Source organism: Podarcis vaucheri (genome assembly GCF_965113315.1).
Source record: "Podarcis vaucheri genome assembly, chromosome: 2".
Taxonomy (NCBI): domain Eukaryota; kingdom Metazoa; phylum Chordata; class Lepidosauria; order Squamata; family Lacertidae; genus Podarcis; species Podarcis vaucheri.
The window spans coordinates 35922422-36042793 of NC_138760.1; the positions used below are offsets into that span (position 1 = coordinate 35922422).

The window sequence follows — 120372 nt, forward strand, 5'->3', positions numbered from 1 at the left end:
CACCCATTTTCTGGAATATAGGAGTTGGAACAGGTGAAGTGTAACAAGAATAACAACAGGATTTAGACATGCGGGGTCAGCCTAGAATTAGGCAGGATCTAGTTTACTGAAAATTTCAGAAACTGGATGAACTCTGACACTCTGTCAGTCACCATCAAGGTCACAGGACTTTGTCCTTTACATATCAAACAGACAGTGAATGTGGGAGGCAGAGACTAAACTGCACTACTGCTTGGGTTTTTCTGCCAATATGGATGAAGTGTCCTAAATAACCTCTCCTAGATGGGGTTGCACTCCCCACAGAAGATCAGGTACACAATTAGGAGATGCTCCTGTACTTTGCTTTATCCTTAAATACTCAGGCAACATTAGTGTCCAGTACATTGTATCAGCTTCATTTGGCTCACCTACTGCTGCCATGCCTGGATAAATGGACATGGCCTCAGTTACTTACGCCTAATTACATCAAGACCAAGAGCTGCAATGTTCTTTATGTGAAGAGTTCAGAATCTGCAGTCAGCAAAAAATGTATCCGGCAGAATTTTGGTTGCTGTGTGACAATCAGAACAAATCACACCAATACTATTAAATGCATGGGCATAGCAGCTTAAAGTGCTGGTATTGATTTTAAAAGCTAGGGTGGCCTCATACGGAGAAGACAGGGTGTGGGGTTAAGAAATATTAGATTTTTTAGTTCCTGACACTTACCCTCAACCCTGATACAGTAGGGAGATCAGTGTCTGGCGAACTTGCTGTTATCTTGTGAGCAGCCAAAACTCCTAGAAAGAAGAATGGTCAATTTTAGCTTTAACACAGTCTTCTGCCAACAGCTATTGAGCATTTTCTCCCTCTTCAGCATATCCCTTCCATTAAGACTGTTAGTATGAACAGCATTACCCTTCACGTTATACAACCGTTAGTTGTGGGGTCTTATATCCTCCCCCCACCTAAAGAATGGATACATATATTTCTAGAAGGTGGCATACCAATAGGCAAATGCCTAGATAATTTGCACATAGAATTACCACCCTTAAGACCTTTATGCTTCCCAGATCTGTGAGACAAACCAAGCCTACTTTTGCATAGTTGGCCTTTTTTTTGGTAACAGTCTTATTACTTCATTCCTAATGAATCATAGAATCATAGAGTTGGAAGAGACCACAAGGGCCATCGAGTCCAACCCCCTGCCAAGCAGGAAACACCATCAGAGCACTCCTGACATATGGTTGTCAAGCCTCTGCTTAAAGACCTCCAAAGTAGGAGACTCCACCACACTCCTTGGCAGCAAATTCCACTGTCGAACAGCTCTTACTGTCAGGAAGTTCTTCCTAACGTTTAGGTGGAATCTTCTTTCTTGTAGTTTGGATCCATTGCTCCGTGTCCGCTTCTCTGGAGCAGCAGAAAACAACCTTTCTCCCTCCTCTATGTGACATCCTTTTATATATTTGAACATGGCTATCATATCACCCCTTAACCTCCTCTTCTCCAGGCTAAACATGCCCAGCTCCCTTAGCCGTTCCTCATAAGGCATCGTTTCCAGGCCTTTGACCATTTTGGTTGCCCTCTTCTGGACACGTTCCAGTTTGTCAGTGTCCTTCTTGAATTGTGGTGCCCAGAACTGGACACAGTACTCCAGGTGTGGTCTGACCAGAGCAGAATACAGTGGCACTATTACTTCCCTTGATCTAGATGCTATACTCCTATTGACACTTGGCAAAAGGAGACAGAATTTTTCTTCTCCATGTTAATCCTTTGGAGGCCTTTGAGAATCCCCATTGTAGGTTTTGATTGCAGGCAATGGTTGCTGCAACCTGGACATTTAAAATGAAAGGAATAAATGCAAGGAAAACTGACAGTACACACCACCCACTCTTGTTTCTAAGCAGCTAGCATTTTTTAAACAATGCACATCCTTTAGTGCAGAACAGGTTATTCCAGAGAGGCTGATATTTATCAGGAACACCATTATGGGCAGAATTTCATTAATTAACTTACCATTCCAAAAATGAAGCATAAGCTTAAAGTTGGGTGTGTACTAACAAATACAAAAAGGTCTGAGCACATAATGCCAACGCTGGCCCGACTGCACTGGCTGCCAATTAGTTTTCAGGCCCAATTCAATGTGCTTGTTTTGGCCTATAAAGCCTTAAACAGCTCAGGACTGCAATACCTCAAGGACCACCTCTCCCTATATGAACTGACCCAGAACCCTGCAATCATCATCTGAGGCCCTCCTTCGGGTGCTTTCTTCATGAGAGATCCAGCAACACGAGAGTGGGTCTTTTCTGTGGTGGCTCCCTGCTTGTTGACTGCTCTCCCTAGGGAGACTCACCTGCTACCTTCATTACATATGTTTAGGTGTGAAGCAAAAATATTCCTCTTCTCCCAGGACTTTGTTTAATTAAAAAATCCATGGCCCTTTAAACTGTGGAAGGGGGTTTGTTATTATTGTTGTTAGTTACTATACTATTATTTTGTGTTTTTATATTGTAAACCACCTTGTGATCACTGGATGATGGGTGTTATAGAGAGTTAATAAACAAACCAAATAATAAATAAAAGCACACACCCCACACCCAGGCCAGACACTTCTCTTGAAGGCAACACCTCACTCCAGATAAGGAGTGCCATCTGACAGAAGGAGAAATATGCATATTGGGGATTTAACATCATTTCCATTTTTTAAAATCAGAACTATAAAGTTATATAAATAAGGAACTCTGATACCAAGAATCCCATGCAGACAGGAGTTTTGACTGTTTATTTCATGTTACATCTTGTTTCAGGAAGCACTGGGGGCCTGCCTACCTGCTGCGGTGAAACCCCTAGCCAGGGAGAAGGCGAGCTGCCCCGCGCCGATGAATCCCACACTCATGGTGTCAGTTGCCTGGAGGTGACCTAATGGATTCTTGGGAGTGAATAAGAACACGACAAATTAGAAGTTTCCCTGCCAGCGACCCGACTGTCTTCAGATCCTGCGCTGATTCAGGGGACTTGGCCAGACCAGGTGGGGCTCACCGTATATCAGATATACAAAAATGCCAGGCGATTTCTCTTCTATATCACTCGCCCTTCACAACTCAGTTCACCCAATTCGTTCCTTCCCTTCGGCTCCACTTCGCTTCCCACTTTCCCCCCTTTGTCTCGCCAAGCCTCTTTCCCCTCCTTCCGCCCGCTCCAAGTCTCGGCTTGATCCGTTCCACGTTACTCGCAGCCCTCGCCCCATCCCCTGCCTCTACTTGCGCTCAACCTGCTCCCCAGAGCACAAACCTGATAGCGCCCACGTGGCCCCACGGGTGGGAGGAAAAAAAGAGCGGACGCGGCGTCGCGTGGCAAAGGGAACAGAGCGATAACACCTCGTCCAATCCGAGGGAAGGGGGTGCGGCGTCGCTGGCATCCCGTTCAATCAAATGCTGAGGAGGCGGGTCACCAGCTGCCTATTGGAGCAACCTTTGTTTGCGGTTGCATCAGTCGATGCTTTAGCGGAAGCCGCGAGAGACCTATTTCACGGCTTGGTTTTCGGCAGCAGGTAATGGCTGCTGCGGCCCATCTGGGCGTTTCCGATGGCAAGCAATACGTACAACTTGAGGCCTCGCTGACCCCTGGGAATCGTAGTCTTGGGGGAGCAGACGACGATGTGTGATAATATAGTTGCATCTTTCAAGTGCAGTATTCACAGACCCTGCAAGTGTCCCTATTTTCTAGGGGCGTCCCTGATTTAGAGAAGCCGTCCCGGTTTCTGATTTGATCCCAGAAAGTCCTACTTTTCCTTAGAATGTCCCTATTTTCATTGGAGAAATGTTGGAGTTATCCAACCCCCGAGCCGTCTGAAGGCAGTCCTGTATAGGGAAACTTTTTAAAAATGTTTAATGTTTTATTATGTTTTTATATATGTTGGAAACTGCCCAGAGTGGCTGGGGCAACACAGTAAGATGTGCGAGGTATAAATAATAAAATTATCATTAGGGAATGGGACGTCCCTATTTCCATTGGAGAAATGTTGGAGGGTATGAGTTTGCGATTTCTAAAACAAGTGTCTGCACTGAAAATTATTTAGAGATCAGATTATTCGAGTTAGAAACTTTGCTTTCTAACGGTAATTATTCAGCTATGATTATTTGGTGAAGTTCACTTCGTATATGCTCAGAGGTGCCCTGAAATCAGTAAGCTACTTGGTCCTTCCACACTAGAGCCCTTTAGAACTACCAATGCACTGCTTTTCCACAACCAGCTGAAAGCAGGTCTATAACTGTTTGGTTCCATGCAGCATTTGAAAAACAGTATGTACTGTAGTGTTGCTTTATCCTGTATAATCTTGAAGGAATCATGTAGGTCCTACCATAGGACAACCATTGGGTGAGGGGACGGAAGGGGCACAGTACATTTTAGGTGAGTGAGTTTTGTCCCACATGTTAAGATCTCTGAAGAAAAATAACTAGATTAATAACAGGTGTCCAGCAATGGGGAGAGGGTGCAAGTTCCTAGGAGGGTGGTGCGCTTGCCCCTCTCTCCCTTGCCCCCCATGCTTTCAGGTGTCCTGAAGGACAGTGTTGAAGTAATAGCTGTTCCTAGTCAAGTCATTTTTTGTGCTTGGAATGAGGAGTGGGGGACGGGTTCTCTTTTGCTTCAGGCAGCAAAATATCTTGTGTATGTCCTTCATCTAATGCACAACCGCACAGAAAAGCCAAACTGGAGCAAATCTTTACTGCATTTGACATAGAAATCCCAAGCGATTTTTTTAAAAACCTTTCCTTATTTTTCTGTTTGGTTTGCATACGTGCTTTAGTATACACACCACACACACATACACAGAGGAAAGCACAAAATGTCAAAAAGTAACTGGAGATAGGGCTGTGTTGCATGACATTGTGGTGGGTGGACCAGATGACCCTTCCAACTCTGATACTATGACATGTAATACCAAAGGGGCAAGCGGCTCGTTTTGTACTTTGTTCATTTCTTGTATTGATAACTAATAGGCAGTCATTGCAGATCTTTCAACACCACTGTAATATGTGTAAAAGTGGGTGTTCCATTAAGCACCTTAGCAGCTGAACTTGGCACTAGCTGCAGCTTCTGAACCAAACACAAGACTAGCCCCACATGCAGTGCATTACAGTAGTTCAGTCATGCAGTTACCAGTGTATGGAGCACAGTGACATCCGCAATATTGTGGTTGCTATGTTAAATATACATAGTTCTCGTAGAACACAGAAGTTGACAGATACATCCCGTCATATTGCTGCAGAGCTGTCAGAAGCTGTAGTTGTCAAAACTATTACATATTGTACAAACAAATGAAAAGCCTACTCTTTATATTGGGCTAAAACAGAGATAGAGCTAAATAGATTAACAGGTGACTGACTGAAACATTGCGTCAAGCATTTAATGTGATTGTAAATCCCCTAGTTGCATTCTATTTTGCTTGTTTTAAAAATAGATGTCCTAATACTGTGTCTTGTGCTATTAGAAGCTATCCTGGCAAACTGAATGATGAGGTATAAATGTTTTAAATAAACATTACAGTCCCATTGCTTTCATTCACAAGTGCTGTGAGAAATGTTATTTGCTTCTGCTAATTCCTTCAATCATTCGCCAGGCCTAGCTCTTATTTTGCATGATATCAAAATTGTTGTTAATGGCAGGAACTAAGGAATTAATTTCTCATAAACAAATGTATTTGTGTGGGTTTGTTGGTGAAGGAAGTAGGCTGTATGTAAGATCCTTCTAACCCTTGGATCCTGCAAGTGTTAAAATTTAAGTCAGGCTAGCTTCCTGTGTTGATGTGATAGCCTGAGTGATGGGTCATAAAGGGAAGCAAAGGAAAGCGGCTCTGTGTGAGATGGTAAATGGGTGGGGCCCCTCCCCAACTCCCCCAGCTCACAGTTTGTTAGAAGGACAAAGCAAGAGTTTAGAGTTGTGTTTGCAGTAATATGGCCTAGCAGCAAAACAGCAAGCAGAGAGAAAGAGCCATGCCAGATCACTGCTGTGGCTATGGGAGAAACAATACACTTTGAGGGTGTTAATGCTATGAATCCGTCCATCGTAGACTCAGGTTGTATACATGTACAAATAAACCATGTATCCTAAAGACACTACAGTCTTCGCTGTGCCTCATTTCCAAAAGGAAATACAAACCCTGGGTAAGTGCCTGGAACCCCAGGAATCTCATACTGCTCAGAGGCTGGGGTGACGTGCAACAATATGAATGGAATGGCCTATCCAAAGAAGCTGGGGTTTGTTTTTTAATTGGCCAGCTTATTGTGTTGCCTAAAAAAAACCCAACCCTGAGATTGAAAATAGATTCCATTTGTGGTTCAGGTCTGGGAGCTTAAAGAGCTTGGCAATTGTAGATATTTGGAGTTATGCAGTGAAGGCAATACCGCCTCCAAATAAACCCTCTGTGCCTTTCATTGGATTTACCAGTTGAGTAGTGCCAGTTTGAGACTCAGCTCTCCATGTGTTCACATGCCTCAAATTCCATCAGTGCTTCTCCTCATTTAATCTCCTGGAATCTTCTGAGTTGAATGTCAGTATCTTCTAATGCAGTTCCATGCACTAAGGTTGATGAGACATTTTAAATGGGGCAGCTCTCAGCTGTGAAAGTCACACGTGTTCATGCTTTGTGCTGCTCATCCAGTCTTCCAGTCCCCCAGAGCACACTACTTCCAAACTTAGGCAATGATTTGAAGCAATAAATAATTATTTTAGGCGTTTCGTGAAATCAGTTTTACTCTGCTCATGACTGACTATAGTTAAAATTGTAGGTACAAATACATCAATGGAGATATTTATTGTGAACTAAATGCATGAACACAAATCTCTTGTCAGACTGCTCTGGATTCCTTTCCTCTGTTATATGCAGGCGAGAAATTCCAGGGATGGTATTTCAGGATTTATTTTATTTTACATTAGCAGTCACATACCTGGTGTTGCTTGGGAATTCTAAGAATCTAAGAAATCATTTCAGTTTTGAAAGGTTTAGTCTGCCATCTTTATTGAAAATTACATTTAACTGTATATAAATACAGACAAAAAAATCCCGTTCCTTGCTCTGCAAAATGCAAGATTTGGTTATTATCAGTGCAGTTTTGAAAGGCTGATTCCACCATCTTGATTCAAAATGCTATCCAAACATAGATGACAACTTGCTCCTTGCAATTATTAACGTTCATAACTATATAGCATACCTTTCCTTTTCCTTTTTATTTTATTTTATTCAATTAAACTGTTCTTTAATAAATAATAAAACAAACAAACAAAACCACCTGCTCCTTGATCTCAGGAACCATCATACAAAAATTGGTTACGACGTTTTAAAAGGTGTGCAATGCATAGTGAACAATTCCCCAAAATATATAGTAGATAAGAGCACTAGGGAAACTCTTTCCTGTTATTAGCTCCTACTAATGACAGACAAACCAACAATCCAAGATAATCTGGCTTTTCCCTCAACTGTCATTAGTTGCTATCCCCTCAGGAGTGTCTCTTCCATCTACTCTGCTTAAAGACCAGCTTCACCAAGCTCAATAGTCATCAGCAGCCATTTCATCAGTCTGTAGGAGAGAGACAGACAGACAGATATTGGACTGCAGGGCCTTTCTGTCCATTGTGCCAGAAAACTCCTCCTATTAGCTCCTCTTCTTGAAACATTTCCATTCCAGCTGGTTGTTACAAGAACTCTGTACCCAAGAAATCGTGTCTCGGCTTTCTTTTTTTCCTCCTCCCTCTCAGTACATTTTCCTTTTCCTCCTGTATTTTAGTTTGGATTGTAAGCCTGAACATTTATTATTGGTGGTGTTTGTTAGCTGAAGAGGCACCTTGAAATGCATTAAATAAATACATATTGAATCCTGTTTCTGTCTTTGAAGCTACCCTACCCACTTTCATGTTGTCTGCAAATGTGGTTAGGATCCCCTCCACTCAGTCCAAATAGTTTATAAACATGTTAAACAACAGAACCCTGTGCTACTCCACTTGTAACATTGATGAACACTGCAAATCCACTTAACACTTGCATTGTCTAATCCACATGAATTGTCAAGATTCTTGCTGAAATCAATACAGTATTGTGTCCACAGTATTTCCCCTGATCTACCAGGCTAGAAGTGCTATAAAAAAGAGAGATAAGATTATTCAAATAATCAACAGTATTTGATGACTGCCATCCAATGGCATTTTGTATTTAACTGCATTTCATAGTTTGGATTCAATGGAATTTAATATTTGATACTGTATTTGATAGCTGACTTTATATGCATTCATAGCAGAGAATTGATACTAGGGTTTGTTTGTTGGGAAGATCACTTATATAGTTTTAATGTTAATGACTGTATAGATTTTAACATCTATTTATCAAATTAGGTTTTTCTAACATCACCAATAACTGAACCGAATTTGTAAATGATGTACATGTGCAAGTATTGAATTCTGGATTTTATTTTGTACTGTTACTGCTTACTGCCAAACAAATACATTTACTTATCCTGTCAACATGGTAAAATTACATTTGATTATATTTGCTGAATCAAATGCAACAATGTTTAGTATTTGACAGCTGACAACTAAAAAAAGATTTCGTATTTGACAACTGCCAAAATCAAAGTAATCGATAGATAGCAAGTCCTAAGTGCTCAAATGTCTACTTTTGAAATCAAAAGGCATATCCAATTTTCTAATTTTAATTTATAAGTCAAAAATTCTGCCATCAAAATTTATATGATATAATTTCACATTTTGGTACATTTCAAATCTTTGTGAATATTAATTTTAGTAGTATATAATGTATATATGCTAAAATTAATATTCACAAAGCTGAACAGAGAGGGGTGGGGTCATAGCACATTATCGCACACATGTGGTTTTCTTACATGGAAATTATATCCATGTAGGGAATCAAAATGAGGGAAGCAAGCTACGACTGCAAATTCCCTGCAAATGGTCACCACCAGTGTTTGAATAGTAGGGTCCACTGTCCTGGTATACCGTAATCATTGTAAACAGATAGCTTGTTTTAATATGTGCTGCCAAATGTGTTAATAGGCAAATTCTTTTACGGCGTGCAAATATACTGTTGTGTGTTGCAAAAAGAATCCTTGCAGAGTGAGTTCTTAACAGTACAAACCAATGTAGGATTCATTAACCACACTTGGAGGAGCACTGACACTCAACCAGTGAGGAGGTACTATGAGCAGTTCAGTTCTACTTTCAGGGCACACAAGCTACAACTGTAGTTTGAGTTTAAGCTCATTTGAGAGGGGCCTTTTCCAGCTGTTGATTCATAACATTCCCGACATGCTTCTTCTGCGTTTTGTTTGATTTTTATTTTAAATTGCCTTGGAATCCTGCTGGTGTTAAACAGTATACACTTTGAGGAATGCATGTGGCATGGCTCCAACTGTCAATGACACTTTTAAAGGGTGGAAAGAAGATTTAAAGTCGATAGCAGGTGTGAGGAAAGGCTACTGTTAAAGTTGTGGTTTTATTTATAACTTGTGCATAATCTAACATTAAAAAATACATTCAGCATTTTGCATTTAATGTCTTTACAGGTATTTATTTAATAGGATTTATACACTGTTTTATAATCAAAACCTCTACACAGTTAATATACAGGTAGAGAGGTTATGTTATGATAATTCTCATTTTGGAGATTTTGGCATCTTCAATCAGCTTCCTCCTTGAGCAATGGTATCTTTTAAAATTATCTTTTATGTTCAAGAGGCCTGGAAATCCACATACCTGCAATCAAACTATTAAATGCAGAAGTTGACTTTCCACAGGCACACAGCAGTTTCTATGGGTTTCTAGCACACTCACTGTAAGGCACTGTAAGGTATTGGAGACATGGAAGCAGTTCTGAAAATGGCATCCCCAGACCCCTCTAATATGTCATTGTAATGCTTGGTCTGTGAAATATAATCTTTTATTGTTTGTGGGTTTTACCAGTTTTATATTTACAGATGACATTTTCATGCCTATACAATAATTCACATCCCCACCCAGCTTTCCATGGCAGTTCAGATACATCTCATTAAGGTCTGTGAAATATCACCACCACCACCACCACCATCATCATCATCATACCTGGTGCTTCTCTGTCCCCATCAATGACAGCTAAGGATGTGGAGCAGCAGCAGGAAAAGGTACGCTATAAAGAGATTCTGTCCACGGCAAGCATGACTACATGTCTGGAAGGACCAGGTGAGAGCTACTCTCTAGTAACATGGTGCATCCAATTGTAAGTGCATCCAATTCTAAACAAAACTCATAACCTACATTCATCCGCTGCCAGTTCACGTGGGCAGATGCAGAAAATAATGGACCTTCACACACATGGAGGGAAGCTATTGTCTTTGTGCTCAAAATGCTCAGACCTAGTATTAACTTATTTCCAGAAATCACAGGAAGTTCCTGTGGAGATGTGCGTTTAAACAGATTTCAAGAAGTGAGAAAATCCAGCTCCTGTTGTTCTGCTGATAGAAATATTTATCTTTCATTGTATCAAAACCTGGGATTTTATTTGCCCTTCTGCTTTTGCTGCTGACTCAGATCATTTTGCTACATCCTCCTCTAGGTTTCTTACAGTCCTCTCTGCTCTACTTGCATTGCTATAATGAAAGTGTTGCTACCACCCTGTGGTTCTGTAGTCATGTAAAACCCTCAGGGCACCGGGAAGACAGTAAAAAAGGCCAGCAGCTCCATACACTTCCTTGCCAACACCACTACCAGTGTCCCTAGCACCACGGCCAAACTAAAGGACCCTTGGAATCAACTGCAGCTGCCCAAGACTCTCCAGCCTGTGCACTGTGATGTCACCCTGCAGCCTTTCCTGACCCTGGACCCTCAGGGCCTCTACGTCTTCATGGGCAACAACGGCACAGTGTGGTTTGCATGCCTAGAGTCTACTGCCCTCATCCACAGCAAGAATCCACCAAGCAAAGGGGGGTTTCTCATCTCTCTGTGGAGGGTAAATGGGTTCACAGCACCACCCATCTCTAAGACCTGGACACAGGCGCACATCAAATAGCTGGTGGTGCAACTCAGCTGGAAGTCTCCTGCAGGATGCATCCTATGAGCTGCTGAACACCTTCCATGGGGAGCTGGCGGATGACCTGTCTGGCTCCTAACACAGTGAATGTGTGGAGGATTGGAGCATCCAAGCAGAAAAAGGATTCCTGCATTGCAGGGGATTGGACTAGATGACTCTTGTCCGTTCCAATTCTATGGTTCTGTGGTTGACACACATAGCACTGAATTGGATAGTGGCAACAACACTGGGGCATCCTCTTGAGCATTATACAGCTTCTGGTGCCACCCAGATAGCTATCACTCTGAAAATCAGCAAAATGCCATTGCTGTATTGCAGTTTCCTCAGTAGTTCCTTTACAGAAATAGTGCTCCTTTCTAATGTTCTTTGTATTAAATTAACCAGTACAGGCAGCCCCCCACTTACACGTGTCCAATATGTGTGTGACCGTGTATGCGTACATTGCACTGAACCCAGAAGTGACCTGGAAGTGTCATAAAGACGTCACTAAAAGGGTGGAACGGGGGTAGAACTGGATGTTTGCAGGCTTTCCCAAGGGGTTTCAGTTATATAGGATTTCACCGACACGCAAGGTGCCTTGGAATGTACGGTAACCCCTGTAAGCAGGGGACTGCCTGTAATTCTAATATGACCATATTCCACCACCTTCCTGTTTGGTACTAATGTACCTAGCAAATATGGAAAACTATGGGGAAGTAATTGGATTAAATCCCAGAGCAAATTTTTGTTTTATTTTTGCTGACCGTAAACAATGGAAATGCTTAGCTCCATCCTTCTCACTCTCTCTGGAAGTGATTCACAGTGATTCTCACTCTTTTTGCAGGAGCAGAGGAAAGCCCTAGGAATTTATTTGTCCTTAGTTCTTGATCTAATTAGAAACCTAATTAACAACTAATTAATGCTAATTAATAGAAACTTAATTAAAACTTGGGAAACAGGGGTTAGCACCAAGGAGAGTTCCCTGTCCCATAATTTATGTACCTGATCTATGCCCCCAATGGCCACTTATGCTACACAAATTGAGACAACACAGCAAACATTTCATCATCTTTTGACCTCTATCCCAACTATATTGCTAGGCTGCTGGAACTGTGTTCAGGATGTTTGCTACAGAATTACAAAACTAACCAAAATCCTGTGTAAAAAATGTCCAGGAAGAATGAGGAATTATTCACTTGAGGCTATCCTGTGCTGAGCAGGGGCTCGGGCTAGGTGACATTCAACATCCTTGCCGCCATGTTCTATGGATGGTTTTGACTTCCACTTGGGTATTTTTTTGTAATGTTGTGGAACCACAAGTTCAATATTAATATTCCACCTTACGCTGCTTTCAAACTGCTGAAGTAGTGTTACTTTATGCTCTATTGGTTTATTCTGTTTATTAATAAATTATTTTGGTGTTTGTCAACTGTAGCTGATAGGGGAAAGAAGAAGTGTGGGAGAGGAAGCACAAGGTTTTGTGGCAAGAGGAGAGTAACTGGAAGCAGGGGTGAATTTAGCTTCTGGCAAAGTAGCCATTTGCCAGCTATAGAAGGCACACACAGAGATATTATTTTTTTGGCAAGGTTTATAATTGTGGAAGGAAGGAAGCTTGACACATTCAATTTGGGGAGATGGAAATTAATGGAAGGACGGGATGCTCTGCAATTAAATGTTCCTGACCTCCAGAATCATTTTATCATGCATTCAGATCCTGACTTGGGTCTCGTATTTTGCCTGGTGTTAGCCTCAAACTTCTCTCTCTCTCTCTCTCTCTCTCTCTCTCTCTCTCTCTCTCTCTCTTACTTCAGAGTAAGCAGAACTAGAAAATTGGGTCCCGTCCCCCCACCAATCAAAGCTGTAAATGTCAGCATTAAGAAGAAACAATCCTATTCTGCATTCAGAAACAACAGGATTGCAATCAGAAATCTATTTTGCAGATTTCTAGAACTCCTTCTGGTATTATGAGGGTGCTCCCTTTCCCGCATTACAGCTGGGATGGCCACCTTTTAACCTGGTAAATTCACAGTAGTCAATCCAGCCACTCAGTGGGCAAAAGAACCTCATCATTTAAATTATGAAATACAGAATTGAAAAAAACAAGGTCACTAATGGCTAGTAATATTTAAAAGGCTTACTGCTACAGCTTGCATACTTCAGCCGCCAATCGTTCTGCTTTGCACAGGAGCCAGAGCAGTTAACTGCTGTTTGCTTTCCCCCCGTTAAGTCTGCTCAGTGTAAGGGGGCTACCGGAAAGACAGACTCAAGTTGTTATTCAGAATCAATTGGAGACATAGGTGGAATCTAGATATATATAAAAAAGTTGTGAAAAAGCTTTTTAAAAAATGTTTTGAAAAACTATTGAATTTGCCATAGCTCACCATTACCATCTAGTGTCAAATTTGTATAATGCACTTTACAACACACTTAAAAAAATTATTTACAGCTGTATAAAGGTAAAGGGACCTCTGACCGTTAAGTCCAGTTGCGGATGACTCTGGGGTTGCAGCGCTCATCTTGCTTTACTAGCTGAGGGAGCCGGCGTACAGCTTCCGGGTCATGTGGCCAGCATAACTAAGCTGCTTCTGGCAAACCAGAGCAGCGCACGGAAACGCCGTTTACCTTCCTGCCGGAGTGGTACCTATTTATCTACTTGCACTTTGACATGCTTTCGAACTGCTAGGTTGGCAGGAGCAGGGACCGAGCAACGGGAGCTCACCCCGTCGTGGGGATTCAAACCACCGACCTTCTGATCAGCAAGTCCTAGGCTCAGTGGTTTAGACCACAGTGCTACCTGCATCCCTTTTGCAGCTGTATAGCTGAGTCTTATTGTCCAGCTAGATTTTGTTTCGTTTCATATGCCACTCTGCTAGTGCTATTGTTAGGCAGAAAGAGGCTGTTGCTAGGTGCCATGAAACAACAGCAAGTTGTTTAATTTATTATTGGAGTATTTTTACTGCTAGGGAAGGAGTGAGACCTTTGTGGGATTTTCTGTCTCAGGTACCAGAATAACTTGACTGGCTCTAGGTACCATGCATGTTAATGGAGGTCGGGGAGTGCCACTGTTGCACTGCCTTAGGTGGAAAATATCCTTTAAGTCACACTGAAAATGTTGTTGTTGGTATATGTCCATCTCATGAGACAATGGAGTGTCTCTTCCGAACGTGAAGTCAAACCACTGCATTAGCAGCAACGAAGTGACCTTTCCAGGGTGCCAGCCGGGGCAGTGTGTATGCAGGTCCTGGGCTGCTCAGACGACAAGACCCCCCCCCCTGGCCTCGCTGATGCCAAAGAAGAAGAAGAGTTTGGATTTGATATCCCACTTTATCACTACCCAAAGGAGTCTAAAAGCGGCTAACATTCTCTTTTCCCTTCCTCCCCCACAACAAACACTCTGTGAGGTGAGTGGGGCTGAGAGACTTCAGAGAAGTGTGACTGGCCCAAGGTCAGGCAGCAGCTGCATGTGGAGGAGCAGAGACACGAACCCGGTTCACCAGATTACGAGTCTACCACTCTTAACCTTACACCACACTGGCTCTCAAAGGAATGCAGAGCAATAAGTTTGGCACCAACTTGGCTGCAGGAGTTGCCAGAAGGAGACTACAAGGTGCCTCAGAGTATGTGTCTTTTCATTGTGGCACCCCTGGTGGGGTTTTTTTAAAATCACACTATCTGTATTAGGTTTCTTACCAGTGCCAGAATGTCTGTGTTTTCAAATATTTTGTGTGTGTGAATGTGCACTTAATGACATAATTCACACACTCTGTACTTCTCTGCATTCCATTCCCTTCTTACCTCACTGTTTGCAATCCCACATTCTCTCCAATCAAGTACCAGCAACTCAGGGTAGCACTTCACGCATCTGATGGACTGTAGTCCATGAAACGTTATGCCATAATAAATGTGCCACAAAACTGTTGTTTTGCTGCAAAAGACTAATACAGCATCCCCTCTGAAAAGATGAGACCTTTAGGACACACGGATACACACACACACCCTGTAACTTTAGCTCTGTTTCATTTTAATATGCATCTGAGCTATATTAGGGTGTGTTGACATTAGTACTTATTCCTCATCCAGCTGCTAGTTTTTGAAGCAGCATGCACATTATGTTAGCCACAATTCATACCAGTCCTGTAGTCTCTGGACAAATGCTGTTGTTTGATGCTTCCTCGCCCCTCTCGAATCAGCTTCAATCTGACTAGAGAACTGGATGCAGAGTTAAGCTGGTAATGTGAACATACCCTAACAGCCGCCACGCATGTGCAGATGACAGCTTGATGAGCTGATGGGAGGCAGTCATGAGCAGGGCCATGCATCAGGTGAAGACATCCTTGGCCCCTCTCCGATGTGAACATTACTGTGCCAATGTGGATTCAACTGCAGCAGGCTGGGTGGGTGTGTTTGTGACCATACTGCATTTTAAGATACCAATGTGAGCATACGCTTAGACAAGGCAATGGCATTCAAACACCATAAATCACTGTGTATTTCCAGACAGGAAGAAACTTGGACTGTGTTTCTGTGCATTTATGTTTAGGAGGAGGAGAGGATATACAGTGAGTTGGTTGAGGGAGGAGAATAAATGCAAGACTAGAGTGCTCTGTCAATTAAAGAAAACACTGAATACTTTTGCCAACTTGCTATTTTTATTCTAGATTGGAATAAAGCCTTCCTACCTAATTCACACACATTTAATATAAGCTATTGGAATAAACTACTTGCTTTGGCTTCTTATATTTGAAAATGTCTCTGAATTCAGGTGATGATCCTGATCCACACCAAAGGAGACCAGCACACTTCTTTGCACCATGATGCATTTATACAGACATGTTTTCTCAGCTGGGAATCAAGAATCAGCACCTCCAGGAATCGGACAATAGGCACTTGGTTGGATGTATTTAAATGTTACTCATGTCCTTTCGGCATTGTGAAAGACCAGCGAATCCAGGTCATATTCTAGATCATTAAGTAATCTGCAGTTTGCACAGTGCCAAGCGTTTGCGGAATTAAACAATGTCTGTTGCCTAACTCTTGCAAAACGAAAACAACAGTTTTATTTTGTCTAAATTAATATACTTTGGTTCAAAGTGTGGTTTTGGTTCAAAAGTCTGGCTTTGGTTCAAAATGCTAATGTCTTGTGTGTAGCCACAGTTTCCTCAGGCATAGCAATATCCCCAGATGCTTCTTGAAGGAATAACTGAGGGAAACAATCTGGAAGTAATTATTTTAGAGCTTGCAGCAACCTTCCCTACACCCATTGTCAATTACAAACTTGACAGTATTCACTTCACTTCTCAAACTCTTCCAAACAGGAATGTGCATCTCACCAACAACCAAGTACATGCATAAGGAAATTGTTATTTTCATACTCTAGGCTGTGGACGAGGGTCTCAGTCTTCTTGGTGGTTGTAATCTCCCCTCTCTTTCCCCTGCCTTGTCTGAAATTTCTGACAGAATCTATTACATTTAGTTATACGTTTTTCACTTTAACAGAATTTCATTGATTGAGATTTTGGCAGCTGCTCTTTTGGGCCTAGATATTTTTCTATTCTTCTTGCAGTTTTAACTTACCCAACAATTTTAGGATGAACAATTCAGGGTCCAAAACCTGTTTTTCTCACCCTTAGTACTAGGCCTTACAAAACCTATTAACCTGTAGAGTCACTGATGCATCAAGTGTACACATCTGCTGGAATGAGGGTAGCACTGCAGATGCATTGCTATGTTTCTTTTATGATCAGGCCGCTTTCAATCAAGACAAATTCTTTTGGTGTGACCTGGACGTCAGCTTTCTAGGCGGGTCCCAAAACTCCCTCTGCCTGAGTCTTTTATGGCTTTTTTTTGTGGCTACTAGGGGTGTGAGACGAAGCGGATGCGTTGTGAGTAGGCTAAGTCCACAATGTAAAGCACCAGGTTCACACAGGTGAACACTGCAATGACCACCTGGCTGTCCCAGGGGCACTTGCCTCTGGAGCACTGGTAAGGGCGGTGTGGGGAGCCGTACTTACGGTCAAAGCAGAACACTGGCCAGATCACTGCGGCGCTCAAGTACATCAGGACAGCCACAAAAGTGTAAACAACCACAAAACGCTCAAAGGGGCACTTCAGCATGGCTGTCTTTCCCGTGACACTGAGGGCCACCACCACCACTGTCACCACAAAGCAGAAGCTGTAGACAGCCACGCACCACTGGGTTGCCACGTACCGGTCGTATTGGCTGCCGTTCACCAGAGCCCCAAATATGATGCAAGCTACGAAAGCCTGGACAATTTTCAGGAGGCCAGAAACGGTGGCCATGTAGCTGGTCACCTGTCCCGGCTTGGCCCTCGTGAGGAATACTTCCGCGGCGTAGGCGAAAAACAGAAGCCCTGCGAAAACACTGGCCGAGATGCGGAAATCTCTCGCCTCGCACCCGTTGGAATGGCAGCCAAACTCGACATACAGCGGATAGATCACGGCAGCTGTGATGGACATGAGGGTGGCAAGCATGGCGAAGGCGGCGGTGAAATTCCCCCAAGAGATGCTCAGGCAGCTGTGGAGGCGCGTGAACTCGCAGGTGACGATAAAGACGGTGACTGCGAAACAGAAGCACCAGACGGACATGCAGAAGGTGCCGTAGGCCGCACTGAACCCTCCTCGGTGGGCCACAAGGCTGAACGTGGTACATCCAAAGGCTGCCTGCAGCAACCGGGCAGCTCCAACACGAGATGCCACAGCAGCCATGTTGAGGTGTGTCCCTCTTGAGCTCTCCATCTTCAGATCAGGACCCCCCAGAATGTTTCTTTTGTGGTCAGATGTTGGCTGCTTGTCCTTGAGTTTCTACCCGACGCTGGATGACTAAGCGGAAGCTGCAGGGTGAATAAGCCCCATATCCCTCCGCCAAAAACCTTTGCTGGCTGCTATTTATGCCGCAGAGCGTACATTTCTGGCAGCTTTTTGAGATAGCGTTGCCTCTGCAGTAAGAATATTGACCTGCCCTTCTAGTATGCTGCAGTTATGATCCATCAGCCCTGCTCTTCCGGGGTCTGTGTGTTGAGTAGTCTGTAGGCATCCCTGTCACTCTCAGTCGACCTCAGCTGATCAGTTTCTCCCAAGTGGCTAGCAGGACGCCTATTCCGTCTCGGTTATGCAGTTGTAGCTCTCTACTATGTTGCTGCAAGGAGCCAGCATATAAATAGGAAGGTGTATTAATAGACTCATCTGGAATGGAATGAACTGCGTGGTCTGTGCAAAATAACGAGAGGGTTTTAGTTTCACCCAGTGCTGCTTTGCATGCTACCTTTTAAGCTTTGTGTCAAAAACCAAGTGAAAGTAATTTGAATTGCCTAAGACTAGAGCATGGTTAGGCAAACTAAGGCCCAGGGGCCAGATCCGGCCCAATTGTCTTGTCAATCCGGCCCGTGGGCGGTCTGGGAATCAGTGTGTTTTTACATGAGTAGAATGTGCCCTTTTATTTAAAATGCGTCCCTGGGTTATTTGTGGGGCAGGAATTCGTTCATTATTTTTTTTCAAAATATAGTCCAGCCCCCCCCAAAGGCCTGAGGGACAGTGGAATGACCCCTGCTGAAAAAGTTTGCTGACGCCTGGACTAGAGTCCCAGAAGAAAGCATGTGGAAGCAAGGAGTCCACCTCAAATATATCATTTGTTTTGTCATGTTGAACTTTTTCTGCATGGTTGATGGTGGTTGCGGGGACACATTCCATCTCCTTTCAGGGATTCCCCAAAACTGACTATTTGACCGCAAGAGTGAACTCAAGAGAGCTAGTGACTTTTGTTGTTGCCATTTGTACTGAAGCTGGCTTACACAAATTCTGTTGCTCTATATGTAGTGATGGCCACCAAGTTGGATGGCTTTAAGAGGATTAGACAAATTCAAGGAGGAAATGGCCTGTAGCCATGATAGCTATATACTATACCCAGAGGTGGTATGCCTCTGACTGTTGGCAATCACTAATGGGCAGAGTGCTCTGGCACTAAGGTCCTGCTTTTAGGCTCCTCACAGGCACCTGGTTGTCTGCTGTGGCAACAGGCTCTGGAGCTAGATGGGCCTTTGCCCTGATCCTCTTAAGTTATTTAAAGCCATTTAAAGCCCTATACAGCCTAGGACACTTGTACCTACGGGACCGCCTCTCCTGGTATGTCCCATGGAGGACCTTGCGGTCTTCAAATAAAAACATCTTGGAGATCCCGGGCCACAGGGAGGTTAGGCTGGCCTCGACCAGAGCCAGGGCTTTTTCAGCTGTGGCCCCGATCTGGTGAAACGCTCTGTTACAAGAGACTAGGGCCCTGCGGGACTTGACATCTTTCCGCAGGGCCTGCAAGACAGAGCTGTTCCACCAGGCCTTGGACTGAGGCACAGTCTGACCCTCTCCTTTTGTAATCCTCATAGAACTCTAGCCCAATGGTTGCCATTAATTTGATTTTAGAATGAATTGATTTTAGTATGTATTTCAATTAAATGATTATGATTTTATGTAAACTGTGTTATTTTTACTGTTGTTAGCCGCTCCGAGCCCGGATTTGGCTGGGGAGGGCAGGATATAAATAAAACTTTATTATTGTTATTATTATTATCATCATCATCATCATCATTATTGGCTTGCTCTTATCAGCTGTTGACTGGCAGTGGGTTTTCCAGGGCATGAGACAGTGGATTACCATCTTTTCTAATCTTTGTTGTAAAAAGTTGAAATGCCAGGGATTGAAGCAGGAATTTCTGCATGCAAAGCGTGTGCTCTACCACTGAGCTATGAACCCCAAGATGTCTGCAGATTTGGGGGTGGGGAAGCTGGAAGTTAGCTTATCTCCTGCCCCTACAGGCAAGTGGCAGCTGTAGCTTCAGAGGCACCTCCATAGAAACTGGTCACTGAAGCTGCTGCTCACACTTAATGGCGCACACCAGCACTCGGCTTGGAGTAGATGTGGGCTGATGACAATGCCAGTTTACTTCTGCTCTGGGCAAGTAGGTGGAGGCCTGAAATGATACTCTGAGCTGTGAGGTCAGGAGGTAATTTTGCAGGGCAACCTGGCAGGGCACTCTCTTTTCTCCTCTCATAGTTTGGAGCAGCATTCTCAGTCAAGCATGGCTAGAGATCATAGACTGCACGGTGACCTGACAATCTCATAGAAAGCAGTTTGCTTGCAGGCCGGATTTCCTGGTTATTGTTTAACCCTCAGCTACCTATCCTTAGAGTGCTAACGACAGCTGCTTATATAGACATCCATTGCTGGATTATGGTTGGATTGTTCTGTAGTGTTATGGTCTTCCACTCCAAAACACTGAAGCAAAGACTGCAATTGATGTTCTTTCAAACTCATGTCTTTTGATATAGGGAAAATATGATATAAAATTCTTTTTTGTGTACCTTAAAAAAATTAAAATAAATTGAATACATAACAGGAACGCTGTTACCAATGTACAGCCCACACCAGATTTTGTCCAACATTAGAGAGACCAAGATAATACAGTACAAACACTTTCTACTTCCGATTACTTTTGCTTTGTGTTACAATCCCTTCATTTCTTTTTATATTCAACATGTCAGTGTCCCAGGTTTGCCCTAACTTTACTTGTTCTGGTTTCAGGTAACTTGTTGAATAACGAGCTAGAGCAAAAAGGAGGAAGGATTTCATTCATTCAAGTTTAGGCCAAGCTTGAACACCAAACAACCCATTAAATGCAGGAGCCCTCCAAATACTTAGCTCACAAGTGTTTGTTGGAAGGCTGTCATTCGTGCACTCATCTCCTTAATATTCTAATTTTCACAATAAGCCAGACCATCAGTGCCATTCGAGTGAGGCCACCTGTCCCAGCTGCCAGATATTGCAGGACCATTACATAAGAGGGGATCACCTTAGTACTATCTTTCTGTCTCGTCTGTCGCTGGCTGCATGTACAGACATCAATGTGTATTGAGAGGTGGACATCTGCACCAGGGGTCCTTTTTAGCTTGCTATAAGAATTCTAAGGTCTAAAATATATCATATTCACAAATGCACACATATCTAAATATATAAACCATGTGTCTGAAATAGTACAGAAGAGCAATCCTGAAGCCATATTGACTCTCCCAATGACCTCAAATATTCCTCTGCAGTAAGGGAGGCAAATAGGGAAAGACTTCTCATTGTCTTTTCGCTTACAAATCCTGTTTTAAGAGCATATTTGTATGAATAGGGTGAGCCTATGACCTGGATTCAGGAACTAAAGTATAAACCACCACAAAAGAATGGCCAGGCTACCCATGTAATGCAATCAGCAACCATTATCAGGTATCCTGGCAGACAGGATTTCTGCTATAGACCACCTTCTATGATGTATGATAATTTTGGGGTGGTTTTTGGCTTAAGGGGTTGGGCAATGTCAAAAGTCTTTAAAGGTTCCTGCACACTTTTGTTCGGGGCATCTCCCTCCACGGAAGGAGGGAAGGGAACTCTGTTGCAACAGAAAAATAAGTATCTGCCTTGCTTTCCCCTGGGTCCTGCCTTCATCCATTCTTCTCTGACCAATCATGGACTATGGGGACTCAAGAGCCTCATGGGGAGTTGGGCAGCAATATCCAAACCCCACTTTTTACATCAAGCTCATGTTGGCTCCCTGAGTGATTTTGAATGCTGATATTTGAACTCATAAAGAGAATAAAAAAGGAAGAAATAAGAAATGGGGGTAATCAGAGAGAAAAGAGGCAGTGTCATCAGTGACACTTTAATTGATGCTTTTAGGCAAGGACCCAAGAACTTGCAGTTGTAATTGGACTACAACTCCCATCATCCCTGACCACTGGCCCTGCTGGCTGTAGCTCATGGGAGTTGGAGTCCAATAACATCTGGGGGAACGGCAGGTCACCCATCCCTGCCTTAGGCAATTAGCTCTCTTCCTTCTTGAGACAAGACACCCAAGTCAATTTCTGTCATCTCATCACACCCAGGAACACCCCTATTTTACCCTTTCCCACACTGCCTTGTGATATCAGGTCCTAGAAGAAGAGTTTGGATTTGATATCCCGCCTTTCACTCCCCTTCAGGAGTCTCAAAGCGGCTAACATTCTCCTTTCCCTTCCTCCCCCACAACAAACACTCTGTGAGGTGAGTGGGGCTGAGAGACTTCAGAGAAGTGTGACTGGCCCAAGGTCACCCAGCAGCTGCATGTGGAGGAGCGGAGACACGAACCCGGTTTCCCAGATTACGTGACTACCACGTAGTCTTAACCACTACACCACACTGGCTCTCTAAGAGAGAGTAACAACATCCTTCTTTATCAGATTTTTGTGATGGATCAAATGGCTTCTTTCCTTCCTGTTGTTTGATGCCAGACCTTCTTACCACTCAAACAATCTGGAGTACTGATTCTCATCTTTAGCCCTAGGAACATGATGAGAGGTGCCTTAGAGTCAGTCCCTTGCTTCCACTAGCTCCAGCATGGTCAACATTGCCTGGCCATGGTAGTCTAGGTGTTAGACAGGGGTAGGCAAACTAAGGCCCAATCGCCTTCTCAATCCGGCCTGTGGATGGTCCAGGAATCAGCATGTTTTTACATGAGTAGAATGTGTCCTTTTATTTAAAATGCATCTCTGGGTTATTTGTGGGTGTTTTTACATGAGTGGAATGTGTGCTTTTATGTAAAATGCATTTCTGGGTTATTTGTGGGGCATAGGAATTCGTTCCTATTTTCCCCCCAAAATATATTCCGGCCCACCACATGGTCTGAGGGACCAGTAGACCGGCCCATGGCTGAAAAAGGTTCCTGACCCCTGGTGTTAGACAAGGGTCTCTCCTAGTCCTATCTGGAAATCCTTGGACCTCTTGTGCTAAGATCTGGGGCAGTTCATTTCAAGACTTGTGGCCTCTCTCAGCTGACTATGCATCATTGAAGGCTGCTTTTTTCTCTTCCCTCTTCTGCTGCATCTCCCCCCACTATCTGATTGGGATAACCCAACCCAGTATTTACTTTCATTGTGATCAGCTGGAACAGCAACAACTCCTGCATCCTTTTTCTGCCATTTGTCTGCCTAGGGTACGTATTTTATACATTACCTTTAAAACAAAAAAACTTTATGGATCAAGTTCTTGCATTTGGTCTTAAATAAACAATCCTTATGATAGTAAATAGTCAAGTGCATTGCAACAGCTTGATCTTCTCCTATCTTTTAACCTACTAGGGCTTCCTAGCTAGGGTAGGAGTACAGGAGATTAAGGGCTTGCAAGACCTATGAGACTCAAAACCAAAATTGCTTACCTGTAGTAGCCAACAGTGATGTGATTCTGTTTCCGACCATCTGAAGTAAATTAGAGGGAGGTGACAATAATGTACTCATTTGATAATATGAGGGTGCCTGGCAACTGGAAAAAAAATATGTCTGGGCACCTTTCATTTCCATTATTATTATATCCTTAAAGTCCAGAGAGAAAAGGCTCAACCAGATGTGAGTTGGTTCTTGGAAATCAAGCCAGAGTTGACTGCAGAATATCTGCCAAGTCCTTGCCTGGTGTTGGAAGGAGTATGGAATTTGCATTAGCCCTCAACCCTGACAAGCATGGAAGCTTTTAATGACATAATGCTGCAACTAAAATTTAACAGCACAGAAGAAATGTGATGGGCTATTTCTGAGCAGTAACATCCATATACTTCAAAATCAGCTACTCCACTGTTAAGGGCAGAAATTATCTGGGATATCTCCAGGATCTGATTCACAGGTAAGGACACAGTCCTCTCTGAACAAAAGATGGAGAGAACGTAGGTGAGCAGGAAGGATAAAAGCTCTTTACTGAGGCTGTGGTTGATAATCTTTCCCCCTTTCACAAACAACAAGAAACATACTTCAAAAGAGTCATGGGGATCTAATAAACAATTTGAATAATAATAATAATAATAATAATAATAATAATAATGCCACTGCTGACCCTTGCCCTTTCTCACACATATGTGATCAGAAGGAAAACCTTTCCAAAGGAGAAGTATTTACAACTTTACAACAACATGTGAGCATATCTTGGGTCAGCCCTTATAAATAGCATTTACATATTAAAATAAATATTTTCACATTGCCAAAAAATAGCACAAGGTGTTTTTTTCTTCATTATTTAAAAAAATATGTTACAAAACAATATCATTAATCTTATATTTCTTGCTTATTTCTTTAAAAATTAATAAAAATCATTTTATAAAATAATACAAAAGTAAATTGAGTACAAGTTAAGTCCTTTTCTAGCCTGTGTGCTCGGTTTGTACATTATTATGTTACATTGTGAGATGCTGGCCTCCAGGAAGTCATATAATCAGCTATACCTTCATCATTTCTAATTGGACAAATAATCCAGTGCTTTTCTTTTCCCCCCAAAGCACCTTTTGTTGTCAGTCTCATGGTGTGAAAAGTTCTTGGAAAAGGCAAAAAGTATACAGTCCTTTTAACTCTGGAGAGGGTTCGTGATTTTCTATGCGCTCCCTGCAGACCGCTGGTGAATTATTGCAGACAGAGGTGACGCTTAGCTGAGACTGTCCCCTGAAGTAGAGGTAACATTTCAATCAACTGGTGTTCATTTTATCCTGATAATACTAACTGTGCCAGAGTGTGCGTGCATGACTTGTGCCTGTATGTGTCTGTGTAGATGCTTATGTTATGAAAGTGAGCAAGGAGGGTAGGAAGTTTGAGAGGGGAGCTAAAAGGCTCCTGCTCTATACGCAGTCATGCAGTCCTCCTTAGTGGAAAACTCTCCTAGCTACCACTACTCAGCATCCCCAGCAGTTTACTGGGCTCCAGACCCTGCTGCTGCGCCATCTTCTGCACATCAAACCCCATATGCATGAGAAACTGGATCACGTTCATCTCTTGTCCTGTGTACTGGTCCCGGATGGTAGGGCATGAGGGGTTGCAGTGTGGCCAGGGACAGCTGTCAATCAGATGGACAGGGCAGCCTTTCAGCGGAGCTTTCCCATTCTTGTTGCTGTCGTGGAGGCTGCGATCCCAGCAGTGCAGGGCGCGGGGTAAAGAGGTCCCTTTCACTTGGATGTCTGTCCAGTGACTGCAGACACAAACCACACAAGTTGCATCATTGCTATTGTTCATGTTCATTAGCGCTTAACCTTTCGCACGCTCCAAAATAGAAAGGCTGTGATCAGAAGAACAGCAGCTGCTCAAAATGGGATTCCGTCGACGAGTTCTGCTAGTGGAAGCTTGCAAAAAGTCTTCCACTAATGGGGTTCCTCCCTTCCCAGGTGCCCCACAAAATTGGATTGGGGAAGTTCAGGAGGAAACCCCCCCCCCCGAACAACAAAGGGGGAGAGGGATGGGGGGATTGTTCCATCTGGCAAGCTGAAATGCTTGTGCTGATGGAACAATTGCCACAGTGCTACCTTGATTTCCTCCCACTGGCCACCAAGAACATGGACCTATGTCACACGCAGGCATTATGCCATCGTGATGTGTCTGCAAGGAAGGGGACAGAGTAAGCTCTTGACAGATGCAGCACAGAAATAGTATCGGTGAGAATGTGGGCGTTCTGCAATGCTGCTGAAGTCTCTGCGTCATTCTTTCCAGAATCAAATACGAGATAACACAGGAGCCAACTTACATTGGCTCCTAGAGGGTTAAAGAAGTTCCTCAAGACACAGGAGCAATTACTTATGCTTATCAGGACCTTTTGCCATTTTCTCGTGAGCCTTTCCAAGTGGGTGGCTGGGGAACTGTCTTCCCTGCTGCTCTCTTCGGTACCAAGGCTGTAATCCTAACCCTACTTCCCTGCAAGTACATCCCACTGAATTCAATAGGACTTACTTCTCAGTAGACATGGCTAGGGCTGCACCGTAGCCCCCACAAATAGGAGAAAGTACAAAGCAAGAGGGAGAGTTCATCTCCCCAACCTAGGTACTTACTTGCGTGTGATGATCTCATGAGACAAACAAGCAGGAGCAAAGCTGGCACTGAAGCAGAAAAGAACAAGATATAGAATAGGTGTGATAGGAGCAATGCAAAATATTGATACATTTCCTTCCCAGCAACCCAGTCTTTGGTCATTCCTCACAATACGGCTTTGGGTATCCTTGTGTTTCATTTGTAGGGATAACTGTGACTGGACCTCCAATTATTTTTGGTGGCTTACCAAACAAACCAGATTCCTAACACAGAATGAATGTAGACAGTAAGTCGAGAATTTATCTGACAACGTGTCTTAGGCTAAGTCCACACTATACCTTTAAAGTGCATTCAAAAAACATTATTTCCCACAAAGAATTCTGGGCACCGTAGTTTACCCCTCACAGAGTTACAATTCCCAGCAGCCCTTAACAAACTACAGTGCCCAGAATTCTTTGAGGCAGGGAAAGGTGATTTAAATGTATAGCGTATATGTAGCCTTATTGTTAGGATATTGGAAGTTCTCAATTTAAAAACAAAACAAAAACCACACAGTGATCTTAAAAAGAATGTGGTTTCCAGACCACATATTTAGAAGAACATATCGGAAAGTATTTAGGAAAAGAGAAAAGGCAAGACTAACGTCACATCTTTAAGGGTGTTCCTAAGTTCACGACCCAAATTCTGGATGTATAGCCACTGCCCCTCCTGCACTGGCTGGCCAGTCAAATGTACATTGTCCACGGTGAGCTGGGCTTCATCAAAGAGCCACTGTACTATAAACACAGGACCTGCAGCAAGAAGAATTGAGGAAAGGTTTCCCCATTATCAGGGATGCAAACTTCCATTGGTTTAATCAGCTAAAACTTAAAATGCACAATTCTAGTCAGTGAGACATAAAATTAAGAATACAGTGGTACCTCAGGTTAAGTACTTAATTCGTTCCAGAGTACCGGACTTAACCTGAAACTGTTCTTAACCTGAAGCACCACTTTAGCTAATGGGGCCTCCTGCTGCCAACGCACCGCCGGAGCACGATTTCTGTTCTCATCCTGAAGCAAAGTTCTTAACCTGAAGCACTATTTCTGGGTTAGCAAAGTCTGTAACCTGAAGCGTATGTAACCTGAAGCGCGTGTAACCCGAGGTAGCACTGTACACTTGCTTATCTTTCAAGGTTATTTTGATTCTGGTGTGTTACTGCCATAGGGAATGGAATCCTTTCTTAATAGTAGGTTTTGTTTATAAAACTAAGTTGGCAGCGTTCCTTCAGCATCTCAAGGAATATCTATTCTGAGTGGTAATATTTATTCAAATCCAACAATTCACTTAGCTATTGCTACTGCTAAGCAACTGGGAGTCAGAAATTCTTCCTGTTAAAAGGCACATGACAACGTATCTTCAATGCGTTGACACTGCTGACCCTTGCTAACACTGATAATGAGGAATCTTCTGAAGCGCATTTCAGATCAGCAAACAGAAAGCAGAAAACTCTCCGTTTCATACTTACATCGCAGTGTGGGATAAATTTTATAGCCAAAGAAACAATTCCATTCCTCTCCCTCTTTAAACTGCATTTTGCAGCGTTCAGGAACAAGTCCGTTCCAATACCTGAAAGATGACATGATAACAAGAATTAATTACAGAAGCTTGTTCTACAGCGGAGATCCAAAAATGTGCAAGTTACAAAAATTACAGACAGCAGAGGGCAGCAAATCATACATTTCAGCAAGAAGAAAATTCTACTTGTCTTACTTTCGTGCCAGATTACTATACAGGGGACACCTTCTACTCAGCCACATTTCATTAATATTATTTCTTTACCAAATAGAACTTCATCAGCTAAAGGTAATAGATACTTCTTATAATTACAAAAAGAAAGGAAGACTAGGTGTCTCTGCCCAGTCTTGAAAAGGATACTTTAGAATACTTCAGTACCTAATTCCTCTCCTTATGGCTTCTGTAGGGGCGCAGGTTATGGTATCAATGCAGTCTGTTCTACGATACTGTTTATTGTCCAAGAACCATCCAGAGTCTGCAAGGCCACGGACCTGAATCCCAGGATACCCCATCTCTTCCAGCTGCTCGGCTACTCGATCTACATTCAGGAGCACCCCCGTTCCACCAGCACTGCAACGACAGCATCAGTCTTTCAAATGAGACTGTAACACATCCACAGACATATTCAGGATTGCTTACAGAAGGGCCATGACTCTCTAAACACCTGCCATCCACATCTGAATTCATAGGGTGCTCTTCTAGTGTGCCTTTTGTAAATTGTGCTCATTTGCATTTTATTATTTAACAAAAATTAATGCTTGATTGTAATTAAACCTTTAAACTTATATATTGGCTATATTCCAAAGATGCTTCAGACAAATAAAACTGCACAGAACACTATGGCCATTTTGATTTGTTAAGGAATGTGGCAAGACAGGAAGCTACTGAATAAAAGAATGGGGATGGTGCCAATCCTGCCTTAGAGGGCTGCATTATCTTAACAGTGCAATCCTATGCATGCAGCTTGCTCCCATGTAAAAGGGTCAGAATTGCAACCTTAATGCACCTTCCAACTCTAGAATCCCATTTTCTAGCCATTAAAGGAGTGCTTGGAAAACCTAACCCAGGGGTCAGCAACATTTTTCAGCCATGGGCCGGTCCACCGTCCCTCAGACCATGTGGACTATATTTTGGAAATAAATATATGAACAAATTCCTATGCCCCACAAATAACCCAGAGATGCATTTTTAATAAAAGCACACATTCTACTCATGTAAAAACATCAGGCAGCCCCCCCCAAATAACCCAGAGAGTCTACTAATTTAAAAACACGCTGATTCCTGGACCGTCCGTGGGCCAGATTCAGAAGGTGACTGGGCCGGATCCGGTCCCCGGGCCTTAGGCTGCCTACCCCTGGCCTAACCTAACAAGATGACTTCTTGGAAGAGACAGTGGCTGCTTGTGGGATCTACTTTGGATTTCAATAAAATCCTGCTATCACTGGAGACAGGTGCAAAAGATACTCACTTGGACATTTTGTCACTGAACTGCTTATGAGTACAAGATTCTATCCTAGGTATCATAACTGGTCTGGGCTCACAGTTCCCCCATATAAAAATCCGTTGCTGGTTCTCCCAAGTTTTATTTCAGCATTCTAATTTGATGGGGGAAGGGGGCGACTCATTTGGTGATTGCTACTGTTAAACAATTGAAAGTCTAAAATCCTTGCTGATCTACTGCCATTCAACCCAGAGATCTACCACTTTAAGCTAGTGAGCTGTATCACCTGCTGGAAGGTTAATTTGAGGAGAATAAACTCAAGCACCTTGACATCAAAATATTCCACTACCCAAATGTAATAACCAGTTCAGATACCCCCCCCCCCCCCCAGTATTACGGCATCGGTTGTGGATATTACTGGAATCTCACACAGAAGTCTCCCTTCTTTCCTCACCCAAAAGTGCTGCTACTGTTCAAGAAGCATATTGAAATGCATCTTCTAACACCACAAAGTAGGACAATCACAAATATGCAGAAATCAAGATAATGGTAGCCTTTGTTAACTTCAGCACTTTTTGGGCAAGGGGGCCTGTGGTATAAAAGTCATGCCCATCACCAACAAGTCGATCGGCAATCTTCCCCCATAGACACACACACACTTTCTAGACAGTCCTTGTATACACGCACCTGCTTCCTGCTAGTAGGAGGACTTTGGCATTCCCAAGACCTTTTCCCACCAACTCTTTTACAACCTCTTGAATGATAAGGGCACCCATGAAGACAAATTCATCTGTGGGGAGGAGGAAAAGAAAAAAAGTTCACAGTAAACAAAATTGCTTAGGCTGCAGTTTAGTTAAAACATTTTCCCATTCCTCTCCACTGAAGGCTTGCGGCTTATATGAATTGGAAGAACAGACAACATCTTTATTGAGTCTCAGACTAGGACCTGGGAGAGCAGGTCACCACTCAGACATGAAGCTCCCTGGGTAACCTTGGGTCACGCAGTATCTCTCAGCCTAACCTTGTTGCAAGGATGAAATGGAGTGGGGAGAACCGTGGGTGCTGCCTTGAACTCCTTGAAGGGGAGGCAGAATTTAAATGTACAGTGGTACCTCGCAAGACGAATGCCCCGCAAGACGAAAAACGCGCAAGACGAAAGAGTTTTCCATTTCTTGAGTCGTTCCGCAAGACGAATTTCCCTATGGGCTTGCTTCCCAAGACGAAACGCCTTGCGAGTTCGTTTCCTTTTTCTTAAAGCCGCTAAGCCGTTAATAGCCGCTAAGCCGTTAATAGCTGCTAAGCCGCTAATAGCCGCTAAGCCTCTAAGCCACTAATAGCCGTGCTTCGCAAGACGAAAAAACTGCAATACGAAGAGACTCGCGGAACGGATTAATTTCGTCTTGCGAGGCACCACTGTAATTAAATTTTGTTTTTAAAAATAGTTCTGTTGCAAACAAAATTCTGTGGGAACACGGCTGGTGCTTGTGGGTCTAGCCAGTACCTCAGGTGTACTGAGAGGAATTAACAAAGTGCCACAGCAATTGTTCCATCAGCATGAGCATTTCAGCTTTCCAGACAGAACCATTTCCCCCTCTCTTTCTCTTGCAAACTGTCCCGGCTTGCCCTTCCGATACGTCTCCGCCAAGGCAATTTCGTGGGAGAGAGGAAAGTCCCACTTCACAAGCAGAGGCTTTTGTGTGGGTTTCTGCTAGCAGAACTCAGTACCGTATTTTTCGCTCTATAACACGCACCTGACCATAACACGCACATCGTTTTTAGAGGAGGAAAACAAGGGAAAAAATATTCTGAATGAAACAGTGGACGTATCATTTTTGTGCTTCATGCTGTGGCCACAGACATGTGATCTGATGGTGAATTTGGGGTGACCCAATGCAAAAATCCTGAGGATCCATGTGGACCCATACTTTTTAACCACGTTTTTGCACCATTGCAGCCCCAGGCAACAGTGGGTGCGTGATTTTTTTTGGGGGGGGACAGGCTGTAGCCATGGACATGCTATGTGCTCTGATGGTGAATTTTGGCTGACCCAATGCAAAGATCCTGAGGATCCATGTGGATCCATGCTTTGTAACCACGTTTTTGCACCATTGCAGCCCCAGGCAACAGTGGGTGCGTGATTTTTTTTTGGGGGGGCAGGCTGTAGCCATGGACATGCTGTGTGCTCTGATGGTGAATTTGGGGTGACCCAATGCAAAGATCCTGAGGATCCATGTGGATCCATGCTTTGTAACCACATTTTAAGTGGGGAGGGAAGGAAAAACACAGAAGGCTAAGAATGCAGGAGAGGGCTATAACGTGAGGAAAGGAAGGCAAAAGTTCCCCCCCACCCACCCACACAAGCCAGCCAGCGTGTGCTCTCTCTCTCTCTCTCTCTCCCTCTTTAAATGGAAGAAAGCATATTTGAATGCTGTGTGTCTCCAAAAACAAAAAGCAGGAAGTCAAATCAGAATTTTAAGCCGAACCTGTAATCTCTCTTCCCTTCACAAACATTGTTCCTCCGGAGCAGGGAGAGGATAGAAGGACGGACGCTCTGCTTTCCCCTCTACTTGCCTGGAGGGGAGGGGCTTTCCCTGCTCTTTGTTCCGTTTGAGCAAACACAGCAAGGAAACAGAAGGGCGGGCAGTAAGACCCTGAGGCAGAATGCAGGAAACCTGCCACTTCCTCTCTTCAGGCTTCCCTTCTCCCTGAAGCGCGGTTTGATTTTTGCCTCATTTTTCGGCTCCAGGGACCACACATTCGCTCCATAACACGCACAGACATTTCCCCTTCCTTTTTAGGAGAAAAAATCTGCGTGTTATAGAGCGAAAAATACGGTATCTTTCGTTACCTGATGTCTCAGCCCTAAAATCACTAGAACGTAATTTTGCACAAGGTTCTATCTCCCATCTCTGAAATGCTACCACCTCTAGGCAAAAGACAGAACAGCAGCTCAACAACCTTCCACAGCATAAGAAGTAAAGATCCATTATTATTGGTTTTTGATTTACCTATGTGGTGAAAGCTTACGCCATAGGGGAACTGTCAAGTTTTTAATGTATCAGAAATCCCTTTGTTGTCTTTAAGGCAAAGAGAAAAGATACACACACAGCCTAAAACGGTGACAACCAATCCTGGCTCTCTGAAGTTACACAAGGCCAGTGGAAGCACTGCAGTTCAAATTTATAGCTACCATGGAGCTCACCTGAGGACCAATGCTACAAGATCAGCAGCGTAAGGGGGGAAAAACAATATCCTTTGTTCCTGAAGTATTTCAAGAAACTCTTTCTTAAGGAAATACAGATAAGGCAGTTGAATCTGCTCACCCTCTCAATACTGGTGGCTCAAATAACTTCCTCTATCGATGTCTCTGAAGTCAAGGCAGTAGATCTGCTCAACCCACTTCAAAAATGCTGACTGACTGAAATAGTCTGTTGGAATAAAGGATATTGTTTTTTTTCTTCTCTTCTCTGTCCTTTTTTATGTCAGAAATGCTTCATTGAACCAGATGTTAATCTTGTACTGTTATAAGAGGCAGGATTGTGAAATGTTAAGTATTCCCATGCAGGACCATTATGTTGTGATACATTATTAGTAGGGTAAAAGAGACAGCACCCCTGTGCCTCTAAACCAGTGTTTCCCAACCGCTGGGCCGTATGGCCTCCTGGGCCCCTCCCAGGATAGTCTACAGGGGCCACAGGTGAAAAATGTGTAAAGGAGGGGCACAACACAAGGCTAGGGGGCCACAGTAGGAAGTGAGAAATAAATAATTCTTTATTAATCCTGATTGGCTAGCTATCCGCTTGGCCAATCACAAGCAGGTCAGGTAAGTACGGTGGTGGGGTAGAAGTGGGTAAGTCTGGCCATTGCCAGAGCTGCTTGTTGCTGTTGCCAGTGCTGGGCCAGACTCTGCGAGGTGCAGGATGCAATCCACCCCAGCGTCTAGCCGGATCGGGGCCTTTGGATGTTGCCTAGGGGTGCAGGGCCCGTCAGCAGTGTTAGCCCGGCTCTGCAAGGCATGGGGTGAAATCCATCCCAGCGCCTAGCCAAGCGGGATCATCTGGTGCTGCTGACTAAAGGTAAAGGTAAAGGGACCCCTGACCATTAGGTCTAGTCGTGGCCAACTCTGGGGTTGCAGAGCTCATTTCGCTTTATTGGCCGAGGGAGCCGGCGTACAGCTTCCGGGTCATGTGGCCAGCATGACTAAGCCACTTTTTGCGAACCAGAGCAGCACACGGAAACACCGTTTACCTTCCTGCCGGAGCAGTACCTATTTATCTACTTGCACTTTGATGTGCTTTCGAACTGCTAGATTGGCAGGAGCAGGGACCGAACGACAGGAACTCACCCCGTTGCAGGGATTCGAACCGCCGACCTTCTGATTGGCAAGTCCTAGGCTCTGTGGTTTAACCCACAGCACCACCCGTATCCGTGCTGCTGACTAGCATCTAGTAAATAACTAAGTGTCTATTCAGAAAAAAAACGCACTGAGTTCAGTGGGCCTTACACCCAGGTAAGGGTGTGTGGGACTATAGTGTTTTATCTAGGCAGCCAGAGCTCCTCCAGGTGACAAGATCTTTTTGCACCAGATTAGTGCTTTTAAAAATTCTCCCATATATATATAGAACTCCCCGTGCACCTTTTGGACTGTCTTTAGGTTTCCCCTTCTGTGTCAGATGACTGGGGTCAAATAAATGTTGTTTACTTTTTATAACACATGGAAGATGGATCTCCTTTGGGAGGTTCTGAACTGTCCTTCCTTGGAGGTTTCTAAGCAGAGGTTGGGTGGCCATCTGTCATGGATGCTTTAGCTGAGTTTCCTATGTTGCAGGGGGTTGCACTAGAAAGATGGGGTCCAGTGGCGTAGCGTGGGGGGTGCAGGGGGGCCGGCCGCACCGGGCGCAACATCTGGGGGTTAGGGTTAGGGGCGCAAATCCACGGGTTAGGGGGCGCAAATTACTTGCCTTGCCCCGGGTGCTGACAACCCACGCTACACCACTGATGGGGTCCCTTCTAGCTCTATGACACTATGTTTTTCTGCTTCAACAATATTTCATTATGTTCCTATCATTTTATGTACCGGTAATTGTATTTTGTATAAATCATAAATAATGCATATTCTATTTACAAACAAAACATTTAAATAGCTACCTTTCTACTGGTAGGATGGAGGGGGGCATGGGCGTAGCCAGGGTTTAAGCTGGGGGAGAGAGCCTTAGATTTGTAATGATTTTTACTTATTTGGGGGGGCAGCTGCCCCCCCTCCTTGGCTACACCAGAGGGGGGCGCAGGAAGGAAACAGGATTGGAAATGGGCCATGGTCGGAAAAAGGTTGGGAAACACTGCTCTAAACCACCTTGTAGAAGAGGGAATTTCAGCAGGTGGACCTTGTCATGCCTGCTTCTGAAGCTCCCTCTCCTGCAAGGGTATCCAAAGTTCATGAGGGAGCCCAATTTTTTTACCAGAGGCACCCGAGAAGCCAAGGTATCAGCAGTTGCCACCAAGAGGAAAACAGTCATCCTGAAGAGACCAGTGAATTAATGAGAGGAAAGGACTATAATAGGATTCAGATTTGAACTGCTGCAGCTGTGGGGAAACCACTGCCCTTCCAGATGTTGCTTAACTGCTGCTCCCATTATCCATGGCCATTGACTGCGCTTGCAGGAGCTGATGGGAGTTGCAGATTAGTAACATCTGAAGAGCCAAAGCTTCCCCAAACTTGACCTACTGAGCCAACGATGCTGGTAGCCCCAAACTTTTGAACTGCATTTAGGTCAACATCTATCAAAATAAAGTTTTCTTCTGGCCTCTCTGTGTTGTTTTTTTGTGATAGGTTTAGGTGATCAAGTCCCTCAAACCCATCCTTGGGAGCATTCATGATTCAGTCTGTGAATCCTGGCATTGTTTAGTTCTTCCCTACCAAATCCTGGCTGCTGCGGGGGGAGTGGGGGACATTTAGCTAAACAGACTGGCTGGGCCTCAGACATTCAGGATGCAGCTATTCCCTTCAGGCTACTGCTGCATGATGGGGCTCTGAACCATGACAAAGCAGAGTTAGCAAGCGGATGTTTTATCCGGAGAATATTTATTATTCCTTCCTGCCCATTGGCAAGAACCATTTCTTCATTTGCATAACTGTAGAGAAGTTGGGCCATATCCCCTTTAATGCATAATGTCTGTCTGGCAGCAGGAGCCTATCAGAAGCACTCACTTTTCTCAATCCTGGCAGAGGCTCCGCTCCAGACATCGCTTGAGCAATAGGGGATGAAACTGCAAGAGACAAGAGATATGTGAGCGCCATTATTCCTCTGACATGCAGGGAGGGGTGAAGCAGGGGTCAAGCAAATTAAACCCAAAGGGAGTCGGAAAGAGAGCAATTTCATGCCCATTCAAATCTCATGGTACCAGCTGGATACTCCCAGAAAGAACTCACTCAAGGAGCACTGTGTTTGTTTAATGGACATTAACAGTGTGTTTTACACTTTGCAAAGCAGGCACATATCCCTGTGTACCACTGTCATGATAAAGGCATAAAGCCTGAAAAGGAAACACACATGCCCAAATGCAGATATATGTCACAGCCTGCAGCTTGGTGCATGTCCACAGCACGCATGGAGACATGTGCCAGCCCCTTACATACTGCCAGTGCTTGCTACGGCAACCATGTCATACTTTTAAGTAGTCCCAAACCCTTATCTGCCCACCATGTTCCTACATCGATGAAGAAGCTTTTGGGGGGTATTCTTGTTTTCTCCATCTAGTTTCTCTTCCCGAATATAATGCAAATGAAGGCATGGTAGCATCTTTGCTCCACCCAGTACCTCCTGTGTCTACCACTAGGGTTGGGACTGTGAGACACATCAGCACCAGCCACCCAGTGAAGACTTCCTGGACTATATAGAACTCTAGCTGCTTCAATAGCCAGGAGATTTGACTATATAGGATGGCATTTGCTGGAACATCAGAGAACAAAGGGATGGTGGGCTTTTTGCTTTGCTGTAGTGACATTTGTATCACCATCTCTTTCATTGTGTTTGAAATATATTGTAAGCCGCCTTGAAAACTTTGGTTAGTAGATGGGGTACAAATACCCTCAAATAAACAAACTGAAGTTGTCAATTATGCTATCCTACCCATTTTGACATTTTACAGCCACAAAGGACTTTGATTCCAGTCCCTGTATATTGCTTGCTTCATCACATCCGTTGTGTTCCTCCCAATTCACACAATCATTCCCCTACTTACACCATGTTTGCATTCCACCAGTGTGGATTTTCCTCTGGTTGCGATGACAGAATACCAGTTCCTGTAGATGGGAGAATAAAAATATATTAAAAAAGAAAAACATCTGTCAGATATCAAAGCAGCAATGTGTGGAGAACATTTGAAAGTAACAGAATAGCAAAAGATCCTAAAGAGGCAAGGACTTTGTATACGTATCTCCAAGGACAGACCTTTAGTCTGGCCCATGTCTTATGTATGTGGGTCTCAGCATTTGCAATAATAAAATGCAGACAATAAATCATTTCCTAGTTTCTCAGAATTTAAAAGAATACAGTGTATCCAATAAATCATCCCCTAATGTATCCATGTTTGTGCCATTAAAGGAATAGATAAGAGGAAGGGAATCAAGAAAGAGAGGCTGAGGGAAAATGATACAAATTATACACTTCCCAAACTGACACTCTAAAATTTCAAATTAGAAGCCAATTCCTACTCCAGGCAAATAAGCAGATGCATACACGTAGCATCATAGAGTTGGACATTTCACTAGAGTATGAAGTACACAAGAATTAAAGATCTAGGATCCCTATCTTCTTTTCAAATCTCTCCACGCAAAGAGACAACAGAATTATACAGAATTTTTTTAAGAACAGGAACAGGAACTTGTGATCCTCTGGAAATTGTTGAACTACAATGCTTATCAGCCTGGATAGCTCAGCTGGTTAGAGTGTGGTGCTGATAGTGCCAAGGTTGCAGGTTCGATCCCCGTATGAGACAGCTGCATATTTCTGAATTGCAGGAGGTTGGACCAGATGATCCTCAGAGTCCCTTACAATTCTATGATTCTATGCAGCCTTTCTCAACCTTGGGTCCCCAGATGTTTTTGGCCTACAACTCCCATCATCCCTGACCACTGGTCCTGTGAGCTAGGGATCATGGGAGTTGTAGGCCAAAAACATATGGGATCATGGGAGTTGTAGGCCAAAAACATATGGGGACCCAAGGTTGAGAATTGTTGCATCAGATAATCCCTGTCCATTGGCCTTGCTGGTTGGGGCTGATGGGAAATTGGAGTTCCACACATCTGGAAGATAACAGGATGCGGAAGACTGAATTAGGCAGTGAGGTCCCAACACCAACCGTAAGTGCTGGCCAAAAACCAATACTCATAGCTGTCAACGTTTCTCTTTTTTTAAAGGGAAATTCCCTTATTCTGAATAGGATTCTTTGCAAGAAAATGGAAAAGTTGACAGCTATGCCAATACCTGATCCCAGCCCCCATGGCTGCCAGCTGTTTTTCTGAACTAGTACTTATTCCTGTGATGATGTAAATGTGCTAAGCAAGGAAAATAACAGACAGCTTTAGCCTTCCTGTGTGTCTGCTCACAATGTGGCATCTACTTCATCCTCCCTGAATGGATGTTTGTGTTTCCTGGAGCCATAGAGATGAATGCAGTCTTGAACAAGCCTCTGGTATAATTTGCTTAACAGGTCTCTCTGCATATCTTGAAGATTTATGGCTTATTTATGAGATTTACAACTCATTGCAATCCCTACAGGCAACTGATGAGGGAGTCACTATCATCGCTGCCCACTTTACTGAAGGTACAGACACAGAAAGTGTTCATGGGTCGCTATTCCCAGGTGTGTTCTTCCCCCAGGTGTCCAATACACTTCCAATAAGGTGGCTTTTCACCATTAAAAATAATGATAACTATTTATAAAAGGACAATACAGAGAAAAACAGAAAGAATCAAAACTAAAAGAGGGGGAGAAAACTGATGCAGGACTTAAAAAGAAAAAAGAAATTATCTTCAGTTCTCATTCACATTGTTTGAATATGTGCTGCCCTGCTGTCAGATGCAATATAAATTAGCATTCCTGATTTCTAGAAACAGTTTAAGTCCATTTTTACAACGATTTGAATTTTTAATGCCATTTCCCACACAGAGGTATCCAAGCCAAGAATAGGAAGACAATGAAAGGAACACTTATCAAAGCATCACCGTAAAAGCCTACTAAAAAATTATTTCAAAATGCGACATAGCAGTCCAGATAAAACACTTCATTTCAATAATACTCACACTGTAACAACATCTCATTACAATATGTTAACTGCCCTTATATCAGGTCTGGGCAGCATACCCTCCGATAAGTGCACCCTCAGATCTGCAAAGAAAGCTCTGTTCCACGATCCTTCCTTAAGTGTAGATAAGTCAGCAATGCTAGGGCACAGGGCTGGACTTTCTCCACAGTGGCAACTGCACCATGAAGTGTCTCCTCTGTTTGATTTAAAATGGCATTATGGAATGCTGCTTCACTGCTGTCATGGTTTTGACTTAATGGAGCAGGAAGGCACTCCAGTAAAATAAAACATAGAAAGTAGAAGCAATATATAATTAATAGAGTAAATCCCAGGTTGGTGAGAATAAAGAATTTACCAGTTCTGGTAGTGGGCCACTCCTTGGAGCTCATAAGTCTCCTCATTGTTTCATACCGGGTGTTGCAGTTCTCTCTGTTGAAGCAGTACCAGCCTCCTGATTCAGAAAAGAAACAAAGCAAGAATCGGATAGTGTCCATTTCTTCCTGTTTCACTTATTACATCTTTTCAGACTGTAATTTGCATATGAAACTATTAGTGTCATTAAATTAATTGAAGGAATTTATTTTTTTACTCATCCTGGTTCCACAGAGTAGGATTTATAATGCAGAGGGATTTTTAAAAAGCATAATAACACTTACATGATATCCAGCATAATGTGATAGTGGGATCCTGTTGTGACTTTAAGACTGTGATACTATGCTTGCTTCCCTCCAAGTAACCCAACTGAACACAGTGTTCCTTACTTATGAGTAAGCATGCGCAGGATTACATTGCACAGTGCTATCTCTGAATATAGTGTAATTTAAAAGCAGTATGTGCTGTAAAATAAAAAGCCACTTACAGCATAAGGCTTTTCAAAAGGTAGGTTGCCATCATTTCCAAAGCATGATCTGCTCCTATGAACATTTTGCTAACTTCCACAAGCCTCTTCAGAAACATCTAACTTTCCTGACAATTAATCTGATGCCTTCCGGTTTTAGATCTAGCCAAACTTATACTTAATCTTCTGAGGAGCCTGAAAAGGCACGTCCAACCTTTCAGCCAGGCCTGGATTGGCACTATTATGCAGAAGCACCCAAAAAATTTTGTTTCTCTATGTGGATCCATCTACAGTACCTCACATGTGTTTAGTACCAATTACCCAAAGAACAGTACTTCTGTAAACTGCAGAGAATTCTGTGGCTGAGATGTTTGCATGGTCCAAAGCATGCAAAACGTTTGTTTATTTTAGTAACAAACACTCTAGCAAGAAGTAATTATGTTAATAATGATAAATCTTAGCCACAGTTTCATATGGTCACTTGCAAAATTTCCAAAACACTGTTTCTTGGAGCACAGTAGCATCGAATAAAATGGGACATTTCCAAACAGATGATGAGTTCAGGACCGGAATATAAGTACCATATTACGCAGAAGAAAATTAGAGAAAACAGCATATATGTGTAGACCAAAATCTGTTTGGAGACTTACTGCATGTATGCATTGAAACCTAGGAAATACAACGCCAAAAGTAACACTGCAAGCAAACAACAGCAAGAAGTAGATTGACTAAGTAGCTTTGATTAAAGTTTGGTGAGTAGTTAGGCTGCCAGCAAACCTCCAGGTGGCATGGCATATGAAACCGTAAAAAGGGGGAAAGGATGGAGACATTGGTTATAGTGAAGGCAGCCAGCACTCGCTGTAAGTCTTTGAAGAAAGCAGCTGGGAAGCTCTTCCGCCATCCCTCAACTTTTTACAAAAAGAGCCTAAAATGATTGAACTTTGCTTAAATAAATTAAAAGAAAACTCAAGCTCACCTTCCAGGAAAAGCAGCCACCTTCTACTGCCTTTCGATTCTTTGAGGTAGTAGCTAAAATAAAAACAAACAGAAGGCAGCGTGAACTTAATTAGGGAGACTGGCTCACTCAGCCACAAGCCCTTTGATACACCAACTCATTATAATATCAAGAGGGTTACATAAAATACTTGGTTAAAGAACAAGAGAAAGAAACAGGACGGCTGTCAGAGGAGCTCCAAACGAAGTCTGATCAAAGGGCCTTCTCGGGGATCCTGAGCCAGGCTTTCATCTTGCTCCAAAATAAATGCATTAAACAAATTCCTAGCATTCCTAAGTATTTCCAGGCAGGAAAGAGTTATTCCACCTGTTACTGGCTGCGTTCTTAGCAAAGGCCACATGGTGGAAGCAGAGCTTGAACACTAGGAAGGATTGTTTCAGCACTTTTGAAGTACTAAGGAGCAGAGAGGGACCAGCAAATGGTATTAATAGTAAACAGTTGTGTGCGTGCTCTGTCAAGCATCCCCTCGGCAGAAATGGTGCTTTACAAAGAAGCGGGTGATGTTATCCATGTTTGCTCAGCACATACACAGAGCGTCTGCGTGGAGCTAGTTTGAGAACTCACAGAGTTCTTGTTTCAGAAAGCAGCTCCTACTAGAGGGGCTGTGGTAGCTGAACTGAGATCTAAACGAAACAGGGGCACCGCAGAGCTTCAATGACTATTCTACAGAGTTCCAAGGAACTATACTGCTGGGAGATAACTTTTTTTATCTACTCTGCTTTGCAAAGTCCCTGATTTCTGGACTAGAGCATATTCCTCGGAATAAGGGAGAGCTACTAACTTGAGACTACTGTATAAGGAAATCTAGTAAATACAAGGAACTAAAGTGATGAGGGAGAATAAGAAAAAAAAAAATAGGTGCATTCAGAAACGTCTTCTCTTCCTACTACCCACTTCTACAGGGGTCTTTTGCTTTGTCTGCCCTCAGGCACAGGTTTAAGAGTAAGTTCATCTCTTAGTGGTATGAACTTGAGAAAAGAAAAACTGTTAGGCACGGAACGGGAGAGCCCAAAAGCACACGCCGATGGAAGTGGCCATGGGTTTGTGTGCACAAATAAAGAGAGAGCAAAGCAGCAGAGGGGATGGAGAAGGGCTCTATTTTCTGAGAAGTTTCTTCGCTTCCTACTAGCCACGAAGATAGGCTAAGGGGAGGTGCCTGAAGGGCCAGGGACGAAGCAAGGAGATCGCAGAAGGGTCAGGCATGGAATGTGCACTCACCCGGCGGGGCTGCCGTCGTTGCAGGTGACCGAGCTGTTGAGCAGCATGTGCAGCCTCAGCCCCTGGTGCAGATTCTGCGCCGAGCAAGGGTACAGCGACTGCGCCAGGCTCTTGATCTGAGCCATGAAACTGTCCATATTGCCCTCCACAGCGGTAAAGTCCAATGGGAAGCTCTCCACCGGCTGCCCAGCCGCCTCGCTCCGCTCCCGAGCCGCTGCTGGTTGTTGTTGCTGCTGCTGCTGCTGCTGCCCACGCCGCCTCCAGCTTTTCCTGCCCTCCCCGCCGGGGCCCCAGTGCAGCAGCCCCAAGAGCAGCAGCATCTGCACGGCCCCTCTGCCCATGGCGACGCGGAGCCACCTGTTGGGAAGGAGGAGAGGGAGCCGGTGAGCGCAGCCCGCCGCTTTGCTGGACGGCCGATCGGCGCTCGCTCGCCTGGCCTCGGGCTGCTGCTGCTGCTGCTGCGACGGCAGAAGCAGCGGAGAGGTGCGCGCTCTGCCCCTGGCGGCGCTTGGCGGGCGGCGCTTGGCGGGCTTTCGGTTGGGGGGCTCCGGCCTGTGCCTGCTCCTCGCCTCGCCGAGGGTCTGGCAGCTCTGGACCCGTCTCCCTGGCTCCAAAGAGCGGCGAGCAAAGCGGCGTGGGGAGCGGGAGCCGGTGCTCGGGGCCCGCGCTGTCCGGGGTCTGCGGCGGGGCTGGAGGGCGCGCGGCTTTTCTTGGTGCACGGACTCGCCGCCTCGTCCCAAACCACAAACATGACAAGAGGGGCACGGAGTGCACGGGGAGCCCGCCGGGGGCGCCGCCAGCCCCGGCGCCGCGTGGGGCGGCGGCAGCAGCCGGCCAGTCCCCGCCCCCTCCTCTCCGCCCCCACCCCACCGCACGAGGAGGACCAGAAACGGGGGGCGGAGGGGTGGGGAGCGTTCCGAGGCTTGACTTTCATTTCCCAGCCGACAGACGTCGCTCCGCCCCCCCCCCGCGCAACTTCCCCTCCCGTCCCGTCTGAAGAGACGCCCGGCGAGTGCCAAAAACACCTTCGCCACCTCCCGCCCGGCATCGCGGGGCGCCGCTCCAAGGGGCTGGCTGCCGCCGAGGATGGAGGAGGGATGAGGCAAGCGGGGCTTTGAAGTCCTCCCCTCCGTCCGCCTCTCCCCCCCTCCATCCTCCTGCGAGGCCCCCCCGCGCCCCAGCTGCGGTGTGCGTACAGGGATGAAAAGACTGGCTGCCTCTTGTTCGCTGCAGGCGGGGGGCTGTGCTGTGGTATTGGGGGGGGGGCCGCCGAGGCAGAACAAGGAGCCCTCGCGGCCTGGGGCATTGCCACTGGGGCTGGACGCCCACAACCCGCCCCTTCGCCTGGGGATACACCGTCCAGCGGGGATCAGGCTCTGAGCCCCCCCCCAGCACTGGGGGGGGGGACTCCCCACACAGATCGGGCTCCCCAGCGCTGTGTGGCCCGCTCGCTTCCTTTCCCGGGGTTCCCCAGCCACGTGCTGCGCCAGGCGGCCCGGTCGGCTTTCACGTGCTACCGTGTTCGTGAGGAGGAGCGAGCAAAACTTTGCTCGCGTGAACCACGGAAGGAGAGTAGGGGCTGGGAACGGGTGGCCGTCCAGGCCCAGCAGCTTCCAGGACTCCCTTCCCCAACACGAGGGCACAAGAAGCGGCCTACTGGGGTTAGATGAGTGTCCCTATAGAGTCCCACAGCTCTCCCCGCGCCTTCCAGCAATAGCGAACTGGAGGCCTCTTTCTAGGCCCAGCCCGCCCTCCTTGTTCGTCCTTGTATCTGGTGTTCAGAGCAAGGTTTCTCATGCTACTGGCATTCAGAAGTATTTGCCTCAGAACGTGCAGGTTTCCTTGGGCTTATGGCTAATAATCTGCCCCCTAAGAAAGCCGCTGTGGTGCACGGATTAAAATGTTGCACTAGGGCCTGGGAGACCAAGCTGCAAATCCCCACTCAGCCAAGGAAGCTCACTGCCTGATCTCGGGCCAGTTGCAGCCTGCCAGACGGGCCTAGCTCACAGAGCTGCTGTGAGGATGAGGAGGGAGAGAATAGTGTCAGGAAAAAGTGGGGATATAAAAGTAACATTAATAAATAAGAGCTGTTGGTGACGGCTAAACTCCCTGACCTGGAAGGGAGTCCTCTAAGCTCTGCTAAAGACTCGTTCGTGTCTCAAGTGCTGGATTGCTGGGCAGGCAGCCTACTTGTTTAAGGAGCCAGGCCTAGGCTGTCCCTGATGCTGGAGAGTGGAGCTGTTCAAATGCTAGCGCTTATGAAGAACTGCAGGTCTGGGCTTGGAGAAGCAGGATGGAATAAGTCTGTTTAACATCATATGTGGGTGTTGCTAACTGATACCCAGTTACAGATAGGTAGCCGTGTTGGTCTGCCATAGTCAAAATAAAAAAATTCCTTCCAGTAGCACCTTAAAGACCAACTAAGTTAGTTCTTGGTATGAGCTTTTGTGTGCATGCACACTTCTTCAGATACCCAGTTAGAGATATCTTAATTTTATGGGTTCTTGTCAATCAGTTGTTTGCTGAAATGTGCACATATTTTCCTATTGGTAAAAGGAATAGATCTGAAGCAGAAGCATCTTTTTGGTTGATGGAGAAGTGTATTTTAGTAGAAGCATTGCCTTCTGTGCACGGGGAAAGGGAGGGAATGTCTTTGAAGACAGCATTTGCTATCTGCAGTTTTTATAAATACTTGTATTGACAATACTTTTTTTCAGAAACCGGTCTACCCAATTCATCAGAGTCAATCAATCAATATTTTTAGTCATTCAAAAGACTTTAACTTGATCAATCTGACTAATATATTAAGGCTGCAATTATCCTCTGCTTGAGTTTTGTCAGCCAAGGGGCTCCAGAAACTGGCAGAAGCCCTGCAACACTGGTGGAATTTAACATACTGGAAGAACTTCTCCCAATAACACCAGTGGAACATCTCACCAGTGAAGATCACTGGTGGAGTGGCCAAAATGGTCTTGTCAAAGCATACCCAACCCATCAATGTGGTAGCCACTTATCCTCCCATTCACTCATGAATGTGATACTAAGTCTGAGCTCACATATATGAGTACAGCCTTGGGTGACGACTGGAATATGCAGGGAGTGTGTATATGAATAAGTTAAGTTTGGTGGGCGTAGGGGTCAACCATAGCACAAACTATTTTATTTGAGGGTCAGTGCAACTAAATATCCCCTAAAGGTGACACACCCCTAAAGGTGGCTCTGAAGTATCTATCTATCTATCTAAATATTTTTTACCAACTCCTCATCAATTAGGTATCAGTGGAGTGTACAAAAAAAGACCAAAAATGAATTATGTAGGGTGTATTCATCTTTTCCCTGATGAATTCATCTCTCTTCAGAACTGTAATGAGCTCCAGGTTGTAGTCCCCTTCCCCCTCCTCTGTGCCCCGATGCTTCTAATTTTATACAACTATTTCAAATTAGAAGTGGTGCTGGATATGAAATGTGACCTTTAACCTCTTTATAACAGTTCTGATTATTACATGTCCTTGGAAATTGGAGGCATTTCTTGAATCCTGCAACATGGATAATTCGACTCAAGTTACTTCAAAGAGTGCTGTTCTAACAGAAGTAATACAGTTCTTATAAGGATGTGCCACTTTCTGATGCAAAATAGAAAACAGCTGTATGCTTCAGACAGAAGATGGGGGCCATCCCAAATTCAAAGTGGATGAGGAAACAAGCTCTGGCTGTGCAGGCCTTTTTTATGCAAGCAACAAGTCCTCTTTTAGTTTATTAGAAGAACCAAATGTTTCCTTTTTTCTGTATAATAGTCTTATGGTGACATCTTACAGTATAATATAAGATGTAATCAGAAGACAAGTCCTCATTGTTCTGGCAGGTTTAAAGTTGTGCTCTTTTAATGTACGGATTACCTTTTGCTGAATCAGACCACTGATTCATCTAGTTCACTGTTGCATATTCTGACGGACAGCAGCGGTTGAGGTGTTCAACTCTTGCATGGTAGGCTCCCCACCCCCACCCCGGTCTAGGACCACTTTCCTTGTGGGGTAATTTTGTGTGTGTGTGTGCTGGTACTGGTACAGGGTGAGGTCAAAGCCAGAAGACATTCCCCCTCCTCCCATTGCTGCATCCATTTCAACTCCTCCCTCCATTTCCTTCTGGGTCTGTGCCCCTCCTCCTGCATGAAATTAGGCCAAGGACTGCAAGTTGCTCACCTCTGTTTTAATTGATTACATCAGCAATGGAACCCAGGATTTCCCATGTGCACTACAACTTAGCTATGGCAGGAATTAGGAACCTCTGGCTCTCCAACACTCATAACCAACAGCCTTCATTGCCAATGGTTGAGGACGATGGGAGTTGTGGTCTAACAAAACATTTGGAGGGACATAGGTTGCCCATCCCTGAGCTATTGCATCTTCCTTTCCTCCCTTCCTCCCTATATATATCTTTCTAGTGTCTTGCCCAGGGTGTCTCCTATATGATCAGCATTAATTATACCCATGTTCATCACTTACAAGACAGGAATGGGAAAGCTGAGGTTCTCCAGATACTGGACTGCAACTCTTAGAACCTTTGACCATTGGCCATATTGGCTAAGCTAATTGGCATTGGAATCCAACAACAGAGGCCACAGACTAAGCATTCCTGCTGTCAGACAAGAGCTATGGTAGGACATTAATTTTGCATTTGGTGCCCAATACACAGTTTGTTGAACTTCAACAAAAAGTTGCCTTCAATAATTTTTTTAATCAATGTTTACATATGTTTAATCAATGTTTACAAAACAGTTAAACCTACATCCAGTCTAAATGCCTACTTTTCCATGCCTAGTACATTCACAATTGAAAAGTTATATAGTCCTAGCTAATAAACTAGTTGGAGAAATAAAGAAGCCATACTTGACCCTTTATTCTCAGAAAATACGTCCAAGATGACCTTGAGCCTTGAAATCCAAAGAAAGTGCAAGGAGGAGGACATTGTAAACAAGATGGAACCTTAAATGTGTCAGTCTAAACTTCAGATGGTAGAGATAAAGGTACAGGGGTAGTCTGGGAATTTGTTCCCAAAGCTGGTATGATGGCACCACTTGTTTTTCACATCATCACTAGAATACTTGCATATGGTCCTATAATAATCTATGTTACTTTAGCAATTCCAAAGTGTTGGCTGTATATGCCAATTTACAAAATAGGTTTAAGCCACAGGTAAAAGTACTGATAGGGAAGCTTTTAATATTTGATGAATCATTGTATTTTAATATTCTGCTGGAAGCCAGCCAGAGTAGCTGGGGAAACCCAGCCAGGTGGGTGGGGTATAATAATAATAATAATAATAATAATAATAATAATAATAATTATTATTATTATTATTATTATTATTATTATTATTACTGAGAGGCCTTTTTTGACAATATTGTGGCACTCACATTTGTTCAGACTCTTTCCTTTCATGCCGTTCCCCCCCCCCACTTTCTTTTTGTCTCCACTCCACTTCCTCCACAGCCTCCCACCTACTATCTAGGGATTCCTGATCTACACTTTTGAGAATTCTTTCAGGAAGATTATATAAGTTAGAAGAGACTGTTAAAGGTTTTCCATACCACTGCAACCCTAATTGTGTCAGAACTTCAGAAGTATTGAATTATTGAATCCAATGAGGCTTACCTTCAGGTAAATTAGGTTAGGAGTGCAGCCTAAGGTAGAATATGAATAATTTGATGTGCAGGATAGAATGGATGAGATGGTACTTTAAAAAACAGACGTAACTTGCAGTGCAAGCTAAAGGAATCTTAATGGATCCTTTTGGAAACTAGATGGGTATGAACACACTGAACAAATAGGCTGATGAAGCTCATGTCAAATCTGTTGAGAGTATTTGATTAGTAGGGAGCTTTTTGTTTATCAATAAAGTTTAACTTACTGATGAGAAAATCTTAGCACAGATGGAGTACAATACAGTGGTACCTCTGGTTACGTACTTAATTCGTTCTGGAGGTCCGTTCTTAACCTGAAACTGTTCTTAACCTGAAGCACCACTTTAGCTAATGGGGCCTCCCGCTGCTGCTGCGCCGCCACCACGCAATTTCTGTTCTCATCCTGAAGCAAAGTTCTTAACCCGAGGTACTATTTTTGGGTTAGCGGAGTCTGTAACCTGAAGCGTATGTAACCTGAAGCATATGTAACCCGAGGTACCACTGTAATGTTACATTTATTTAAGTTTAACAATGCATTCTCTTAAACATATTGTTCTAGCAATGTGAAAATTAGGAGCCCAGACTTCAACGTTATATCCCCTCCTTGCTTTCATAATCTATCTGAGAAGAGGTTGGGTCAAGTGGTAGTAGCTTCTTGTTTTTTAATTTATCATGTAGGGGTCAATTATAGGTGATCACTGTATCTTTTATTTTGCTACTGATTGCATAAAAAAAGTAGTTTTCTTTGGAATTTCTTATCCTTTTATTTGTCTTGATGGAAACAAGCTGCTCTGTACTAAAACCATTTTCCGCCCATTTAAACTGGCGTGTCTCATAAACAGAAGATGTTAATCCAGTCAATTTAGCATTTGCTAGCACCTACATGTCATACCTTTTATACAAAATGGAAAAGATAAGATGCAACAGGTATCAGTTACCCTTGGTCTTATCTGTCTCAACCTCACTATCAGCTGGATCTAGAACCTTTCAGAGGCTTAAAGATAAACACATCAGGACCATGAACTGTTTATGCAGGACTGTCAGTTCTCATGTGTTGGACTGACTTGTTTCGACTGATTCTGGCTATATTGCAATGCTGGATAAAAAAATTTAAAAGGTCCCCCCCCCCATCCCTCCCAATGATTTCATAAAATAAGCCAACCCAGAGACTGTAGGAAAGGTGGTATGAAATGAACTCTGTGTTGGCCTTGCAGGGTTAATATGTGTTCTTATTTCCAGAGGGATATGTGTTGGTTTCACAGCAAAAACAGAGATTTGCAGCACTGAAAAGTCTACCAAATTTGTTAAGGCATAAGAGTTCATGGACCAATCCCCACAATGTCAGATGCCTGAAGTAAAATCTTAGTTGACAGGTATATAAAGGAGAAATTTGTAAGGAGGGAGTTGAAGGGGAGGGGAATCAAAAGTTACAATCAGTAGTAACTGGACCTTGAATGCATGTCAAATAGGTTTACATTTAACTTTTACAGTAGTAAAGGTAAAGGGACCCCTGACCATTAGGTCCAGTCATGACTGACTCTGGGGTTGCGGCGCTCATCTCGCTTTACTGGCCGAGGGAGCTGGCGTACAGCTTCCAGGTCATGTGGCCAGCATGACTAAGCTGCTTCTGGTGAACCAGAGCAGCGTATGGAAACACCGTTTACCTTCCCGCTGGAGCGGTACCTATTTATCTACTTGTACTGTGTGCTTTCGAACTGCTAGGCTGGCAGGAGCAGGGACAGAGCAATGGGAGCTCACCCCGTCGTGGGGGTTCAAACCGCCGACCTTCTGATCGGCAAGCCCTAGGCTCAGTGGTTTAATCCACAGCGCCACCTGCATCCCTCTTTACAGCAGTAGATTAGTGATAATTTACTCAGAATTGCTGTGGTGATTGTATTATAAACACCTGTAATGGGCAGGGAATTATTCACAAAACACAATAGATAACACAGCTAGTCTGTCAATGGTAAGCCAATCAACACATGTAGTATGGATTTTTAAAACCTTCAGTCTTTGTCTTGATGTAATCCACAAGCAATAAAACTGATTTTTTAAAAATTGATCATTGTTTCTGGAATGCTGGCCTTATGATCAGTTACAGAATGCCCTGGGAAGTCAAACGTTTTCCTACTTACAGATAGGTAGCCGTGTTGGTCTGCCATAGTCAAAATAAAAAAATTCTGAAGAAGTGTGCATGCACACGAAAGCTCATACCAAGAACTAACTTAGTTGGTCTTTAAGGTGCTACTGGAAGGAATTTTTTTAGTTTTCCTACTAGTTCATGAATATAACCATTTCTGAAATTGGATGTGTGTGAATTTATTCGTTGCACAGGAAGGCCTGTCTCTTGTAAGCAGAATGTAAGAGGAAATTGTTGACAGATTATGGCATAAATGTCATTGGAACAAGTGCAGTGAATGAACCCCTGATGTTGTGTAATCTGGGTCTGCCTCAGTAGAAAAAAAAAATTGGGCGAAGGAATAGTGTTGCAAGTTTGGGAGCTCAGTCTGCATGATGCCCTGAGTCCCTCCCAGTTCTTGTGGTCCTGTATGCAGTGAGGGTCAAAATCTAATGGAAGGTTCTATTGTTGAAATATTTGTGGAAATAACTCATAGGCAAAAGGGGAAGCATCTCATAGGCAAAAGGGGAAGCAGTTGGAATAGGTAGGTAAGAATGCCATTTATCTGGGAGCGGGACCTAACTTCTGAGTAAACACTGACTGCTTTACAGTAGCATCAAATTCACTACCATGTCCTCCTGTTTCCTTTACCATCTTTATTCCTTAGGACATCCTTGTGAGTGAGGCAGATCATTACTATTCTCATGTTACAGATGGGGAACAGAGTCTGAACAATTTGGCAGGGGCCATGTGAGCAGTTATATATGGCAGGAGTCCAGTTCATGGATCCAATCCTATTCATCTAGTAAAGGTAAAGGGACCCCTGACCAGTAGGTCCAGTCATGACTGACTCTGGGGTTGTGGTGCTCCTCTCGCTTTATTGGTCGAGGGAGCCGGCGTACAGCTTCCAGGTCATGTGGCCAGCATGACTAAGCTGCTTCTGGTGAATCAGAGCAGCACACGGAAACGCTGTTTACCTTCCCGCCGGAGCGGTACCTTTTTATCTGCTTGCAGTTTGACGTGCTTTTGAACTGCTAGGTTGGCAGGAGCAGGGACTGAGCAACAGGAGCTCCCCCCGTCATAGGGATTCGAACCTCCAACCTTCTGATTGGCAAGTCCTAGGCTCTGTGGTTTAACCCACAGTGCCACCCGCGTCCCATCTATTACTCTCTGCCAATGGGTTGGCAGATTATACAGGACTCAGAATGCTGCCGCTCCTTCCCTGGCAGGATCCCGGTACATTGCACCTGCTGTGTGCCAGGCAGGCAGAAATTCAACAGAAAGATATATGCCTCTGGGATAGAAATGTAGATCTGGGGGACCCTGGCACAGGGATCCTCCCAATATTAAAAGTATCTGTTTTTGAGCAAACGCTGCAGTGGTACGCACATATTTTTCAAGAGAGAAACCCAGGTGGAAAAGTTGGGTTTCCCCCCTTTTCACTACTTCTTTGGCGATCGCTTGTAGCCGAGTAAGATTGACTTCCATAAACATGGTTTTAACAATGAGTCCGTTAAGTGACTGGGGAGGCCAATTCTGGATCCACATGTCCTTCCACACTGGGGACATTGGTTTCTGGGCGGAAGTTGTTCACGGTGTAGAATAGCCAAGCGTGCCTTCCTCTTAACACGTTTCTGCCTTGCGTCCTGAGTTGTCCTGAGTTCGAGTGTCTTCAAAGCCCATATGACGCTTTTGGTAAAGGCTGTTCTCCAGTTGTAGAGCTCGCAGGCCAGTGTTTCCCAATTGTTGGTGTTTATACTGTACTACATTTTTTTAGATTTGCCTTGAGACCTCTTTTGTTGACCATCAGCATGATGCTTTCTATTTTTAAGTTAGGAATAGAGTAGTAGCTTTGGAAGACGATAACCAGGCATCCGCACAACATGACCAGTCCAACGAAGTTGATGTTGAAGAATCCAAAAGTTGTGTGTGTGTGTGTGTGTGTGTCCCCCCCCCGCCCCGCTTTTCACTAACAGTGAGGGCACAGCTGCCCCTCAACAACGAACGGAAAGCAAAGCACAGCCGCGCATACTCGGAAGAGATTTCTTTCAGGAACCGGCCGCGAGTCCTTTAAAGAAGGAGGAACCCCTATTGCAGCGAGCGAGCGAGCGGGAGGCGAAGCGTAAGGCGGGGCGGCCTGAGTGGTGGCCGCGCCCCCTTGCCGGGGCCATTGGGCTGAACTACCGAGGAGGCTGGCTATAGACAAGTGCCGGGGCGCAGGGGGTGAGGCGCTCGAGGGCCAGCCAGGGGTGGGGCCGGCCGGGGGCTGAAGAGGGGGGACGATGGCGGCAGCTGGCGGCGGCACTTCCGCGGTCTCCGTGCTGGCTCCGAACGGGAGGCGAGTGACGGTGCGAGTAGGCCCAAGCACCGCGCTGCTCCAGGTGGGTCTGGCCCAGCGACGGGGAGGCTGGGCGGATGCAGTCACTCTGATTGGCCCTGGGGCAGGAAAGGGGGGAAAGAGGCTCGTTCTGATTGGATCAGAGGGCACATAATTGCCAAAGGTTTTTCTCTCGGACCCGGCCGGGCCGGGAAGAGTTTCTTGAGTGGTAGAAACGGAATGGGTTGAACACTGATAAAAGCCAGTGACGGGCTTTTTCCTCCTCCCTTTACCTCGGTGTCTGAAAGGAAGTTGTGCAATAATGGAAGGACTCCGGCCTCCTGAAATGGGGGAGGATCGTAGATATTTGCCCCTGGTGGGGAAAAGAAATGGCCCCTGACAGCGCAGTCATCATGGCTGTTGACTTCGAAGTGACTTCTGTCATTCAGCAGGAGCTTACTCGCTAGTAAATGGGTTTAGGATTGCAACCTGAACGGGGTTATGCCGAGAAATGCATTTTCTGTAGGAGAAAAGAACTGAAGGGAGGGATCTCCTCCTGTAAAACCTTAGTAGACCCCGCCGGGGGAAAAATAGACGCCTTCCGATGTAGGCAGGTGCAAATGAGAGAGGTGAAAGTCCCTTTGAAATGTTAAAAGTTTCTTTTCCAGTCTTATGTAATTTATGGGGGGAAACCAACCCGTAGTCCTGTGGCACCTTAAAGGCTACCAAATGTATTATGGCACATGCTAGTCTTTTAAGTTGCTGCAAGATTCTTTTTTGTGTTTGCCTCTCAGGGAAATGCAATTTATATTTTTTGGGGGTAGATCTTCTATCGCAGTGGTGGGGAACCTCAGGCCTTGGTGCTGAATGTGGCCTTCCAGACCTCTGTCTGTCCCTTGGGACTTTCCCCCAGACCATACCCTTCCCCCGGCCTGTTCTGCACCCTCTTCAGGTGTTTTTGTCTGGCTGGGATGTGCCCTTAATATGATCATGCCTCTTACTTAACTGGATGGAGAACAGAGAATGGTGTCTGTAGAAACTACTCTACCACATAAAGGTAATATTTACATTCACTACTCTGCCTTAACCCAGCCCACCACTGGCATGCGGACCTATGACTTTAAAAAGGTTTTCCACTCTCACTCTATCTGACTTCGTCACAGGTTTTCTTTTTTTATCGGACCACCAAGATTATGATTTAAGCTTCTTTCATGTAAGGTCTTTTTTCTTTTGTTTCCCAATCTGCATATTCGGTGGTCCATAAATGAGTATTCCATAAGGAGGTTTCCTTGCACTTACTCATGTAAATAATTATCCTCTATAAAATCCCACAAGGATCAATGGGGTACCTAAAAACAACCAGTCAGTTTAGCCTTCATTATGAAAAATTAGTCCTGAAACTAATGTAATGTTGAGAGAGATTGCTACTTTCTGTCAGAAATGTATTGTGTTAACATCCTGGAATAGTTTGCAGTGTTACCCCAGAATAAATGTACCGCATTTTTTGCTCTATAAGACTCACTTTTTCCCTCCTAAAAAGTAAGGTGAAATGTGTGTGCGTCTTATGGAGCGAATGCAGGATGCGCAGCTATCCCAGAAGCCAGAACAGCAAGAGAGTTCGCTGCTTTTGCTGCACAGCGATCCCTCTTGTTGTTCTGGCTTCTGAGATTCAGAATCCCCCCCCCCTTGTTTTCCTCCTCCAAAAACTAGGTGCGTCTTATGGTCTGGTGCGTCTTATAGAACGAAAAATACAGTATTTTTCCTCTGATTGTACTCTCGCATTTGGCCTAAATTCTCTTGCCGGGCTGTGGGGGAGAATCTTCCTCTCATGCTGGTGGGATTGTTAATGTAAGTTAGAATCACAACTTGAGCCATAAGCATGAGTTGAGAAGGGGGGGAAGGATGCTGACTGAAGTAAATGATAGCTCACCTGGTAGAGCATGAGACTCTTCATCTCGAGGTCATGAGTTGAGCCCCATTTTGGGCAAAAGTTTCCTGCATTGCAGGGGTGGACTAGATGACCCTCATGGTACCTTCTAACTCTATAATTCTATGACTAATCTGCACTGTTATGATACAGAATGAGAGAACTCTCTATTTTATATTAACATCTTGTCTTTTTTCTTTTTTAAGATTCTGGAAGAGGTTTGCAGAAAGCAGAATTTCAGTCCCAATGAATATGATTTGAAGTGAGTCTTACTGTTTTTTCCATACCTTTATCGCTTGACAGTTCGCTGTTTCTTTGCCATTAATTTGGGGGACGGGTGGGAGAGAAGTGTAATATGGAGCCCACAATGGCAGTCCAGAACTATTCGCTTTTGAAGGCTGTGATCCCAAATTTGACATGTGTAGCAGAGCGTTCTTTGGCCAAGGTCAATCTTTCACCTTAATTGGTCAGATGTAGTACCAGTTCTCATGCACCTGTAGCTGGCTGTTGACAACAGGATGCTGGGCTAGATAGACCCACTTCCCTGATGTGAAAACACAGTCACTAGTTTATTCAGAATGGAGATGGGGAACGTATGGACCTCCAGATGTTGTTGGACTCTGCCGCTCATCAGCACCAACTAGCACAATCAGCGGTTAGGGATGATCGGCGTTGTACTTCAACAACCTCTAAATGGCCACAGGTTCTCCCTCCCTGTTTTAGCAATAATATATCTTAATTCCATGTATACTCATCAACTTCTCTAGGGACTTATGGCCCCAAAATTCAAGTATTTTGGCATAATTCGTTCTATGAAAGGCATGTATTAATATCATTATTAATATTTCTTAGATGTCTTTCTCAAGAGAACTCAAGGTGACTAGCAAGAATACTAAAATATTTACAGTGCAAAATAAAACATTGAAATCCAATAATTTATCTGTATAATACCAAAACCATACCACCCCACGAAAATTAACAAAATCTGGCAACAATATAATCAATAATTACAGGTGAATCAGAAAATGATTAATAAGAGCCCAGATTTCAAATTTAGTTAAAAAAAAAGTGTTTCTCAATTAAAAAAAATAAATCCCCACAGTAGATTCCCTTTCATAGTTAGGGCAGGAAGCACTCCATTCTGGTTGATGCAGGTGATGTTAAGAGGCATGGCAGTCTAAAGGAATATTAAGTTCCAAACTAAATATTCAGTTGCTCAATGGATGCTGGTAAGGCAGAAGGCTCTCTGTGCCTTTGTCACTTCATCAGTTATACTGTAATCCAGCATTTTCAGCAGGCTTTGTTACATGTGGAACCTTTGATGATAAATAGTATCACTGCTATGAGAAGACTGTTCATTCCTCCATGTTTTGGGAAGGAAATGTAGCTGCATGTAGGTAAAGGTAAAGGGACCCCTGACCATAAGGTCCAGTCGTGGCCGACTCTGGGGTTGCGGTGCTCATCTCGCTTTATTGGCTGAGGGAGCCGGCGTACAGCTTCCGGGTCATGTGGCCAGCATGACTAAGCCGTAGTTGCAGGTAGACCTGCTGTTAATGGTGTTGCTAGGGTTGTGTTTTCCTGCAGTTAAGGCACTGAGACAGTTAATACCCTTGTTACTGCAAGATCTCCTGCAATGCTTTTGCAAAGTTTTTTGCAGATCAAGTCACTCAGATTTGGAAGAGGTAGACTCCACCATGGGAGTGGGGCCAGGGTGGGAGAGTGCTAGAGTCCTGTCTAGTCATGTTACATGGGATCAATTCCAATCTGTTACCTCCGAGGATGTGCACAGGTTGCTTGGATGAGTGAAACCGACCACTTGTCTCCTTGATCCTTGCCCATCCTGGCTAATAAAAGTGAGCCGAGAAGGGCTGGGCGATGGGCTCTGCGGGGTGGTGAATCCTTCCCTCTGCGAGGGAGCCTTCCCAGACCTACTGAAAGAGGCGGTCATTAAACTGCTTCTTAAAAAAACAACTTTAGACCCGGCCAATATGGCCACCTATCGCCCAGTCTCAAATCTACCATTCTTGGGCAAGGTGATTGAGCGGGTGGTTGCTGAACAACTCCAAGCACGCCTGGAGGATGCGGACCATTTAGATCCCTTCCAGTTGGGATTCAGGCCTCACCATGAGACTGAAACTGCCTTGGTCGCGCTGGTCGATGATCTTTGGGGCGGGATATAAATAATAAATTATTATTATTATTGTTGTTGTTGTTGTTGTTGTTGTTGTTGTTGTTGTTATTGTTGTTATTGTTATTGTTGTTGTTGTTGAAGCTGCAGCTAGGGAGAGCCAAAGCCATTTATGTACCTGGGGTGGAAAATGGAAATGGCATTGCCTTTACTTGAACTAGTTCACAGGTCTAGAGAAAGTCATCTTGTGCATAACTAAGGGATATGAATGGGAGCTATTCCAGATCCTGCTCGTTTTAATGGGGCTCATGCAGGAACTGTCCTGGTGGATTGTGCCTTATGGTTTTGACCTGTATGCCTCCCACTCTGCTGTCCTTTGGAACACTAAACATCTGCTGCCCACAGATGCCATCTCACTTTGCCTATGATAGCTATGATGCAGAGTTAACTGTTGTGCTGCTATTTCATACAGGCCTCTAACAAAGGATTCCACTGACTCCCCAGGTCCCTGAACTCTCTGGTGGAAACAGCCCCTCTCATAACCGACATCACACGGCACTATGTGCAACTGGGTCATGCTGCTGTTCTAGACTATTCTTTTTACAACAAGCTGTTCCTCTATTAAGCAGCTGTTTGGGCCTGGGGCCTTCTCAGAAAATAAAAACACTGACAGTAGCGTTGCCTCTGCTTGTCACATGTCTTTCAGCTCTTTCCAAATAGCAACTCCTGCAGTTTTTTTCTATTTTCTATCCAAATGTTTTCCTGATATGAAAATGGTTGCACCTCTTTATATTGCTTTACTCTACAGCTTCTAAGAGTGTGGCCCCTTGTATGAGTTTGTTGAGAGTTGGGTGGCTCCTGTTGTTCCTAGTTACTAAACTGTGTTAAATGAAGCAAGGGAGAGGGGGAAGTAAGTAGCTGACCTAATAGTGTTGGCTTGAATCCAGGGGAGCATAGGGGTGAATGTCATGCAGTGGACCTTTCCTGCCTCTTTCAGTTACAGTCCTTGTGCCTTCTGAAAAGCAGCCCCTGCAGGTCAGGAAGCCTTCTAGAATGACATGGGATATGGCAAGTGCAGAGATGCTGCTGGAGAGGGACGTTGGTGGATACTGGAACCACCAATTGCACAAGTACAAATACCTCTGGATTCAAGCCATTGTTTCTGTGAGCATCAGCAACTAGTACTAATTGTTCCAGGATATTCTGATTATGTTGGGGATATCTATGTGGAACCTAAAACCATGGTTGCACAAATCTACATGTTCTGTTTAGTACGCTATAAAATGTGGCAAGAGAAAATCATATTTTAGGAGTACCTTTCAAGCATTACTGTGGTGCTGGGGAATTGCTTTTCTGTGGGTCCATCTCACAGCATTGTGGTAACATTTAAAGGCCCATAACCACATGAATGGTGCAAATTGAATAAATCCTTGTTGCCTGACCATGGCTAGGGAATGATGATTTCATGCGAAGGACCTGTGTGGTTAGCACCCATGTGGTTTGGGGCCTTTAAATGTTACCACAGTGCTGTGGGACAAATCCAGGGGAAAATGTCTCACATGTACTGTAGTAACTTAATTTAATTTAAGGAAGATTGTCGCGGGAGGGGGGTAGATTTAGAGATCACCTGTGTGGGGTAATTAATAAAAGACTTGGCTGGATCCTTAGATCCAGAGTGCGGGCTGAACACATACTCCAGTAGTAAGAGAGCCCCAGCAGAGTTTAAAGATCACAAAATGTTTAGCAACAGTGAAGCATTAGGAATAAAGACTGTTAGACCCTTTTAATATCCAGTCTAGTATGCTTACAATGCTTCTCCATTTATCCCCCTCTTGTAGTGATCAGACCACACAATTTTATAGGTTTTAATGGATTTTACTTACAATTCCCAAATGTCAGATTTATGTGTTAGTCCATGCAGCAGCCAGAAGACCACAAGTAGAAATTATCGGGTTACAAAATACAGGGGCGGGGGGAGGGATCACTGATAAGTAGTCTGAATTAGTCTCAGGGCAAAAGGATATCATTAGACTCTTTCTTTTGCAGGTTTCAGAGGACTGTGCTGGATCTCTCTGTACAATGGAGATTTGCCAACCTACCCAACAACGCCAAACTGGAGATGGTGCCAGTCTCTCGTAATAGAGCAGGAATTGAAACTACGGTAGGTTCTTTTCACTTTATAACACACTTCTAGCTCACATTCCAGCCGTGATCGTGGCAGGGTTTTGTCAGAGGGACGATGATAGCATATCCCCCTTCACAGGATTCTCAGCTTCCTTATGAGCCTATATATGTTGCTTTGTTTTTAAAGCGAAATCTTAAGGCAAAGTGGAGGAACCTGTGACCCTCCAGATGCTGCTGGATTCCATCTAAGGCTTTTTGTACAAGATAAAGACAGGCACGATAAAGAAATCCCTCAGTTTCTCTAGGTACTTTACTGTAAGTTGCCTCTCATTCGCTGTCAACCTCTTCACCTTCTTTCTGTCAACTCATTTATAATCTTAAATGGGGTTGATAAAAGAAAGAGTGAGAGATGGCATAGTAGTAGTAGTAGGACCTCAGTCCTTTTTAGAAAGCATTTCATACACAGTAGTACCTCGGGTTAAGAACTTAATTAGTTCTGGAAGTCCGTTCTTAACCTGAAACTGTTCTTAACCTGAAGCACCACTTTAGCTAATGGGGCCTCCCGCTTCTGCTGCACTGCCCGAGCACGATTTCTGTCCTCATCCTGAAGCAAAGTTCTTAACCCGTGGTACTATTTCTCGGTTAGCGGAGTCTGTAACCTAAAGCATCTGTAAGCCGAGGTACCACTGTATTTCTCTTTAATTTTATTTTTAAAACTCATGTTCTTTGGTAATTACCGTCTGACATAAGGCTTAGTCTGACCTGAATAAAGTTGCCTAAAGAGAAAGGGTTTGGCTTTCCTTGTCTGGCATATACTATACTGTACTGCGGTTCTTATCAGTTTTGTAAATGAAATTGGATCTCCTAAAAGAGAGCTCTAAATGGTTGACCTAGCTAATATTGCCATTAGATGCTGTGTGCCACTTAGATTTTCACGTATCAATAATAAAAGTGTTGGAAGAGTGATGAAAAAAATGGGAGAATGCACAGAAATTGGTTTGAAAAGGGCATTAATATTGCTTTAAAAGCATAGATTAAGCTTTGCTATGAAATGGTGATATATGTTTGACTTACAATGCAGTCCAATGTGTATTTACCCCGAAATAAATCCCATGGTATTCACTGGGGCTTAATTCTAGCTAAGTGTGAAACCGAAACATATACTTTTTCAGGGATAGTTTTGCCTTGAAGCAGTTCCGCTCTTAAAATCCCTAAAAGAAGGAAGTTATTTACCAAGGCCAACTATATTTTCTTTAAAAAAGAAGAAGCCCTAAAGACTTACCGAAATTATATATTCAACAATGAAGAAATGAAGAACCAAGGCAAATCCTTTTCAGTGGAAATTTGCTGGAGCACACTAAACCAATTAAAGAATCATCAATTTATGGTCAGTTAGCCAACAACTTTTCATAAAATTAGTTGGCTGAGAATGCAATGGAGAGAAATTGCATTTGTACTGGCAACGTGAGTCGGTTAAGCTTTTGATGAAGTATTTGGAAGGCTCAGCTTTGTTCTCTAGGTAAATATCAAATGTTCTCTCTACTCTCGCCATGATGTTTGGAAATCACACCAACAGAATGGGACAGATGGATTAAATTTACTCCACTTGGCCCAGCACTGTGATGGTGGGGGCAGGGTAGGTGGGTGAGGAAACCACTCACCTGCTAGGATCCTGACACACTCATACCCTGGAGAGACCTCTTCAGAGGAAGAGATTTGGGGGTTGCATGCAGCAGCCTGTTCCCACCGAATACTTAAAGAAACGCATACCAGTCCAAAGGCAACCAGAAGAGCCCCATCTCAATGATGCCTCCTTTGCTTCCCCTTCAACCCTATCCACCTTGATCTGCAGTTCTTCTCCATCATCCCCTGGGCCACAGGAGGAAAGGTGGTGGGAGAGCAGGTGGGAAGGCCTAACTTGCAGAGTTATCTTCTTGCCTTCCAGACAGCTCTGTTGGCAGGGTTCTACATGAGAGGAGGGAACTATTTGGGAGGAGTGGGGAGAAGACCCAACTGCAGGCTGTGACCCAGAAGAGGACCAGGGAGAGACGGGGACTATGTACGTCCCCCAGACTCCTCTGGACCTTTGTTGGGTAAAGAGCTCCCTTCAGAGCTCCTCAGTGCTCCAGTTTCTGTGTTCCAGCTCCAGGCTCCTCATTCCTTTGACCTCCACACTGGTTCTGGTTGCAGACATTACCTTGGAATCGCACTTCTTCTTCCTCTTGTGAGACACCATTGCTAGAAGCCTTTGGAGGTTGGAGCATCCGTTCTTGTTTCCTGAGCCTAAGGCATTCCAGCAATTGTACTGTGCCAGAGGGGAGAAGAGGATCTTCTCAAATTAAGTGGTAGTGCTTGATTTTGGTAAAGGGCTGACAAGCTGCTAACAGTGGTTTTGCAGGCTGGATTGAGTCATTGGGCTGTGGATTTGTAACCTGTATTTTATGTTGTAGCGTTGGAAAGTTATCCCCCTTGCCTAAGGGTTGTGGGCTACAGACTTGGTAGTGTAGCTTTAGAACATCTGACTTCTAATTTTTTAGCTCTTGAAAAAATTATCAGATACATATTGTAATTGAAAAGAAATAACTCCCTCAGGAAACTAATCAATACTAGCAACTGAAGGATAGAACTAATTTAACAAAGCATATTCTTTATTTATATTTACTTTTAGAGTGGAATGAATGGAACTAGATAGGGAAAATATATGGGGATTGATGTTTGTATATTTCAGAAATGTAAATTAATTATCTGTGTATATCCTTTAAGTGAATCCAGTGTCTAGCCTCCAGTAGTCAGTTGTTGAACTTAAGGAAGATATTGACTAAAACCACACATACATTTTTAGGAGGCGTGTTCAGGGGAAACTACTTCAAAAATAAGATATGTAATCCCAGAAACAGATTTAATTATTGACTCGGATATAAATAGTTAATCAACAGTTTAGTCCAGTTAATCCTAAATTATTAATTACAAAAGGAACATGTTTAATTAATATAAAAATATTGCTATTAAGACTCATTACTAATCCTTTATCAATAATTCATTGAGTTGGATTTTATCTGTTGGAAGTATTGAAATTGTTATCTGCTGCTTTAAACCGAAAAGGGAGACAGGTCATGACTAAATAACTAGTTGCAGAAATCAAGATTTATCAGTTGAGTTAGTAACAAGGCTAAGCAATGCCTAATTCTGTTAATTCCAAACTATTACTATAAGGAATGTGACTCAGTTCATTAGAAGTGGTTTGTTAAAGTCTGTGAAAGAGCTTCTTGAACCGAAACTGACAATTCCAGGGGGCAGAGACAACTAGTGGGGGAGATGGGCAAGGAGTGGCGTCTTCTCACTGATATTTTTATGTGAGACTGAGGGCATTTTTTGGTTGAAGAATGGGATTTTAACGTGCTTTAAATAAATAAGCCCCTTGTGCCGAGTCTTGGTTTGTTATGTTGTCAGGACTGGTAATTAAATTATAAACCTTGACTGCTTTATTGTCTGCAACTCCGGAAACCTTGTTGGGCTCCAGTTCCCATCAGCTTCAGCCAGCATAGCAAATAGGGAGGCTGGGAATTCTAGTTAAACTGTATACAGTGATACCTCAGGTTAAGTACTTAATTCGTTCTGGAGGTCCGTTCTTAACCTGAAACTGTTCTTAACCTGAAGCACCACTTTAGTCAATGGGGCCTTCTGCTGCTGCCACGCCACCGGAGCACAATTTCTGTTCTCATCTTGAAGCAAAGTTCTTAACCTGAGGTAATATTTCTGGGTTAGTGGAGTCTGTAACCTGAAGCATATGTAACCTGAAGCGTATGTAACCCAAGGTACCACTGTATGTCATTAAACTACCTTAACTTGAAAATTAGACACCTCAAAGGATGATCTTAAATTGTGTTGGCTGGCAATGGCCTGGGCCTTGCGTGCCATATTAACCCATAGTTTAAAATGAACTATGTTTTAGTGCAGGCCTGAGGAACCTTTGAGCCTCCAGATATTGCCCAGCTCCCATCAACTCCAGCCAGCAAGGTCAATGGTGATGGATTTCAATGATATCTGGAGCGCCCAAGGTTCCCCAGCCCTGGTTTTGGGTAAACCTGTTGGGGTTTGCTGCTTAAAAGCTTCTCTGTGACACTTCTCTCCCTGCTTCTGCTGCACTGTTGTGTCATCTGAACCTCAGCTTCTGGTTTGTTTCTCTCCAAACAAGCCATGAGGGGTAACCAAGGCTTATTCTTGGTTTCCCACTCATAGTTTGGGGGAATTATGAGCCAGAATTCAGTTGATACAACTTGTTTGGCTGTGACATATTTATTATATAGTGTGGCAACAGCGGGAAAATACAGGAATCTCAGCTAATTCTCATTCCCATTAAACTATAGTTAGCTAAAAACTGTGGCTAAATGTGATGTATGAATTGGGGCAATATATATATTTAACGAACTGAGTATACTGCTTAATTGTAAGCAAACCTCCAAGCAGTTTATGAAAATCTGTTATATGGCATTTGGTTTTGTTGGCTGGTTGGTTGCAAGGACCATAATATCGCATTCCAAAAGAGTTTTTAAATAGCTGCATAATTTCTTCAATTAGTTTTGCTAAATAATAATACCCTTTTAAAATGTGGGGTTTTTGAGGGGGCGGGGGGTTTATTGGGTTGTTGCTTTTATTATGATTATATATTTTGTGGTTTTATATTTTGATTTTGTTCCGTGAACCACCCTGAGACCTCTGAGTATAGGGCTGTATAGAGATTCAATAAATAAATAATAATAAAGATGTCTTCCTCTGCGGCTGCGATGCTAGGTGAAGTTATTTGCATATTATTTAATTTCTGAGACCCCCCTACTACTGAAAAATAGTCTCAAGGTGAGTTACAACATATACGGTATTGGCCCAAATATAAGCCGCAACCGAATATAAGCCACACCTTTAAAATTCACAGGGAAAAAGAAAAAAAAAATACCTGAATATAAGCTGACCCTTAAAATTATGCAGGGACTCACACCCGTTCCATTCTACTGTAAAAATTTTTTGTAAGGTCGCAAATTTAAGTCACACTTTAACTTTTCACGGTCGGAATTTCTAAAAAGAGGTGTGACTTACATTCAGGCCAATATGGTAAATAATATATATTTTGTAGTGTTTATTGTATTTCCCAGTGGCCTTTACATGAACAAAATCAGCATACTATGTCCTATCTCCCAGTGTTAGTGCCTTCAACTGGTAAATAGTGATAGTGTAACTGAATAATTTGTAGCTTTGATAGCATGATGAAAACACAGGATATGTACATCCTGACTGGAAGCAAGCTGTGAAATTTTCTAGACCACAACTGTTAAGAACTGTCCTCTTTCATTCATGTCCTCTTTACTGAATTTGAGTCCACATCTTCTTTCTTTTTGGCTTTTGAAATACATGTACGTAAGGCAATGAAAGCAGATTCCTCAGTGGTCAGGGGAAGTGTACTGTTACAAAGAACTAACACAGCACTTTAGCCGCTCATCAGTCTTGTACTCGTGTGTTTGTAAACTTAGAAACTAATTGGCATGGCTCTCTGTTTGCTGGATAAAAAGATTAATATTTATACGTAGCTTGGGATTTCTGTGAAGTTTTCATTTAATTGCCTGAATATGACTTTCGTGTCATGACTGGCTTTGAACTGCTGCCTAAAAAACTGATGCAATTGGCAGAGTGGATTTCTGGCCAAGAGTCTTCTAGCCCGGTGATGTCAGTTGTCGGCACCCTTATGCAGCCAAGGATAATCCAGAGGCTGGTCTTGGGCAATGAAGAAACAGGGAAAGCCATGACAGTGATAGGATGAAATTACTTTGGCCCTTGTGTTTAGTGTCTGAAGCTCCGCTTCCTAGGGGCGTGCTGCTGGCTCCAAGCAGGTCACATCTCTCGGTCGTGGTGCAATCATACCCTGCCAACGAAAGCACTAGGGCACGCTGGATTTTATGGTGTATAGGGTTTACTTTAAAAAAACCTCTTGTTAAAATCTTGGAAGGATTTTGTTGTGTCTGTCTCTTTCCCCAGAACCCTTGGATGCTTCGGTGATGAGGCCTATGTGCAGAATGAGTTCAGTGGGATGGTGGTTCAGCGCTCTTGCCCCATTGCCAACTCTGGAGATTTCATTGGTGTTTTCTCAAAGAATTTGCTTGTTAAAAAGAGCGTTTTGCCCTCCCAGTTATGGTGAAAGCTATCATAAAAAGAACGCGAATTCTGTGTGTGCAGGAGTTGCTTGTTGTTGAATGTTTATAGACGTCATTGGACCACCCCTGCATGTCATTTACTGGCTCAGGCTTTCAGATTGCAGTTGATAGTGTAGATGGTTCTCAGGTCCATGGCATAGGAGGGAAAAGTTCTGTTCTCCATAAAGGAGATTTTTCTTGCCCATTTCCGTTGCACAGTTGCACAGTTATTTAAGTCAAGCATTATTTTATATCACAAAAATCCAGGGGCTGAGTTGACCATGTGGCGTGTCAGATGAAGAGTGTTCTCAAATGGAAATTAGGTTTGTGCTGGTCAGAAGTGATTGCAGTTTCTGACCAAACTTCCTCCATGATGGCTTCTCCCAAAGGGAACTTTTGATTGACTTTCCCTTTATCGTTTTGTCCATGACTTCCTTCGTCAGACGCAGCCCCTTTTGAACTATGGCTGCCTCCTTCTGTTTTGGATCTACTAGTTGGCCATTTTTAACATTGTGCAAGTGAAATTCCTTGCTAAAGAGGTAATTAATTTACATTGGAAGCATTCAGCTTTTCTTAATTCTGCTTTCAGAGTGAGAAAGAAATCTACCTCTGAATGAACGTGTTTCAGGTCCAGTTTTTGGACGGGTTGTTTTTCCCCAGTGGCTACGAGATTTAAAGTTGCCTGTGACAGGATCCCAGGATCATGTGCAGTGATGAGAACAGATCTAAAGTGTAAAATAACTTTCCTATAGACATAGGGAAGCTAATTATTCAGTGTCTTTAGACTTCAGATGAGATCTAGCCTAGTGAGAAGAAGAGCTATTTTGAATAAGATACCTTATCATGAGTTCTAAGGAACTTATACCATACATGGGAGAAAACATATCTTATTGTGTGTGCCTGCACACAAACTCCTATGGATATTGGGATATCTCTACAAGGATTTCTTAGTGGCATTCCTTTGTTTGTTATCCCACCCTAATGCTCTTTTGTCCTTAGTTGTGGATCCCTGTGATTATGCCAAATGTCCTCTTGTTTCTGACTTAGCATAGTGAGGCCTAGCTGTCTTTGCCCATGAAAAAGAAAACTTCAGTAACATATATTGTGTCTGCAGCCATGCCTAACTACCAAGCCAATAGAACTATCTGGCAAAAACAGATGTGAACACCAAAAAAAAAAATACTGTTGGCAAAACATGCACATGCTTGCTGTTGTGACTACCTTTTATTTGAAATTATTTTATAGTAGAGTAGACATGCAAACTGGAGGAGCTCTTAAGTCTGCACAACCCTCTATGACAGTTACCCACAAATGTTAATAGTCCAGTTTCGTAGCTACCCTAAGGAACTCTGTTTGTGATCCAGTCTTTTTATATCTCCCTGTTTTCTGTGGAGCCAAGGAGGTAATTGCATATACGAAGAAACTCAAACACCTCTGATTATTGCTCATTTGAAGTATGTCAAAGTCCAGCCACATCGTGTACACCAGCATTGACCCCAGGCGATGAAACTGATAGCCAAGTACAGTAAACACCCAAGTTCATATAACTTTCCATTCTGCACTCCTGCTGCAATTTTTTTCAGGACCGGTCAGGATGCAGTTGAATGCAGATGGGTCAAGACAATTAGGTATTGTAAACAGCCTTTTTTGAATTAGGAACACTTCCAATCATAGAATGATAGAGTTCCCATGGAATAACTTGATTCTCTCCTTGATTCTCCCCAATGTTCTACTTTTCTGCACAGGCGGCCATCGACAAATATCACCCCTCACTTGAAGTGTGAAGTAGTGCAGTCCATGGACTCTGCAGTGTGGTTTTGTTCAAAATATAGTTCTGCCATCTAAGCCTTGTATGCATGTCTCTAGAGAGACAATAATGGAACTGCAATTTGATCCACATGATCTGTTTGGTTTTTTGGGTCACTGTATGTGCTGATATCTATTGGTCTGAAGCATTAGTCAAAATTCTGGATGGGGAGGTCAGGATACAGTTGGCCTGACATGACCCTGGATGGCTGACTTGCCAGATGTGACCTTAAGCAACTTGTCAAATACTGTTCTGCCATTAGTTATTTGGGACATATATATTCTGTTCTAATTCCCTGGGTTCTACCTCCTAGGTACGGATTGTGCTGCAGCTGGATGATTGCTCTAGGCTCCAAGACACGTTTTGCTCCAGTCAGACCTTGTGGGATATTCTTAACCACTTTGCACAGACCAGGTGAGTGCAGACAGAGAGCGATGAGAGAGAAATGTTTCAGAAAGCTGAAAATGAAAAGCACAGACGGTTAAGATGTCATGAATGAATAGATTCTGTGCTGCTACTTGAATAAGGCTCCACTAATGAATACTTTTCAGATTAATGACTGTATTTAATATGATTGTTATGCTTCATAGCGCTTTGTTCACTATTTGTTCACTAATGACAGTTGCTTTGGGCAGGACTGGGTTATACTGCAAATGGGATCACCTTTCATCATTGTCCTGGAACTTTGATTCATTCAGGGCAAAAACTGCTAGTTTCCTTTAAGGAAGCTGGAATCACTGCTTAAAAGCGGGGGTTCAGCAATGGAAGCGGATGATAGCTCAGTCTGCATTTGAGGAGAATAATGCTGGCAAGAGAGTATTGGTTAAGTACTTTGCCATTTTCAGATTTCTTATCCTCTTTCCTGTTTTGTTTAGCCCCCAGCAGAAAAACGGGAGGATACACCACTAGGTCCAAACTACTCATTACACACAAAGGCATGTAACTGCAGCCCAATGCCCTTTCTGTGAGTTAACAGATACTGTGGAAGGGTTCAGCTGAGAAGTGGTGAGGGAAGGGAGCAGCTAACCCTTTCCTACCTAACCTATCAGTTCCTTGCTTCAAATCACCCCTCCCTGCCCATAGTGTTTAAAATGTAGCCGTCAGTTTTCATGCATTCAGAAGAACATACGAGTACTGAAAATTAGGTAGAGTGTGTGTGCACGCACATTCACACCCCCTACCCAGTTTAAGTCCTCATGTGTTCTTTTGAGCACTTGAAGAGGACTTGTGCCTTTGTCCAAACATACCGTTTTATATCTCATTAGAGTGCCTCTTTTATATCTCATTAAAGTGCCTCTTTTCCTCTGCTTCTTCTTTGCTACCTTTTGCACACTTCCAAAGCAGCTTTTGATACACCCACACACCCTGTTAAGCCGTGTATGTGTGTGTGTTTTCTCCAGGGGTACTTCTTCACAGACAGTTTATTGTGCCACTAACATGCATTTTGTATATCAATGACTGTACATTGTTCGCATGTCTGTGTGTGCCTGCCTCAGTATCCTTTGAACTGCCGCTTCAGACACAACATTTTTTATCTAGGATGATGTGATTTTTTTTCACCAGGAGGGTACATTTGCTGCTGTTTTGGTTGCTATATGAAATGTGGTTGCACAAGTGCCACGAGCTATTGTGCCGTATGACTGGCGAGACAAACACAACTTCCTTTCTCTTCCCACCCCACCCCCAACACAGTGTTTTATTTCAGTCTTCAGTGGTTGTATGCTCCTGCTCCCCCCCATTTTTCATTTAAAAAATCATTTATATTCAAAAGTAATAAAACAATAGAAATGACATATTTAACAAAAAGAAAGCAAAGGAAAAGAGAAATTAAAACCCAGCCGTTCTTCTGTACATTTCACAAGTTGAGTAACAGTATCATCATGTTATTCATAGTTATATTTTTTAATGACCCCTTTTTTGTTTTTGTTTGTTAGAAGGGTTGTATTGTATGCAATCTCATATGCACAGATGGGATTGAAAGGGGATGTGTAAGAGAATTGTGCCATGGCTAGAACTTGATTGAGCACTCTTTTGACTGTGCAGAGAAGTTCCAAGCATGCTTGCAGCTCATGTTGTTGACTGTATGGGCTTTTTCAAACCTTTGCTGAGTTATGGTTATAGTGGAGAAAGGCCTTGTTCTAACCTGGAAGCGGTCTATACTTCCAATATAGCATCTCTGTATTAGAAAGCTTCTGTGAGGGTTTGCCTCCCTCTTGCTGCAGCCTACATTTAGTGCTTTCCTTCTTCCTGAAGAGGATTCAAGAACAAAAGGTGCTCTTTCAAACCAAAATGTCAAACGAATGATCCGTACTCCAAGACAATTTTGTTGCTTAACTTTGTTTCTTTTTTGTGGCATGGAAGGCTGAACTTCATAAATCGAGGGTGATTGCTACAAATTCTATTGGAGCGTCTTTAACTCTCTCCCTCTCTCTCTCTCTCCCCCCCCCCATCACATTCACTTATTAGGCAAATCTTCTAACACTTGGGAAGGGGCTCTCAGCCTCGTACGGTTTCTGTCATCTCTGCTTCTTGAATTCGTTCCAAGTTCTCTTTCTGATCCAATGGGAGCTCTTGGCTCCCGTTCTATTTAAAGGTCTTTTTCCGTAGTCCACGTGCTGCGTCGTAGGATTGTGTAATTGGCGGTTGTTTCTTTCGGGCTCAGAAACCATTCCAACAATCATCTAAAGGAGTCATCGACCTACTGTCGTACCAGGACTTCTAAAGCTGAAATGATAGAACTACCAGGAAAGGGGTGGGTGGGCCAGCTTGGACTCTGGTATGAATAACAACAAGCAGATGAGTGCTATTTCTTTGCCAGCTAGTGGATTTACAGTCTCTGTATTCCTGCCCGTCCCCCCTCCCGCCTGACACATTGGAGACATTAACCTCACAAGTAATATTGTTTATGTCTATCTGCATCGTTCTGTGACTGCCACAGAGCACTCCTAATTTCAGACGTTTACAAAAGATATACCTGTTAGCCCTTTCTCCATGTGCTGGCTCACATCTAATGGCTTTATTGTACACAGTGCACACCACACTCTGTAGAAACCCCCAACTAGGGATTACCTCGGATCCACTTGGCAGTCTTCTTCTGTAGTTCAGCCCCTACTGATGGATCTGTGTAAAGATTGCTCTGTTTATTAAAGGTAAAGGGACCCCTGACCATTAGGTCCAGTCATGGCCGATTCTGGGGTTGCGGCACTCATCTCGCTTTATTGGCTGAGGGAGTCGGCGTACAGCTTCCGGGTCATGTGGCCAGCATGACTAAGCCGCTTTTGGCGAACCAGAGCAGCGCACAGAAACGCCGTTTACCTTCCCGCTGGAGTGGTACCTATTTATCTACTTGCACTTTGACGTGCTTTTGAACTGCTAGGTTGGCAGGAGCAGGGGCCAAGCAACAGGAGCTCACCCCGTCGCGGGGATTCGAACCACCGACCTTCTGATCGGCAAGCCCTAGGCTCTGTGGTTTAACCCACCGCGCCACCCGCGTCCCATATTCTGTTTATTACCATACACAAATTCCTTCAGGCTTTACTTTGCTGACTCTTATTAGGAATTTACCTGATCATGCAAATGCTCAAAGTGTTGGAAGGGGGCAGGGGGGTGCATGCAAGCCCCATCCTTAATATCTTCCTGTGCGTTGCCCCCCGGTCCCTGGGCTTCCCCATGTTTGTATGGAGAAGATCTGTAGGAAACCTCTGTTTGTGTTTGCTTGATTGTGTGTTTTTGTGAGTAGACTCCTTGCAATCAGGGAGCCTGTTTTATCAGAGGATTCTACTTGTCTTCACGCAAGCATGAGTAAAAGCCTCCTGCAGACCTTCTGCTCTCACTGCCAGGGAAGGTTGAGGACACCGTGGTGTACACTGGGGTGCTGGCGGTGGAGCTTGTAGAGTAGGGGTCAGTGCATGAGACGAGAAGCAAAGTAGACTTGTTCCCATCACGATAACCCATGATTTAGTGTGAACTCCAAATGCATCTTGACATGCAGAATTTTTCATGGATTATTCTATGATTATGAAATCTTTAAGCCGTCATCTCCCGTACTTTATCATGGGTTACATACTTCTGTTTCCTGAATTATAATTGAAAATGCAGCTAATTCTTAAAGCTCTTAGTGAGCACAAGAATAGCCACACTTGGAGGAGTTCCTGAGTTGTTGATCTGGGCCTTCTTCCTGGCCTCCTCTGACTTCAGGTAATTCTGCTATGTGTCTCCATCAGAAGTCACTTCACATGCAAAGACACAGTAAAACTAATCATCTTCAACAGAGGCTGATTGGAAGGAGGTGAGACTGGAGCAGTGAATTATAGAAAAGATGTAGCAGGTCGCCAGTTCTTTTGGTGAAAAGTTGGGCTCACAAAAGTCTTTCATTATTTAACTTCTGTGACATGCTGCCAGGTCTATGGCAGCACATCAGCGTGCCTCAGCACACAAAGCATGAGAGGTACTCCTCAAAGCTCTGAAATTGGGAAACTACCTTTACAGAGTCAGACCATCCAGATGACTTTCTATTACATCTTCCATAGTTTCTGTGCTGTAGGGAAGTATTGTAGCTTCTATAGCTTTTTTATTTTTATTTTTACCCCCTCTAGTGTTTAAAGCTTTTCAACTCTTGCTCTACGACTTTTATAGCATATCATACCTATCTTCCTAGAAACTTGTTTTGTCTATTGCATCTGTCGGGTCTCGATGCCACAAAACTGTTCATGTTTCAAAATATTTTTCCTTCCAGAGTTCTGTGACGTGTAAGAAATTCACTGGAAGGGCAATACAAAACAAGAAGGGTTTGGTTCATTTAGTAGATTTCCCCCTGCTCTTGGTTTTGTGGCATGCTGTCATCTTATTTCATGAGCTAATGTTATTTTGAAGAACTCTGTGTATGGAAAATCCTACTTCAGTATCAATGATTTTGGGGGTCCTACTAGTTTTTTTAATTTGTTGCTTGAATACTGAATTGATTCCAGGGCATCTGCTCAACTCTTAGGGAGGCTCTAACTGTATTTCAAAAGGCTGCATTTAATTTAATTTTTTTATTGGTTTTTTCCCCTAGCCTAATTTGGTTGGCTTCTGATCATAAAGCAGAATACAAGTTTACTCTGTTCATGCTGCTGGTGTCACATGTTGTTGCTGTCTTTTCTCTTTGGAAGCCTGCTATTTACTTAAATTTATGTTCCCTCCTTTTGCCATAGGCATACGTTTCTTCTTCTGTCCCTTACAAGTGATCCCACTGAAGTTGGGAATCTGCTTGCTTATTTTGGAGGATTTATTGCACACTTCTTATTCCTTTTTCCTTCTCTTAAAGTAGTCTGGAAGTTTCGTCTTCACACTGCTTCCTCTCCCTGCCCTACGTCCTCTCTCTCTTGACCATTTCATGAAGTGGCAGGATGTATATATTTATAAATTTTGGGTCTGGTGTTGCTTTCAGAGAATTTCGGAAGCTCTTAAAATTTGGAGAGCGGTGCTCGCTGCCCAATGATGTGGCTAGGCTGGTGCCACTACTTTGGTCCTTAAACGTGTTTAATAGAGAACTCTCTCTCTAAAAAGAAATACAAGAAATACCAGTGAAACTCACCTTAAGAACTAAAATTGTGGTCTTACCTAGGGGCAGGGCCATGGCAGACTCTTTACATGAATAAGTGTCTCGGTGCCCTAGTGTATCCATTTAAAGCAAACTAACAAATTTTGGGTACCATGATCCAGAGATCCTTGGAGAGCTGCTGCCAGTCTGAGTGAGTTAGATAGGCCACTGGTCTGACTTGGTCTTTGGCAGCTTCATATGTTTGCCCAATGAAACTATCAGCTTCTGAGATGAGTGCATACCCCCTGAGCATGGCTTCTTGTCTCTGCAATATCTTTGCTTGGTTTATCAGCTGGCATTTTTCTTTCTCTTTCGCAGACATTTGGCTTATTGTGGTTTAACTTTAAGGTATGACAGTGCTGCTGAAGCATCTCTTTTGAAGATGAGAAGCACTAACAGAAGTTCTAATTATTATTAATTTGAGTCCACGACAGACAGCTGGGATATTCTGCCCTCCGGGATGGGAAGGCAGCCATTTGGATGGTATTCTGCTTTTAAAAAATGAGGAACACTAAAAAGCCATACGTGATCTGGCAGAGTAGTGAACTGAGCTGGTGATCTTCCTGGCTGCACTTGGTTGTTGTGTAAGTTGGGGTGCTTCTGAGTTTTGTAAGCCATCTGGCTCAGTAGCTGTTTTAGCCTGGATGCTGGTAGCCACAGCTGTTTGTCTAGCTGCTTGACCCTTCTGCATCCTCCTTTGGCAGCCCCATTTGGAGAGTTTTCTTGGAGTTCTGAAACTCTTCTTGGAGCACAAGGGGGATAAGTATGGTAAACCCACTGGAATTTCCCCCCAGGTCCCTTGTGTCCATTTCTGCTAATTAGGTCTGAAGAAGGTCTGGAAGCTATTGTGAACTGCTCCACCTCCTCCTCCTCCTCCTTCGGCATGCTCTAGTCCTTACACAAGATGTTTACAGGCCCTGTCAGATCCCTACATGAGGGAATCTAATCTGCCTGCTGTTCCCCTTCTGAAGAACAGCACATCAAAGAAATGGCAGCCTGTTTGATGTGTCTGCTTGCCTCAGAGAATGCACGTAATGGATTAGCAGCAGCTGGAGGAGGGGCCTGCTGGCTCCCAACTATTGCATACAATCTCATCTCTTGGGGCTACGTGTGTGTCATCTTTTGCAGAGGCTTGATCAGGGAGACACAGTCTTGGGATATTAATGCCCGGGCTATCCAGATTTAGAGGGGCGGCCCTTTTAGCTTATCTATCAGATCCCTGCATTCTTGTGTAGCCTTGCATGTTAAACATGTCGGGAGGAATTCAGCAACATGCTGTTACAAATGTTCCATCAGGACATGCATTTCTGCTTGTCCAATGGAATAATCTCCCCTCTCCTTCCCCTCCCTGGGGGCTCCTCTGGGGGTTCTCCTGCCTCCCCCCCCCCAGCAAATTGGGAAGGTGTGGGGTGCGAGGGGAGAGGGAAAAGCCTTGTAGTTCTAATGAAGGTCCTTGTATAGGCTTCCGCTAGCAGTGCCAGTTAACTGAATCCCAGCTTCAGACCTGACTTTTGCAGAGAACTGTCACCTGTATGCCATACTGCTCTTGTAGCTTTTTATTTTGGGTTTGAGGAAGTACCCACCATGTCTTTGGTATTCTGAACATATCACGTGGAAGTTATTAGCGTAAGAAGAAAATAACAGGAAAGTGGAGTAAGGCAACTTGAAAAGGAAGGACCTTAGTTTAGAATGCTTCCTTTGCAAGGTACGGTTCAGGGAAACAGAGTATGGAACATCAATCCAAAGAGTGTTGGAAACCTGTTAGATAGAACTCCTGCTTTGAAAGCAAGAAATTACGTAGGAGACAAATCTGCTGTGGGGTGTTTCTTGCCAGAAATCCTCAACGATGGCTAAACATTGGAATAGTTAGCAGTGACACAAGCAACTCCAAGGGTTCCATTAGCAGCAGGTTATTTAAAGCATCCTGAAGAAAATTCTGCTGTGTGACCTTATCCTTAGCTCACCTTTCTGATTTGCACTGCTTCTATAGAATGAAATTGATTATTACACAAATGTCATGCTCAGAGAGAAGGCTTTTTAGGAATCCTGCAGCTCCTCTTCTGTGCTCACAGGTTTGTCATTGGCAGGGTGCTCTTTTGAGCTTGACCTTGACATTTACTGTTAAGAACTGTTATTGTAGAACTGTCCTGAGTAAATTCCAGTTTCCAAAGCCTGTAGTTTAGGCATGTGTCATTCTTCTCCTTTTGCAGGAGCATAGCTTCACATCTGCCAACATGAAACATGTTCTGTATTGGAAATATTGGTTAGGTACCACTCAATCCTTAATGTTGGCATGACGCTTTTTCTGTTTCACCAAATGCTTACTGGTCAAACAGGAAATGGTTTTCTCCATTTGAGTGAACTGGGCTGCTGCACACTATTCTCCCCCCACTGCTGGAAAAAATTGTGGGTAGAATTATTTTGCTTTAACCATGTAGTTGAACGGAGGTGGAAGGCGGTGAGAGAGTTTGAAGAGACATCTCTACAAAGATTGGGAACTTCCTTATAAAACCCATTTTTTTGTTGGATACTAATGGGAGACTACAATATGGTCCATTATGTGTCTTGTTGGCAGTTGCTGTCTTCTTGGAGAATGAACTATGGGTTATTATTTAGGACATTTGCCACATGACTTTATATAGGAGGTGTGAATCTAAGAAGGTGTGCTATTCTACTAATTCCTGCCCACCCTTCCAAAAAGAAAACCTTCTTAAAATCCAGTCCCACTAGGCTTAAATCTTGTTGGTCCTTTCCTTTCAGCCTTTCAGTGCTAACCATTCATTTTGTGGTGCTGGTGAATGTAACATAGAATGCCTCTGAGGCACTCTTATTTTCCTGCCTCGACCAAGTATTTTTGTTTGGTGCCTGAAATCTCATAATTCTAAACTGAACTTGGGCACGACAGATTCTGCTTCAGGAAAGAGCAACATTCCATCTTCCCTAGGCCTGATTCAGTCCTAAACAGGAATTGAGTTGGAGTTCGGAATGAAGTCTTCTTGCTGGGTTTTGGGTATACTTTTCTCTATTCCTTCTTTATAAATTTGTTAGCAGCAATAGCCTTCTTCCACAGGCAAGTATCCAGTAGGCAGGGGTGCAAAGCATATTCACAAATGCTGGGAGTACCTTTAGGCTTACTAATTTGCCTTAGCCTTTAGCTCTACACCTTTTTTCTACAGTAGAGTTGCTAACCAACTAGAAAACACACACATACACACACGGCCTTCCTTTCAATGTCAGTTGCTACCGCACACAGAAATCAACAAATGAATATTTTAATAATATTTATTTAGAACATTTATTGGCCACTCAGTCAACTATGTCTTCTGGTGGTTCACACAGAGTTAAGACAATAAGCACTTACATATTAATTAAAATATTAAAGAAAATAGTTTCCTGCCTAAAAAACAGAACAAACATCAAAACATCATTTAAAACCTAAGCAGAAGTACGGTAATCTGGTCCAATGTCAAAAAAATGAACTTCTAAAATGCCTGGGAGAATAAAAAGGTGTTCAATTTATGTTGAAAGGACTTTAATATAGGTACCACCAGGCACGCCTCAATGAGGAGAGAATTTAATATTCAGGGTACTACCACCACAAAGGCCCTCCCCTTAATATCATGGAGAAAAGCTTTATCAGCTTCTAATATATTCAGATAACAATAGAAAAAAGACAGTCACGGAACCGAGAAATTACACAAAACAAATAAAATACCATTAAAATCCCTGAAACGAGAAGTAATCTACTAGAAATATTATCTTATGGAATTAAACTACCGTATTTTTCGCCCCATAGGATGCACCGGCCCATAGGACGCATCAAGTTTTTTTGGGGGGAAATAATGAAAAAAAAAAATATTTCCCCCCAGGCGCTTGTGGGGCAGGCAGCGGGGAGAAGTGCTCTTCTCCCCGCCGTCCGCCTTCAGATCAGGTCCGGGGACAGCAGGAAGACACGCTGCATCTCCCTGCTGTCCCCGGAGTGGTGGGGCAGGCAGCGGGGAGAAGCGCTCTTCTCCCCGCCGCCCGCCTTCAGATCAGGTCCGGGGACAGCAGGAAGACACGCTGCGTCTCCCTGCTGTCCCTGGAGTGGTGGGGCAGGCAGCGGGGAGAAGCGCTCTTCTCCCTGCCGTCAGTCTCCAAACCACTTCGGGAGACAGCGGGATGGCGGCGTTCCGCCTCCCTCTGTCCCCCGACCTTGTGGGGCTGGCGCTGGGGCTCTCCTGAAGCCTGGAGAGCAAGAGGGGTCGGTGCGCACCAACCCCTCTTGCTCTCCAGGCTTCAGTGAAAGCCTGCATTCGCCCCATAGGACGCACACACATTTCCCCTTCATTTTTGGAGGGGGAAAAGTGCGTCCTATAGGGCGAAAAATACGGTAAATAACATAAATCAAAAAGTTTAAGGAAAAAATTAGAAAAACCTAGAATTGAACAAAGCCTTAATGGGATGCCGGCTACAAACCTCATTTCACTGAACTATTCAGTTTCCTCAGAAGGAGATAGAGAAATCATAAACCTTAAATGATTTTAAACAAACTCAAGAACAGGGCTGAAATGCTCCTTTGGTCTAGATGTTACTGCTGAGTTGCAGAAGCACCGCTCTAGTTGCGGACTTTTCAAGGTGCGAACGGCACCCCGGAACGGATCGTGTCCACAACTAGAGGTACCACTGTACCCATAGCCACAGCCATACGCCCCTGTTTGAACAATAAAAAATCCAGAGATTATGAAACCACCAGATTCACTAAAATGCACCCAGACATCAGCGTAACATTCTCCAACACTACCGTAGGGCCTGCTGCAATGTCCTTCCTCCATTCTCCGTCCTTGATGTCTCCTTCCGTCTTTCTCTTTCCTTTCCATCCTCCTCCTCCTGCCTCCCCCATTTTTGTACATTTCTTTCTTTGGCCTTTCATTTCCTAAAGGAAACGTAAACTGCACTGTGGCAGCCATAGAGTGGTTTCAACTAGCTCCTCCCTCTTTGCAAAAACTGAGGGAAGTTATCCAGAGGAGACTTGTGTGTAGGCACACAGCTGACCCCTGAAGCTCAGCCTTATAAGTTTTCTTTCTTTCTTTCTTTCTTTCTTTTGTATCTAATTTTTATTAGTTTTCTTTTCTAACAACAAGTATCAAAATCATTTCCAAACATACATTCTACATCCCCCCCCCCCCCGCTTCCCATTGACTTCCTTCAGCTTCGCCCTCTGGCTTGTTACATTAAATGATACAATCTGCTATTCCTTATCTGTCAAAATGTTATTACAGTGTTATTCCTCATGCATTTTGTTAAGTAAAGTTGTGAATCTTTATTCAAATCCTGCCACCGAGTCCATTTCTTTCAGTTGTTTCTTCAGATAGTTTATGAAAGGTTCCCATTCTTTTTCTAAATCACTATTGTCTTTTTCATGTAGCTTATCCGTTAGCTTTGCTAATTCCATGTAGTTCATCAATTTTTCCTGCCATTGTGCTTTCGAAGGTATTTCTCCAGTCTTCCAGTTTTGTGCTGTTAGGATTCTTGCCGCTGTTGTCGCGTACATGAATATTTTCCATTTCTCTTTTGGCAGTCCTTGATCAGAAATACCTAGTAAAAATGCTTCTGGTTTTTTAACAAACATCAATTTTTCAGTTCGTTATGTATCATCTCCCAATATTTTTTGATCATACTACATTCCCACCACGTATGATAAAAGGCACCCTCCTTATTTTGAATTTGGAGGAGTTTGGATTTGATATCCCGCTTTATCACTACCCTAAGGAGTCTCAAAGTGGCTAACATTCTCCTTTCCCTTCCTCCCTCACAAACACTCTGTGAGGTGAGTGGGGCTGAGAGAAGTGTGACTAGCCCAAGGTCACCCAGCAGCTGCATGTGGAGGAGCAGAGATGCGAACCCGGTTCACCAGATTACGAGTCTACCGCTCTTAACCATTACACCACACTGGCTCTCTTGTCTGCAGAGCCACTCTTTTCTTTCTTTCTTTCTGGCTTGAACTCAAGTGGGGCTGCAAAGGAAGATCCCCGCCAAAGGCAGGGTTTGCAGACACCACCAGTCAGCTGCAAGCTCCGCTTTCAGTAGGGGTCAGCTCAACTTGAGTTGAGCGAATCCCAGTGGGACTTGCATTGAGCACCAAATTTAAAAGGCACTGAATACAAGTCCCAATTGCCAAGGAACAATAGGCAGTGCACATTAAGGCTCCCAATGTTCCTCCAGGTCTTTGCCTGTCCAGCACCTGATGTCAGGTGTGTGGCCCGAGGGAAACTGTCTTTTGGGCCAGATTAGGAAGAGGGTGGTGCTGTGGGTTAAACCACAGAGCCTAGCACTTGCCGATTAGAAGGTCGGCGGTTCGAATTCCTGTGACGGGGTGAGCTCCTGTTGCTCGGTCCCTGCTCCTGCCAACCTAGCAGTTCGAAAGCACGTCAAAGTACAAGCAGATAAATAGGTACCGCTCCGGCAGGAAGGTAAACGGCGTTTCCGTGCACTGCTCTGGTTCGCCAGAAGCGGCTTAGTCATGCTGGCCACATGACCCGGAAGCTGTACGCCGGCTCACTCGGCCAATAAAGCGAGATGAGCGCGCAACCCCAGAGTCAGTCAAGACTGGACCTAGTGGGCAAGGGTCCTTTACCTTTAGGACCCAACACTTGAAGACCAACCTGAATTGGACTTTTTTGCAAGCTGAGTCAGGTTGTATGCTGTGCTTTAAGATTCATTCCCTGATGCTGTGTAATACAGTTGGTTTCAGTATGACTCTTTTCTGAAGCAAACCTCCCCCCCCCCAAAGAAAAACTTGAGAGAAAATAGTGGTTTGCAAAATGAGCGTTAATACTGATAGATGTAGACTGGGCTTGGAATATCCACATCCATAGGATATTTGGATTGGGACAGACTTGGAAAATCTCACAAGATATAGATATATATTTTGGATTTGGGTCAGACAGGTTGCTTTTCCAATGGGCTTGAAGCCAGCATAGAATTATCTTAATAGGGCATGCCTGCTTTCCCTTTCCCTTGCAGGGTATACGTGGAGCAGCCCTGTGAGACCTCCCCCGTCTGTATTTACATGCGAGATGAGGTAAGTCAACAAACCCTCTCCTCATCTGCCACTGAAAATAACAAAATATACCCTGCACTGCTTTCCAGCCTGGAAAATGTGTTCCATCTCTGGGCTTGCTGAAGAAGGGAAATGGAAGAGCTTTGGTCTCTTCAAAGCTTGACGTGTTTGTGTGGGGGAGAAAAAAAAACCCTCTGCTGGAACATAATCACGGGTCGCTCGGCACAAGCCTCTGAGCCCATAAAACATTCTCAATGACCTGTCTGTGTGTTTTTTTAAGTTCTTTTAAAGCTCAAGAGTCACAACAGTGGTTTCATTTTAATAAATATTTGCTTTTTCCATGTTTTGATCTCTGCAGCATTTTTGTTTTTGTTTAATACGTTATATGTCAGCATTCTGGAGGCTCCCCCTCCCCCAAATAAATAAACAATATCCTTCCCCTGGGTCTGCAGAGATCACCCGTATGCTGAGACTAAGAGGGGGTTGACATTGATTCTGCCATCTTGCAAGGGCACAGGGTGGTTGTTTGCCCTTGCAGGGTGGGTGGCGGAGGCAGTTTATTTTTTTCTGAGCTTCCTTCTGGATGAGAAGTTGCCCCCTTGAACATGAATTTGGGAAGTCGTTTAATACCAAGCCAGAACAGTAGTTCATTCAACCCAGATTTGTCTACTCTGACTGGCAGTGGCATCCAATGCCTCAAGCAACACCTGCCTTTCTGAATCTTACGACCCAAGAATCCTTTCTTTCAAGGGTAGCAAACCTGTGGCCCTGCAGATGTTGCTGCACTCCCATCATCTCTTATCGGCCATGCTGGCTGGGGCAACATCTGGTCGTGGGTTCCCCATCCCTCTTCAATTGGAGATGCCAAGAACTGGACATGGGACCTTTTATGCCTGCAAAGCTTCCCTGACTCCACGCTCAACACTTTTAAAATAGCATAAAGCAGCTTACAAGTATGACAGAGCATGTGAAGTAGCCCTCAAATTATTCCTCGGTGTCAGTTCTGAGCGTTGAGCCTCTTCATAACTGAGAAGCATGTCTGCCTTCATCTCTTTTGCAGGTAACTGGGAAAACTGCTTTGGAGAAGACAAGTCTGAAGTCGCTTGGTCTGACAGGAGGCAATGCTATCATCAGGTTGGGAGAAAGAACAAACTGTCTTCCCTATTAGTGTGCTTTGCTTCCCTCTTTATTTATTTATTTAATTATTTTGCATAAGGGATGCATTTAAGGAAATGTCCAGAGACCAATATTTGTGGTACTTGATAATGATTGGATTTTCCTTTTTAGGAAACAGCTGCTTAGATATACTTTCTGTAGCTGCAGCTGCTGCCACTTACCCCCCAATTTTGCTGGGAGGAATTTCTTCATAATGCCTTGTCTGCTTCACTCAGGAGGAAGCACTGTGAAACTCTGAGCAGAACCTTTAACTGCTTCTAGCAGACCATATATCCATGTTTTGCAGCATTCCAGCTGGCTGGAAAAGTTCCTGAATATGTTCTCCTGCACCAGGAAATTGGTCACCTGTTGCCCTCCAGATGTGGTTGAGCTCCAATTCCCATCAGCCCCAGCCAGCAGTGCCAGTGGTCAGGGATGGTGGGAGATGTGGTCTCTAAAACATCTGGTTCCCAATCCCTGACTTATACACCCCTCCCTATAAATAGAGATAAGCAAGAGAGGACTAGCTTCACATGAGATGAGATTGATAAGGATGTAGGGCAGGGTTTTCTTAACACCAGTAGCCATATTGTATATCCCCGTGAGTTTTTCCTGGCTCTCTTGCTTTTTTCCTTTTGCCAGCAGTGAAAAACTTAGTCTTCCCATCTTGCTGATTGCTGATGTACTTTTTAACATGAATCTGAAGTTGTTCGTTTTGAGTTTGCTGTCTTTTAGCTCTTAAGACTTACAACACTGACTATTTGTGAACCCTGAAATAACTAATTTGGGGGGTTAGTGGTGGCGGCGGCATTTCTGCCTCTTCCATGCAGCTTCAGGTATTGGAGAATGCAACACCTTAGTATCTGAAATTAAAATTTCAGGCATGACACTCAAACCCTTGATTAGGTCTTCCAGTATTTACCTTAGTCACACACCCTTAGCCTGGGACATGTGGCGTTGCTCCTTTCTCATTATCGTTCTGCGAGCCACTTCATCATTAAAGGAAAAGACTGATTCTAGTTTTCCTGCAGTGGGCTGACCACATAGTTTCTGTAGGGGAGTGATATTTTTCCTGTGTATGTGTGTACATACTTATGTCTCCTGACCTACTTTCTGGATTGCAAGATAGGGATACTCTTGTTAATTAATAAATCTGTATGTTGTGATTTGTGTTCTGTTAGTTCAGGTCACTTTTATTAGCCATAGGCTCTGACTTGTTTTCCTCTTTGTCCATTATGCAACTGTTCAAAATGGTGGGATAGTGGGTAGGGCTGGTCTCTTTTCCTATAAGAGGCTCAGTGAACTTGGATTGCGATCTGCAACTTTTTAACCTACTCCTGCTTGTCCAGATCTTATCGTCCCAAAATTGGAGCCCCTGGGACAAAATGCCCGCTTTTGTTCATGTAAAGAGTGGCATTTTTTTTTAGGCATTGCTTCTGTGGAGTGTTATGTGCCCAGAGTTTTCGAAGTTGTTGTTTGTTCCTTTCTTGAGGAAATGACTTGGGGAACTTGTTTAGCCTGAGCTGTTTGTGAATAAGAAAAAAGTCAACATTTCCACTGTCAGCGACTGCTTCACTCTTTCCCTTTATGTCTAGGGTGGTCAAAAAGAAGTCCACCACCTCTGGCCACGCAGAAGCTGGAAGTGGTGAATATCCTTCTGAAGATCTGACAGCAAGGTCACCTTCCAGCAAAGAGCCAGGGGCTCTGTGTGTGCCACATGCAGCTGCCTCCCCAGCAACTTCAACCTGCAGCGATGAGGCTGTGTTTGCCAGCAATAGCACCGATAAGCAGGACAGGAGTGCAGAATCTCAGAGCAGCTCAGGGACCTGCCATTCTCCTTCGATGCCTTCCCCATTTGTCCCTTTTGTAGGTGGTGGCCAACGTCTGAGTGGTGGCTCTTCTGTATTGGATGTGCCATCGCCAAACCTATCAACAACTCTATCCAGTCCTGGAGGGCCTTCCAAGCCAAAGAAGCTAAAAAACAGTCCAGAAAAGCTAAAGGAACAAAAAGAGGTAGTGGTTTGGCTTTCTTACAGTGTTCTGGGGAGGCGGGATTTTCTCTTTGCTTGTCCTCCTTTAGCACTGGCTTTTGAAGAGATGGAGGAAGCTTGTTAGAGTTCCACTCCCGTAATCCTACAGTAAACCTCTGGCCTACAACCTCTGATGTTGACGAACATCACATAGTTTGGGCAGAGTTTGATCTTTGGCCTGCTTGACCTGATGTATTAAGAGTCAAAGTGGAAGAAGTTGGTGGGAAAGCGGGAATTTTTAGCCCTTATCTGGTGCATTTGAAATCCAAGTTGTTAGGAACCAGTGAAGTTAGGTGAAAGTGACAGGGCTGAGTCAAAAGTGCAGCACAGATCTTAGGGATTTGCTGTGCAGACTGAAGGATTAAGCACACAAACTGAACTGTACATTCACAACCAGTGGCAGAAGACTATGAAGCTAGTTGCACTCTTCTGCTGAAACTGGAATGGATCTTGATTTACTAAAGCTTCCTCTGGTGTTGTCTCCTGTTCTCTGAATGGATTCCATAGTTGAGAGGTTCTTTGACTTCCTTAACTCAGCAGCACTTCTGCTGCTTCACAGCTTTTCTAGCATCCAAATGCATCAGAAGGGGGAAGTAACCCTGAGATCTTATTGGGGTTGTCCTCCAGAAATGAGAGTCGTGTTGCAGCGACAGCTATTATCCTCTGGTTTACTATAGTTTAATTGACTTTGCTACATTTTTCTTCTGAAACCTTCCTGTTGTGGAATTCCTGAAGTTTTGGTCTCTTGTGACCCTTTTGACTGAGCTAGCCAAGAGAGATGAGTAAAGAAAATGATTAGGAACAGTAAGTGAAACAGCAGTGAAATTTTAGGGAAATTGAGCCAATCCTTCCCCCTGCCCCAATCTAAGCATAACTTTCTGATGTGCTCAGGATCTAATTTGCCCTCGGTCTTTTCCCCTGTGTAGCTTCTGATACAGAGAGCAAACGTTTCCCTGGCAAGGTGATACATACCTATGAGCACTCATAACTGTGTGGTCCTTTGTGACCTCTGGTTCTTGAGTGTGTCACTGAATGCTGCCCTACCTTGCTGGCATCCGGGACTAGAAAAGGACCATGATTTAATTCTTGAGGATGCAGCTGAAGGGTTGGCTTGTTTTGTTCAGTTCTGATACTTGGATTAAGGCCAGCCTTAACTCTTCTTACGTGGTTTTGCCTGTAGCTAAGGAAACCTCCTGTTCAACAAACTCATATAACAGTACGTTTTAGAGGAAATTATTAGTTTACAAAGCAACATTCTGCAATCAGATGCTTGGTGTCCTTATACTCCCATAAGCAAAATAAGAACAACTTTGTAAGCGAGTAATATTTGAACAGATTCAACATTAATAGGGATGTGAAGCTAATTTTTTGCCCAGACAGCTCGAGTAACGATTACGTGTTAGGCAAACCTGCCATTAAAAATGCACGAAATGGATGGCTGCCAAAGACCTGAGGTCCTTATATTCATGTGACAACAAATCTGTGGGTCACCATGCATACCAAGTAAATTGGTCTTGTGGATCAACATGCCAAAAAGGTTGGAAAGCAGGGCCGATGGAGCGGTGTCTCGGGAGCAGCTGCAGGTTCTGTTGGAGGCTTCCCTCCCTCCTGCTAAACAGCGTGCGACTCTGACGGCTGCTTTCAGGCCCTTTGATCTCGGGTGCCTCTGCCGCTGATTGATTACGTTGCACTCCCTCCTCCATTCCTTCCATTCCCTTGCCTTGCTCTCATCAGCAGCTCCAGAATGGGGCTGGCCGCATGGCATCTGCTTTTTGTCCCTTTTCAGTCCAGAGGGGGAAGAAGAAAAAAAACCCCAAAACAAAACAAATTATTTTTAAACATCAAAGGTCCATTTTAGCAAAAGAATCTTCCCATTAATGTTGTGCCTGTGTGTGGTTTTTTGGATTTGATGGAAGAGGCTGGATAAAATCTGTGCCGGCGTCCCTCCACTTCTGGGCTGGGGATGGTTTACAGACCAGCCATACTTTGATGTCAAAACATTAATTATTAGAAGGTAGCTTAGCTCCAAATTCCCCTAGAGATCAGAGACTTCTGCAGTGTGGGAGAGGAGCTGGTTTTGCCCCACCACCTTGCTTTAACGTCACAGCAATCCCTGCCACCCTTTTGACTGTGGACCGCAGTAATATGTAGGAGTGTAAAGGGTAGGTTTGAGTGACAAGGCCAAAGCACTGAGCTAATGGATGGCCTGTTATACTGTTGGCAAAGGATCTCTTGAGAGTTTTGGTTTGGAAATGCGTACTGAAGAGAGTGAACGAGGGCTAGTAGTTTCACATTTATTACTCCCTTAAGTGCTTTTTGCATCGGTTTCCAGAATTGAAGAATCATCTCAGACAAAATGACCACTGAAGAACTCTTGTCATGCAACCTGCATGCGAGCATCATAGCTAGTTCTTGACATCCTTCTCTGAAGGCTATGATCAGACCATGGAGCCCCTCCAGGCATTGGCTGATGATGGTGTTGAGAGTTGAGGTGCTGCCCATCAGCCCCTCTGTTGCAACTGTACACCCAAAGCTGAAAGTTGACGTGGTAAATTACATCATATTGAAGATCTACTGGAAGGGCTTGGTATTCAAAAAGGCCTGTTCCTTTGTCTCCATTTTTGGCAGCCCTCCCTAGCCACACTGGAAGTTGCCAATGTCCTGGGTTTGTTTAATAGTCTGTAGAGAGGAATGTGTTGCATTGTTTCTGTCCTCAAGTCAATTACTTGTTTCTAGACAGATCCCTTCTGGGATTTGCTTCAGTTATTGAGCAGTCAGTGCTGCTGAGAGAAGAGACAAATGTTGACAGTTCAGATTATGGAAGAATTTTATACCAAGCAAGTTGTATTGAGTTGGTGGGAAAAACCTGAAGATCTTAAAGCAGGCATAGAGAACCTCTGGCCTGCAGACCTAATCTGACCCACCAGCCCCCAGTGCTCTCCCTACACGCCCCCCCCCCAGTTGTTCTGTTCTGCCGAGAGCTGGCAAGGCCAGGAAAAGAGCAAAAATGTGTCTCCCAGGGAATCATCAGACTTTGTTTCGTGCTGTCATGGGAGAATGATATTGGAGTAATGGAGAAGTTAGTGTGCCAGGCTTAAAGAGTTCTTCCATCTTGAAGTAGAGCATAACAGCACAGCTTTAAATGGGCATTAAAGGATGGAAGAAGAACTGTGGTAAGAGGGATGTGACACTTGTGAAATGTCCCATTATATTATCCCAAATGAACCTTGACTTTAAGCCTGCCTTGGGTACCCAGATGCTGTTGGACTAAAACTCCCAACATTCCTAGCTAGCAGGACCAGTAGTTAGGGATGATAGGAGTTGTAGTCCGACAACTTCTGGAGACCTAAGGTTGAGAGAGGCTGCTGTACCTTGTGTGATCTTGTAATCGGTGCAGTAGTTTGGTGCTCTCGGATTAAGCCAGGAATTTCCGCCAGTATGCTAGCTGGCTCTTGATTCTGGGCTCTCTTCTTCACATAGGGAATCTGTGGTGTGGGAGTTAATTTTTCCTCCAGACTTTGCTAAGAGTAGTAGCTGTCTTTGCCACACACACAAACACACACCAGTTTTTGATTGGATCTTTCCAGTGTAGAGGTTAGAGGTGTGGAAATAGGACCGTAGGTTTTAGGTGGGGTGTCAAAGGACCCTTTTACATCACTCTATAGTAAATTGCTCCTAGCGGCTGTCCCAGACTGTCAGTACAAGGCGGTTGCTTATCCCATTCTGCTTCTTCTGCCAGTCCCTAAACAGCCAGCGTAAGGCGACAGTAGTCTTTGAAAGAGGACAGATTGGCAGCTCACGGGTACTTCTTGTGCTTTCTGCCCAGAGAAAGCTACAATCAGGCTCCTTCACCCTCTAGTTAGACCCAACTCTCTTCAACTTTCTAAAAGTAGCTGAGGGTCCCACCCACGCAACCTCACTCTTTTAACTTCCCAAATTACCCTCTGGTGCCCACAAATAGAGAAAATCTTGCCTTGTAATTTGTGTTGTCTCTACTGACAATTGAGAGAGACTCCTTCTATTCCCAGAGGGCTTGTTCGGGGTGGGAGGGGTGGTGGTGATGCTGCAGAGAAGTGAGAATAAGATAGGACAGTAGATGGCCAGGGATGTGTGGGTGGGAAAGAGGGCACAGACAGGGATGTGCTAGAGACATTAAGCGTGGGGGGTATGGGCGATTATAAATAGGAACGTCCCAAGTTCACGGAGTCTGGGGCCAGGCTAAGCAGATCATTGATGGTCAAGGATGCTGGTCTTCAAAGCAGCCTATTAACAATACAGACCAAGTGGTGCCATCATTTTTTAGCTCTGGATTTACAGAGTGTCAGCCAGTAGCTCTGCAGTGCAGCGCCTTCTCTTTTCTGTCAGAACTAGCAGGACTGTTTGCCAACTGAATGGAATCTTATGCATGCATGGAGGGGAAACTGAAAAGGGAGACTATATCAGCAGTGGCAACAACGCCTCTTCCCCCCCATCCTTCACAAAGTTGCCTGTTTAAATCTCTAATCTGTAGGAATTCTGATGTAGATTGGTACTTGCAGATGCAGGTTATTCCAGTGTGTGGGGTGCAGCTGATAACCAGCTCCCACAAGCCCCAAGTCTTTCTGCTTCCAGTCGAGCATATAGCGTGGTATCAATGTCAAGCTCACTGTTCGGTAGTTGCATAGCCTTGATGCTTCTGCTCTATATAATCTGCTATAAGCCACCAGTGCTGGGTTCAGTGAAATCTGTCTCTTGTTCATGCTTGTCACTTCTGCATAACTATTTCCGAGTTCCTTCAGTCTCCCCAAAACTGATGGAGACTTTCTATAGCAATCTTGACTGAATCAGTTCTCCATGGGCAACATACCTGATGTGGACAAGGAGGAGTGGCAGCAGCTTTCAGGCTATAAAGCATGCAGAGATTGCTACTTAACAGACTAATTCTGAAGCTCAGAAGGGCACATTTTGTATCATCTCTGATTTTCACAGAGGAGGATCACTTGCTTGTAAACCATCCCAATCAACAGCAGAACCTGCTTGATTGTGCAAACCTGTTGCATGAGAAAGCTCAGTTGGAAGCCTTCTTTTCAGTGTGCAAGCTGTGCACATTTGAGGAGATTTTGGCATTGTATTCAAGCGAGAATTCTGAGGTGGTGCACTTCCTTGTGTTCTGTGCCTTGTGCCCTTATTAAAGCTTATATTATTGTGTGTCAACTAAGAAGGTTTGCCCAATCCCATTTTCACATGTCGGTCCTATTGTTGTGCGGATTTTTAAAACTGATTGCATTTAAATAATAATTTGGGGAAAATGAAAGCAAATAACTTTTAAATTTTTTAAAATTACATAGATTCAGCTGTACTATTTATGAGATCTTTCTTTCTTTCTTTCTTTCTTTCTTTCTTTCTTTCTTTCTTTCTTTCTTTCTTATGGCTCCTAGCAGCTTTAGTTCAAAGCACAGCTGCTCTGCTGCCCTGGGTAAAAATGCTTTAAAATGCTGCAGAAAGAGGCTTTTTTGCCCACTGCTTCCTGTGTAATTGTGTAGGCACAAAGGGACCTTGTACAGTAAAAAAGATGGCTACCCCAACAGCACATGGAGGCTTCCATATTTTTTTCCATACAATGTCCCTTTGTTTGTTCCTTTGTGTGCAACCACTTACCGCAGCATTTTAAAAGCACCTTTACCCGGTGCTGTTCTTTGAAGCTGTTCTTAGCGGCTTCACAGTGGGAAGGAGGGAAGGAAAGCAGTCTTCAGACCATCTTGTAAGTGGAATGAGTGAACTGTGTTTCAGAAAGGTTTGCACATCTACAGGTACAGGAGTACTTGTTTATGGGGTACGAACCAGGGGAGCTAACCTCACATTGCAGAGCAGATAAAATCCTTCCCCATTTCTATTTTAAGACGAGGAAAGAGATTCACACGGGGAATGATTAAGCTGAAAGTTACCGTAATTCTGAAGCCTTTTTGTAGTTAAACGAACAAATGCTTTTGGGCAGGATTTTCTGGACACCCCCAAAAAGCACAATTGTACATATGCAAATATGTTCAGCTGCCTTATTGGATCCAGTCATCTGAACTTCAGTTCCTATATTCTTCACAGCACCTGGAGCGAGAGCCAATTTTGTGCCATCCAGCTCTACAGAAGCCACTGGATTTTGGCTCACAAGAACTTCCAGATGAGTTCTTTGAGGTGACTGTAGATGATGTGAGGAAACGTTTGTCTCAGCTCCAGAATGAGAGGTAAGTTTCTTTTTCATTAGTGATGCAGTCACTCCATCTGTAGTATGTTGTGGATGGCCACTGACAATAACAGAATTTTCACCATCTGTATTTTCTACATTTCACTTCCTTCTGACCTTACAATTTATAGTTCTCTCCACCATATGTGTGTGTGTATTCCTGTAATTTAGGATTATACTTCAGGTGGACTATAGCCCATAAAAGCCTATGGCATAATACATTTGCTAATCTTTAAGTGGCCACAAGTGTCTTTCCTATTTTTCCTGCAATGGACTAACACAGCTAATTCCACCTATAGGCTGTTTCACAATCTTGCTGACGCAAAGCATATCACAGTATGGGTATGCATTGGCCTAATATCTGGGAGAATTATATGCTGCTATAATGTCGCCCACGTTCTTTGAGATTTTGAATCTTTCTCATAGTTTCCCACATAATCAAGTACATTCACCTGTCCTGGATGGTGTTTTAATATATTTCCCTAAGAGCTGAGGAAATTAGCATAAAATCAGACACCACTCAGCATGATGCTTAGAAAAATTAAAGTACAGTATTCCGAATTTAGTGGGTGTACTCCCAAGTTAGTGTGAAGCTGTAATATGATAAAGAAACTATTTCATTGAAATTGGATAGGGAAGGGTTTTTTTTTGTTTTTTTGCTCAAATTACAGGCATGGGAAAGGTGTCTTCTAATAGAAAGGGCAAAACATTAATTTCTTAGTGAGTGTTGAGATCAGGTTGGAGTAGTTATTCCAGGCACACACCTCTGTTCTAAGGAGCTGACAAATACAGTTGTCTCCTGCAAGGCTGAAGGTTTATCTAGGCTGCTATTTTCCTAGTTGATGTTTCAGTGTCGTAAGCCTTATTGCTTTCCAGTACCTCCAGCCAGTGTGTCTAGGTCACAGAGTTGTTTAGAAATTCTTGATACACTTTATGTCATCTACTATATGCCTCTGTTATAAACACTGGAAAAAAGATAGACGACTGGACAGCAAAGCTCATGATTTCTTTGTTTATATATTGGCAGTCCCATTTAGTTCCCTTTGATCACAATGCAAGTCATCAGGTGCTAAGCCAAAAAGCAAATCCATGTCAGAATTCTATTTCCTCTCATTTTTACACTGTGGCAATATTTTCCAGTTTAAAACTGAAATTTTCATCTGCTGTGGCAACAAAATGGGATTACACAAGACACAGGAAAAAAGGAGATTACACCAATTGTGGATCAGGCAATATAAACAAGAGTAGAGATGAGCCCGGTGCCAACTTTATTTTTGTGTTCTTCCACAAACTTCTAGGGTGACCTGCTTGGATTATGCATTTCCCCATCCCTTGACAGTTGCCTTGCCACTCCTGAATAATATTTGGGATAAACATGAGCATGTGTAGTTGTCACATTACTAATATACTCCCCAATACTGTTGTGTATTTATAACATAGGCTGTCATTAGATCTCTCTGATACTGTACTTGGATTTTGGAAGGAAAAAACTAAATCTGAAGACGAGTTAAACTTTACTGACCATCGCAAAGATAACAGATTGCCCCATTTTAGAAATTGGAACAAAGCCTGCATGTGAACGGAGTGTGCAACAATGTGAGGGTCACAAAGCAGACAAATGGTGTTAAGACAAGTGATGGTAGTCTGGATTGTGATACTTTTCAATACATGTTTTTCATGATCCCCCCCCCAAAAAAAAACTTTTAGATGGAAGGACTAATGGACAAATGGAAGGATTAGCTTGATCTTTCCGTAAGCTTGTGAATATTTGTATGGTTTCACTGGAGGTTTTTCTTTGAAGCTTTGCAAAGTTTTTTTAAAAAAAATAGTTGGAGAAAGTGAAGAAGTAAAGTAATTTAAATGAAAAGTGCTGTGTCATCTCTTAAAGTAAACAATTAAACTGTGGAGCTGTGAAATCTGTGGAAGAACACCTCTGAGCTGTATCTGCAGTTTTGTTTTTTAACTTCTCTGATTACAGTATATCCTTTACCACTCATCAGTCTTGGTGAATCAACATTTTGAATTAAATGTCAAATGAATCAAACTTCCCTCTTTAACTTCCAATCATTCCTTTGGTATTGTGGTATGGCATTTGTTGCACCATAGGGAAGGATGAATTGAGCATTCTGTTTAAGGCTGAAGCTTCTTGAAGACTGTACAGTCTCTCCCTGCACCTCCCCATGATTTTAGAATAGTTTGGAAATTGCACAGGGGGTACCTGTGTGAGGAGTTTTCAAAATATGAGCACACATATTGCATAGTTTCAGTTTATATGCTTGTCACAACTTCTTTTCTACACCACAAGGGGGAAATGTGGCAAGGCTGTTACCAGCAGACATTTTTCTAAACCAAGTAAAAATTACAAAATGCATTATTTCAGACATTAATCTTAAATTGTTATAAATGTATAGTGCTGGTGCAAACATTTGAACATAACCAAAAATGTTCAGCCACTTTCAAATATGTTTGAGATTTGTTTGGTTAAAATGATATTCTTGCAGAGTTTCTCAGATTTGCCTCCTTTGCAATCTTGTTTTGGGAGTGTGTAGTAGTGCTTTGTTTTAGACAAACATACACAGAGGTAGAGAGCAGGAAGGAGAATGTATGGCGCTTAAGCAGATAAGATAGTTACTAGATTGTGTGGAGTGGCAGCCCTTGGCTGTATAGATCTGTGACTATACTGGCTTGCTAAGCTTCCCCTCTTCCTAGGAAGCGTTTGGAAGAATCTCCCTTGATGACACAAGCACAGCGAGAAACTCAGCTGAAGAACAAGCTTGAGCGCTATCCAAAGGTAATGTTTTGTTTTGGATCTTTCACAAAGTGAGGAACAGAAAGGTAGTTAGTGGATGGTAAATTCTCAGGTACTGACTTCAGGTGACTGGCATCACTGAACCATCTTCTGTTACATTCTGGGACAACCAAATGAATGGCAGACAGGGCTAGCTGGTTATAGCGGTGCCCTTAGCAGGATTCTTATACCTGAAGGTTTGATGGGAATCCTGCCTGTTCTGCTCCCCTGGTTCTTTGCCCCATTTCTTTCCTTTAATTTGAGATCAGTAGCTCTCTTGGAACAGTGGTAGAGCCCAGAATGAAGCTATAATAGTACTTAGCATTTATATCCTGCGTTAAGTGTGCCGAAAGTTTGCTAAGGTGTCATAATTAGTATTTCCATATTGCAGGAGGTTGCCGGGGGGTGGGGGCTGAGTCTGAAAGAGAACGTCTTGCCCTAAGGTCACCAAGTGAGTTAATATCAGAGGTAAGCTCTGAACTGGGAGCATCCTGATTCGTGACTCAGTCTTAGCTAGCGTGCTACCCAGCTATCCATTGTTGTTCCTGACAGCTTCTTGTTGGTGTGGGTTTCTAAAACAGCCCTTTCAAGTATCTTGAAAGCCCCGTATATAGTGTCAACCAGTCACAGTTGCTCATTCATGAAAAGGCATCCGTTTCTCAGAATGAGCTAGTCTTGCCCAAAGGCAGAGGTGGTTTGACCATGGTTTAGGTTGACTTGAGTAGGCTCCTGCTCTTTGTTTTCAACTAGGTGGTACTGAGAGTTTACTTCCCAGATCGTCACATTCTGCAGGGCTTCTTCCATCCCAGTGAAACAGGTAAGAGTGTATCTCCTTCCCAGCTTCTGCCTCACCCCCGAGTAAGGTGCAGTGAAATAGAGAAAAGTTCCTTGCTCCCAGGCTAAGGTTTGTGACTTGAGATAGTTACACTGCAATGTCTCTAGTTGTTTTGTTTGGGCGGTGCTTTAAAAGCTTGAAACTCAAGCACTGTGATCTGAATGAAGGAGGGCTGAGATTTGTGCTCTAAAGAGGACAAATCTTCCAGGCCACTTACCGCTGCATTAGTCATGCCCAGATGAGGCCATTGAACAACAGGGTGTTGGTCTAGTGTAGTTTCAACCAGAGCCCAAAAAAGGAGCTGGAAACACTGAAGAGAAGTTGAATCAACCACTCTTCTTAAATGTGCCAGGGGCCAAAAGCAAAACCAGGCTTCCTGCACCTCTAAATAGCAAAAGGCTAGAACTTCCTGCGGCATGGCAGGGCACACACCCAACTATGCTTTCTGCCTTGCATCTGTCCCCATCTACGGAACTAGATGTCCGTTCCTCCTCATGATTTTCTGCTCCTCCTTTGGCCTTAGGCTTGTGAGAGGGAACTCTAAAGTGACAGTTCTTTTGCACAGGCCTGACTAAAGTAAGATCCAGAATCTTCTGCCTTGCTGGCGTGAGATGTGTGCGTCAGCCCCTGTATTCCTAGGATCCTGAGTCGGGGCAGGCAGAACATACCAGATAGGAGGTGTTACACAGTGCTGTATAGATAGCTGGCTGGTTTATCTGCTGTAAACACTTCAACACTACCATTGTTGCCTATACCTTTTGAGGGAAGTGATTTGAATATTGAAGGAGGGGCGGAGAAGGCAGATAGGACCGTGTTTGTGTTGCGCGTTCTTTTGTGTCAGATGGTAATGGTGGTTGCTCGTGAGTAATCAGTCAGGACTCCGACCTGTCTTTTACAGGTTTTACTTTGGTACAAAACTATTTACAGTGCAGAACCACAAGTTCATGTCTGTCTCAATCGCTAGCAGAATCTGGGAGTGGTCGTTTCCGGGTCCTCCCCCAACATAATAGCTTAGTCACCCCCAGTCTTTTCCTTCCTTCTTTGCGTTTTACACCTCTGCACAGGGTGGGCGATGGAAGAAGCGTGCTTCCCTCCTGGCTGGCTTGACCAGGAGCGGTGCTGAGGCTCCCAGCAGCATCCTCTGGTCCCTTCCCCTCTTTCCCACTGGAGGTGTGGCTTTCCCCACCACAGGAAGAGGAACTGCTTCGCAAGATTTTCGGAGGTTCCCTGTAACCCAACTGCCCCTCTGCTTCCCTTCCCTGTTCCAATGGCAGTCCCCTGACATTTTGCTTTGTGTTGAATCTGGGTTTTTGCTCCATTTAGAAGCAGCCATGTTCCTTGCTACGCCATCTATCTTTCAGTCTAGCAGAGCCTGGAAAAATCGTTTGTGAGGGTCTCCAATAGCAAAACTGAAACCACTTCATTTATTCCTTTCAGGGAAGCAAACCCTTTTGAATTGCTCACTAGGGGCAGAGCGGGTTTGTGCAGGCAGTTACTATAAGATGGAAGATTTGTAAGGAAAGTTTCTTCATTTATTCCTGGGCAGAAGAATTGGAACATACTGTTGAGACTTTGCATTGGGGAAACCAAGCCAGATCTTGATTAGGATGCTAATTTTTTCCCCATCATTGAAGGATGCTGAAGTCTCAGTGTTGGGGTGTTCATAGTGTGGGGAGGAGACTTCCAGCTATAGAGACAGAATGTGCAGTGATGAAGCTTAAAAGCATAGACAGATGTTACAATTCCTTTTGGTGAACCTAAAATAGGTGCTGACCAATCAAGACATCTCTCTTGCTTTGTCCTCTCCATGTGTCTTTAAAGCAGTGACTACATTGGTTTTCTTTTCTAAGCACTGCAGCAAAGGAGATGTGGTCAGTGCTGTAAAGAGAATGCTGCTCACAATATATCCTTTGATCCACACACCCATTTTAATGCTTTATTTGACAGTTGGTGCTCTGAGGAACTTTGTGAAAAGCCAGCTTGCAGATCCAGAGATGTCGTTCTATCTATGTAAGTTCAGATTTATGTTTTATAACTTTTTAATGTCAGTTCTCCAGGCCTACTGTCACCATCTAGGTCTTTTAATTTTAATTGCCACAGCTAGTGAGCTATGACTGCACCTCTGTCTCTCTCCTCCTCCCTATTCCCTCTCATTCCCCAACCATTTGCTAAATGAGAGTTATATATTTTTCTTGTTCTCTTTTCCTAATGAGAACTTTGTGTTTTACTTTAGTTACTACACCTCCCAGATGCGTCTTGAATGATGACAGTTTGACCCTCTTTCAGGTAATGGCTGTATGCCTCTTCCTGTTTACTTTGCTTTTCTTATCACAAAAATGCCCTCTACTCTGGTTTTGCTTTTAAGAGCCTGAATAATTGCCTCCTGTGGGTCTCTATTAAGCCAAAGGTAGGTGAAAATCTGCAGTTGGAGTCTAAAGTGCTTCCCTTTGCTTGTGCACCTGGCATGTTACAAGGGCTTCCCATTGTTGAGCATAAGTGCTTCTGGCAAGGCCATTTTTGCCGTGAGTGAAGCAAATAAGCCCCACTGGGTGGAATTCAACTGAGTTGTTACATGTACAGAATAAGGTCAGCTTGCACAATGGGACTTCCCTCCCTTATATTCATATCCCCTAAATCTACTCTGAAGGGTTGGGGGAACCCACAGAACAGGTTTGGGGGGGCATGGAAGGGAGGGGAAGTCTTGTTGCACAAATGGACTTCACCCCCCACACATACCCTACTTAGCACTACATTGAATTCCGCCCACTGTGCTTACTGGGGCTTTCTCTGGAGTTAGTATGCATATAAGCGCAGCTTAAAATTAAATGATTTAGCATAGAAGCCGGCCAGCTGAAATAAAAGGAGAAGGGAGAAGGGGCTACACATGCTCACAGTGTTCACTAGTGTTCTTGTGGGAAGATTCCAAAAGGCCATTGCATCCAAAATTGAAACTTTTCTCATTGTCTCGTAACACTGACCATACGGAGCACTTTGATTGCAGAAGCTGGGAGGTGATGCTGATGAATTGGGCTGTTTCCTTCCAGCTATACAAGTTTAAGGATTCGTGACAGGGGGTTTCCCCCTCCCTGACTGTTATGTGTACCTCCTGATAGACGTGGGAATTGTTGTGGTATTGCGATCACCATGCTCCGAATTTTTGGGTAACTGGAAATGTTGCTTATATGAACTGAATTCCTGGAGGCTTTTCCAAATTGGACAACATTGTTGTTGTTTAGTCGTGTCTGACTCTTCGTGACCCCATGGACCAGAGCATCGTTGGAAAGGGGAATGTGAGCTCCCCATAATGCCTGCATCCCAGGTGTGTGCATCTTAAGGAAAGGCTGTGACTCAATGGTAGGCATGTGGTTTGCATGCAAAAGATTCTGGGTTCAATCCCCAGGCAGAGCTGGGAAAGACCGCCGTCAGCTATGCTGGAGAGCCCTGCCGGTCAGTGTAGACAATATTGAGCTAGGTGGGGCAGTGGTCTTGAAGGCAACTCCCTGTGTTCCCATGTCTCTGTGACCTGGATCTTGACTCTTGATACCAGTCACTTCTTTCTGTTCATGCAGTGCAAGAAGCTTGTGTTAATTATCAATGTTGAGGATCACTGGAGCGACCTTCCTCCACTTCCCCCTTCTAGGGGAGGTAATTTTGCAAGTTCTCTGAAGTTCCTCCCTCTTACGGGTCTGTGCAACCCTGTTCTGTTTTGCCCCTGCCCCCCTTTCTTTTGATCTCCTTGCCTCCGGGCCCCAGATGAGAGCGCGCACTTGCCAAGCGAACAGTCTGTCTCTGTTTTGGAAGGCCTGAAAATGTGTGCTCTTGATTTTTAGGAAGGCTTACTGTGACGGAGATGAAGAACTCCTTGCACAAAAGGCTTTTTGCCTGAACCTAGCTGCGGAGCTCTGGTTTGTTTTGCTAAATGCCGAGTGGAACTGAAAGGGCCTAGCCAACAAACCTCACCGACTGTAGCTTTCCTGCCCAAAGAAAAGCGAGGCACGACCAAAACTGTCACTCGCAGGGTATGATATACCAAGGGTCATTTGGAGGTTGACAGGTCACACAGAGTGTAACAGGAATCGGTTTGCGTAGTGTATGTCAGAGCCTCTCAGGCGGCATATTGAATTAGGAAAGGATTAGAGCTCTTCTGAAGTTGTTTATAATGGAGCTTTCCAAATTCCATGACTTCCTGGCCAGGCCATGTGGACGAGACACCAGTGCAGCTGCTGTCAGAGCACTGAATGCGTAAAGAGCCAATACCGATGGCTACCTACGTTCAAGCTCAAGACCTGTCCCCTTTCTGACACACAGTGCCTCACAACTCCTTGCCAAGAAGCTTAAGTTACCCCCCAAAACATGTCTGTCTCTGTATGGTTTACTAATAGTGTTTTGTTTGTTGCCACAATGCTTACATTGGCCTCGGCCTCCTTGACCCCTGGGAATGTGTCGGGCCTGCGCACTTTTACAGCATGGGTGTGCTTTTATTGTTCATGGCTGGTGACTCCATAGCCCAGGCATGATGTAGCGGTTAGTTGTGTTTTCTGCCGTCTTGAGGCCCCTTCGGCATGCTTAATCAAAGTGTGCACAAAGTACATTTTAACTTTCATGAGATACTTCTGTAAATCCCTTTCCAATGCCAGTAGCACTATACTCTGCCTGCATTTAACAGATCGGGGAGGGAGGGTATCTGTGCAACTGTTGGCCTCCTTTTAAAGGCCAGATGTGGCTAGATGTGTTCTCCAGAAGGGGGGGCACTTAGCCTTTAGAGTTTGTTTGTTTTTTAAGTGTTAATGAAAAAAAATCATCAAATGGTGGGGCGTTGCTGTGGGGGAAGTAGTACTCTTGGGTTTCGCTTATTTTGTTTCATTTCTGCCTAGTTTTCCACTCTGTAAAGAAACAAAAACAAAAACAAACTTGTGTGTTCCAGCCCTGGAATTTATAGAGCAGGTACATGCATAACCTCCATATTATTTTTTTTTTTTAAAAAGATGGAAAATATTTACAAAACTGAACTGAGGTGGAAGAGGTGTTTTGCCCGTGACTAGTTACGTCACCAAAATATCAAGCAGGTTCCTGTAACACTTGTGGAAGCATATTCCACACAGCAGTGATCACACCGTCTGAAGGAAGTAGTCATATTTTCTGAGGTACGCTTTATTTGTCCAAAGAAGCATGCAACTAGTTCCGCGAGCCCAACGAAGCTCCAGAGTTGTTTTTCTCAAACTGCAAGCATCCCCCTGTCCCACCACCACAGTTCCCTGGGTGCTATGCGCCAAGCTGCTTTCAAAACTGACAGGGATTTTAAATTCAGATGTTCGAAGGAAAAACCTTAAGAATTCAAAGAGGTTAGCAGAAACCTCTTGTCTGAGCTTGAAGCAGCTCTTTGGATTCTTGGCCAACAGAAGTTTGACCTTGGATTGTGGGCAGAGACATAATGTCTGTGCACAGCAAATGAGAAGCAAACACATATTTATCGTACAGTGGTGCAGAATGACCCTGAGAGCCATTTAGCACCTGAGCCTGGCCTCTGCTCGGATGTGCTTGCAGCCCTTCAATGCTGGAACAGAAAGCTCTGTGCCTTTTCTTTCTGAGTCACAATGTCATCTTGGTGGGGAGCAGCCAGTTCAGTGCCTTTTCTTCTTCTCTCCCCCCCTTCAAAGCCACTGAAATATTTTAATTAATAGCAGAAGTGCCAGTGGAAAGGTCCCTTGTGCCTTTGAACTGGGCGACTTTCCCACTCATTGGGAAAGCAGCTCCTCCCATCTTCCCTTGTTTTGTGCCATCTTGCCCACAGCTGCCACCCAACACGATCTCCGATTCCCACACACTTGTTGTGGTCGGAAGATAGGAAAATAAGAGAAGTTTTCTGTGGAGTTCTGAGAAGTCTTAGGAGGGAAAGGTCACACTGGGAGTCTGATTAAACTAGTGATTAAAACCTGTATCTGGAAACGGAAGTTTCTCTATACGTTTTGGCCCTCTTTAGCCCAGCCTAAAGGCCAAACCAGACCTGTAAAGCAATTGTAACTTGACCTATCCCATTTTAATCAATGTGGGGTATAAAACCTTTGTCCTCTTGAGAAAATTATCAAATTAAAAAGTAACACGGGGGGAGGGAGCACACACAGAGACATGGAGTTGCAGGGGAGTCACTCCTCATTGTAATGTTACTACTCATCTCTGGGTCTTACATACAATGCACTGGCTGCGATTGAGTTTTGTGTGTGTCAGGCTCTTCTAGGTATCTTGAACGCGCAGGAGTACTCATCTCACCCAAACTCCCAAGTTGGCTTTGTCCTTGAACTTTGCTTTCCAACATAGATTTTTGCATCTCCACCACCGCATATCTGCATACTTTTTGGCTTTTAACTTCCTCTTTACCTCAGATGCTTTTCTTCACCGCTCTTTTTTGTGCATTTTCTGAATATATTAACCAACAGCTGCAAGGGAAGGTTTAGTACCTTCTCACTCCTTGATCCAGCTATGGCAGTTTTCTGGTCTATATACCCAATTTTGACTATGACTTTTTAGCATTCTAATATGCAGTTTTATTGTTACACATAAAGTAGGGTTTTTGTGTTTTGGGTAAGCAGGCAGGAGGTTCGAATGATACTACAAGCATGATCCCAGACAAATAGATATAGGATTAGAGTCCTAACCCCATTTACCTGAGAGTAATCTTCACTGAATTCAATGGGACTTACTTCTTAGGTTAGTATTACTACCTTAAACTCCCTAGCGAAGTGGTTTCCTTGATATTGCCACCTATAAGATCTCTGAGCAAATATTCCTGTTTTCATAAAGAGAGTTAGCAAAAGGTTAATGGAGAGAAGTTCAGACAATAATTGCTGCAGCGACCATATAAGGACATCTGAAAATAATTCAACACAGATAGAATATCACAAACATTATTACTGTCAAAAATGGTCTTGTTCATAGTGATCTCCCTTTGATGGTCCGTTTAAAGTCTCTGCTATCCGAACACTTCATTCACAATCTGGAGTCGGTCTCCAGTTCCTGAGAGACTAAAGCATCCACGACAAATGGATTACCAAGGGAGTCCATCCCACTGTCGTACAACTTTTACCTTCAGAAAGTTAATCCTGATTATGATTAGTTTGCAGTTTTGTTGTTGTTGTTGTTTAGTCGTTTAGTCGTGTCCGACTTTCGTGACCCCATGGACCAGAGCACGCCAGGCACTCCTGTCTTCCACTGCCTCCCGCAGTTTGGTCAAATTCATGCTGGTAGCTTCGAGAACACAATCCAACCATCTCGTCCTCTGTCGTCCCCTTCTCCTTGTGCCCTCCATCTTTCCCAACATCAGGGTATTTTCCAGGGAGTCTTCTCTTCTCATGAGGTGGCCAAAGTATTGGAGCCTCAGCTTCAGCATCTGTCCTTCCAGGGAGCACTCAGGGCTGATTTCCTTCAGAATGGAGAGGTTTGATCTTCTTGCAGTCCATGGGACTCTCAAGAGTCTCCTCCAGCACCATAATTCAAAAGCATCAATTCTTCAGCGATCAGCCTTCTTTATGCTCCAGCTCTCACTTCCATACATCACTACCGGGAAAACCATGGCTTTAACTATACGGACCTTTGTTGGCAAGGTGATGTCTCTGCTTTTTTGCAGTTTTACACACACACAAACACACACACACACACACACACACACACACACATTGTCTATCAGCTTTGTGACCCTTTTTTCAATATTGCCCTCTTTCACAATAATGAGTTTTGGACTGAATGCATTTCGATGTTCTCTAGAGTAGCTGCACAGCTTTCCTAGGTTGCTCACCATTTATTTTCAGCTGCTTCACAGTTCAGAAGTGCTTCAGTGAAGCATTTTCATTCATCCATTCCAGAATGCCTTGCATCAGCTTCCTCCTCTACTGGTGGCCCCTGACACCTTTTCCAGCACCTGTTCTGTGAAGCCTCTTGCAGATGACAAGCTCAGTCTGTTTCAGCAGCCCCTGCAATCTAGCTGGCTCTCTACATTCCCATTGCCCTCAGATGACTAAGGCAGCCACAATTAATTTTATCTGCTAGAGAACATCAATTGCTCTCTAAGAGATGCGAGTTGAGGGTTGGCAGCATAATGTGTGAGCATCTGTGGGGGTTCTCCGCCTCGTGCCCATGCAGAGTCTGTTAGTTCCAAATCTTCAAACCTAGTTTCAGGTCAGCCCTCAAAAGTATTCAAGCTTTTCAGCTGCAAAAGAAGTTGGAGGTCAGGGAGCTGGCCAGGATGTTTTAATAAACCTTCCTTTCTATGTTTTTTTTTTTTAAGTATTTTGGAAATCTTCATTTCCAAAACAACAGGAATGCTTCTGTTCAAAACTTCGCTTTTCTTGGAAATTTCTGTACCAAATGTGACTGTTAGAAAAAGCCGGGAGAATGTGAAAGCAGCCCAGGCTAGACAGCTTGAACATAAATGATGGCGGCCACTCTTCAGAATTAAGTGATTTTAATAGATAGCTTTTGAGGTTCCGGATTTTTTCTTCCCAAACCTCCAAATTTTTAAGGAGAGTGGTGAATAGCAGTGAATTTAATCATGTATCCAGTGCTCTGGTATCACTGGTGTTTGCACAGAAAGCTCTGTAGTTTTCAGCACTATTCAGTTTTGTCACTTCTCCTGGTTGCTAGGTAGGTAAGTCCTAGTATATAGAATTAAAGGTAAAGGTAAAGGGACCCCTGACCATTAGGTCCAGTCGTGACCAACTCTGGGATTGCGGCGCTCATCTCGCTTTATTGGCCGAGGGAGCCGGCGTACAGCTTCCGGGTCATGTGGCCAGCATGACTAAGCTGCTTCTGACGAACCAGAGCAGCGCACAGAAACGCCGTTTACCTTCCTGCCAGAGCAGTACCTATTAATCTACTTGCACTTTGATGTGCTTTCGAACAGCTAGGTTGGCAGGAGCAGGGACCGAGCAACGGGAGCTCACCCCGTCACGGGGATTCGAATCGCCAACCTTCTGATTGGCAAGTCCTAGGCTCTGTGGTTTAACCCACAGCGCCACCCACCTCTCAGTATATAGAATTATCGGAGGTTTAATATGATTTACAGGGAAGTGATAGTAGGTATGAGTTGGGCAGGTTCATGGGTAGTAGTAACCTGTGTAAATGAGACCTGGATAAAGACCACCTTACCTCCAAATCTGAGTGCGGTGGGAGTATATCAGCAGGGTGTTTAATTAGATTAATGAATCTGTTTCAACAACAAATGGCTGGACCTGTGTCCCTGAGTGCTGCAGAGCCCAAACAGTGTGAAGTTAGTGGCCACACAGTCCTTGAGCAGAGTTAATGGCAGGTTTCTGGCTCATGTTTCATTCAAGTACAAGGGTGGGCGGTTGGTCTTTTCTGGTCCCAGTAGGTTCTCCTAATGTGTGCGATCAACATACAGAAAGGAGCGGAATGACCAACAAGAAATATCCTAGCCTGCCGATGCAAAGTAGAGCAATCTGCTGATGGATGTACTTGTAAAGGACTCCTGCCTACAAGCAGATCCACTCCTAAGCACCCTAGTCTTCCCTTTTCAAGTAGTTGTCTGGAATGTTTACCCTCCAGTAGAGTTACTCATGAATAAGAACTCTGCATAGTTGTGAGTAAACACAACCTATGAAAACACTGACAAACCTGTGTGTGGACACAGCCAAAGTACTGCAAATTGCAGTGCTTTAACTGCAAATGCCCATGTTGTCTAGAGTATTAGGACTGCACCCAAATTCTCCTTAAAAGGTGAGTAAGCCCCACTCAGGATGACTGCACCGGCTGATCCTAGGGTGTTCCCTAGGAAAACATCCGATGCACATACAATGCAGCCCAGCATTTTGCAGTACAGCTTAGAAATGAACGTGTGCACTGTTCAGGTGCATCAAAACACGAGCAGACAAGCAACTTACTCCTTATTCTCTTCCTTTTCTTGAGGTGGGGGAGATTGAAATCATATTGCTATAACTTCCTAGGTTGCCTCTCCCTTTTCTGAGTTTAGATTGGCTGATTCTAGATGACATTTTGCTCCCTCTCACCAGTATAAACATGCATTCATCCATTCATTCTTTTCCCCTTTTTGCCTTGAGTCAGTGTATGCTCCATGCTGTAATGGCTTCTGCTTGGATAGCCTTTCTCTGCCACCGGAGATCTGAAAGCTTGGCAGAGGCTGAAGGGGGCTTTCTTTTCTGGAGAGAAATGGGTGCGGAAGCTGCTCCAGCTTTCATGTCCCTGGCAACTCTGTTATTGTTGGATGCCCTTTTTATAGGCTGCTGGTCCTAATCGGGCTGTTTTGCCTAAGCCCCTGTGTTCCTGGGAAGGAGGGGTGTGTGTGTGTGTGTGTGTGTGTGTGTGTGTGTGTGTTATTGGACCTGTCTCAGCACTAGCGTGAGGGGCAGTGCTGAGGTGGGGAACCCTGCTGTTTGCCTTCTCCAGCATTATTTGCTGAGCGGCAAACTCATGGGCACAGGAGTGGATATGTATTGTGCAGACTCCTGCTTTTGAGTCTGCATGTGACTAATGTGGGAACTGGAACAGAGACTTCTCTTATTTTTGTAAAAAAATAAACTATGTTGGTTTTGTGTACACATGGAGATGGAAGCGAAACGCAAAGAAACACCAACCTTGTTCAGTGGGATGCTCTTAATAGTTTCCGTATTTAATATAGACGAAACCACTCTATAATACTTGAAATAGTCTTCTAAGAGACTTGTAAATTAATTTAACATGGATTAACTGACAAAAAGAAGCTAATTAGACTCATGGAAACGCCAGACAAAGGCCTGCTGGAACAAGTGGGTTATAGCTAGTATGATGAATCTTCAGAAAAAGTCTGCCCTGGGCTTGAATCATCAGATCTCTGTGCTCTTGAGATCTCTGCAGTTTCATGCTGTGTTGCCAGGACATGAGAAGAGGCTAGACCAGGAGTGGAGAACTTCTGGCCCTTGCAACTCCCATCAGCACAAGCCAGCATAGTCAAAGATTATGGGAGTTGTAATTCAATAACAAGGGGCTGCAGGTGCCAACATCCTTGGACTAGACTCTAGAGCATCCAGCCTTAACTTACAGTGGAGAGAAGAAGGACTGTCTCAGTCGATATTACAGTGCAGAAAACCAGGCCAGGCATCGGGCTCGGGAGACCCGTACATACACGGTCACTGTCGTTTCAACAACAGAATATATTGTTTGGAGGCTGGTCCTGAGAATCCTAGCTTTTGCTGCAGACCCTCATGGTTGTAGTGGAGAAAAACTAAACTACAGAAAAGCAGGGAAGGTCTGGAAAGGATTCCAGTGGCTGATGTGGCAGGTATGAGAGTGAAACATCCTCATTTTCCCCAAGTTGGAGAAGGCTGCTTTAAATGCCATTTAATAGTGTGTGGTTCAATGTAGCCTAGATTTGCCACTGTTCCATGAACTCGTTTCTACCTCATGCGGCCGCACTAAAGTCTTGCCAGCAAAAGTAACAACCTTGCAAAAGGGTGCTGACAAGCTTTGGTTGCATTTGTCTGAGCAAAGGAGGTTCGTCTTGATTCCGGGGATGACTTCTGAAAGTTATTGCATGATATTTCTTTTATGCTGAGGACAGAGAGATCAGAAAGTGAGTGGTCCAGCCAGGACATCTACATCATTCTTTCAGACTCTTGGAAACTGATAAGGCCTGTAGTTCCAGCTATGAACCACTCCATAGCTATTTGTGACCTCCTGAGAGAACTCAAAATGCTTAATGTTAACAGCACCTTCTTACTATTTTTGTGTGAGAACATCCAAAGGGAGCAATCCCAATTGCATCCAAAGTGACAAGTAGGGGAATAACTACACCGGCACATTTTCATAGCATCTCCTCTCTCTGAATTCGGTCCAGTTGGCACCAGTTTTGGTGCATAGCCCAATCACCTTGTATGAATTCCGAGGAGAAGAAAAGTCTTACGTTCTCTTTCTGCCAAACTCAGCAAGGAAGTTGCTGGGGAGGCGGGGGATGAAACAAGTCAAGTGGGAAGGACAGGGTGCAAGGGAGTGGGTAGCAGAGATGGGATGTAGAGCAGTGTTTCCCAACCTTTTTTGGGCAAAGGCACACTTGTTTGATGAAAAAAATCTCAAGGCACACCACCATTACAGCCCCGTGACGTCAGCGCGCAGCGTCGCGCCGGGAGGGACGCACGAAAGTGTAAGTTTCAAATTTTTTCCCTCCCCTCCTGTGTAAAGGGGAATGCACTCTGCTAAGTAAAGGCACTTGCCACAGGGCCACGCAGCCAAGGGGTCTAACTCTGCAGGGAAAAGCTTCCTGTCTTTTCTCTGCCCCCTCCCCACCGGAAAGGGATGGTGGCTGCAGGCTCTGCCCCCCCTTAACATCTGCAAAATGATTAAGGCTGATACATTGTGTTACAGGATTTTATCTGGTAACTTCCCTGAGCTGTCAAGTTGAAAGGGTACATTCAGGCATATTTGCAACATTTAACAACTTTAAAGATGTGCCCCCCCCCTGTAATTTCCATAACAGTTGGAAGGTCAAAAATATAACCTCCTATGACAACTCCTGCAACCCATGAGCTTTCAGACAAAGATCATGCATGGACAAATGTAAAGATCTTTGGAAAGTATTGATCGAAACCACAGTAACAAACGAATCAATGTATCTTCAAGGGAAAGAATAAGTAGATCCATTTGCATATATAGCTCTGTAGGCTTAATTATATTCCATTGCTATTTTGTTATTGCTCTTTTCCTCTGCTTCTATTTATTTTTAATGCATGTAACCTTTTTATTCCCCCTCCCCCCCGCCAATTTAACTCCTTGTAATACTCTCAATAAAATATAAAGAAACAAGAAAGGAGATTCCCACAAAACATTAGAAAGGCGTTTCTGGTGGTGAGAGCAGTCAGACAGGGGAAGGGGCTTTTAGGGAGAGGTCGGGGGGGCATCTGCCAGGGATGCTTTAGCTGTGAGTCCTGAATTGCTGGGGGTTGGACTGGATGACCTTTGGGTTCCTTCCACCTCTATGATTCCATGACCTTTAAGGGAAGTCACCTCCATCTTCCTCTCAGAGCAGATGCCCACAAGCCCTGGGCGGGAAGAGCCAGAGAGAGAGAGAGAGAGAGAGAGAGAGAGAGAGAGAGGAGGAGGAGGACATTCCTAAGAACCGGCAGCTCAGCTCTCGCCTCCCTCCAGGAACCAGAAAAGCCAGTTTAGGGCTCAGATCTTTCCCACAGGCCTTTCTGAGTTCTTCTCCGGGGACACCCCAGGATGGCCAGAGCGTCACAAGAACCGCACCAGACATTCACCAGACCCCAAATCTTTCCCCCTTCCTGGCCTGAGAGGCTGCAAATTCTACCTGCCTTCCCCCCTCCAATTGATCAACACACAGAGATGCAGGTGGCCAGGGACCCACCAGTGCACACCTGAGCCTGCAAGGGGCAGCCAAGCCCCCTTCACCGCCTGCCCCCCCCCGCCAGCCCCCTCTCCCCTCCTCCCTAGGCGGCAGCTCCGCCATGATCACAAACGGCGGCGGCAGCAGCAGCCGCGCGCGGCCGGGGCTCCCCTCGCCGGCCGCGGGAGCCAAGGCGCGCGACGAGGGAGCCAAGGTGCGCGATAATTTTCTTAAATTATGCCAGCGGCGCCCGGCAGAGCAGCCCTCTCGGCCACGGCAGCCCGGCTCTCCCAGCCCCCGGGGGCCGCCCTCCTCCCTCGCGCACCCGCAGCGTTCCCGCCCGGAGAGGCGGCGGCAGCAGCAGCAGCAGCCGCGCGCGGCCCGGGCTCCCCTCGCCGGCCGCGGGAGCCAAGGCGCCCGGCAGAGCAGCCCTCTTGGCCACGGCAGCCCGGCTCTCCCAGCCCCCGGGGGCCGCCCTCCTCCCTCGCGCACCCGCAGCGTTCCCGCCCGGAGAGGCGGCGGCGGCGGCAGCAGCCGCGCGCGGCCCAGGCTCCCCTCGCCGGCCGCGGGAGCCAAGATGCGCGACGAGGGAGCCAAGGCACGCGATAATTTTTTTATTGGGGGGGGCGCCTATGAATGAGAGGCGGGCGCTGTGGACGGAAGCGCTGCCCGCCGAGCTCGCAGGCAGCCAGGCAGGCAGACGGCGAGAGCTCCGCGCTGGGCGGCCTCTCCTCGCCGCCGCCGCCCCGTCTCTCGCCGCCTGACTCGCCCGCCTCCGTCCCACGGAACACAAGGCAACGTTCGACGGCACACTACTGTGCCGCGGAACACCGGTTGGGAAACACTGATGTAGAGAACCCTGCAGTGCTACAGAAACGAGGGTGCTATGGAGTGCAAAGGCAGGGAAAGGAACACAGAATACTGCCTTATACAGAGTCAGACTATTGCAGTAGGTCTCTGAGATTTCAGACAGTCTTTCTCAGCCCTACCTGGAGATACCAGGGATTGAAACTGGAACTTTTCACATGGAAAGTATGTGCTGTTCCCTTTCCCATACTGGTTAGCAGTGGCTGCACATAGACCTAAAGCGGGAGAGAAAGCGAGCTGTAAGATGGAGAGGGATGCAAGGAGATTTCTGGAGGGGGAAAACAGAAAAAGGAAATAGCAGATACGAGTACGGACCAGTGGCACTTCAGACAGAGAAAAGGAGGCCTAACAGGGATGCAGAGAGCCAGGAACATGCTGTGGGCCATGCAGAGAAAAGAGGCATTAACAAGACATTGTTTTTAAAAAGAGAACACTGAGCAGTAAAATAAAATTAATTGGAATAAAATGTTGTTCCTTTGCAAGCCTAACAGAGTAGCCCTGCTAAGTTAATACAACTATAAAAGTGTCTCTTAGTATTTGAGTTGTGCACCCTTGAAACGGACCGATCAATAATACATGCTTTCAGCTTTGCAATCAGCAGTCATTGAGTAAGAACAGTCACTTACTTTTTTTCTAACCGAGATTTTGCTACCTTTCCAATTATCCTGATGTGTTCTGTCCTCAAAGCTTGTGTATCAAGTTGCTATAATAAGTCTTAACATTTTGTCTGCTTTTTTCTGTTCAGACCTTTGGGACCAATACAGTCGTTGCTATCTAACAAGCTTTCTTGTCTGAAGATGCAACAAGCTATTCCAGGAATCCCATTATTTGAAACACAGGCAGTGATAAGGGTCACCGGACCCTGAGTCCTTTCTGATTTCTGATACCGTTTGTTTCTAGAAAGTCTTGGGGTGTTGAGTTCCTCCTCTACCCCCACCCCGGGAAGGCTTGGCTCACTGTGATGGGCTGAAAGAATATGGATGCCTTAGATGGTTACCCTAGCAGGGGCCTCTGTGAACAAGTGCTGGAATTACAAGGCTATGACTGATGCTTATTTTCCTTACAAGGTTGAAAAGGCATCTAGAGATACTATTGTTAAACCCGATAGCCACCAGAAAGGGGAAGAGACTTCAACTGTGGGATCAAAGCCAGGAAAACAAATGTTGTCAACTTGTCTGCTTTAAGAGAAAAGGGGTTGCATCTGAAGAGAGCGTCCTGCAATGTGTGCCTATTTACTGGAGGGCGAATGTGCAGACTGGCAGCAACATGGAGTTTTTGGAACCCATAAAGACTTCAAGGCATTGCTTTGATATTTTGTTATTGCTGTTTGTGCTGGCTGTATTATCCCCATGTCCCATGAATTATTTTAAAGTGTTCTCGAGGGCAGAACTGATCAACTGCAGGCTTCTCTGCTGAGTACTCCAGCCAAGGGGTCCCTGAAGCTCCAGCTGTGTGTGTGCTTTTTCTTTGCTAGTTGGACTTTCCCCCTCCCCACTCTACCCCAAGGAACACACACTGGCATGACTCAGTCCTGGGGCTTAGGAAAGGCCAGTTCACAGATCTCTGCTTGTGCTGGGAAGCAGTGGAGAGAGGTAAGCATCCCGGAGTCTGGGAAAGGCAGCAGACAACTGTGGTCCCATCTTCAAAGGAGCTGAAGAGGCCCCACATGCTTCCATCTAAATATTTATTCCCCCCCTCCAATGTATCTTAACATTTCTCCAAGTGTTGAATCAAGCTATTCTTGGCTTTGTCAACAAGAGGAAAAATACAAACGAGCTGAGGATCTTTTCTCATTGCTGTTCTACTTTCATATTCTTTGGTGCGGTTTTGGTTGCGCTCACATCTTTGAGTCAGTGAATCTGATGCTGGCAAAGCCTATGCAGGTTGAGAATCTTCCAGTAGACTTAGATACAGGTAGGTAGCCGTGTTGGTCTGCTGTAGTCGAAACAAAATTTAAAAAAATCCTTCCAGTAGCACCTTAGGGACCAACTAAGTTTGCTATTGGTATGAGCTTTCATGTGCATTCACACTTCTTCAGATACACACAGACTTGTTATACAGGGACAAACTTGGCAATTGAGTTTCCTGCCACACAAGGTACCTTTTGAAGACTGAACCTTCATTTCTGTACTTCAGGTGAAATGGGACACCATGGTTTCCCATTGTGTCTGGACAAAGCCTGTGTAACCAATGAGAGAGCAAAAACAGCAAGTACAGTGAATATTGCACCTTTCCAGTTTGTATGTCAAGTTTTAGCCTGTTTACTGTCCCTCTGTGTTGCTCTTAGCAGAGAATATATGCCACTAAACATGTCAGTTTCTGGTATGATTGTCTGTCCTGGGTGGTCCCATGTGCCCAAACAGCACCAGATATGTTCAGTACTAATATTGTTAGTACTCTGTGGTCAGAACTTGCTGTACTTTGGGCTTGGGAGTATCTTAAGTAGACTGTCTCCACTTACTTTAAAGGTAAAGGTACCCCTGCCCGTACGGGCCAGTCGTGTCCGACTCTAGGGTTGTGTGCTCATCACACTTAAGAGGCCGGCAGCCAGCGCTGTCCGGAGACACTTCTGGGTCACGTGGCCAGCGTGACGAAGCTGCTCTGGCGAGCCAGCACCAGCACAGCACACAGAAACGCCGTTTACCTTCCCGCTATAAAGCGGTACCTATTTATCTACTTGCACTTAGGGGTGCTTTCGAACTGCTAGGTGGGCAGGAGCTGGGACCGAAAAACGGGAGCTTACCCCGCCGCGGGGATTCGAACTGCCGACCATACGATCGGCAAGTCCTAGGCACTGAGGTTTTACCCACAGCGCCACCCGCGTCCCTTCCACTTACTTTACCCTTGTGTAAAAATTCCCTTTTCAGACCATATCTCATAGAAAGTAAAAGACTTAAGCCTCTGTTTTCTGGCTGCCTCACATTCACTCTGTTTGATCATAGTCTCCTCTGCTTTGGAAAGCTTTTTTCTTGGGTATTAAATGAGACAAGGCCATTTAGGCAACGTCCCTTTGACTGTGGTGGTTCTCATGTTTGTTTCCTTTCCGGAGATGCTCTTTGCTGCTTGTCAGGGAAGCTTTTGATCTGCTAGCTTCCCCATTGAATTTTCCAAGTGCTGATTTCTGTGTATCTTGAAGGAGTGTGTGTGTGTGTGTGTGTGTGTGTGTGTGTGTTTGGGGGATGGTGTTGTGAGGTATTTCATGCTGGTAGCTTGGATTTCTGCATTCATGTGCATGTCCCCTTTGAAGCCCTCATTTATTTATTAATCTTTAAACATCAAACTAACAGTGGACCTGTGGCACTCTAATCATTTCAGCTCATGTAACGGAAAGAATGCTTCCTCTTTTGGCAGCTGCAAGTCCCTGTCCCCTGTCTCCAACTCCCCACCCGCCCCTCCAAACAAAAAGGGGGGGGGAAGAAAAGAAAAGAAGAAGACAACAGCCTCTTCCTGATCTCAAGGTCTCTGAACAAACTTGGCAAACTAAGTAGCAGTGCGGTGAATTGCATCCTTTTGCAGCAGCCTTTTGTTGTAGGAGTGTGTGTGTGTGTCCCTCAGTTGTTAGGTAGGAAGATTTATAAAAGAAAGGCTGCTGAAATATTGGAGGGTGTGTGTGGGTGTGTGCAGCCTTTCCACTATAATGTATATACTGTAATGTAAAGATCCAGGGAGAAATATGTTGCTTCAAGTAATTGCCTCTGTTTAACACTCTGACAAAGATCATTGTGACCAATGTGCTTATAGCACTGTGTTCAAGGCTTCTCCAGCATGTCATGGGCTCCCCAGTTGCCCCCCACACCCCCAGCTGCACTTTTTCAGTGGCTTCTCATTTGAATCTATGACGTGCGACTTCAGGTGCCCGTTTCGGTTGTTGCTCACCTGATACTCACCTCACTCCAGTTCATCTAGCATTAGAGTCTATGTAGCAAAGTTTGGACCGCTCAGAACTCGCTAAAAGTGCCAAATGATTGGTCTTATTTTTACCCCCACTTAATATAGGCAGTAAGGCTCTTGAAATAGGGGCCTTTCTAAATTAGAACGGTGGGGGAGAATAATGTGGTGTGTACTCCAGGACTGGGGAGGAAACTTCCAATGCCTTAAAACTTTGAACACTATTTTATTTCCCTTTAAAAAGAAGGCAGCTCATAAACTTATTATGTTGGAGGCCTCTTTCTTTTGTGACTGAGAAGTGAGAAGGCTCAGGCTGCTGATACCATCAAACAAGAGAGTGTTTCTGAGCTGTGAGATTCTACTTTGCACATGCAGTCCTGATTGATTTATATTAACTCTAGAAATACTTTTCTAGTTTCTGGGGTAGCTAGTGTCTGGCTTGGGTTTTGTCAGTTTTTTTATCCACAAGTTTCTTTTTTTAGACTTGAGATGCCATAAAGAAACAAGACTCTCATCTTTTGATTTCATAGCTTATGAGTGTTTCTCGCTCTCTGGGGCGGGATTCAGCATCACACTAAGGTAATTTGGCTTGCTAGATGAATCAGTCCCCCATTTCTTCCACCTGCATTTTGTTTGGGGGTTCTTTTGAGTAATTATGCATAGAATTACACTGTCAACCACAGTTTCTCAAACTTTGATATCTGGCAAATAGTTCTCCTGCAGCCCCTTCACCCCACATTAAAATGGGAGGCATTGTACTTCAGCATTCTGCAGAACACTGTAGGAGCACCTTTCATTGCAAGATAGCCCAGAACAAGCATGGCGAAACTTGGCCCTTCAGCTGTTTTGGGACTACATTTCCCATCATCCCTGACCACTGGTCCTGTTAGTCTCCCAAAACAGCTGGAGGGCTAAGTTTGGCCATGCCTGGCCCAGACAATATTGCTTCCCATTATCCCTCCCCTTAGCCTTGTGTCAGTCAGGGCCTAGGATTCAGACCATGCTTTCTGGGCAGTGGTGAGCTTTCTGGGATTGCCCTGCATCTGTCAGCTCAGAAAGCGGGCGGTGGGGGTGCTGCTTCTGCTTGGGCCTTCCCGCTCCAAGAGGCATCAGAGTGTGGTGAATGTGTGTAACACAGTAGCTAACCTTTTCAAGGCATTCTTGAGCTCTCTTGCAGCACACTCTACTTTAACAGCAATTGGCGAAGACCTCTTGAGCTCTTCATAAGAGGAGAAAATGTGTATTGGCATGTTTAACTTTTAAAAAAGGTAAAGGACCCCTGGACGGTTAAGTCCAGTCAAAGGCGACTATGGGGTTGCAGCGCTCATCTTGCTTTCAGGCCAAGGGAGCCAGCGTTTGTCCACAGACAGCTTTCCGGGTCATGTGGCCAGCATGACTAAACCGCTTCTGGTGCAACGGAACACCATGACAGAAACCAGAGAGCACGGAAATGCCATTTACCTTCCTGCTGCAGAGGTCCCTATTTATCTACTTGCACTGGCATGTTTTCGAACTGCTAGGTTGGCAGGAGTTGGGACAGAGCGACAGGAGCTCACCCCATCGTGCAGATTCGAATCGCTGACCTCCCGATCGCCAAGCCCAAGAGTCTCAGTGGTTTAGACCACAGCGCCACCCACTTTACGTTTACTTTGAGCTAGCTTAAATGAACTGTCTAGTCACCTAAATCCTGTATTTCATGCAGAGATGTCTGTGTTAACATTTTAACATGCTGACTAATTCCATGTCCTGTTTGTAAGCTTTCTGAAACATCTGGCTAGCTGCTGTTGGATATAGAAGTAGATGGACCCCCAGTCTGATCTCGCAAGGCACTTCCTAAGTTCTTTTGTTGTTAATGTGTTGATACCTCCAGGCCAAAGCTGAGATGATGTGATAGCACAGATCTGTCACAGTCTCCCCTTTTAACCAAGACTATCAATATCAGCTTTTAAGAGCATTCAATTTTGCATCTTTTCACGTGTGCCTCTATTTTTACCAACTTAATTTGGTAAGCTGCTTGCATTTGTGTACGAAGACAGATGAATGCTGTGAAAGGACCCTGCAATATTCCACTAAATTACAAATAGTCGTATATGTTTATATAAAGCTTGGCAGGTTCTTCTGAGAAAGAATGGTACAAATGAGATTGGACTCCACTCTGCTGGACTACCCTTGGCTCGAGTCTCAAATAACACAAGTTCCTGTATTAGGCACCATCTGTTCTTTCTAAAATCTAGCTTTTGGAAGGCCTGATGCTACTCGCCCTCTAACTTGGGTTTTGATTCTGGAGTCTTCTACTCTTTCATGCGTTCCAGAGGCTTTTTCGGCCGTTAATCGAAAATATAACCAAAATGAGAATGTGATCTTCAGAAGAGCTGGTGAATTCCTGATCCTAATGTGTTATCCCGGAAAAAGAGGAAGGAGCAGGGCCAATCACTCAAAAGCCAAAGGTATCCATAGCCCAGAGGCAGCATTGAGTGACTCATTCCTTGGAAGTAGTTGCTGCCAGCAGCAAAATCGGAAGTGGCCTCTAGTCTTCTGTTTTCATTTAATATTCTGTCCCATGGCAGAAAAATGAAAATGGCATGGAGATGCCATCAGATGGTGTTATCCCATAGCAGTGAACTGATAGGAACGTGCAAGAGTTCAGTGGCAAGGTGGATTTAGAGAAGGGAAGCAGAGGTGGAATGAAGTTGTTTTCTCTGTAAATCTTTTTAATGTGTTCAAAAGCTACCCTGAAAGTCCGTGGTGATCATTTTGCTGATTTTTGTGCATTGCAGGCAAAAGGATTTAATTGGTCCTATTGAGAGAATCTACTTTTCCTTTCCTTCACCCATGGAATGTGTTGAGTCTTTGGGATTCCCATGTAATTTATACAACAGACAGAGGAAAGCAGGCAAATGAGCCTTAAAAGTAAAGGAGGGAGCTGTGGAGAAGCCCCTTTGAGGGGAGGTTTTTATTGGCCAAACTCTAGGAAGGGAAAAAGGTGGGCAAGGGATGCAGAGCTGGGAGGGGGAGAGGAAAAACCGAGTCTGGAGGAGGTGGCTGAATGTTGTGTGCTCACGAGCTGCTGTCCCATTCCTTTAAGTCTCTTCCAATTAAAAGAGCTTTGGACTGATGTCTTGCCAGTGGTGGGAATTGGTTGGGAGAGGAGGAGCCCAGAAGTTAAAGCGGGACTTATTTGTCAACCTCTGAGTAAAAATAGGGTAGCGGCTCTTATCGGGGCATGCTGTGTGTGTGTGTGTGTGTGTGTGTGTGTGTGTGTGTGTGTGTGTGTTGCAGCATTTGTGCCTCGTGTGTCTCTCATTCTTGAACTGTGTTCCTCTGCGCTCTGTCTCTCCCTTCTTTCTTTGTGCCTCACTCACAGGCCCTGCCATGAATTTTCTCTGACCCCTTGGGGCCATTCCCACATGAAGCTTTGATGTGTGTGCCCAGAGCTTGATTGACAAGGAAGTTTTAGTGGCAGCAACTGGAGAATCGAAGAGAAAAGGGCAGGGCTTTGAACTAAAGGGCTTTGAGCTCCGAGATGCTGTGCTTAGTTATCTCCTTCAGAATGTTAATTATTCATCATGATAATTGGGCAGGAGAGGGGAAAAAGAGAGGGGAGGTTATTAAAAAATTCCAACACTAACACGCTACAAAAACCTCATTTTCCAACGTTGTGACTGGCGTGAAAAGGATAGTGTGTATGTGAAGAGGTTTGGGGAGGGGGGCCTTTTTTTTTCTTTTTCTTTTTTAATCCATTCCCTAAATAGTAGGATCCCTTCAGATGAAGGCAGCGGGGACATCAAAGCTTTTGTAAGAGTTTTCTTGGGGGTTTCTTAACTGTGTCTGGTACTTTTTAATTAAAAAGTTTATGGAGAGCCGTCTTTGTGACTGGCTTCTGGTGGAGCTGGCAACCCTGGGTCCCGCTGCTTGAGAAAGAAAATGTTTTTAAGGGGCCTAATAAATATTGTTTCCTACTGCTAGGATGTCAGGTTGGCACTGTGAAAGACCTCGTCGCTAGAAAGGAGGTGAACCCTGGTGTTGAGGAGGGCAGGGAGTGCGGGCTTTTCCTGGGAGCTAGACGTTGTCGGCCACTTTGAGTGCCCATGCCCACATCCGCCCCTCAGGTGCTCATTCCAAGTCTATGGCGAATGGGTCAGGAAGAGACATTCTGCGGTCACTGTTATGCAGGCTTATCCTTAGTATCCTGACATTGTTTCACACCAGTCGCTTCAAATAATGGAAACAACGTGGTTTCTGTGGCAAGTGAATATAGACCATCCTGTCCTCTTTCATTCCAGTACAGTGGTACCTCTGATTACGTACTTAATTCGTTCCGGAGGTCCGTTCTTAACCTGAAACTGTTCTTAACCTGAAGCACCACTTTAGCTAATGGGGCCTCCCGCTGCTGCCGCGCCGCCGGAGCACGATTTCTGTTCTCATCCTGAAGCAAAGTTCTTAACCTGAAGCACTATTTCTGGGTTAGCGGAGTCTGTAACCTGAAGCGTATGTAACCTGAAGTGTATGTAACCCGAGGTACCACTGTACATAGCTTTTGGACCCAAATCAGAGGTTCTCCATCAAGAACACTGATAATGGAATGATGCGTTTGGTGGGAAGCATAAGATTTCCAGACTTACGATGCTGGGAATTTTTGCCTCAGTGTGCATCTCACCTTTGTAGGTATTTACATGGAACAGGATTTGCCATGTTGTTGCTCCTTTAGTTTGGAAAGATCCTTGTGGAGCTTGAGTTCTCACCATCCTGAATAACTTAAGAACGCTCAGGTATATTCCATCCAGACCCAGTGAGCTAAGTTTCTAATTTGTCAGTAAGTCCTAGAATGTCATCATCTTCCCCCCTTCATGACTTAGTTCTTCAGATGCCCTCGTTTCCAGGAAAGTGGTTTATTAGCAGATATCCAGTGTTATTATTTTTTGCAGATGCAAAAAACTCATCCAGCTGTGCTCCAATCTCCCTGTCTTCCTTTTAGCATCCTTTCTCTCCTTTGTCATCTAATGGTCCAACTGCCTCCATGTCCTGCTTCTGACATACTTAAATTTTGTATTGTTTAATACTTTCAGAACATGTTCCTCACTCCCTCTCCCCACCCCACAAGCATTGCTAGGCACTTAAAAGACTTGGGGTACATGCCCATGATACCCACTTGTCCTAATTTATATTTATAGATGCCTCTGGGTGTGAATTAAGATGGTGGGTACCTCTAGAGCAAGGGCTGGCAGGTGGATCTCAGAAGCACTGCGCTTTGCAAGGCATCCAGCTGCCCTCTAAGCAAACAAATGTTACCTTTCAACTTCCTTTTAAATATAGATACATAGATAGATGGTAGCTAAATCTTGTTCATTTGCTGTTGTCGTATATTCATATATATAGGATTCTTTTTTTAATTGCCCTGTATTATATATTGTTGGCTAACTTGGGTGCTTGATGTAGAAAGTCAAGATATTAAACTTAATTATTTATCCCCAAATCCCCATTATTTAAGTTTTCTCTTTTGAAAACAAATGTGACTGTGCTGGACATTCTGGGCAACTTTCCACTTACATATGTATTGAATTTAGCAGCACAGTCAGTTCATCAACACTTAACATCTTACACCAGACTTCTCCAATGTAGTGCCCTCCAGATGTTGTTGGACTCCCAACTCCCATCGGTTCCATCCAGCATGGCCAGCCATCGTAGTCCAAAACACTTGGCAAGCACCAGATTAGGAAAGGCTGGGTTACATTGTGATTGTCTACATATCTAAAGGGCTTTGTTGCCAGCATGGTGGCATTCTCAGTATTCTTGAAAGGCAGTGAGTGACCTGGCACTGAGTGGTAAGCCATCATTTGTTTAAAAGTCTACAAGTTAACCACAAGTTGTCCCGCGCACAATTAAGCCAATGATTACTTGGTTTTCCAAAGTTTGGTTTGTTGCTTCTCCTGCTTCTCTTGCCTTGTGCCTTTACAGTTTGGTAAGCATCATCTAGGATGGGGTGGTCAAACAAATCCAGGAAGGATCCTGGGAGTAATGCCAGGTCACTGTTAGAACAAACCAAGGTTCAAACCATTGCTGCAACAAACCAAGTAAGTAAACCATTGTGAAGTTGTTGGGCAGGGTTCACACATAACATTAAGTCAGTTTAGTAAACCATGGTTTAGTGTTATGTATGAAACCAGCCATGTTGTGACAAGCAAGATTTCCCCCCTTTTAAGTTTCAAGGAAACAGTACTGTTCTGTGCATGCATGTTCCCAAGGCTGAGAGGAGAGGCATTTCTGGCCCTGGCTGTGTTTCTTCTAACCCTGGATATTTTCTCTTGTTAATAGGCTAACCTCTTCCCTGCTGCCATTGTACATTTTGGATCTGAGATGCAGAAAGGTGAGTCACTTATCTTGTTCCTCTCCATAAGAAACTCTGCATAGTTATTACATGAGCATCTAGATGAACTGTGTCCATGGTTTCAGCTATGGTGGCTGAACTCTGATTAATGTGTTGGGCATAAATAAGTGGATATTTATAGCTCGGGGCTCTTAGAGGTTCATGAAACCTTTTCGTTTGATACAAATTAAATGATAACCCAGTATGGAAATGATTATAAGGGAAGTGCCCACTCTGGTTTAAGGTGAAATGAACTGAATCTTAGTGCCATTCATTGTTTGCTGTAGAAATTTTGGGTCACAGGTGCTTTTTTCCCAATTTGGGGGTGAGGCCAGTTTTTAGGTGAAAATCTGTGCTTCCTATGTACCACCCCTTTCTCAATTCTTTTTTGACTCGGCTAGGGAGTACTCTTTGTCCTATGGTGTGTATCTTGAGTTAGCTAACAGCTATAGAAATCTTAATCATGCAAAATAGGTGAGGTATTATCTTTTTTGAATTGGCCCATCTTCAGTTAGTGTGCAGAATTCCACACTTTTTCAGGGTAGGTATTTAGACCTTAAGTAAAAATTGGGTCCAAAGTATGGCAACTTTATGTATATGTTCTGCATCTAACTTATTTTTTTGGACCAGACACTAATACAGTAAATGTCCACATGGACATTTCACAGTTGTCTCTCTCCATGGTTCACTGTTAATCTGAGGACAAATGTCTGTGTGGTGCATACTGTTCTGGACATCTTTAAAATGCAGCAGGACTGACCACCATAGTTGGGTGGGCTTTAGGGGGATTTGTCTGCAGGGGAGATCAGAGCATGGTTGTGCTGCAGGTTGAAGATAACATCTGGTAGTCTCTCCTAACGGTTCAATTTACTAGGAAACTGCCAAGAACTAAATGATAAAAGAAACATATACAAGCAGGGGGAGACACCATCCCTGTCTGGCAGTTCTGTTTTTGTGTAATATTGCCGTCTTTACTCAACTAGTTCACAGAATACGGTCTGATAGACAGATGCGTGTTCTAAAATACACAATCTTGGAAGTTGAGATAAATGTTTCACAGGTTTGGAGAAGAGTACTGAAGAGGATTAGTCCAGCTTGTTGGGGCTGTTGGTTTCACAAAATAACAGAGTTGCGTCATGGGGCTTCCTAGCTCTGAAGGACAAGAACTTTGTGTGAGGGGTGTGTGTGTCTGTTTAACAGATTATCTGAGGTTGGACCTCCTGGAATCTGCTGTGTCCCCTTCTGAAGCTGACATCTTAGTAGCTAGGTAAGTAGTGTGAATAATTCTTTTTGAAGCTGTTGTGGATGAGTGAGTTATCATAGAATCATAGAATTGCAGAGTTGGAAGGAATCCCAAGGGGCCTCTAGTCTAACCCCCTGCAATGCAGGAATCTCAGCTGAAGCATCCATGACAGATGGCCATCCAACCTCTGCTTAAAAAGCTCCAATGAAGGAGAGTCCACCACCTCCCAAGGGAGACCATTCCATTGAGTTGTTGCCTTGCCCAATGAAGAGTTTGCCAGCAGTTTACAAAGCTTGCTTTTACACGTGTTCTCCCACTGACAGCTTTGCACACCCCCAATGAATGAAGAGAGGCCCCTGTAGTATCAAAAGCCATAGGGATTGGGAGGCATTTTTGCTGATACGCAACCTCTGGCTTTTGCAACAGTATTTGCAGTGATTGACATTTTGGAATATGTAAGTTTAGCAACCGGAAGACCAATATGAACAACTAATACTTACCTTTTCTCTCAGGCGGTTGTCTAAATCAGCACCTCCTACTAAGCGAAATTCAGATCCTGTTCTTAGTTCCCTACCTAAACCAAATGAGACTGATGGGAGCGTGGCAAGAGGGCACTCAGAAGCAGCAGTGGCTCCTGAAGCAGCACAGCCACCAGTAAGGAGGACACCATCTGGGAAAGTGCCAAAATGGCTGAAGCTGCCAGGTACCATCTTCAGTATTACAGTGAGATACTTGTTCCTAGCCATTGTACTGCTCCTAAAAGATTCTGTGAGGCAGTCTGGCTCATCAGCTACCGTATTTTTCGCTCTATAGGACACACTTTTTCCCCTCCAAAAATTAAGGGGAAATGTGTGTGCGTCCTATGGAGCGAATGCAGGCTCCTTGGTTTCGTGTTGCTTTTGCTGAAGCCTGGAGAGCGAGAGGGTCAGTGTGCACTGACCCCTCTCGCTCTCCACACTTCAGGGATAGCCGCCTGAAGCCTTTGGAGCGCAGTGGGAACTTGTGCTGCGCTCCGAAGGCTTCGGGTTCCTTTTGCTGAAGCCGGGAGAGCAAGACTCTCCTGGCTTCAGCAGAGAGGGAGAGCTGCGCAGCAGGAGGAGAAATGGAAGGGGCTCTGTTTCTCCTGCCACTTCACTGAAGGGGTGCTGAACAGAGAGGGGGAGAATTTTTTTTCCCCTGTTCTCCCCCTCCTATGGTCTGGTGCATTCTATGGTCCGGTGCGTCCTATAGAGCGAAAAATACAATAAGTGCATATCTGAATATCCTGATTTAGGGCTGGGAAGGAATTTCCCTCAAGCAGATCAGAGTTTTCCTTTCCTTTCCCACTACCCCCATACGCCTTTCCTACTACCCATCTTAGGCATGGTACGCCATGCTTGTCTCCCCCTGTAAAACGTGGCTCTGTCCAGTCTCTTACCAGCAGAGCCCTAAAATACTCTAATGTACTTTTAAGTTTTCAGGGACCCATCATTTGGGAGGCTCTGGAAAGCTCAGCAGTGTGGAAGCTCCACTATATCAAAGTTTGTAGTAGAGGTTGCTTTCACAGTTGCTTTATGTTTGCATTTCAGGTGGGAAGCGATGAAGGACTTGGGATCTCCACCTTCAGAAAGTTGCCTCACCTGGCTGAGAGGCAAGTTGGGTTGCTCTGTTTTCCTTCATCTGAAGCTGCTGAAAGACAGGGCCCAGCAAACGGATTTTTCAGAATAAAATTGCAAGCACCATTTTCTGTTGCCCATTCTGCTGCTCTGTGTGCAACGTTCTGTTTGGGCGGTGGGTAAAGCAGAGACACGCTCCAACCACGCTGTCATTTAAATAACATGAAGTAGGCGCTGAAACTTGTAGAACTACTTTGCTGTATTTGTTGTGTAGGTGCAGGGAACTTCAGGACCAGGATGTTGAGGATAATTAAAAACCCAGTTGGGTGGTCATATATAACTCTGTGACACTTACGTCAGTTGTCAGATGATCACCTTTGTATTGTATAAATTGTCACCAAATCCCCTATGTTGGAGGTTTGCGTCTGGTAACCCATAAGACTCCATGCCTGCCACACGCTGGACACTCCTTTTCCAGTGCTGCAGGCACCATACGTTGCTGCAATATTTTGTAGTTCTCAAAATCTGTTGGTAGATCTGAATGAAGAGATGCCTTAGGACCTGGCAACACTTAGAGAGGTCAGTGAATACTCTTTTGGGGTAATAAAAACACACACATCCCTGCAAAATTGCTTCAGACAACATAGGTTAGTGATAGCCAAAAAGGAAGTCATCTCAAAGTCTTCAGTATGTTGCTTTTAATTCTTTAATGCCATTGGCAAGTAGAGGCAAGCCAGAATGCACTTCATGGTCATCTTTAAATTAAAGATATGTGTGATGCACATGCAGAGGATGTAGGCAAGGTCACATGCCAAAACCCTTTTGGAGCTTCAGATCCATAACGAAACTTCCATTGGCTTATCTTTTTGAAATTTCCAGTGTTCCCTGAGCCTCTTCCTACTTCCTTTTGAACACCAGCTTACGGTAGTTTCTGTTGATTTCATGCTGTCACTTCTTAAGAAGCACACAGTTCGCTTTGCTTTATGTGCATGTTTGAATCATGTATTTCTACACTGCTTTTCACTGGAAGAAAATATCACAAAGTGGCTTCCAAAAAAGCAAATGTAACAAAAAATCGATCATACAATATATAAAGCGATAAAAGAGACAAATCACTAGAAAAATGCACAGATGTATTGCGCTTCAGGCTGAGCCCTACTTAAGGCTTCCATCAATTACTGGGAGCATTTGAGAAACAGCCAAATATAGTGGTACCTCGGGTTAAGTACTGAATTCGTTCCAGAGGTCTGTTCTTAACCTGAAACTGTTCTTAACCTGAAGCACCACTTTGGCTAATGGGGCCTCCCGCTGCCGCCAGAGCACTATTTCTGTTCTCATCCTGAAGCAAAGTTCTTAACCTGAGGTACTATTTCTGGGTTAGCAGAGTCTGTAACCTGAAGCATATGTAACCTGAAGCATATGTAACCCGAGGTACCACTGTACTGGTTTTTTCCTTCGCTACCCTCAGAGCCTTCAGATGTTCAACTAGTTCATATCTTTGTTGAAGTATTATTCTGTATTCCACCTGTATCTTTTTTTCCTGAGCTGCATTTTCTTCAGTTTAAGCTGTCCTCATTTCTGTTTCCTTGGTTGCTTTTTCTAAACCAACTGCTAATATTGTGCTCCCTCCATGTCCAGTCCCTGGCAGCACAAACGAGCACCGACAACTGCTTCCTGTCAACCCATAGTTCAGATTAGGCCCAGAAAGATCGGAGTGGCAGCAGCTTATGACCCCTGCCCATCAGCAGTTTCAAGGGCTCGGGTTTCTGCGTCCTGGGAACTTCCTAACCATGCCAACTCCTGATACCAGGCTTGCCAGAAGGCTGCCAAAATAGTAGCAAGGTGGAAAATATTTACTCTGGGAGAGAAAAACACCACTGGCTTGC

The 120372-nt window shown here is 44.3% G+C and overlaps 4 protein-coding genes and 1 long non-coding RNA gene across 6 annotated transcripts in view; 2 read left to right on the forward strand and 3 right to left on the reverse strand.

Moving 5' to 3' along the window:
* PYCR1 (pyrroline-5-carboxylate reductase 1) overlaps window positions 1-3397 on the reverse strand; it is a 9419-nt gene extending 6022 nt beyond the window's left edge. Inside the window, exons 1-4 of one of the 2 annotated variants that reach the window (XM_082211154.1) lie at window positions 3271-3397; window positions 2809-2908; window positions 709-779; window positions 1-10 (exon numbers count right to left, since the gene is read on the reverse strand). The exon at window positions 1-10 is cut by the window's left edge and continues 170 nt beyond it. In XM_082211154.1, coding sequence (XP_082067280.1) covers window positions 1-10; window positions 709-779; window positions 2809-2875 — 148 coding nt within the window. In that variant the 5' untranslated portion in view covers window positions 2876-2908; window positions 3271-3397. Of the gene's footprint in view, window positions 11-708; window positions 780-2808; window positions 2909-3018; window positions 3238-3270 lie in introns of those variants that run through there. The other variant, XM_082211155.1, reaches the window with a different exon arrangement.
* A 12261-nt stretch (window positions 3398-15658) lies between these two features.
* MYADML2 (myeloid associated differentiation marker like 2) lies at window positions 15659-18534 on the reverse strand. Its single transcript, XM_082213252.1, has one exon. It carries the CDS (start codon window positions 17783-17785, stop codon window positions 16883-16885), a length of 903 nt encoding a protein of 300 aa, XP_082069378.1. The 5' UTR covers window positions 17786-18534; the 3' UTR covers window positions 15659-16882.
* A 5237-nt stretch (window positions 18535-23771) lies between these two features.
* On the reverse strand, window positions 23772-41651 carry NOTUM (notum, palmitoleoyl-protein carboxylesterase). The gene is made up of 11 exons (XM_082211055.1): window positions 41259-41651; window positions 40002-40054; window positions 38543-38638; window positions 36123-36183; window positions 35089-35147; window positions 29568-29670; window positions 27818-28009; window positions 27390-27490; window positions 26526-26673; window positions 25903-25950; window positions 23772-25052 (listed from the first exon to the last, which is right to left on the reverse strand). Exons 1-11 carry the CDS (start codon window positions 41597-41599, stop codon window positions 24746-24748), a joined length of 1509 nt encoding a protein of 502 aa, XP_082067181.1. The 5' UTR covers window positions 41600-41651; the 3' UTR covers window positions 23772-24745.
* Window positions 41652-42258: 607 nt separating this feature from the next.
* Window positions 42259-47117, forward strand: LOC309525735. Its single transcript, XR_014216519.1, has 3 exons — window positions 42259-43530; window positions 45764-45912; window positions 46748-47117. It is a non-coding gene; the product is annotated as an uncharacterized lncRNA (long non-coding RNA).
* A 4054-nt stretch (window positions 47118-51171) lies between these two features.
* ASPSCR1 (ASPSCR1 tether for SLC2A4, UBX domain containing) lies at window positions 51172-118612 on the forward strand. Its single transcript, XM_082211086.1, has 16 exons — window positions 51172-51438; window positions 53508-53563; window positions 57476-57590; window positions 65853-65953; window positions 78126-78183; window positions 79223-79296; window positions 80913-81330; window positions 87426-87565; window positions 90274-90355; window positions 91103-91169; window positions 93135-93197; window positions 93421-93473; window positions 115597-115648; window positions 116849-116915; window positions 117404-117594; window positions 118460-118612. Exons 1-16 carry the CDS (start codon window positions 51340-51342, stop codon window positions 118471-118473), a joined length of 1650 nt encoding a protein of 549 aa, XP_082067212.1. The 5' UTR covers window positions 51172-51339; the 3' UTR covers window positions 118474-118612.
* Window positions 118613-120372: the final 1760 nt, after the last annotated feature.

Bases quoted from the DNA above. Each gene is read 5' to 3' on its own strand.
- MYADML2 (XM_082213252.1), bottom strand. From the start codon at position 17,785: ATGGAGAGCTCAAGAGGGACACACCTCAACATGGCTGCTGTGGCATCT.
- NOTUM (XM_082211055.1), bottom strand. From the start codon at position 41,599: ATGGGCAGAGGGGCCGTGCAGATGCTGCTGCTCTTGGGGCTGCTGCAC. The intron at 29,671-35,088 runs GTGAGTGCTTCT...TCCTCCCCACAG, and splicing joins CTCTGCCAGGATTGAGAAAA to ATGAATTTGTCTTCATGGGT. The intron at 28,010-29,567 runs GTGCGTGTATAC...CTGTCGTTGCAG, and splicing joins CTCCTACTAGCAGGAAGCAG to TGCTGGTGGAACGGGGGTGC.
- ASPSCR1 (XM_082211086.1), top strand. From the start codon at position 51,340: ATGGCGGCAGCTGGCGGCGGCACTTCCGCGGTCTCCGTGCTGGCTCCG. The intron at 51,439-53,507 runs GTGGGTCTGGCC...TTCTTTTTTAAG, and splicing joins CAAGCACCGCGCTGCTCCAG to ATTCTGGAAGAGGTTTGCAG. The intron at 115,649-116,848 runs GTGAGTCACTTA...TCTGTTTAACAG, and splicing joins TGGATCTGAGATGCAGAAAG to ATTATCTGAGGTTGGACCTC.